At 49.8% G+C, this 144,179-nt stretch overlaps 1 protein-coding gene across 5 annotated transcripts; it reads right to left on the reverse strand.

Moving 5' to 3' along the window:
- Nucleotides 1-6,784: 6,784 nt before the first annotated feature.
- MBNL1 (muscleblind like splicing regulator 1) lies at nt 6,785-91,822 on the reverse strand. 5 transcript variants are annotated; one of them, XM_059822728.1, is made up of 11 exons: nt 91,732-91,822; nt 90,662-91,643; nt 37,527-37,697; nt 31,189-31,389; nt 23,878-24,135; nt 22,732-22,785; nt 21,686-21,839; nt 16,009-16,044; nt 15,217-15,311; nt 11,750-11,824; nt 6,785-10,147 (listed from the first exon to the last, which is right to left on the reverse strand). In XM_059822728.1, exons 2-10 carry the CDS (start codon nt 90,833-90,835, stop codon nt 11,768-11,770), a joined length of 1,200 nt encoding a protein of 399 aa, XP_059678711.1. In that variant the 5' UTR covers nt 90,836-91,643; nt 91,732-91,822; the 3' UTR covers nt 6,785-10,147; nt 11,750-11,767. The 5 variants fall into 5 exon arrangements, with proteins under 5 accessions (XP_059678711.1, XP_059678712.1, XP_059678713.1 ...); XM_059822729.1 differs by lacking the exon at nt 16,009-16,044; XM_059822730.1 differs by lacking the exons at nt 16,009-16,044; nt 22,732-22,785.
- Nucleotides 91,823-144,179: the final 52,357 nt, after the last annotated feature.

Raw genomic sequence — 144,179 nt, forward strand, 5'->3', positions numbered from 1 at the left:
TGGTTTTCCACACTGCACGTGGTAATTTCAATGCAACCAATAAACCCCCCGATTTTCAATAAGCCGGCCCCCCCAGAAGAGAGCACCCATCCCAGCTGCAGCAGCGAGGGCACCGGCAGGCGACAACGCCTCCGTGGGGCGTGTGTATTTGCTGACCCCCCTCGGCAGCACCGCGGGGAGGACCGGGGCTCCCGCCAGCCGGGCAGCCCGCGTGCACAGCGCTTTCTGGGTTAGCTCGGCTGCCGCCTCCGCGGCTCCGGCAGAGCCCAGAGAACCGAACACAAAGGGGTTTCTGAACCGAAGGGGATTTTGCAAACAAATTGCAGCTTACCAGAGTCACAGCGGTGGAACTCGGTAAAACTCCGTTCTCTGACCAGCTTTCGCAGCAAGGCGGTTTGTGCCCAAGAAGCCAAGGAGGTGCTGCCGGCTTCAAAGTGCACTGGGATCTCCCGGCCAACTGATTTTGTGTTGCAAATAAAACACAAAAGGGCAACACAGACCCAACGCTTGCACCACACTTCAGAGATGCACGTCCTCCAAACAGCACGGAGCTGCTTTGGAGAATGGGCAGAGTTCAAGTGACTACAATACCCGGTATTGGGAGAAATGAACACAGCAATGCAGCAGTAAATGAAGTTAGGAAGGAACGCTGATAGACGCTCAGGTACCCCCAGAGCGATTCCATAGGGCAAGTTAGATTCTTGTTAATTCCCTCAAGCTCTCTCCCATAAGTTGCTCCTTTTCACTCTGTATCTGTTCATCTATTTTAGGATGAAATTTTCAATTCAGCACAGATGTTCAGAACTGGATTTCATGCAGTAACAATCTTTTCACATCATTTTCCTTTTTGCACCAGAAATTACGAGCAGAGGAAGGAGCTGGAGCCGGCAGCAGCTGTCAGAGGCTGGGTAAAATGACACCCTGGATGTATTTTCCCCCTTCGCTTGCAGCTGCGACGCCACAGGCCCTGTGACCATCGTCACAGACCCCTTCACCATCAGGTGCCGGTGCCTCCTACGTTCTTCCCATCCCAAACCCCACGCTGGGGTAGTGCACTGTGAGGCGGGCTGTGATTGCTGGCACTGCGAGGAACGCACCGGACGCTGCACCGGCTGTCGTTCACCGGCTGCTCCTCCAGCCCGGCCCGGGAGCAGCCCATCTTCCCCAGTGCCGCAACGGCGTACCCAGCCAGACACCAGAGAGATGGATCCGTTTAGCATGTGCGTATGTACTGATTATGAAGATGGCATTTGAGATACAGGCATAATTTCACCAGCAGATCAGTTTTGCTGCAGGACGCGTGGTACGGTCGCAACAGCCCCGTGAGAAGTGGTGACCGGCCCCATGCGCTGCAGCAGAAGTGCACAAAGCCAGCGGTGCTGAGCATGCAGCAGACGGCAAGGACAAGGCAGGGGTGGGTGGCCGCCTGTCACCTCCTGCCCAGGCTCACGGCATTGCCAAAGCTCAGACCTATTTCCACCCCAGCTGCCGCCTGCGCAGGGCTCGTGGACCAGGTCGCTCCCGGCTGGGCCCCCCCTCATCCAAATGCCCCAGAGCATCGCTGGAAGCATCCAAACCCGGCACTCGGTCCCAGCTCCCACCCGGTGTGGGCAATGGTGCTGTGTGGGGGGGACGGCGCAGGGGCTGCTGCACCGGCAGGCGCTCGGGGTGACCTGGGACAGGGGAGAAAACGCAAACCCACAGCCCCTGGCTGGATGCACACACCCCGCGCAGGCTGTTGCCACACTTTCTGACTGGGAGCAGAAATAGCCCATGAAGTGAGATGCAGCCCATCCTGCAGACCAGGAGCACAGCGGCTCGCAGTGCCTGACACAGGTTTTTATCCACCGCTAACGAGCGTGCACTAATGGAGAGAGCTTGGTGCCGAGCCAGGCTCTTCTTCATGCTTCTCGTTCAGGATTTCAGCACATCCCACATTTCCACTGCAGTGGGTCCCATGCACGTGTGCCCAGGGAACACCTGGAGCTGGCGGCACCCCGGGCTGCGGCACTGCTGCCACTGCTCAGCACCAAGGCAGCCCCCAAACTCACCCAGTGCTAAACGTGCCAGTGAGCACCGGAGCAGCTCTGCTGCGGGGTAGCAAAGCCAAGCACGCAGACGGCAAGGGCAGGCACTGCTGCTCCCGGCTGCTCGCCAAGAGGAGGGTGCGGGAAGAGGAGGGAAGGGACAAGCCAAGTCCCTCCAAAGCCGCCCGGGCTCCGTGCCCTGACGCTGCATGGAGGCATGACCCTGGGCAGGTCCACCTGGATTTGCCAAACACACACACAAAGACAGACTCCCTGCTCAAGTGATCCCTGGGAGAAGCTTTTCTTCTGCGCGCTGATGGCAAGGCGCGGTGCCTGACCCGCGGTGAGCGTGCCGTTGGCAGGACGCAGAGGGCTCATTTTAGCCTTACCAAGACAAGCAGCTCGGCTGACACTCGCCCACTCGGCAGAAGCCAGCTTGTCGCCGCAGAAGTTTCCCCCATGGCACAGCACCCTACTAATGCTAACAATAAGATGCACAGTTCGTTTATATACAGTATGGTTTAGGGATCTTAAAAACCAGCTGTACTTGAGAGGAAGGTAGAAAGCAGCAACTTCCACTGCTGACCTTTTCCTGGGCCAGAGGTATTTGAGAAGAGAAAAATGAGATGTGGGTGAAAAAGGCAATTAGCAACACTGCTTTACAGAAGGGTTTGTTTTGTTTTCCTTAAACAGTGTTTTGCAATGCCCCTGTAGAACTCCAGGGCCGGGGGCAGCCCAGCAGCAAAGCTGCTCCCGGGGCTGCATGCCCGGCGCCATGCAGCATGCTGTGCTCCCTGCGGTGGGCACAGCCCCGAATACCGTGTGCTCCAGGTACAGCTGGGGCTGGATAACCAGCACAGCCAGGCAAGGATAGCTTCAGATTAATAACAGCACCGAAGGAATAGCAGAGAAAAAACAGTTCCCTTATAACGGGATGTTTTCTCCGGTGCAGACACTGCTCTCCCGCACGAGCATCCCACCTCCTTCCCAGCCAAGTCCATCTGGGCATCTCACCAGCACCCCAAGGCCCAGGTGCCCACACTCAGCCCTGTGGTTTCGTTCCCCCAGCCCGAGGGGACAGGGTGGGCTCGCTCTCCCGAGCGCTCAGATACATCCCCCATGCTCGGGAAGTGCTGCAAGTGCCTCCCACCGCTGCAGTACCTTGGAGCTGGGGGCACATGAGAACAGTCAAAGCGGTTTTGCTCTCTCCACCCCCAAAGCCAAGGGTCTGCACCGCACCCACAGCACCCCCACCCCACCCCTCACAGGGTGCCGCCAGGGAGGGACCCCGCTCCCATCGCCCCAAGGGGGGCTGAACACGCAGGGCCGTGCCACGTGCGGTTTGCTCTCAGAAGAGCATAACCTGTCTTTTCCCATCCCATAATTGTCACTCTTCCCTTGCCACTATTTAATTGAAGGTTTCCCTGTTGGTGCCAGGTAATTGCCAACATATGCCACAACAAACTTGCTAAATTCCTGTGACAGGCAAGAGACTCCAAACCGGCTATTCTTAGGCACCGAGAAGGTATAGGGGATAAATGTTGCTCAGCTGTACCCCCGTGTGCTTTCGGGGTGCTTAGGAGTAACTGCACTGCTATTTCCAGTGCATTCCTGAAATACCACTGCAATTCATTTTCTCCTGTGGTTTATTAGCACGGGGACAATGCACCTTCTACCATCTTCACTGACTGCCTGCGGCACAGCTCCTTCCCCAGACGCAGTTTTTGCACTGCAAAGCACCATCAGGTACCACTCTTCTCACCAACCATCCCACCCCCCCGGGGCTTCCCCGCACCACCAGCCAGCAGCGCACGATGAGGAACAACAGCTAAAGCAGCTGCGTGTGAGCTGCTTCGGAGCCTTTCAGCTGCACCTTTCCAACACTCGACAGCTCTGCACAGCAGTAAGCTGGAAAGCATTTTGAGAGGGGTGCACCCACGCCATGGGCAGGTCCCCATCACAGATGCAGGAGGTCCATCCCCCTCTTAACTCCTTAAAAGCAGCATCAAGGACCCATTACCACCCCACACTTTCATCACTCACTCTCAGAGCCAGGACAGAGGCATAAACCCCAGGGGAATCCCACAGCCCCACTGCTCTGAGCCAGACACCGGGTGAGTCGGGCTGGACCTCGCCAGGCTGACCTGGCGAGGAGACCTCAGCCAGCACCGTGCAAGCGCCAGGGCAAGGTCTCCCCCAGTGCTGGTGCCCTTCCAAGGCTGCAGATGAGCTGCATGCTGGAGAATCTCCCCCCAGGGACCCCAAACCATGCCCACCCCAGCCACAAACAGCTCCTACCTGCACAGCCAAAGGCCCACAGCTCCCTCCTGCAGCCACAGCTCCCCCCAGCCCTGCCCCACTGCCTCCAGCCTTTATCCCCAGCTGAGCCCCATCACACCCCCACCCACCCCCGGGGCTGCTCAGCACCACCGCGGGCACCTGTGCAATGCGCCAGACCTGCTTCCCCTGCGGCTCGGGGGCCGCGGGAGCTGATGCTGTGGCAGGTTGCTGCATCCTCGAATGCTGTGTTCAGTTTTGGGCCCCTCACTCCAAGAAGGACATTGAGGTGCTGGAGCGTGTCCAGAGAAGGGCGACGGAGCTGGTGAGGGGTCTGGAGCACAAGTCTGATGAGGAGCGGCTGAGGGAGCTGGGGGTGTTCAGTCTGGAGAGGAGGAGGCTGAGGGGAGACCTCATCGCTCTCTACAACTGCCTGAAAGGGGGTTGTGGGGAGGGGGGTGTTGGTCTCTTCTCCCAAGTGACGAGTGACAGGACAAGAGGAAATGGTCTCAAGTTGTGCCAGGGGAGGTTCAGACTGGATATCAGGAAAAATGTCTTTCCTGAGAGAGCGGTGAAGCACTGGCAGAGGCTGCCCAGGGAGGTGGTGGAGTCACCATCACTGGAGGTGTTCAAGGAACGTGTGGACGTGGCACTGTGGGACATGGTTTAGTGGGCATGGGGGGGTTGGGGTGGTGGTTGGACTTGATGGTCTTACAGGTCTTTTCCAACCTTAGCGATTCTGTGATTCTGTGATCCCACAGCACAGCACGGTACCACGGTGGGTGTGCAGGCTGTCCGTGCCACTCTCCCCAGCCCCACGTCTCGCTGCATGTCCCTGGGCACTGCCGGAGGGCAGAGCTGTGCCTGACCCAGCACCTCTCCCCACTGCCGAGGCTGCGCTGGCAGCCAGCACGAGGCACCGAGGCATCGCAGGGTGCTGCTGCCGGCACCACAGAGAGTGGTGTGATCAGCTCTGTTTGGGCAGGAAACAGGCTTTTTTTTATTACAACTAGTATCTGGGTGCAAAAAGACCCTCAGAATTATCCTGTTTCCTTCTTCTTGATGCCATTCCCTGTTCTCATCACAAATCACACACAGGCAATTAAAACTCCTTTTCAGGTTTCTGCTCCTCCTTCCCAAAGGCTGAGAATCCTTTCCTCGTTTCAGAAAGCATCTCAGCCGCAGACGCACATGGATCCCTTTGAAGAAAATTATTTTCTTTCTGTTTTAAGGTAGCTGTTATTACTGTTCCTGCAGTTGTTACCATCCCGGCCCCGGCCGGCGAGGTGCCACGCGCGGGCTTCCCGGGCCGCAGGCGCCGACGCAGCTTTGGAGGAGCTCCTTCTCGTGGCTCTCCCCAGCATCTGAGCGGTTTTATTTTCTCTCGGCTCGACAGCGAGAGCCCCGCTGCGGGCAGAGCTGCTGCTTGGCACCCGCTTACTGGCGGCTGTGGCCTGACCCCCCACCCAGCACCGCCCGGGTGCGACGGGACAGACCCGACCCGGCCACGACGGAGGGTCCTGCGTGACCCCGACCTCCCGCGGGGCCGGTGGCCCAGGGGCAACGCCGCCGAGCAGCCGCCTGCCCGACTTCGGTCACGGGAGCATTGACCGATAGCAGCTGTCGGAGCTGGCGGCTTAACCACGGGAACCTCCGGTGCCACCTTCATTGGTTAGAGAGCAAAATAGTAATATTCTTGCTAATTTAGAGTGTTTGCGGTGCTTGACACATTATTTTTTAATTTGGCAGCTAAATGCACTGACAAATTAAAATGCTGGCGTCATCGCAAGTGTCGATGCAAAGGCAGTGCAAATGGGCTGGTGCTCAGGCGACAGGACCGAGGCGTCCCGATGCGCTGAGCTGAGAAATGAGTGAATAAAACCCTTGAAACGCGAGCTCTTCTGCGAGGTCTCTCAGGCTGCGCTAACACACACAGGAGACGCCCAAAATCCTCGTGGAAAACAAGCGTTCGGAGGCGCTCCCTCTTCCCAATTAAGCCTGGGATTTTTTGGTCAGCAGTTTTGATTATCCGCCTGATTTGTGGGAGACTCATCAAGCAACAGCGAGGCGTGGAACCGGGGTCAGTCACGGCCTGGCTGCACCCTCATGTGCCTGCTGGGGGCACGAAAGCCGGGGGGGGCAGATGTTGGGGTCCCTTTCTTTTACCTGCACCTCGGAAGTATTGCCACAAGAGGGTAACAACAGCTTGGCCTGGATCTACGGCACCCTGGTGCTTTATCCTCTGGATTTAACAACAGCATCACCTATACGTAGCATTCCTAATGCCTATCCTGTATGTTTAACATGCTGTGCACTGTGCAGAAAACCCCCCAGTCCCAGCTTACAGGGGCTTTCCCCACAAATAAATTATATCCCTTCGGTCAAACAAACATGCAGATAAAATGAAAACCGTGTCCAAAAGAAAGTGGTGCGACTGCTAACCGGATATAGAAAAACATAATTAAGAAAGAGAATTTTTATTAGGGCAATTTCACTTTATTTTTTCCATACAGCAAGGTCAACTATAGCAGTAATAATAAAATAAGCATAAAAACAAATTGCAGCCCAGGACAGAGTACATAATTTGGAGCAACTACAAGCAAAAAGTAAGTCTGTGATTACATAATAGTAAAACCAAGCACATCTGTCCTTTCAGCAGATGAAAGTTGCGGGGTTGCAAAGAAGTGCAACTTCACTAATTATTCAGTGTGAGTACTGGAGAGCTCAGATAACGCAACGGCCGAATCGCGACTCCTTTCCAGCTCTGGCACATACAGCCACCAGGCTTCTTGAACGCTTTCTGTCAAAACGGTAAAACTTCCCAGGGTTTTTTTTCACCTGCTAAAAGAACAGGACCACTACAGCAATAAAAAATAATCACATAACAACTACAGCTACGGTGTGCTGTTTGGTTTGCCTGTTCATGATTTAACTCTTTTGTGAAAGTCAGTATTTGTTTTGAAGAATCCTTTTTGTGAACAATAAACCACTGAAATCGTCAGAAACTGCTTTGAATAGCATATATCTTTAATATATTCTTTTGATATTTTAAACATGCAGTAGTTTTTGAATAATGTACGGAATATTTGATCCATGATTTCACCTTGATGGTCTGAAGTACCTGCTTTTTTTTTCTTTTTTTTTTCCTTTTTTTTTTTTTTCTTAATGATTTTCAGGCAGATTTGAACCAGTGGAGCTTTTGTCAGTCATGAGATCTCGGAAGGATGGCATATCTTTCCAGCTGAAAAAATCCTGGCAAACTACAAGCTGTCCACATAAAGCAAAGCAACTTTTTGAAGGGGTATGGAGTGCTAACTCTGTGCCACTTTTGCAAGCAATTTTGTTCAGCCTGTCATTTTATTAGCCTTAACAAAACTCCTTGTAATTATAGACATTTTTATTCAAAATAAGATCTTACTATTATACAGGTTTCTCTCTTTTTTGACTATATACAGAAGTGCAAAAAGTCAACCTTCTCTCTATACGCTCCCACATGCTAAACTGCAGCATAATCAACCCTCAAGAGTTTGCACACACACGCTATAATTCTTGTTACGTAAACTTTGAGTATTTGGATTATCAACAAAAAGTCCCTTGATCTATCGATTATGCAGCTTATTTATAACAAGGCCTGATATTCAGGGATTTCAAAAAATATTTAAACAATATTTTAACATTTGAAATGGATACAGTAGAAAATAAATTTTATTCTAATATCTAGGAACTAGATTTTCTCATAATAACTAATTACAAACAAAATAAATCATCAAAATATTACTCAATTGTCTGCCAGGATTGTTGCGATAGCAACAACTTAACTTCTTACTTAGCAATGATTATATAATTATAAGATATCCATATAAAAGATCTTTGTTCTTTTAATGAAAACTAGACAAGAACTAACAATGACTGACATTCTTACATTGTATATTAAATCAGTAAAATATAAATCATTTAGTTAACAATAATACGAATACTCATATGACACTACATGTAAATTCAAAACTGAGTATGTTATGAAGAAAACTACTTTTTTTGTATTTTGAAAAAGTCATCAGTAAACTCTAATAAAACAAAGTTCTATAAACTGAAATGGTATTCAACTGGTAATAGAAAATGAAACCATCTAATAAATGTAAGAAATAAAAACTACACTTTTAACAAGAAAAAAATAAGTAATATTCTAGAATGTTAAGTAACTACAATAACATGTGAAGTCACCTATACTTTCTTAACACGATTGAAATTACATTGGTATGGGTTTTAACCCGTAATGTAATAATCTAAGGCTTTAATAGATGTACAGTACAATCAGGAAAATCAACACATCATTCTTATACTATAAAGCATCTCTCTCAAGCATAAAAACTCGCAGTAAACTTGGAAGTATGGAGAGTTCCACAACCGAACTCGCGCTTCTTCCACTCCACGCTACGCTACCAGTGACCTGGCCCCCACTTCAGCACTTTGCTGAACAGAGCAAAAATATCCTTTACTAGCTGCAACATCCAAACCACAAAAAAGGAATTCCTTTGGATGAATCCATTCTTAAAACTTGAATGCACATCTATTTTTTGTTTTTATTTTGTAAAGGCTTTCTAAGGCTATAAGCAGTTAATCTGAACCAAAAAAATCACATAGAAAACTCACCCAAGTATTTAACCCACCCAATTCCTACGCTAATTAACATCTCCATTTTTCAATATTTTGGTTTGTCATGCATCTGATGTCAGTGCTTCTTTCGTCTTTGTTTAGAGTCACCATGTACAGCGTGACTTTGATGAAGTAAAAGTGAAACCCATCTCCACAAAACATTTATAGTCCTTTTGACTTTCGACAGAGGCTATAAATAGAAGCAAAAGAAGTTCCTCAAACATTTGTTACTGTGTCTCAGAAATGGCTTTTCCCTTTCATATATCATGTTATACAGTAAAATACGCATAAATACTACACTACAATGCCTTAAAATAGTTTATATGTATGTCCAGTATGGGTTAATTTGTACGGCTAGAGTATCTTCCTTGTGCTGCCTACTGTTACTGTAAGGAATTGTTGGCCATTTCTGAGACAGCTTTGGTTTGAAACAGAATGGTGCCCTTTGACTGATTAGTACTAATAAAGTAAGTGAAAACGTGGTTCTGAAAATAACACTGCAGAAATAATACTCTAATCGGATGTACAGTCTATGGCACTTCATGAGAATCCTTAACAACATGGTACTTAAAGCCATTGATGTGCTTTAAAATATACACAGTTGTGGTTTTGCTTGGCACATTCATCTCTGTCAGATACCTCTCTTACCACTTCTTACAATCTATTACATTAAAAATATTACTCTTAAACAAAAATTACTGTGCATGCACGCTCTCATCTATAATGGCAATTTTAAATACAAGGTGCACCTTTGTTATTTGTAAACCTTGAAAGAAATAAACTTACTTTAAAAAATTATATCTTGGTCTACAGACGTACCAATACATAATAGATTTATGGTTACATCATCGTCTGTCTTTTCGAGGTGACATACGTGATTATGTAGGAAATAGACTACATATGCATATTCAAACCCATATGCATACTTCTGTGCTAGAAAAGATAGACAATGTTGTAGTTTTTAGACAATAAGATCACCTCAGCACAAATATCAATTAAATGTACAAAGTATATAGGCAACAGTGTGCAGTGGATTTCCAAGTTCTTGTTTCATCTCGTTAACATGCAATGCGTGGATGTCTTACTGCTGAGGGAGTTTCCGAGTGTTGCTTGACGGTATATACATTATGGCTAATGAGCTTGTCCTCTTCTCAACCCAAACACACTGTCCTTTCCTCTTTAGTTATGATCTAGAAAGGAAAGAAGACAGAGCATTTTCAACAGAGTCCTACTTTTTGTTAGCACCACATCAGCCCAAACTTTGCATGTGCAACAGGGAAATCTGCCGCCGAGTACGGGGGAAGCCTGCGCCCAAACCCCGCGGGATTTCCCTTCGGTAACGTTCTTGCAGCAGAGGTTCACTCTACGCCCAAGTTCTGCAGCGACAAAGCTGCACAACACGCTGGCCTCCCGCACCCCCCGCTGTGGGGTCAGAACTGGGGGGACAGTTCCCCAGCCCCTGGCAGGCAGCTCCCCACAAAGCGCTGCCCAGCAGCCCCGTGCCCCTCTCTCTTCCCAGGCTCTGCTCCCACTGCCCCGCAAAACCTGGGAGCCCAACCAACATCCGAGAGGCACCTCAGCCCCCTTAGAAATCTAGGCCCTGGGTTCCCAAGGTAATTTTTCTTACTGAACTGCCCATCTAGCGTAGCTATTTCCCTGGTCTCTCTTGCCTATCACACGAGAGACTTCTCTAGAGAAGGACTGCTCCTCCACCGCCGGCCGGTCTCTGAAATGGGGACACCCCAGTCCCAGCTGCCGGCGGAGGGAAGCCTGGTAGCAAGCTTAGGCTGCAGACAAGAGCCGTCCCACCTGAGTCACCTAAGCAGTTTAAAAAATGTTTACGCTCAGCTGAAAGGAATAACCACTATTATAAACCCGCTGTGGCAAATCAGTTAATCCTCACGCTTAAGTGGTAATTCCATTATGGCTGAGCCATTCAATAAAAAACACAGCAGAAATGGAGCGCGAGGGAGAGGAAGGTAATACAAATCACAGGCTATCCTCGGGGAGGTGATGTGCTGCGGGTGGTCTTAATGACAACAGGCAATTTAGTGACAGACTGGGAACTACAGTTCACTCATAGGAAGACACAGGGAAAAAATCTCTCAAGCTTAGGCACACAGCCCAAGATTTCAAACTAGGCAGGATAAAGGTTACTGTACAAAAAGGGGACACAGACTATCTGCAACCGCCGTGCACACCAACACAACGCGGGTGTGAACTGCGCCCGCACTGCGGGACCTCTCCTTGCCACACCACCCACGCCAGGAAAACGCCGTACGTAACGCACCGCAGTCCGACAACCTGTGCTCAAGAGAAATCAGGCTTCAGCTAGGCAGACGACTAAACCTGCATCCTCAGAGATGCTGGCTTTCCAAATTTGGAGATCTAAAATCAGTTCTTTCTATAGACACCTTAACGTAACCACCTACCCCCTCGACCTGGCTCACATCAGTGCTAGAGCCATCTTCCTGTATAAACAGAACATAAACCTCTAGTTTTAGACTCTCTGATTTTGCTGTTCAGAAGTTTATCCATCCGTATAATATGTTCCTTCGATATGTACAAACTAATAAGTGAGATCTGGTCCAACAGACTAGCTAACGTGGTTGCTGCTAACTACAGGATCCCCACTCAGAGAAGACCGGCACGTCAGTGGAGTCCAGAGCCTCTTCCCCCGCATCTTATTAGCTTTCTTAGAAAGAAAATAAAAACATTCTGTCCCTGAAAAAGACAAATTATGCACACATAAAGGTAAGAAAACTGCAAGCAACAACACATTGGGAACTTACTGTTTGATGACAAAATGTCTACATCTGTGTAACATACTTGTGGCTAGTCAGATGTTCGGCAGATATTATGGGTATCTATAGGTAAAAAACGTAAACAATGAATAACATGCGCAATGAGCCGACCCAGAGACACAGCATTTTGCTATAGAACATAAGTTTGGAAAAGTGAGGATCAGCTGTGAGTTGGTGGATTTTATATTGTAACTATAAGTTAAAGTCAACTGAGGTGCTACAATAGCAACTTAAAACTGGGAAACATTGTGTTAAGTACTACTTGACAAATATAAATAAGTATTATTGGTTGTTTAGGAAATAAGAGAAGTTAAAATCTACAAAAGTCATGCAGTGCAGTAATTGAAAATAGCCCTTTTTGTTGGCCTACACAAAATTCTGTGCTTTCAGTGTATCCTTAAAATGATAAATTCTACAGTGGCCTTGTTTCAGTCTGATTTTGTGAAGTGTTCACTGCTTTCACTGTCTTGGTTTTTGAATGCCAAACCTAAGATGCTCTGAGCTGGATTTTCACGGCTGGTGAAAATCCACTGTCGAGAAGAGCTGCCTGCTCTTCCCACGGCCGCTGCGGGCATCACCGTGGATCAGCTGAAAAGCTAAGACTCCCCAAAGCAGTGAAACAATTCTCAAAATGTTCGTCTGCGTAAACAGAGTTCAGTACGTGGCTCTCCTGAAGTGCCCCATCAACTCAGATTCCCATTTAAAAAAAAGAATAATTAAAATCAGAGTAGATTCCCAGCAGTGCAAATAACGAACTTCTATTCTACACCCCGTCCTCGGGCCCCGGCCGGGCAGCCCTCTGCGTGCAGCGCACAGGCCGAAGGCCGTGGGAGCGAGCCCAAACAGACCCCGCAGGTCAGGCCCTTGAGAAGGGACCGCACCGAGGCGTGCAGGCGTTGGAGGAACCGTGAGCAACCCCGCGTCACAGGCAGGACCAGAAGTCCGGCTGGAGGGAGCAAATCGATGCGCCCACCTACAGGGAAACAGGCTGGGGCACACGACACAAAACTGATGTGTACGATCACAAACGGCTGTTGCGCTTGAGAAGACTCTTCTTCCTGACGGGAACTAAGGCTGACCTGTTAATCCGCACACGGGAATGGGAGGTTTCCTCTTAACTAAATCGTTTACAGGTCTTGGTGTCGGTTCTTCCACCCCTTGTGCCCTCTCCTCCCCTAGCGCCTTCACACAACTACAACATCGCCAACTTGTACAGAAATGTGCTTCAAGCATAATGAAGCTTCTCATACCATTTTTTTCTACTGCTGCAGGACAGGCTCTTGCACCCAACTGTGTAGAAGCATCAGGGACAGTGCTGTCGGAACATACCAAGGACCTTCAACACCGGTCAATGAAGATGAAGGGCCAGATCTTGAGACTTTTGGCATGCATGCACATTGCACCGTGTGGCATTAAATAATTTCAGCATTGCTCACATAGTATATACATATATTTGTTATATATGTATATATTGAGGTTTGGCTGCAGTACTTTACTAAGTGTGTTATGAGGCTCCAGGGAGAATATGCATGAAATGATCAGATTCTACAACAGAAAGTTTCCCTGCAATCTCTTTGGGAAAGTGCATGGTTATTTTGACACAGATGATTTTAAAAAATAACGATGTTTTTCTGTGGCTTGGCTTCTCCTCACAACTCTCTGGACTTACGGAGGATATAGAGACACTTAAATTAACTGTATGGTGCAGTAAATTACAATATTCAGAAACTTTGGGCATACAGGTGGTTGCTTGCTTAGGTGACACGTATGCAGAGGTAGTCCTACCTATGAACGAGCTTTTCAAAATACAAAGTAATTCTTATGCTGGTTTAAATCTGCAGTGTCAGGGTCACTCAGCAAACACTTCTCAAGAGCAGACAGTGCTACTTGCTAAGCAGACTAACCTGAGTGCTTTTTGGAACTGTAAAATATCCAGGTCCCTTTCGAGACTCGGGATGTGCACGCTTATATATCACTGCAATAGTGTAATTTTGGGAATAATATTCTTGAGAGATCAGTAAGCAGACAGGTTAACAAAGAACGTACAGCTGGGCGTGGTACAAAACGCTAGTGCTCAACAGGCAAAGGTGGAAGGGCTCGAAGCCAACGACCCTGCACTTAACCCTGCGAGAGCCTGCCGCACGTGCCACCTTCAGCGGCAGCGCAGCGCCCGGCGCGCCGCAGCGAGGCCCAGGGCTCCTGGCTCCGCAGGAGCCGGCTCGGCCCCCATCACGGCGGGATCGACCCCGAGCGCAGAGCTGCAGGTGCAGCAGGGCGCAGGCGCGGGCGTTGCTGCTTGATGTCCAGCTGCGGCTGCAAAGCTGGCAACCTGATGAGGGGATTTTGAAATTGCTTAAGGAGTTAGCTCTAACGACTTAGGGAGCTGAGCATGTCAGGTGAGCCTGCCTTAAAAACTGACACTCATCCTCAGAATTAATTTCACACACAGAGCCACACCTGTGGCTGTGTTTAGTTCCCTTTTCTGAACGGCACGTTCCCCAGAGTCGAGAGTAATACCTGCATATTAGACCTGAACTGATGGTTTCACGACAGATGGCAATTCTAACTTCCTAGTAAATCCCCCAAAATCATTTGTTTTTATAAGAGAAAGAAGAGGGTCTTTTAAAAGGGTCTTTTTATTGTTGCACTTTCAGCCAGATGTACTACAGAAATCTGCATTTGTGACAACCCAGCTAGATAAAAACAGCAGGCCACGTTCTGTTCTCAGGTACGGCTCCTCTGGCCCCTGGTACTCATCTTCGGAGCACAGTTTCTGGCTTTTCAGGGAGGACTAAGGCTTACTTAGTACGGCATTATTCTCTTATTCCTGAAATACATCCAAACATGGCAACAATCGGGGTAGCTATTTAGAAATAAAACCAGACTCAATGGACATTTTCTTAACTGACGTCTGGCTACTGCAACAAGTAACCGGCCCTTTCCTAGCAGAATCACAAGCTGAAACAAAGGTTTAAAAGAAGTTTCTGTGTGGCCCATGCTCACACGTTTTTGGTTTGCTCTTAGAAGGGGAAAGTCAGAACACGTTCAGACTGCTCAATTCAGACTGTTAAAACGCTGATCCTGCAGCCCCTCTGCACAGAGGTTTTACGGGCTTTCACTGGCGTTCTGCACTAAAAGGAACCGTCGGCTTCACAGAAATAGGAAGAAATAATGGGTTCCGTGTGTTATCCCTTTCTCTTCACATCTCTGAGAGCAGAAATAAGCAGCATGGCCCACAAATGTTAAGACTGAGTCAGAAACTCTATTATCAATTATTTTTAGCATCAGAAATGGAACTGCAGCACCTTTTGAGCATGGATAAAGGCTTATTAAGCTGTGCTGCAGGTCTTAGAGAGAATGTGTAGGCCAACAAGAGGTAAAATCAAAACCCCCATGCTCATTAAAAGCACCAATTTCAAGTTGTCTGTAAGGAACAAAGCTGTAAATTAGCAAACCTGGTTGGCTGTGGCTGTTGCAGCGAAGGGAACACTTGTGGCAGATGTTGTTGCTGCAGACACAGTGGCTGGCGTAGCACCGTGCACCATGGGAACTTTCGGAAGGAAAATCATATAAGCAAACATACAGAAGAGTGTAGCAGTATGGGAACCAGAGCGACATGTGGTAGGATAATTGAGCATGGTATTTATCACAGCAAAAAGCCCGAGACATCATTGCCAGCGCGTGACATGCAATCACAGTGCAAAGCAGGACAACATTCCAGGGAGAAAGAGGGGAGGGAAATGAAAGAGAAAAAAAGGGGAAAATGCTTGTTACCATCAAATCAAGAAAATCGACACAAACAAGCTTAACCATTTCAATACAAAAATCAACAGCAGAAATTTTTAAATGCCCTTACATTTACAAGTTTTTGTCTTAAGAATTCAACTCAAATATTTACTGCAAACAGAAATTAATCTTGTTGAAGGACAGTATACGTCTATGTGGCTACAGTAAGATACAGTCTTTATTTAACACAAGATAGTTTCTAAACACTGGAACTCATAGTCCAATCAAAATCCACCAAGGAACAATGTGCAATTCAAACAACTGCTATACAAAATTAACACCGTCTACGTGTCCGTGTCAATTAAATAAAACCATCGCATTTAATTGACAGGTGTTAGTGCAGGAGGCTAAGGGAGATGGATTGGCACGAGAGCTCGAAGTTAAAATCTAGCAGTGGATTTTGAGGGTCCGTGAGCTGCACCACAGGTTTAAGATAATCAAGAAACAAAGCTGGCACCTACCAACACTTGTAGCGGGTGTCATGCACAATATTGAGCCTGCCCATCATGCATTGCAACAGGAAGGTGGATTTGGAAAGGGAAAAGAATTAAAACAACCCATCACACGTGTAATTAGAAAATTTCATTTGAACAAAGAAGAAAAATTGTTATTATGGGAACAGTGGCATGTAACTGTCAGCACAATCAAACCATACAATAGCACAGTGATCCATCAGAACTAGTCTCCAGTGAAGGGGAAAGAGCTGATCGAACTGGGTGCTGGTATATTGCGTTTGCCTTTGTAGCACCATGGAATATTAGCGTGGCTAGGAAAAGCTTCTTTAGCTTTATTTTAAAACTCTTCTAGTCTTAAATCTTTTTGCCTTTTGACATAAGCTTTGTAACGGTCCTGGGACTAGCGCTGCTGTGCCCTCTCCCTGCAGCTGCTCGGGAAGCGCAGCGTAAGGCGTGCTCTCTCCGGGGAAGGCAGACGGCGAGAGCAGGCAAGCAAGGCTCTCCCCTCCTGCCAGAGCAGCCTTTTCAGCCAGGGCCCTTCTCGGACGGGCTGGAGCGACGATTCCTCGCAGAGCGATGACTTGATCTATACTGTTCCATTAGCCACAGTCTGCCTGCTCCAGTATTTAGGTAATATATAGGTAAAAACCAGGTGGCATGCGGCACTTTTGTCGTATCTGCATGACCCCTGCGAGCTGCTGGTGAAGTGGAAGTGATCCTGGCTCTCCTCTGGACTGCTTGCTTACTATGCAGGTCAGAGGAGTGATTGAATAGCTGAAGTCTCCCAGGCAGCTCATGGCAGCACCTAAGAATACTGGTTCAGCATTTTTTTCTACATTACTGGACGTATTTTAAGCTGCTGGTGTCTGGGCTCACAACCTGCAACTCTCTTTAGGCTACACAACAATAATTGAAGTGACAGCACCTGGTGAATTCCGCCCTGCAACTGGTGAGCCAACCGCAGTATGGTGTTTTTAGGAACATTACGGTATCGTTTTTTAACTAGCACTAAGTTGGTAATTCTGTTTACTTTACATAGCAAAATGCCTTCCACCAGACTGAGCTCAGAATCTTCTGGTTTTGCTTCCCATATGACAGATAAAGATACACTGATATTTCAGAACATCCGTTTTTAATAAACCTTGTTTTGTTTAGCAAATAACATTTATTAACACCGCTAATTATGCCTGACACAGCAGAAACTGAAATAAACTCTGAAATCTGGGAACAGAGATTGGAGTGGAAATGGGAACGTATTCTAAAAGACTGCCAGTGGGAGCCACGGCAATGCTGCTTCCTTGACATTACGTGACCGTAACAAGGGGGACAGGAAATCGTTTCAGCTGGTGCCAAGCATTGTGGTGGCTTGCACAATCTCAAGAGCATTTAACTAAGCAGGGAAAAAGTCAGTCAGTATAATTACTGCTGAGGACAAGGTTATTTTCTGTCATCACTGTATCTGCAAGGCTACAAAGAAAAGGGCATAATCGTGTTTCCTAATTACTCTTCTATTTCTGTGTCATGGAAGAGACTGAAAATATTCACAAAGAAAGGTTAAATAAAAGAAGGGTAGCTCTTCTGACTTCCCCATGCACGAATCATGGGTGAGGTCAATGGGACCACTTGCAAGATTAAAAAATGGAGCAAAATATGGCTTTAAAGTGCAAACAGTAAGTAAACCTGCTTTCTCGGTCCCTCTTATGACACCCCTGTGGTGTTAATGAGGTTATACAGAAGAACCTTTGAGTTCTGTCTCTCTGCAGAAGTGCCCTATTTGTAAGGTTGTACATTCTTCATTAGATTGGAATATCACGTCATTCCATGCATAATTAGGTCTACATATTAAGGACGAGTTAGATTTTCATAATGACTCTAAAATACCACTGTAAAGCTTTTCAGCTCAAAATTTTAGTCTGAGTTATCATCATTAACATTATAACCAGCACACACAGTTTTGAAAGGGAATCGAAGCAAATGAACATAAGGCAGAAATGAAAATACTAGCTAGGGTGCAATAACTTGCAAATATGAAGACATAATGCTGTATGACCCTCTTACCAGTAATAAAAATAATTTTTGCTATGACCTTAAAATTCATCTTGACTTCAGAAGCTTTGACTGACTAATGAGAATGCATGAATAATAAATGTGCAGTTTCAAATGTTCCCTAGTTTTTCAGCACAAGGCAGAATTTTAATTCAAGGATGTGCTCGGTTAACTGATCATAACTTCACAACCAGATTAGTTCTGCAGTGGAATAAAGCTATTTTTACAAATATTCTAGGTTTAGTGGTGTTTTAAGCATTTTCTTCTCTTCTCTCCCTCGCATTATTCCCCTCAGTCTATTTATTCTGTCCAACCTACTAAATCCTAATCAAAAATACCACCACAGACAGCGTGAGCACTCCTGTCGAGGTGAGCAGTTGTGCCTGATCTTTCCCTCCCTAACACTCTGGAGGAGAGCAGTGTTTTTACAGAGACCCAGATGCCCCACGGAGGAAGGCGCTTACACTGCTACCGCTTTAGGAAAGCATCTGTGCGCTGAGTGAGCCCCAGCGATGAGCAAGTTCGTTCTCTGGAGCTGAGGCTGCAGTAACTAAACCGAGATGCAATGCGCTCGCTTGACGGCAGAGGTGGCTGAAGCCTCGCCACTGCTGGCTCCGCGGCTCAGCCGCCCGCTGCGACTGCCCCGTGCAGGTGCAGCAGGACAACAGCTCCTGGGAGCGTCCTGTGAACCTGACCCCCTTCTCCTGGAGGGTCACCCTCTCAAAGACCGCCTGGTCACCCGGTTTACACGTGCAGGCCAGGAACTGCTGCATCAGCACAGCTGAGGAGACGGTGAGCTGAGGCACAGGATGGTAACGAGCACCAGGGCATGAATTTCATCCAGTTGCACAGAGGAGCTCTCTATCTGCACGTACAAACGTACCCCCAGTCAGCCCACAGTTACTGCAGGACAAAGAGCACGTGCAGAAGTAGTGAACACCAAGTAACCGGTGCTCTGCAAGGTCACAGCCCCACAGCGAAACGTTTGCCCGCGTGTCTGCCAAGGCGTCAAGAGTCGGCAGCCAGGACCGAAGTACCAAAACAAGCTGTGAGCATCTATAAAGTTGGGCAGAGCCGCCTCATTCGGCAGACTAACTCCACTTATTTCAACTAGCCAACAGCACAAGCGTTGCCAGTTCTTTCCTGCAACACCTTTTAGACTCCACTCTCAGTCTGGGGACAGCTTCCAGCAGCCACGGTTTCTGGGAGATCTCAACAGGGCAGCCGTGAAAAGAGGGAGCTTTATTTGAGAGTGGTGAGATGAGTATCTAAGAGCATTTAATCATTCAAAGTGTGCTGGAGTGCCAGTGTCCATCCCCTGGCATGGACTATCCCTTATTTGCTTTCACATCCCCTTGCATACAGGCAGCGAGAATTGAGCCTTACAATTTAGAAGAGGTATCTGGGTTTGTCTGGAACATGAGTGGAAAACTCTCAAGGGTGAAACCTCAAGAGTGAAGCGCCCTGCAGAGAAGAGGGTCCTGCCAAGATCCTCCATGGGGGTACACACCTGTACCGTGTAGGTTCTGCGAGTGTCCTGCCCTCCAGATCTGCTGCATTTTCATAAATTGCAGCTGAAGCAACTAAGAACACATGTGAGTAATTACACTGTGTGTGTCTGAACCTGAAAAATGTCACTTTAATTCAGAATTAACCTGCCTCTGCTCCATGGTAGTGGAGCTGAGGGCTCTGTGCTCTCCCATCAGTTCTTAGGGACTGACAAAGAAACTCTATTTCCAGATGACTATGCACAAACAGGACTGATGCTAGTTAATTTTAAGTGGGGAAAGCTAAGAAGGGCAGGATGGCAAGTAAAATTTTCAAGCTTTCGGAAAAGTACTGGATTACTGGAAAGCTCAAACTGCTGCTATCTGAAAAATATAAAAAGAGAATTTATAGTAGCTCATGCTAAGAATTCCTTTACTCTTCTTGTTTAACATATACTAAACTTCAGTGGTCAAGAAAGGTCAAATGAAGCATCAAGAGTCACTGTGCAAACTCCTGTAGGTTTCAGTATAGATTTGCTAGAGGAAGAGCTGGGGTAGGTTGTATGTAAGCGCCAACGTGAAAGATCCCAGTCAATGACGTGGTGCGAATGAGGTCTGACGCACACGAACCATAACCTCAGCTTCTAAGTTCAAAGGGCGTGATTCAAAGTGGCTCAAGTACTTCCAGAAATCATCCAGCCCCTCACTGATTTAACGGAAGATGGAAAATTGCATGGTTTACTAACTACATCAGTTATGCTTTGCCAAAACAAATCTGTGAAATTGTTTAATACCTACAGGAAGGACCATGATTGCACGAGCATTTTTATATGAATTTTATTATGTGGGCTAGAGACCTGACCTAAAGCTTACTCAGCCAGGGGCTTTCTATTGACTCCAACAAGCTTTGCACAAGCTTTTACTAATGTATTTTAGTGGTTGCAATGCATTTTTGGAACCAAAATAAGTTATTACAATGTACTACATCAAGCAACTGATTTTTGTACCATTTAGATGATACATGTTGGTTGCATGCCAGATTGTACATCAAGAAAGAATGGTAAAAGGCATTATACCGAATTCCTGGGAACATACCTGCCAAAACTGTTCAGGATAAAATCCTGAAATTTTTTGGTAAAGATTGAATAGTTCTATTTTCTTTTCTCCCCTGCCCTCAGCTAGTCAGCATTCAGAAGGGCTGTCCTCACAGACTCCTTCCAGTATTCTGAGTACAGATCTACCAGATGTCCTCTGCGTTTCATCACTTACCTCCCAGAATGACAGTGCTGTTTTAGTGTGGGTTCACATGTAAAAACACTAGCTCAGCTGTGTTAATATAGGCATGAATTCACATGACATACTAGATTCATAATTTTTCATGAAGTGCTGTTTGCAGAACCAAAACATATATTCCAACTTTAAGTCCCATTTACTTCAGAGGGATTTCTGCTTATGTAAATAGTACAGGCATCAATTCTTCAGCAATTACACTAGGACAAGTGTAGATTTGATCACTCTTAAATAAAAGCAAGTGCACCTTGGTTCTGCCTAGACCCAAATCAGCCCTGAGGCTTTAGCGGTAGAGGCCTGAACCCTGAGTTTTTGTGTAGGTTCATGACTAGCCTGTCTGTGAGACTGCCTGCCTGTGCTTTTTATGATCACTGCACCATAATTAAAATCAAAACCTTCAGGTGTGTGACTCAAAACAACCGTTGCTAAGCACACGAAGGCAAAGGGGTCTTACAGCAAAGAGAAACAAATACGACAGCTAGAGAGATGTGTAACAAAGAGAAGTTAATCGAGGGAAAGAGGAACAAGAGAGGAGATTTCAAATTCTGATTTGGAATGACAGAGCATGACGCTGATTTTTGTATTAGACTGGAAAACACCCACCCAGCTTCCGAGCGAAGCAGAGAGAAGCCAGCCTTCCTGCAGTCAGCACCTCCTCTGCCCGCGGCTCGCCAGGCATGGCAGCGTCTCAGCCTGGAGAGAGGCTGCCCGCACCCGGCAGCAGCCGCCCCGGCACCAGCGGCCGCCGCGCAAATACCTCTACGCATTTGCCGGCAGGAACAAACGGTTATCTCCCAGTGTCTTTTTTCCGGAATTCCCCCTTCTCCCTCCCCAGAAAAAGGCAAATGAGAAGCACTTACCTGGTGGGAGAAAGGCTGTATGCTGCTGTAACTGCATGTTGGCAAGAGCTTGCTGGTATTGGAAAATACCAGTGTTAAAGACTGCGGTGGCACCATTGGTTTTTTCAAGCGCAGGCCTCTTTGGTAATGGGGGAAGTACAGCTTGAGGAATTCCCTGAATGGTGGATGGGTATAAAAATAAAGTCCAGTAAAAAAAAGAAAAAAAAAGGGGGGGGGGGGAGGGGGGGGTGTGGGGTGTGGAGGAGGACGGGAGGGAGGGAGAAGAAAAGGAAAGAGAGAAAGGAAAAAAGAAAAATCAGTAGAAGGCAAAAAAACCAGGCAGCACCATGTTTATCCATGAGCAAGCAAGCAGCATAGCAGACTTAACTACCAAATAAAAGGCGAGGTAAAAGATTTACAAGGGAGCGCTACTTTAGCCTGCCATTACAGCGGCACAGGTAACGTGTCGGAGCCGTACGTTATAGGAACTGGCGTAAATATTACGCTACGGTAAAGCTTCAGGGTTTCGATCAGGAGCGAGGCTATTGGGTAGGGGGAAGCAGCACTGCTAGCTCCATGAGGATCAACACGTAGAAGCGATGTTAATAGTCACCGTCCGGAGCGGATGGCAGGGCTGCTGGCGCCAACCCACTCCCCGGGCCCCAGCGCCTGCCCGGGCATGCAGAGCGCGCGCCGCATGCCGGCACCCCCGGGGCCGCCTCCGCGCCACAGCGCCGCGAAGCCATGCCAACGCACCCTGTGCCCGCGGCCGGCCCTGCGCCGCGGCCGCCCGCGCGGCACCCTCGGGGAGGGGACGGGATGGGATGGGACAGGACAGGGGGGCCGGGAGGGGAGGGAGGGGGCCGGGAGGGGGCCGGCGGGGCGCGGGGGCGGCGGGGTCCCGCTCCGGAGCCCTGCTCGAGGGCCTGGCCCAGCCCGGCCGCCGCCGCGCCCCTTGCCGGGGATGGGTGGGGGGAAAGGGGGATATTCCATTTCTACACATTAACCCCAAACTCGACTCTACGATACAGCTACATGCCAAGCTAAAAGGTGAAAGGTCATAGTACCAGGTCAAAGGTTGCCTCGAGGGGTCGCTTCAGTGATTTGACAGCCGACTGAGTCTTAATTAGCAGGCAGCGAGCACATGATGGCAATGGCCAGTGGGGTCAAGCGCATTAACATAAACAGCAAGCAGAGGTGCATCATGGGGGCAGCAGTGCATTTGGGTAGGTGAGAAAAAACAAATAAAAACAAATCACCGGATGCCGTGTACAACGGTAACAAGACTAGGCATGCACGGGGGGCCGGCGGGCGGCCCCCGCGCGGGCAGGGCGGGCGGGGCAGGCGGGACGGCGCCCGCGGCCGCCTCCCGCCCCGGCCCCCCTCCCGCGGGCAGGCCCGCTGGGGCGCGGGGCGCTCACGGCTACGCAGGAGCGGAAACGGGGCTCCCCGCAACCGGCCACCGGCTCACCGTCCGCACCGGCCGGCAGCGGAGCGCCTCTGGGAGCCCGCGGCTACCGCCTCGCACCGCCGGCGCTGCCGCTCCCGCTCCTCCTGGCCGCCACGCCCCGGCGCGCCCGCTGCGCTCCTCTTCCCACACCCCCACGGGGCTCAGCACAGACAGGCCAATATGCCACCACAGCCCTCCTCGGGGTGCTGTCCTCTCCTCTCGCTAGGAAACCAGTCCCTGAGTAGTTCCAGATCTGGCTGCTACAACCACGAGGTTTGCTCCAGCGCCCGGCGAGAGCTGCCGACAGCCCTCGGGTGGGGGACGGGGGAGGTGGGCTACGAGTAGCATCAACACAGTAAGATCGACTTCAAACTAAGTCTCTATAGACACGGACTTAACGGTAACTGAAATATGGGTTTATCTATCTGTGCAACTAGATAGATACACCTCTACCCACACACATACAATAAACTATATATACATATATGCACACACACGTACAGACACGCACACAGGTAGGCACACATATATGTACATATAGATACTCTGTACATCAGCAGGCAAAATTAGTGAAACACCTTAACGGTCTGAAACTACTTAAGAGCAGATCTGGCACCACATGCTGAGAAAGCTCATTGCACCGTGTAGTGACTGGGATCCCCGAGCACACGCGCACGCACCCCCCTCCAGCAAGAACAGCTAACACACCAATTATTGTCTCTCGTCAACATACTTCTATTCCAGAGGTGTTTTCCAAACTCACCATGGCAGCTGCAGTCGCTGCTGCCTGGGCAGCTGCAGCTTGGTTAACCTGGTACTGGGCAGCCTTGATCTTGGCTTGCAGATGTGCAGGGGGGTGAAAATATTTGCACTTTTCCCGTGAGCATCTCCCTTTGATGTAATCCATGCAGACAGTGACCGTGTTGTCGTTGGTGTCGATCATTGCGCTGTCGGCGGGGTGAGCGAACCGGCAGTCGTTCTCTCCCCTGTTGCAGTTGCCACGCTGGTACTCTCGACATACCTGCAACACCAGGAAAAGAAAGTCGCTTAGTTTGGGTGACGGGTATCACAGGCATGGCTCGGAGCAGAGTTGGGATTTCTGAATGTCTGCGAGCGTGCCACGAGGACAGATGCCCGGCCCCAGGAGGAGCAGAGCAGTGTTGGGACGGTGGGCTTGGCTCGCTGGCAGCAGGGACATGGCTTCTCTACAGCCACTTCTGTTGTCAAAGAGCATCAAAACTCACCAGGATCAAGAGCCAAGCGCACAGCAGGTTTTATTTTGGCTCCTGCTTAGCCACCCACAGGGCTTTTTGTGTTTTTTGAAGAAACGTGCTGTGGCTAGCTCTCAGAGATCACCCCAAGCACCACAGTGCTCGGACACAGTTGCGCTCCACTGTGATTGGGCCGTGCCCGAGTTAGTAACGCTCAATGCGTTAAGGTGGCCGGCCAGAGGTGCGGGAGGATGACTGCGTGGCCGTCCCCGAGCAGCCCCACCAGACGGACGCTTTGTGCCCGTGCTGGGGAGCCAGCTGCACCCATCGGCACGTGTGGCACCGCACCGGCCCCCACGATCCAGGTGTCTGCCAAGAGAGGGCAACCCAAAACCCACAGTGGCAGTGGCTGCCTCTCCTGGGCTGCCCAACGATCGCCCTGTGGATCAGCAGAAGGTGGGCCGCGTCAGGAAAGAGCAAAGGCTGCAGCCAGAGTGGTCACCAGTCCCGCTGTCACACCGCTGCCGCGCGACAGCAGCCAAACGAAGCTGAAGGAATCAGAAACCGCAGGAAGAAACCTGCTTGGCTGGAGGGCATTCCCTGCAGCATCTCTGCTGCTGGTACGCGGGCTCCAGCCCGGCCCCGAGCTGGCACAGACCCCTCCGGGACCTCCAGCCACCACCGGCGCTGCAGGCACTAACTTCATCACCAGTGCGACAAGCATCGGCTCCCTCCTCAAACACCTTACAAACCCTGTATTTAAAAAAATGATGCGTGTTCTTTTCATGGTCACCTCTTCACAAACCGCAAACAAAAATGCGTTTGTCATTTTAGTTTTCCAAAGGCTATAGGAAACAGAAAGGGACAAAAGCAACCAAGTTTGTATAAAAATAAAACCACTTTAGCAGATGGAATTTCCTTTTAAAGGTGGGTGCCCATGAGCTTGGATCATGAGTATTTCCTCAAGGACCTTGGCTCTGGTCCCTGCAACAAACCAAATTTGGTTGTTACTTGGTTTCCATCCGTGCTAGTGCTCTAGCTGCTTTTTAACCCCTGTGCTGCTTCAAGTACCAGCTGCCCATCATCTAAGACTTATGAAATTACATCCCTGAAGGGCAAGAGCAATGCCATTTGTGAACCCGCTCGCAGGAAACATCCATTTCTCCAGGGTCATTCCAGCGTGACCCTATTTATAGTCTTTTTCCATGTGGTGGCAGAGACTCTGGATTTGCAGCAGAGCCAAATGAGCCAGTTCAGGCACCTCCATTGCTCTCGTTCATCCCCGTGGCCCTACTGCTGGCGGCTCGGTGCTTGCAGAACTGTTTCTGCAGCACACATGAAACAGGTTGGGCAAATTCCTCAGCTGGAAAATAACCACTTGCCTTTCAGGTAGTTCTTCAGCCGGATCCCTCCCCTGGTCTGTTCCCCGTGCAGTGACACAGACCACTTTACCAGCCAGCATGACACAGGGAGTGAGTGACTGGGGAAGGAGGTGGCGCCGGTTTGAGCCGTCAAAAAACCCAAGTCTGCTTCTGGTGCCTGTTGCGTGCTAGCACCACACTTGCTCGCACGAGACTCCTTGGTCTCTCTCCCCCCACACTCCCAAGCATACACCAAACGGAGCTGGCATGTCATTGCTTCAACAAGAGAGCCGTGCCTGCGTTACGGCTTGCTCTCTTTCATCATCTAGGAGTACTTTCTGGGCCGTGAACCAGTGTCTTCTGCCCAAACACAGGCCTCCCAAACAGACACAAATGGATAACTTCCTTTGATTATTTGTTTGCAGTCTAGAGGCAAACGGAAGTCTCTTCCTCTGAAGATAAAGAAAAGGATGCAACTAATGTCAGTTGACCGTCTTTACTCTTTGTCTTGTACTGGTGATCCACAAAACCGAGGTCTCAAAACCACTTGTAAGCAAGAACTACCCCGTTAACAACACAAAGATGATACATACAAATTCACATATAAGTGTATGTACATAAAAATATCTATACACACAGAGAGAAAAAGAAAAAGCATCCAGATAAGCTAATTTTATCATAGTTAAAAAGCAAAGAAGAATGACCAGAAAACTGAAATAGTTAGGCGGATAGAGATAATCTTTGGCATGTCCAGAGCAAATTTTCACAGAGCTGTCATGCAGTAGCTGAGATAAGGCAATGAATGGCGCTCTCTCAGTGCTCCTTAACAGATCTCTGAACCATGGTTTACAGCAGACACAAACCATAATAGTGCTAGCCCTTTTAATCAGTGTGACCAGCAATGGCTTTTCAATCACTGTGATGGTAGCCAAGAATGTTTCCAATTCTTGTTTATTTAAAAGCAAGCATTGAAAATGGTGTTATTTTTTGCCACAGGCACACAGTACTATATCATTTATCTGCTTGAGTAAAGAGGCATGGAAGCATGGTATGTCGTCTGCTCTTTCAGATCTGCAGAGCTTTTATTTAGTTATTTATTAATAGCCCTGTAATTAGCATCATAATTTTCAACTCAGTATGTTAAGAAACGTAAACAAAAGAGGCACTGGTACCTCTCTAGCCTGCCTGCAAAAATGCTGAGTTAGTGCTGCAATATTACTGATGCATCGTAATTCACTGAACTCCTAACTTTGGGCTGAGTTTGTTTTGATCGCCCCGCTGGGATTCAAGCTGCCCACCCTGGTGGGGAGACAACCGCCGCGTCACCTCAGCTAGGGCAGAGCTCCCATGCTGCTCACCCAAACGCTGGGCAGAGGTTTGGCTGGAGGGACACGGACAGCGGAGCTGAGATCCTTGCCCGTCCACGAGCAAGTCACACCTCCTGTCTCCTTCTCTGCATCGAAGAGAGTTTATCAAAATGGGCATGTTGCTACCCAGTACGTTTTGAACGTTTAAACAAACGGCACCGCTACATCAGATTTCCTGATTACCCAAGATCTGAAAATCTCCAAGAACTTCTAAGTTGCTTCTTTCTGGCAAAAAAATGGTATATATGAAACAAGCAGGAAACGGCAGCTTGGTTGTGGTCATTCTTGATTCTTGAATACTTCTAATAGAAAATGATGGCATTCAAACGGAAACACATGCGTTTTAAATAAAATGGTTAGGCAATTCCTTTCTCTCTCACTTCCCTGTCCTTCTCACTTCTCTTCTAGTTCACTGGAAGAGCCACACTTTTGTTCAAAATACTTTCGGCAGGAGAGGAGCGTGAGGAAAGCTGTAGGAAAAGCCTCAACCCATGACATTTCCACCCTGAGATCCAGACGCCTTACGGGAGTGGCTGAACGCACTGGACACCCAAACATCTGCATGCTATCTGTACAGGCGACACGGTCCAAACATGTATGAAATCAATCCTACTGCTAGTAACAGTCACCGACCTTATCTTACAAATATTCCTATTAATTCAGGAGACCAGGCACACTGCCTGACAGATTTGTGTTGTCTGCTTGCCTTCCTTAAAATCCCAGGTATAGGTATTGAGAGCTTTTAGCTGTGGAACAGTCTGATTCAGTATCCCAGAACACGTGTGCTAACTTAATTAATGCCAGAGTACATCATTCTTGAAAATAAGTATTTAAAATTCTAAGCAGAACAAATCATATTCTAAGATTAGATGCTAACATCATAGCGGTTATTTTTCTCAAGGACAGTTCATTCCAAGGGAGAGCGAGCTGAGCCTTATAAAGCTCTCTAATCATGTCATACCAAATGACAATACCGACAGCAGTAAGCTCACTTAAAGAGCAGGTAGACGCATGCTGACTTCACTGAGAGGTAACAACCAGACCATGCAAAAGCTTTCAAATCAGTTCTGCATTTCTGTAATCTATGAAGTACATTAAGATGTTTTGCTGTTCATAAAAATGATGCGCTTATTTGGTATTTGTATACTAGATTTGGATACTCCAGATTAAATGACCAATACAATGGAAAGCACTGGCAAATTATCTTCTCACCTACGTATTTCACTATTTAAACTGCATTTGCTGCAGGGAAAAAAGGAGGAGGAGAAGACACTCCCTCCCCCCAACAGACACTACTTTTGTAAGACAGCAGCACAGTGTGGAACTGCAGAGTCAGTGGGTAAATCTGGATGTGCTTTTGATCCCAGCCAAAATAAAAAGCAAAACTTAAACAGCTTAAAGGGTAGAAGAAGCTGGATTTCTTTAAAGTGATCTACATGGTGGTGTAGATCACAAAGTGATCTACAATGGCTAGAGCAGAGCCAAGGGAAGGCCCTGTTAGGAAGGCAGGGCTGGGACAGCCCTCCTCCAAGGACAAGGACATCTCCCAAGAGCGGAGCCACTGAGATAAAAGCAATTACAGCAGAGAAGGCTGCTGGGTGCTGACGAGCTGGGACATTAGTCAACTGGAGAACACGGCTGAGAAGCAAGCGCCCTGCTCGACCACGCTCTGGCTGCGAGCTGAGCCCACGGGAGGGCTGGTGCTGCCTCCCCGGCGCTGCCGAGGGCTCCCCCCTGCGCGGGGTGCTGCCCCACAGAAGCTTGGCCAGCGCGCAGGGACCCGTCCCACTCCTGCACCGCCAGCGCTTCCTGCGGCGAAAGAGGTCTGCTCCCGCAGGAATCCCCGCACAGTGCCATTTCACCAGGAAAGGTGACAAAACAGATGCTCCTTTAAGTCTTAGCACTTACTTTCAGCAGTTTCCAACTTGGCCATCATCTTCCTTTCCGTACAAGTTCAAAGTAAAACCACTCGGCCTTTTTTTAAAATTTTACTGATTTCAGATGTTTTTGCTGGCTTTTCCTAACTGATAAAACTGTTTTTTACTGGAGACTGTGCCCCTGGGTGTTTTGAGAGAGTAACGCTCTCACAGCTCCCTCTCGGGCACAGGAGTTTGGCTCAGCAGTGTATCACCTCTCTAAATAAAAAGAACGCAAGTGTCCGGAGGACCAACTCCAGCACACTGAGGTCCCGAATTCCATTAGCTCCCCATGCACTTTGGTCACAGTCTGATGGTCAGCACAAGCTACGTCCTGGAGGCACCACGTGAAGGGGTGCCCCTGCGCAGCCCCTCTCGGGCTCCCACCGACGAACGTGCTTCCCTGGCCATGGGCAGAACTGGTGCTTGGGGACTTCGGGGACTTCCTGCTCCCGCTTACGAACAGAAAGCTTTTGAGCCCACATGTCCCCAACACTACTGACCAGCACCCATCATCGCTCTACGCGGGTGGAAGAACAATCAAACACAGCAGCCGACCTTGGCACTGTGACCCAAAGGGCTCCCCGCCATCGGCATCCCCTCAGTACCATTTCTGAATCTAGCGTGATTTATTTATGAATTTATCTAATTGCGTTTTGGTTTTAATCCACCTCTGGCAGGTATCCACCATGAAACAAAGTCCTCAAAGGAAAAACATCCCTTGGTGATTCCAAACAGCCACTCGTGCGCCAGCTCTCAGCTTGGTGCGGCTGCCTCTCCTGTAACCTGACCGTGCTTTGGGGAACGCTTTCCTCGGAGAAAACATCTCTAAAAAGGGAAACGATGTGATCCCACAGAAGGGGAACCTGTGGTGACGTGAGCTCTGAGAATAGTGACAGCGGCAGCGGGAAACACTCGCTGCCAGATGACCTCCACACTCCTCCCAGCTCGCAGCCTTCTGAGCGGCAGCTTGTCAGTCAGAGATGCAACTAAGAAAAAGGAATTAATTTTCCTTGTAAGGAGAATTAATCCCTGTTAATGCAGATACACGGGCAGAAAGAAAATCATTACAATTACAACTGGCTGCATTTTAAAACAGAGATCCTTCTCGCTCCTCCCATCGCGCCCCTGACTTCAGGGACCATATCCAAGAGCAGAGCAACGCATCCACCGCCCCACCCCCAAGCCTTCACACTCCCCACGCAGAGGAGATGTTGCGGTACCAGCATCTCTGAGACCCGCCACGGCACTAACGCTACGGAACGCCAGCGCTGAGCACTGGCCACCGGATTGGGGGCTGAGGGCAGAGCAGGAGGGCTGCGGCTGCAGGACACGGCACAGCTCAGCTCTCTCCACTGCCGATCAAAGCTGCCGCTGGCTCCGGAGAGGGAGAGCACCAGCAGCCGTGCTACAGGGAGAGCCGACCTCTCACAGGAGCTGCGTGCCCTAACATGCCGCCATGTCCGACAGACAAACGGGGTGACAGCGGATCACCTCGCCTGCTCAGCCTCTCCCATCGCCGCCTTGTGACTGCCAGACCTGGCCGGGGCTGCCGAGCACCCGCACGCAGGCCGTGCTCGCAGGAGTGCCCCAAACACGCGGCAGCTGCCGGCACGTCGCTGGCTCACTGCCCACGCTGCCGCAGCACCGATAAGGTGCTGAAAACACTGTCAGGCCTTTCAGATAAGAAAGATTCAGGGCAAGGGAGAGTACCAGCTAGAGAGCACTAACACTTGTCAGGGTTGTAGCAAGGATGATAAGCAGGGTGCGGGAGGCCAGCGGGGGAGTGCCGGCACCATCTGTCCAGAGAGAAAGGAAGAGAGAAGCCAAAAGCCATCTTTTACCTAGGTAGCTGAAGCTCTGCCCTTACACCCGCCCCGGTGCTGGGTACCCACACCCGCGAAACCCGCACATTAACACCTTCTGGGCACACACTAACATGGTTTTGAGGTGCTCTTGCTGTTGCCACAGTCATTCCTAAAAGGGCTCAATATTTCCATTTCTTTCTGCAATGGAGGGTCAGAAGCAGAACCACAAGCGTTAACTTACTGTATGATCAATCACTCAGTCACTCCCCGTCCTTACCCGTCACCAAGATACGGCATTACCAGCTGAAGTGAAACCTGCATTATTTTCTTTCACAAGAAAAATATTTTATATCTAGGAGACGTAATAAATGACACAACTTGTGAGAGTAAGTTACACATATCGGCTCCTACCTCCAGCCTGTCTGTCCTCATTAGCTTTTGGGCAGCGGCGGCGGCAGCGGCAGGAACCGGGACGCCGGGGTTCCCTGTCACCAGCATCGGGGCGGTGGGCAGGATCTCCGCTGGGACCAGGCCTGGGGAGACGGGCCCCAGGTAGGGGTTGAAGGCAGCTGATGCGTTGGTGGCTAAGCTCGGTGCAACGGAAAACATTGGCTGCAATCAGAGAAAAGAAGAAGAAAAACACTTTAAATATTTATACTTGCCATGCCGTCAGCATTATAACTTTTTGGCTGTCATCTTGAGCACAATGGCGGTGAGTTTCTGTTACTAATGGGAAAGAAGCATTTGTCGTGCTTGTGGGACAGGAAGAACACCCGTGCAAATGTCGCACACGAGCGAGACGACGAGGACAGGCATCCCCGCCAGCCTCCGCTGGTTCTTCTGCTCAAGCTTCCCCTGAACGCTTACAACCCCTGGCAGCTCTGGGAGCAAACTCTCATTTGATCCGCACTTGAGCAACGCCATCATAAACGAGCATTCCTCATGGCCGCAGGAGAAAGTCTGAGCCTCTCGGAGGGACACATCCAAACATCCGCTCTCGGGGAAAAAGGCATCTGCACGAGAGCCTTGACACACCATCAAACCACACTCAACTTCAGGCACAGATAAATACATTTCTGACCCTGATGACAGCCAGCACTGGTTCAGAAATTACGGAGGTTTAATACAGGAACAAGACCAGACGACCATAATCATTTATTTTTACAAAATTAAACAGGCTGTCTGTGCAGAAATACACGGCACCAAGGATATGCCTTATTTAGACTAAAACATTAAGCCAGAGAAAGAGAGGGAGAGCATGCAAATACTGGGTTTTTTGTTTGTTTGCTTGTCTTAAAAAAAGGAAGAGTCAGATGCCCTTGTAGGCTATCACATGTTGTGAAGATAATTGGATGTAGAAGACCAAATAATGCTGAAAGACCAAATGCAGAGCTGTTACACTGCAGTAAAGATTAAATAACTCTTCTGCCCCACTGAATGCAAAGGCACTCTGCTACCAGTGTAAGTGCCAAATAAAATTCAGTCTGGAGTGTTTATCTTTAGTATCTAAATGAAGTAGTTACTGAAGGCATTTAAATTTTTCTTCCAAACTGATTTTTAGAGGGAAAAACAACCACAGAGTTAATGCAACTCTTTTTCTCTGTTTCATATCTGTTTAAGCCAGACAGCATATAACACCACATGTTTTTGTATTCCTGAGGAAATGACTGAACTGTTTGGAAGCAAGGAACAAGTCCATTTCAAACACTGGACAAAAACACGTACAGAGATTACTGAAGAAAAAAGATTGGAAGTTGTGTAAATGGGAATAATTTCTTTAACAGCCCTGGTTCTTCATTTGTGCGAATGAAAAGCAAACAGGCAAATTTTACAGGAAATAAAATACTACTCTTAAATGCACTATTAATTAACTAACCCCATTTATTTTCTACTGAGATAATTTTATACTAATATAAATATCCTGCGGCCTTTAGACCACTGCAAAATAATAGCATATTTTATCAGAGCCACTTCATATTATTCTGAAACTCACAGGTGTTTTGCAATGTGCTGTACACATGTAAATACGGAGATAAAAAACGATGCTACCGTCGTATCAGCCCAGACTCGGAGCCATGCTGCTGGTAGAAAGAGTCCATGAAGCGGTGAAACCTGGGCAGCACACAACCACTTCTCGGTAGCAGAGGAGTCTGCCAGGGCACAAAGCCACCCGAACACTCCCGCACCCGGGAAAAATTTCTGCCAATGCAGTGGTCCCGGAGGACACATGGCACAGACTGGATCTCCCCAGGGACTGTCCCCAGCCACCTCAGCACTGACCCAAGGCTCGGTGGCCGTGGGACGGGGAGGAGCGGGGCGCCAGCACACTGCTCCCTCTGCCACGAGGGCCACCCGAGCACGGCCCTGCTGTCCACAAGCATCAGCCGAGGGTCAGCCTGTAACTGCAAACTGGTCAGAACTGGGAGCCTGATGCTACGCAGGAGAGCAGAGATGGGGGGGTCTCCAGGTCAGTCCGAGCCACTGGGCTCGGACCTGCTGCTTACTGCTCACTTGTTTTCCAGCGAGCTTTCACTTCCCCATCTCTCGAAACAGAAGTAATATTTCTCTATCACCACAAGCAAACAATACAACTAGTTACTGGCCTTGCAGTTAGGGCCCTACTATGCTGTGCATTATGCAAACCAGCTAGAAAAACCAAAAAAAGAAGCTCCTGTAGGTCTGCAGAGAGAACAGAGGTGAAGGAGGACACAGCCTTGGATGCAGCTCTGTGCTGCCAGATGCCCCATAATCCACACCAACCCATCTACTGAATAATTCTGCTCTAAAAATGCCTGTGCACAACCAACGTGAACCTCAGCAGTGGGTCTGACCTCCACGTGTCTGCCTTTCAAAGGCACTGCTCGCCAACGGGGTCTATCGACTGGGAATGGGGGCACCTTTGGGAATTGGCCTCTGCAGCGCAGCAGAGCCACGGCTCCTCCCTGGGCAGACAGACAGGCAGACGGGCTTTCTGCTAGCACCCCAGCTCGCCGGCCCCGCAGGACCGGCTGCCCGCAGGGGAGGAGCGGGACTCGTTTAATGCATCTTTAACAAGTCACCTACCGAGCACCTGCCACGCCAAGGAGAGCACAAGAGTGCACCACACACAGAGCGAGGAACACTGACAACCTACAGTGAGCTACAAACACGCCCGCGGGAAGGTCTGGGACCTTGCTCTGCCGCAGATTCGCACCTGCACGGCGCAGCGGATCGCCGGCACTCTGCCGAAACGCAGGCCTGACTCGCGGCCCCGCGGTTCAGGCCTGTACAGAGCAAGCAGCCTCGGGGCTCCCCGTGCTCCCGGCGTGCTCCCGGCACCCCGTGTGCCCTTGGAGGCGAGGAACTGCCCCAGCACCTCCAGCCACCTTCACAGGCCATCTCCGCTCTTCTGGTCTCACATCTGCATCTTCCTGCTTCTGTTTAGCATTTTTCACGCTCTTCCACACTGGAAAAGGCAAATCCAGGGTCTGACACTGCTATTGCGAAGTAGCACAGCATCTCCCACTGATGCGCTAGTACCAACTGATGGCTAATACCAACGGATGCTCTAGTACCAACTGATGGCTAATACCAACGGATGCTCTAGTACCAACTGATGGCTAATACCAACGGATGCTCTAGTACCAACTGATGGCTAATACCAACGGATGCTCTAGTACCAACTGATGGCTAATACCAACGGATGCTCTAGTACCAACTGATGGCTAATACCAACGGATGCTCTAGTACCAACTGATGGCTAATACCAACGGATGCTCTAGTACCAACTGATGGCTAATACCAACGGATGCTCTAGTACCAACTGATGGCTAATACCAATGGATGCTCTAGTACCAAAGCCACAGACCAGCTGAGCCCAACTCCCCCTAAACCGCTTCACAAGCAAGGAGGGCAGAACCGACCCGAGCAGGCAGAGCTCTTCCTCGGGATCTCAGTGCTTGCAGTCAGCAGGACACGCAATCCCCGCTCACCGCCTGAAATCCCCTCCCTCAAGTGCCAGCTAAGGACAGAAAAAAGAGTGAACTAAAAAAGAAAGATGGGGAAAATCCAGACATTACTTGCAACTAAGATAATTAAAACATATATCAAACAGAAATATGAGTGAAAGGATCCTACTGCTTTGCTTACCAAATTAAGAGTCTCTCGTTAAGTTAGTTCACTTACTTCTATCAAAGCATAGGGTACTGATTTTTGTAAAACAAAACAAACTGACTGAAGCATCGTTAGATGGGACGATATAAATCACTTGCTAGAACACCCTGGAATAACACCCCTTTCAACTGTGCTAAAAATACAGTAATTTTAAGGCCAAATTAATCGGATGACATCCATTTGGAAACTGGATGCTGGGACAGCCAGTGGGCCTTGCTGTGAATCCTTGCACTGAACGAGACCGAATTCTGAAAATACACAGTCTGAAATGTTTGAACTCCAGCGATGTACACAGAAGGTACCCAGGCACGGGGAGAAGGTTTGTGCTGTACTTCAAAATACACTGACTTAAATTTTGCTCGTTAGGGACAGCAGGAGTGTATGAAGGAGAATTTAAATTTGATTTAAGTGTTATCCTCACACTACCCTGTCTTTACATTAAAAAGGAACGTTAATCCAAAGGACTGCATTACTATTCTTTTTCGTGTTTACCCAAATGTTGGTGTGTGCCTACACACCGCTTTGAATAAACCCGAGAGAGCTGTATTTGGTTACAATTCATGAAACAAACAAGCAGGTTAACAGAGAGGAACATTTTAAGCAATGGTTCTTACTGTTGGCTGCATTTTGACTTAGGCTTTCTCATAGTCCCAAATATGAATTTGCTGACACTAAGGCTGTATCACTGTACTCCAATCAGGAAACACATTTAAAATTGTAGCATGTGCACACATCTGTTTCGAGCTGTTGAAATTGAAAAACCATTTTGAGGCTGCTCCGGAGTTAAAGCCCGTGAAGCGCAGCCTGCTTCTGAGCTGTCTAGCTGTACAGACGCTTGATTTTGCTTCTGATCTGAACGCCATCGGCAGCGGGCACCGGCCCACAGGCAGCCCCGCTTCTCCCGCGGGGCGGGAGGAAGGAGCAGGCGCAGGGCGCGGCGGCAGGGCGTGCCCTGAAGCACTGCGGTGCCACAGCACTTCTGTCCGCGCGCTGACGCTGCCTCAGCTCGCCTCCTTGCCTAGGTGACCCAGAGAATTTTATTTAAAGCCAAGCCAATCAAAAGAGAGGACACAAAATGTGGTATCTTCTCACGCTGTGCTAACAGGCACTAAAGTCAATTTACTGTGACGATCCTACCACAACATTTTCTGCTTTTCTCCCCCACGTACACTTTTTCTTGAAACAGCCGAGGCATAAAGCTCTGTGGGAGAGTAACAGTGATATTAACTGAACCAAATAAGCTACAAAATATTTACTGGGATTCTGTAGACCCACAAAACGTGGGGCCAAATAACCATTTGGCACAAGTATGAGAGTCCTTTTTGCTGAGATTATTTTTCCTAAGTATTTCGCTATATTATGAGGAGTATTAATTGTCACTGTGTTTTTTGAAATAAAAGTTGAAGAACTCCTCTAACAGAGTCAATACACATTTCCTATCAGAAGGTATCTAGAGGTAAATTAAACTCCCTAAATTCTACCTTTGCCAGCAAGAAAGGAATAAAAGAACTGTCAGAGAAGTACTAATGCAGATATATTTATTTCGTATATATTTTCCAACTTATTTTTTCCTTTGCTGCCATTTTGCCCGTTGAAAGAGAGAGCTTCAGCCAGGGGAGCACTGATTGCCTTTTTATGTAGAATGTACCAGCCTTGCTCATACATTAATCAGCGCCAGACTCGCTCCTACATTAATCGGTACGCTCTAATGTCTGAGCTATAAGTTTGTATCAAAAGGGTTCTGGGCCAAATTTGTCCATAGGTTAGCTCAAATGACCTCTCTGGATTGCATTAGAGAGGGATCTGGCACAGGGTGTTCAGCTCCCAAACGCGTATGCGCATGGCGGGTTGATGCCAATCATCTTTACGTTTGCTGAAACGAGGGATTACTGCAGAGCAAGAAACTCAGCCACAGCGTTCGACTTTGTGGAACACTGCACTGCGCTTACTTACTAAGGTGTGAGAGAAACAGAGATGATGTAATATATGATCCCATTTTACGGTGACCAGAGGAGAGACTTCTGACAGATTCTCCTTCCCCCACCCCTTGGTTTCTGTAGACAGTGTGACTATTTGTACTTCTCCTTCCTCCTGCCAAGCCTGAGCTGTGGGTTGTGCAGGTCAGACTGACGTGCACCACACATCACTCAGGGCAAGCTTTCTGCTCTGCCTGACAACGTGCTCTAAAAACCAAAGTCCAATTGCAGCAAGTAATCCCCTGAGAAGGTTCCCCTGAGAGAATGGGAAACATCCAGTGGGAAACTTCTCAAACCCAGGAATTTCCTAGAGCACATGAAATTGCAAAGGAAATGTCTATTTACGAAAATCCTACGCAGATCACTCACTCTCTTAATTTCAGGAAATAAGTTGCAAAAAATGAATTAGATTAAAAAAAGATCAACAAAATCAGTTAAATTAACACTATTACTTCAGGCAAGGGAGCAGTACAAAGACATACAGACCAGCATTTCACTGTATTTGATTTCTCCACCAGTTACCGGCGTTTGTGGGATTTCACAGGTGTGTGAGCACACCTGCTAACTGACTTCAGCTACAACTCATCGTACTCATCGATCGAAGGCAAAAAGCGCACGTACCACAGGCTGCAACGGAGCACCAGGCATCATGGCATTGGCAAGCTGCATCTGCTGGGCCAGCATGGCCATATTCTTCTGCTGAATCAGGTTATTGCGTCCATTTATCTCCAGCTGCGTTTTTAAGTGTGGTGGTGGGTGAAGATATTTGCAGTTTTCCCTTGAACATCGACCCTGAAGAAAAGAATTGACACAATTGGCTTAGAATCTATAGGTGTATCTTCATTCCTTATGTCATCAGCTAAAACAAGCCCAACACACGCTACAGACCTAGGAGGAAAGCCCCCGGCTACTTCCCTAGGCTATCACATACTGACCAGAGCAACTTGACAATTCTAGTATCAGCTGCTGGCTTTGCTTTCCTAAACTATGTATTTCGGCAGTACAACTCTAAAAAACACTGCTTCTTTTAGAAGTCGCAGAAGGCGAGCAAATATCATCTGTTTTGAAAGTAGAGCACGCCCATCCTCTATGGGCAAACGTTTTTGCTGCTATGCCGACGGGAACTCGGAATGGCTCCCCGCTGCCCGCAGAGCTGCCCCCAGGAAGCAGGCGGCTGCGGAGCCAGAAACCCAGCAAGAGAAATGCGGTCTGGCTGCAGCAGCGAGCCTGCAAAAGCTACTCTGAAAATGTTAAAGGCTCACTTCTCTTTCTGCTGCGCCGAGGCACGAGAAGCACTGATAGCACAGCAAGACGTGCAGTCAAAGTAGCGTTATTGCCAGGAAAACGGCACCAGCTCCGCGCTTTCACTAGACCTGGAATACAGCATCTTTGGAAAAAAACTCTTACATGGGATGCATTTTTGTTGCAATTGTGTAAACCAAACAAGATAATCAGAATTGACTTGTTTCTAACTTTCTCATTAAATTCAGATGAGGCAAACAACAAGTTTCATGCACTAATTTTATTTGGATGAAAGGACATTCGTCAAGTTGACAACCATTCACATCAAGAAACAATAAAAAATAATTCTACATACAATATATACCCAAACCCCACAGTGCCCCCTTGTTACCAGGTTCACCGGCTTCGCACCTAAGACAGCGCTGCTCGGTGAACTCTCTCCAGGCGGTCTCTTGCTCTGGGTGCCCCCACCTGCGGGCTCCCAGCTGGGAGCGGGGCGGCTGGGGCACGGGGCGCTGGGCACGAAGGTGACTTCTGCAAACTAGCCCCAATTGGGGCTCCACTGTAAAAACCTCAAAAACGAAAGGCAGGGCCTGAGCGAAGGGCACTGCCTGCACAGCCACGGTGCGCGGCAGGGGGAGGTCGGGGAAGAGAAACCCCCTCTCCTGGGGAAGGGAATCCCTTCTTCTCCTGGCATGTGAGCTGTGATCTCGCAGGCCATGAGGCTTCAGAAAATGCAAATTCATTAATATGGAAGCTTTACACACCAATTGTTCTTTAAAATTGTAACACTGGAGCCCATACTTTCACTAAAGGGATAAAAGCAATAAAAAAAAAACTAAAGAGGAGAATTGAATCCTTTTCTGGAAAAAAACCAGATTCCTTAAACTACTTTTTTTTCCTTCACTCATTCATCTTTGAAATAAATCCAAACAGGAACAATGACAAGGCAAAAGACAGCCTTAATTTAAGTAAGAAACCGTTTTTATCAGGAAACAAATCAATATAGTTTGACCTTATACTGCAATTTTGCTCAGAAACTTAAAATGTATTCTTGTTATAAGATCTGCCAGAAATCTAATTTGTACGATGATTTTTGTCTCCCCTTAAGGCTGGGATAAACGGTTTGCTCCGGCCCCCCTCCCAATCCATCTCTCCTGCTGGCAGTCCAAAGTTCTTAAAACTCATTTCCCTGGTTATTCAACTGACATCTGAGTGATCCTTGCACAGGAAGATATACCTGATACAAAGAAAAGTAAGTAAAGTTTTGTGGATATCTTTAGGCTATACGCCAAGATTATAGAAAGCCCCATGTACACAGAGACCGCTGCTGTAACGAACGGCAAAGAAAGTTTGTCTTTCAGAGCATCGTTCATAATCCCTGAGCACATTTCCTTGAATGTAATGCATTTTCCATTACACGATCCCGTCTACCTCCAGGGACAACACCGAAGAGCTGAGGGACTGCTGCCAGTCACGATGGGAAGGCGCAGACGGACGGGAACCCCGGCGCAGGCTGCCCCGGTGCTCGGCCATGCCGTGCCGTGCTCACTGCCGTGCCGTGCTCGCTGCTGCCTTGCTGGCCCCTTCTTGTCTGGGGCAAGAGTCGGAGGGGTCCCCCAAGCCCTTTGGCATGGGGCCTTCGCCTTCCCCGCACGCAGCCCCGTGACGGGCGTTTGCTCGCTGGACTGAGGGGTGCTACGGGCTGTCCTGGGCAGAGCTGACACACAGGAAGGACCACCAAAGTCACTTGCAAGAAAATCCCCCTAATAACACAGCTCCAAAGGTTGGAAAGCAATCAAGACAGGGGCCAGATAATGCACAAAAGCTAAAAGCACAACATCTATACTACAGATAAGATGGGGGAAAAAGCATGTGCAGCCTGAGAAAATATTTTTACAGGGGAATGGAGTTTCCTACTGCAAATAAGGATTAGGACACTTCAGTAACAAACATTAACATTTCTTAAGTAGAAAAGAGAAATTGATAGTGGCAACAGGAATTGGTGTTTATGGAGCATGACTTTTATACGTGTGTGTATATATGCACATACATGCGTGCATATAGGCATCGGCTGGTTGCTGTTCACCCGTGGGAGCTCTCCGGGACACCTCCTGCACCGCACGGCGACAGCAATGGACGTCCGGGGGGATCAAAGCCAGACCTGCACAGGGGCCAGCACGGCCTGGGGGGGACCGGCCGAAACGACACATGGGACATCTCCCACCCGGCTGGTCCATACGCTCAGGGGAAAGCACGCTTTCAGCCTGGGGGGATGCTTTCGGACAAAATGACCCTCAGAGCTCTCCTTTAATGCCTTACTGACAGCACAGGTCAGTATTTAAACCGTTCTGCAGAAATAAACCAACCTCATTTCAGCACACACCCCCCCAAAGCACATAACAATTATATGAAATGGTAGGTAAAAGGCAAGCACTGTGGAACAGCTTTATTTATCTCAATTTTTCTCTTGATACTAAAACCCATGTTAATTGTTGCTACCACTAAATAACTCAAGGCAAAATTACACATTTACTTGCTGCCTGGAAGATGATACCTGACATCAGCACAGTGTAAAAATCAGACTTAATTGCTGCTAAATGAGCAACATGAAACTACAACATGTGTTGCTGGAATCAGAGAGGGGCAATTAACAAACCTGATTCCAAAATGCAGATTAAACTCAATGTCCTTATTTCAGTGGTGGGGTTTAGGCTGTTCCACACCTCTCAGACTGGATCCAGAGGCTGGATCACGACTGCTTAACGTATTTCATAGACTCAAATGCTTTCAGGCCAGAAGAAACCATTCTAGTGATCTAACGCAATGTCCTCAGGCTCCTGGAAAACAAGGAGCCCCCTCTGCTGTTTCCCCATCATGGCCAACATTCCTCTTCACTTAGCAGCTGATCTTTAAAGAAGACAATTTACTCTGAGTTAAAGACTACAGGAATATAGCACATCTCCAGGTAAACTGTGCTTATGCTCAGTTATCATTGGCCACTATCAAAAAGTTTCCATCTTCCTTGTTTGTATGTTGCTTTGGAGTCTACTGTGGCATTCAACTTTCAACCTTTTTGAATTTTCAGATCCTAGCAAGTTTTCCAAAAGAAATGCAGACTTGTCTGTTTGGGAAATGGCTTTCTTGTCTTACCCATATTCCACGGACCTTCAGAAATGGTCCACAGAGCACCCAGGAGTCAGAAACCACAGGCTGTCAAACATCTCGATCAAGAACACGGGCTCCATTCACCTCCCTTATACTGTGAGCAAGTAGTTTCTTAATTACCTTTTCACTAGATTCTGGCAACTTCAGTCACACAGAATCACAGAGTCACTAAGGTTGGAAAAGACCTGTCAGGTCATCAAGTCCACCCACCACCCCAACCCCACCATGCCCATTAAACCATGTCCCGCAGTGCCACGTCCACACGGTCCTTGAACACCTCCAGCGATGGTGACTCCACCACCTCCCTGGACAAAGTTGAAGGCAGATTTCCATCTTGCTGAACCTTTTCTGAACTCTCTGCTCTTTTTTCAATCACAAAAAAATGAGCACTGTAAGTGAGTAAACTCAGAGAAGCGGCAGTTGAGCACGCTGGCAGCGTCCCAAAATGCTGTCCCAGCACACTGGTAGGGTTTTACCAGAATCCTGCTGGACTAAAACTTATTAAAAATGCTCCTGAAGCTCCCCTGCAGAGGCCGCCCGCAGATCTCCAGTCCCTCCAGACAAGCGGGACAGGGCCTTCCCCACAGGCCGAGCCAGCAGGGAAACTCGGGGTGCACAGCGTGACACTAAGGGGGGGAAACACCCCCGGAGCGCTGTGGTATTTGGGCAAAAACCTGTTGCCAAGATCCTGCGCCTATTTCTGCGCTCAGGACTCCTGCAGGAAGAAACCCGGCTCTTGCTCACAGCGCGGCTGACAGCTGGAACAGCCTCGAGGAGAGGCTGGGCCGGGCCCCGGCGGTGCCGCTGGAGCCGGGCACGGACAGGGACCCGCTGCGGCGCCCGGGGCGCACCGGCCCGAGCCAGCCACGCTTTGCGGCCGTGCTGCGGCTCCAGCAGCAGCCGCCTGTGGAGGCCAGGCCCGAGCGGCCCGAGCGGCCTGCCAGCCACGCGGGGCAGCACCAGCGCCCTCCCCGCTAAGCGATCCCGCTGGCACTAACCAGCACCCATCAGGTACCACGCTCCCGACAGCAGCATCACCGCGAGAACGTGGCCCCGCGCGCCGTGACGAGGCTTTGCGCGCACCCTGCTCACAGACAGGCCCTGCAGAGCGAGGAAGAAGAGGGCAAGCTCGGCCCGTCAGCCGGGCGGCTCCACATCCTCCCAGCTGGAATGCCGGAGCGGGAGCACGCGCGGCCAGCTCTCACATGATGTTTTTCTCTCGCTATCATATCAACAACGTTCCGGCAGAGAGCCCAGGCTGAACTAAACAGCCAGCCTGACTGTCATTAAATTAGGGCTGCCTGATGTCTGCAGTATTTTAAGCTGTCTAGCCTTGGCACAAAGCGGGTGATGGGGACGGGGACAGGGAGGAGCGGGTGGCACTGCCCCCGCGGTGCTAGGCATTGGTCTGGCGTTAGCCGCCCCGACAGGGCTGGGGGAGCGAGGGTGTCACGCTTTGCTGGTAAGGCCGCCCGCCTCGCTCTCCAGCACTGCCAGCGCCCGTGTTAAATATTTACAGTTCCCTGACCCGAGCACATGGCAAGCACACGCTGAGCTGGGGGGAGCCGTGGGGGAACCCGGCCGCCTCCTCAGCACCACCGGGGGAGGCAGGAGGGATGGGGCCGGGGGGCCGCGGGCCCAGTATCACCGTGGGGGCTTTGTCCATCCATCCCTCCCCACTGCCTGCTGGATCAGGCCCACCTCTGAATACGTGCCTCATCTAAACGCCATGCAAACATCATGAAACGGCAAGGGCTTGCAAGGGCAGTGCCAAGGAATGACATTTGTTTGCAAGCTGATCTATCTGCGTGTTACCCCTGCACCATTCCTCCTCCTAGCAGTGTCTCTGAGAGCCCTGAGCCAGTGCAGCTCCCGTGCCCCGGTGCGGGCAGGCAGCTGGCCCCCGCCACGGAGACACGCTGCACCTCCACCCAAAAATCCCGCAGGTCCTCGTCTGCCACTCGCTCCCCGCCGCTCACAGCCAGGTCCCGCACTCGGAGGGCGCTGGCAGACGTGCCACTGGCTTCACAAGCACTCAGCACACACTGCTGGCTGTGCCAGCGCTGCCAGACGGCATCGGCACCCGACAATGCTCCGGAGAAGCTGAATTTGCATCCCGGCCAAAACCGCGGCAGCCGTGTAAGTGAAAAAAGCCAAACCGGGAGCAGCTGCAAAGACAGCAACTGCAGAACAGCGGGAGCTGCCATGCTGCGCGAGGAGCCAGCGCAGCGCTGGGCGACCCGAAGGGCCACGGACACCGGGATGCTACACAGAAGCCGTCAGACACGGCTTTTTGACCCTCGCACAGCTCGCTAAGAAATAAAACATAGCCCCCCGAACACACAGAGCACTGAATACCTTGAAAAAATGGTTATGGCTAATCTCAAGTTTTGTTTTATGAGCTACACACAAACCCTGAAATCTAGGTATTTTCCTGAAGATTGCTGTGTTTTTGTAAAAACCGCTAGTCAGATTCTTGTGCTGAGGAAATAGGAAATTAATAAATGGAAATACCTGGAAATAGGAATTAATAAAAATATGTCCATAGGAAAATACTTACTTTGCTTATTCAATTGTTGACAGAAAACGCCTGTTTTCTCTGCGTTTTCTATTTATTTCCCTAGACAGGTAGAAATGAGCAGCGCTGCCTCTCAGCATGCGCCCTGCCTTCTCCGAGTGCCAGGCAACAGCACTTGCCTTTCCATTTGGGAAACCGCTGCGACACGGAAGGGACGGAGTGGAGGCAGGGGAACCTTTCTGTGTTATGTTACTACTTCCCAACAACAGGGAAATGTGTTTTTCTTACTGTATTCTTCAAATTCTCTTACAGAAGAAATCATTACTTATTCGGGCAGACACATTTTAGATGTGCAGATTTCTCTTTAAATTATCAGTAAGATACCAAGAAGTATAATCCTTTTAGCTGACAGCAGCTACTATACAAACTTTTAAGTCTTATTTGAAATAAGGGGGCAAGAACACATTTGCTGCTGCTCTTGTTCCAGAAGTAAATCTTCTGAACCCACGCTGGCTCTCCATCTTTGTCTTAGTTTTTAATACATATATTTATTTCCTATTCTGTACATTTCACTTTCATTGCTCAATAATGCTGTAAAGAAGAACAGTCCACCTCGGCCGTGGGATCAGGACAACCCGGCCGCAGCCTGGAGGCGTGTGCCTGACCCCAGCGGTGTTCAGTCTCCTGTAATGCCTCGTCGAGGTGCAGCACGGGGTTAATCCAGGTCTGGTCATCAGGAGTCAGGTCGGGGGTTTTCCTTCCCGTTGCCTTCAGGGGAGCTGGGACAGGTACCTGACCCCTGGGGAACCTTCACCACTGCCAGAAGCATGTCATAGAATCATAGAATCATTTAGGTTGGAAAAGACCTTTAAGATCATCGAGTCCAATGGAGTCCCAGCTATGCAATTCAGTTTTATTGCCCACAAAGCGGGAGGCATTTCGTGTGAGTATTTGCAGAATTGTGGAGGAGAAAACATGCAAAACTCAGACGAAAAAGAAACCATAGTCAATCCTGTCTTGGAAAAATCACCCCAAAAATTCTGCATTCTCAAAATACAGTGTAAGTATTTCTACAAGACTTGGACTATCTGACAAATGTGTTGGATTTTGACGTTACACCTAGAGATTACGAGCAAGAAAAGAGCCCATTTCGGTGAGGTCACTACCATGTTCTTCTCTACCCCACCATTCTTCTGTGAAGCGCAGCACGTCCTGTTTTTCAGATCCCACACTGAATGTTAGAAATACAATGGCAATCCTTGCTCTCTGAAAATAATTTCTTTCCAGAAAATACCCTGATTCCATGTTTAATAATGAAAAAGTATTCTTGGGATTAATTTCTGAGACTGCAAGCTCCTTCATCCACTGCAGTTACCGCTTAGGTAATATGGGTACTAACAATTTTTACTTTTTCCTTGAGGGAATATTTAATGGAAATATCAGCAGAAGTCAATAACTAATTAACAAGAAGATAATTTGAGCTTAGTGTGCTGTGGAGCCCTCTCTGCAGCTGCGCCGCCACCCAGCAGAGAAGTGTAACCCACCGGCAGCCCCGAGGCACGCGGCGCGGTGCTGCGACAGCCCCGACGCTCACCCACGGCCGCGGCGCAGCCCACAGCTTCGGCCAAAATCCTCCGTGCCCTGCAAACGCCCTTTCACAGGCGAGAGGTGAGCCTTCCTCTCAACCCCTGGAGCAGCAGAGATGATGGCACCAACCTCACTGCTGACACTGGGTGAGTTTACAAATTAATGGCACCCAAGTTGCCTTTGTCCAACCACACAATCTGCAGAGAAGATCTCTGGGTGGCAGCGGGTCCAGCTCCTGCACCCGTGACCCTGGCCTCTCCAGCACACCGCTGCTGGTTTCCACCTCCGCTCTGGTAAGGTGCATGCAAACCCCCAACCTCATGCACACTCAGGCCGAAGCGCACACGCTTTGTCCAAGTACCTGCACCAAGGTCTGAAAAGCAGGTCCCCGACTTTGAGTAGTTGCTATTAGGCCTTCAAAGCTGTTTTAAGAACTTGCAAACATCCACGGCTTTCAGTACCTGCATAAACTTTAAACCAATTCAAATTCAAAATTATTACTTTCCAATACCTCCTTAGAAACACCGTCTAATCAAAGAACAACAGCAAACTCATCACCCTGGTGGACTTGGCTCCAGTCTAAAACTTTCTTGGAAAGCACAGCCTGGTGATGGCAATAAATGAGCTCTAATTAGCAAACTGCTCTCGCAAGGCCATTACTCCTCTGGGCGCAACCCGTCAGGACCCCACGGCACCTGCGCAAGAGACCTGCAGGATCCCGGAGCAGCCCCCACGCGGGGGCATTGCCAAGCCAAGACGCCCTGTCCTCGGAAACTCCGCGAGCAGGCGACGGGAGGTGTTCCACACCGAGTCCTCGCGGGGTGCAGGAAGGCAGGGAGGATGCAGAGCACCCCGCCATGGCCTGGCACCCGCGGTGCCATCACCCAGTGGGATGCCCAACACGAACCCTCCTGTCCCAGAAGGAGCCCTGGGGCTCCCACCACATCCACCTCCAGCACCTGCTGAATCTCAGGCTGAGGTTCCCAAAGCAGGGCTTTCCCTGTGTTGGTTATTTCCACAGGGATGCTATCTGCAGTAACGCAACGTGCAGCTGCTGTCAGCATTCCCTCTAGCACCTGGACGGATTCTGACCATGACGGGGTGTGCACAGCCATGGGGGGACACCGCTCAGCACAGCGCAGTTGTAACCAATCCTGGGTAACCGGGGAGCGCAGCAGAGAGGCGACATGCCATTTGCATTTCTATTTGCAACGTTACCGGTGATTTGACAGACTGATAGTGCTGGGATGCCTGTACTTTTGGAGAAGGGGCATCCTTTGCAGAAGAGTTCATTTGGGAGGATCGGCAAACATCAGGCTGGGCACGGCCCAAGTAGAAATACGGAAGAATTTTGCATGGACAGAAACTAAATAAAGATCACAGTTAGTGCTGTCATTTGGTAAACACCCAGGAGCACGCACTGAGCACAGCAATCCTGCCGTTGTTGTTTAAGGTTATCCCTCTGCAACAGTACAAAACCAGAAGAAACAAACAGTCCCAGCAAGCCGGTGTGTGCCCTTGACTCTGCACGTCCCCGGTATGGCACGGACCCCTTACTTCAGGCAGGACAAGCTGCCCGACTCCACACAGACCTTTTCTCTATCCTGCTGGAGTTAGGTAACAGTGATCACCCTCCGCGTATCTGAAGTAAATACATCTGTATGGACAAGTTTCATAAATGCAGTTGGTCTGGGAAAGTCTTAAAGCTAAGCTGCGCCAGCCTGCTGGGTCTGTTTATTTATGCTATTTTTATACCACTGCGGTAGCACAACCCAACTTACCGAGCACTTGCTACGCCACTCGGCGCGTGTTTATACAAGAACTACTGCTCACAAAAGCAAACGGGAAAGCTTCTTGTTTTTCATCAATCCACCAACACTGTACCATTAAAATATCATCACAGAAGTCCAGGGGCAGAGGAGAACCGAGAGCACCAACATGCTACTCACTGCGTGCAGAGACGTTACTGGAATAAACTTCCCCCAAGGTCCCTGGAATAAACCCCTTGCTCTCCCCCGAGGTTCTAGTGCCGGCCCCGTCACCGCAGGGAGAGGCACAACGTCCCGCTGGCGCGGCACGAGGAGCAGCATGGAGCCGTGCACGCTGCGGCGGGGACACCACCAGCTGTGGATGCTGGGGCGGCTTGCTCACCCCAACCGCTCGCTTCGGAGCCGAGAGGCTCCCCTGCAGCCCTGCAGCGCTGCCCCGCTGGGACCGCAGCCGCCTCCCCTCGCCCCCCTTAGCTAACGAAATTTAAAAAAAAAAGGGACTGTTACCTATAAACACAGCACAAGTACAGGACTGATGCAACAACCTTTCAATTGGAATTTTTAGCATACATTGCTGCTCAGGATGTCCTGGAGCCAAATTAATTCTCCCATTAAAAACTGTTGCTTAGCAACAGGGCTCAAGATGCAGGAGAGAAAAGCGGGGTGCCCGTGATGGCTGGCCATGGGTAGGCAGGATGGGCGCGAGGAGCTGCCTCTGCCCCGGGACGCACAGCCCGCAGCGGTGCCAGACCCCCGCCTCAGGGGAGGTGTCTGTGGGGCACCTTGTGTCCAACAGGTAAAATCAACCCTCCAGCGGCACAGGGAAACAAACTGTCGCCCAAACTCTGCTCCACACTCTGCTCTTGCTTATTCCAAAACAAAACTGAAGTGAAAGAAACACCAGCCCTGTGGAGCTGGTCCAAGTTTTGAGCAAACTTTGTTTCCTCAGGTGGTTTTGTGAAACTACAGTTAAATGTATTATCCTGCATGCAGCATTGCTGTCGTTGTTGCTACTGTTAAATCAAGGAGACAACCTCCATGTCACAGGATGCAAAGAACTCAGCTCTTAAACATAAAAGCGTCTACCAGAAGCAGGCTTTAATCTCTGCTGACAGCCTTCGGCACCTACCACGGCATTTAACCACCCGCAATGTTACGATGGACTCACCAAAGCATTTCTGTGCCATTAGAGCTATCAAGTCCTGCTTTTCAAAATCAGACGTATAACCCTTTAATATTGAACAGGCTATCTCCTAAAAACAAAAGAAAAAGCTTCTGGTGGCCAGCAGACGCTCCTATGAGTGCTGCACATCCCATCTGCACTGCATGAACATCTACCACCCCATCACTATTTAACAATTACTAATGACTGACATAATTAAACCTATCACTTTTGGGTATTCCAAACGTGCCATGATACTGAACGGCAACAGCCGCCGCTGAGGATGCTCCGCTGACGTTTCCTCTCGGCCGGGGGGCTCTGCCTGTCACTGGCACCCCCGCACCGGCGCTGCCGGTCCGCCCGAGCTGCATCTGGGTGAGCCAGAGCTAGTAAAGCAGCAGCCACGCTGAAAGGCACAGCTGTAACAGATTAAGTATTTTTGATCCAAAACAAACATGCAAACACCTCCCTCTTTTAGGGAGTATAAATTCCTTCCGACAGCAGAGAGCTTGGTGCGTTCAAACCCAAGCAGGAAGATGGCTGTTACGTAAAATCCGAATATTGCCTGTAAATGGTAAAACTATTTATACCGATGCCCACGTGTTTTACAGGAAAACATTTAACTATATGTAAGCTATGGTTTGCTTTTTAAAAATAAACTGTTTGCACTTGCTTTCTTGTAGTAGCTGCCCCGCCAAGCATACATTCAGATAAACTTTTTTAATATTAAACAAAAAGAGTTACTGGACCTATTTTACTGACTTCAAGCATACAAACTGCAGTCCCGGTGAGTCAACAGCTACGGTTACAACTCCGAAGCCAGGCAGCGATCCAGAGGCAGGACCACGATGGCTGCGGCACTACACAACGCTGATGTACAGCCCGTTTCGAGACCCAGCCCAACGCACAGCAGAGGAGGAGTCGCTGCACCTCAGCTCCTCCGCTGCCCCGGAGCACAGCCAGCCGCTCCCCCGTTGCTGTGGGACCGTGGGTGCCTCTTCCCAGAGCCGGTCTGGCACTGTAACCAGCTGCTGGTTCACCACCGAACCCACCGACTGGGAGCGATGCTTGCTAACAAACCCCCAGGCAAATCGCCCGTCCGTGCCCGGGGAGACAGGCCCTGCGGCACCCCCCCACCGCGGCCGGGCCCCGGCTCACAGCCCAACAGCCCGCCAAGGAGATGGCACGGGCTTGGATACTCCCAAATAATTTTCACGTGCAACCAGAACGCCTGCTGGTGGGCAATGCACCTCTTCCGAGGAAGGAGGCGAGAAGGAGGCGAGGGCACCGGCCCCGTGAAGACCCCTCACCCCCCTCCAGGCCTGGGCGGTGGCACGGGGACACCGACAGCGGCACATGAGCTGGTGCTCGCACCCTCTGCAGACACGCGTTTTCCACTTAAGGTGAAAACTGAAAATGAATTCAGTTTTTTTTCCAGGGGGAAATGGCTGTGATTGTGTTCTTTTGTCCAAAACTGCACCCTCCAGATGTGTGGGGAGCTCGTTTTTTTCTCCCCCAAGAGGCGTATGGGCATCCTCCACCCTGATGCATCCCTGAGGTGCCTCTGGAGGCTGAGCCGGACCAACCCGCTGCTCACTGAACAGTAATGAGGTGTGCTTTGTCATTAGCCGCTCACGCGAGCCGTGCGAGCACACAGCTGCGGGATGCAGCCCTTCACTGGGGACCAGGTTACCGCGGGAGGTGCAGACCACGCCGTTAGCAGCACTCCACCCCAGCGAGCACACAGGCTTTTATACGAGAAGTACGTACTTATCCATCCCGGGATGGAAATACTTGATTTTATACTTTGCACAAACCATCCTGAGGATCTGTCCTTAAAAACAAATTTCTATTTTTTAAATTAGGCTGTTCCAAAACCTGTTAAAATCCAGGCAGTCGGCCCCGTCACCAGTGCCCCTCTGCCCTGTGCAGGCCCTGGCAGGGCTGGCCCCCGGCACACACCGCTCTTGACTTCAAACGGGTGACGTTCCCGACAGCGGAGGGACGGGGGCACTTGGGCTCCAGCCCAAAGTCCGATGCAGCACCTCAAAACAGGATCTTCCTGCAGCCCCGCTGGTTTGTGCCTCCTGCACCACGGTGATTTCACTCCGAGGGCATAAAGAGGGATGTTGCTGCATTTTGCTGGTTTGGGGCCATTCGAGCAGTGCATTACTTTGCCTGTTCCTCCGCAGCACTGGCACACTGGAGGAAAACCAACCATCTCCAGAGCACCAGGAGAAGGGCAAATGCCGAGATGGCATAACCAATGCTTTGTGCTCAAGTAAAAAAGATGAAAATCATCTGCACATTTCTGTTCCTGTAAGCTGTTTCCATGCATAAAATGAAAATACACCACAGCAGGGCAAAACCCAGCAGGCTCTTGTTTCCACATACGATAACCACATTCCTGGCACCATCGTGGTCAGGCTACCCTGCGAGCGAGCGTGCCAGTGCAGCTGCCTACGACAAACACACAGAGGAGAAAGCAAGACAAATTCCCCCCTCAAAATACACATTTTTCCCTCGAGTACAGCGAGTGACCCAGTGATGTGCAGAGGGTCGGAGGACTGCAGGCACAGAGGCCGGCAGTGATGGATGCGGCAGTTTACGTCTCTCCCCTTGTTAGCAGCTCGAGTTGCCCTTCAGACCTCATCTGCTTCCCCAATTATCAGCGCCACGCTTTGATCCGCCCAAGCACACTTCTCTGGTCTGGAAAACCGTTCCTGAATGTCCCGCTGCGAGACAGCCCAATTCTGCCTCCCCGCCAGTCCCACCTCCTGCTTCCAGCGGCCACCGAGGCGAGCATGCTGCCACCGGCCCCAGCTTTATAATGCTAGCCTCAAAGTTATTAAAGGAACTTAAAAGTAAGGTAGAATCAAAGCTACAAACCAAGCACAGAGCTGCAGTGGTTGAGGTAAACCCCTCCCGGAGCTGCGAGGTGGGAGTGCTCAGGTCTGGCGGCAGCCCGGGGACGGCACGAGCCGGTACGGCCACACAGAGACCGGCAGCCACGACACCCGCGGCACGGTCCCTGCTCGCAGAGGGGAAGCAGCAGAAAATGTGATAAGGGGTTGATTAAACAGCAGCGGACAAGAATAAATATTGACAACAACTGCTGAATTTCTATTAAACAAAGGATTTCACATAAACACGCACCGGCCAGTCGCAGCTGAGTATCTCCTTTGTAAAACACCAAAGCTGAGGAGCATGGCACTGAGTGTTCACTGCACGGCCACAGCACCAAGTGACACCAGGAGAGGGGCCGCATCCAGGCCGCACATGCGCTGAGACAAGCTTGCGGTGCGCAGCAGCCAGCATCCCCAGCCGGTGCGGCCCCAGGGCGCTGGGGCACTGCTGCCGCCAGCCGGGGCAAACTGCGTCCGACTGCCCCCACCGCATCCCAGCAACTCGTCGGCCCAAATAACTGACATGAGTAAATGACGAATTTTGTATCGCTTAAGTTAATCACAAGCGGAAAAAAGAAACAACTACAGGGAACCACTGGAAGGTGCCGCGCACATGCCCGCTCCCCTTCCTAATTAACTGCAACATTTTTGCTTCATTAATATTCCTACAAACTTCAATTTGTTTTTACACCTGCGTTATGTATCCAGCTAGATTACATGTCAACATTTAACAATAATAATAATAATAATAATAATAATAATAATAATAATAATAATAATAATAAAAAACCCAGGATAATGACTTCCTTAGCATATACATAAATCAACCTCTCCAGATACCTACGCCTTACAGACCACACATGCCACTCTCCTGTCACTGCCCCATACGAGCACTCCAGGAGGTGTCACGGGCACTGGTGGGAGCGAGGACGGTGCCACTGCTGGAATTCAGGCGGGCAGGAACAGAAAAATAAGCCATAAACAATCCGTACCTTATCTTTCCCTGGCCATTCACAACACACTTGCAAACCAGTGCCTGTTGATTTTCGGGAAGGGCCCCCAGGCCCAGCTGCCCTCAGCCCCGCGGGATGTGCCGGGGGCACGCACGTCTTGCAGCGCTGGAGATGAAATAAATGGCGAGCAGCACCCAGCAGCAGCGGCCCCGCGCTGCCACACTTCGCCGAGCACAGATTTCTGTCAGCACTGACATTAATGAAGTTCTCATGGAGAACACATTTTTAATGAATAGCAGCAATAAAATAAAAGAATAAAAATCATCGGGATAACTTTCCAGAGCCTTCAGTTCAGCCTGAGTTTGTCTCCCCTTAAAGCTTTCTGCCGGACTGCAATAGCTGCCAAGTGCTAGCAAAGAAAAGCAAAAAGTATTTTTAACAACAACAGAAAAACGCCCTGGGTTTTATTAGGTAGCTGAAACATGCATTTATTCAGCCCTTAATTACAGGTCCTGGGGAGCAGATTTGTGGGGAGTGTGACAACGTCACGAGACACCAGCGCGGTGACGGCACGCGCACCGTGCCATCGGCACCAACACTTTTCCTTGCTCATGTTTCGACCAATCTCCTCTGCAAAGCCCCAAACCAGCCGATTCACAGTGTCAACAAGACTCAACATGATTTTGCTTTTACTGGTCTTTACCGTCCTCCATTTAACAGCAGGCTTTAGCGTTAAACCCCCCCGAGCAGGAGTTTCCCTGGCAGCCCCGGGCAGGCTCCCGAGCACCCCGGGGACCCCCCCGGGCACCACCCCATCCCCATCCCCGCCTGGCTCTGGACAGTGCCTCAGCAAACCTGGTGCAAGTAAATGCAGCTACTTCATTTCTGACTATAAACTTACTTATTAAACTTGTTAAAGGTCCTGCAGTAGAAAGCAAGGGAATAATTTCTGCTTTTAAAGCACTGTAAACATTTAGCAGATACACTGAGTACATTTGGTTAAGTCCTGTTTCCAGGAATACCAATCAAAGCTCGGCCAGGCTCTGGAAAAGAGTTTAACTTTGGTTCGGAGCTGTTTCAAGCTTGGCTTAAGCCTGCTATTTCTCTAAGACCTTAACCCGGGGCCGTCCTGCCTCCCCCCACATCTCCTCCGTCCTCCTGGGGTTCACTCTCCGGTGCAGGCGCACAGCTCTGCAGCCGAAACGGAGCCCCTCTTGGCACTGAGCTGCCTTCCTCGGGGCTGAGGAGGAGGAGGGAGCCAGGGGAGCGTGCCAGGGTGGCGGGTGGCCACCACTGCCTCCTCACACCCCCAGCACAGCCCAGCCAGGCGAAGCCGGACACGCTGCCTGCAAGCACGCTCCTTCCAGCTTCAGACTTCATCACGGCCGCTGGTCCAGGGGACGACTTCTCTCTGTCTCTGATAAGCCCAGCTGTAATGTATATGCTGTGCTGCAGCTATTGCAATGCATTACTTTGATTTACTCAGCTAAATTAAGTTGTCAGTAGCTGAGCAGAATTACTTCCAAATACCTTTCACTGATTTATTTCTTTATCATGTATTTTTTTTCTATGATTTTATCGCTATTGTTGCAGAAAGGAGGGAAAAAAATAATACTAAGAGGCCTTTTTCAGTTATTCCGGGTAACTCTGGGAGTTCTTTGCCAAAATCTGCACTACCAGAATAGGTTCAAAACAAGTATTTCCCAGCTCAGCCCCACAGACAGCGACAGGACCTAACAGGAGCCGGCGGCCCCCCCTGCAGCGGTGGCAGTGCGGCCGGGGACGCAGGCGGGTGCCCCACCAGCAGCAGCCCCCATGGCCCCGCTGGGGCAGCACCATGCGGCTCCCCCGCCCCGACAGTGCCGGCGATCCCTGCCGCCTGCCGGCACCTGCTTTGCCTTTACGGAAGGAGAAATCGGACTCATTTGAATTTGCTAAGATGCTTTGTCTCACTTTTTTGGCATGATGTGATTTTGATTATAATAATTGAATTGATTCAGCTACAAGTTTTATACTTTTTAATTATCTTTGTGCATCTTTTCATATCCAGTGTAGCCATAAAACACACCGAAGTGACCACTTAATGACGTCTTTGTGTGTGTACCCTGTAGACAAAAGTCTCAAACGCCCTGATTTATCACTTTGGCTTACACTGCTAATGGCACTGGTACGGGAAGACACGCAGAGGAGCCGTCACATTGCCATGAAATTCAACAGACTTAAAAAAAAGAAAGAAAAAAGAAAACAGAGTAAGCAGACTCCCAGCATGAACCCCAGAGGAAAGAAAACAGCACAGCAGCGAATCGCGCCCCGCTGTTTCTGAAGTCTGCCGGGAGCTGCCCTGGGCTTTGCTGGGAGGGCTCAGCGCTCCTGCCAGCCCATGCACGGGGACCGAGGCAGGGGATGCGCTCCGGGACTCGCCTGAGCCTCTCCCCCAGCCAGCGGCGTGGGATGGATGCACCTTCTGCTCCGGCCCGGCCAAGGGAGAAACAAAGGGAAGCGCAGAATGATCCCCAGCTCCAGGAAGAGCGGCACAGGGATGGGGACGGGGACGTTCACGCCTGCACACCACATTGCTTTGCACCCTCCTCCCCCTGTGCAGCACCCACAACAGCGTCACCAAAACATCTGTCCAGCTCAAGTCAGTTGGTAACCCAGGGGTAAGGTGGCCGCTGGAAACTACCAAACCACCCCAAATCTTTGCTTTGTAACAGCCATTGGCAAGTGCATCAATAGCTTACAGAACACAAGTATGCTTCTAAGCCTTTAATACAATTTGGGATTGATATTCATATTATTACAAATATCTGTATACCCACGTGTCTATATACACACATTGTATGTATCAATCTATCAATATTTGTATTTACACCACCGTCACTCCCAGAACACACAAACTCCGTAGGCTGAGATAGAGTAACACCGGATTTCTTCCCAAGTAATCCTCCACCTGCCCCCCAAGCAGTGCTGTGCCGCAGGTGGAGGGAATTGTGTTTTTCCAGGCCTATGCAGGAAAACCAAACGCCCCCCCAAGAGTCGGTTATCCCCGAGGGGTTGCACGTGGATGACGACAGCACTAGAAACTACAAGACGTCTCCAGCAAGGACTTCAGAAACTGCTCCCTCTAAACTCCTAAAGCCATAAAATCCTGTTAGAGCAGTCTCTAGTAATCCGCATGATCCATACTCAAGCATATAACAACTAACATTTTAAGAGTAAAATGAATGACTTTATGTCAGGATCAAGTAAAACACACGCAAGATTTAATCTGGTTATCGTTACAGCTTCACGCGGTGCCAACCAGCAAGCGGCCGTGAACAAAGCAGCGCTGTACAAAGCCTCGCCAGCTGCAGGTACTGAGGATTACTTCTATCAACTTCTCTGTTCACAGTGTATAACCTCCCTGTAAATGAATTTACAGGGTCTGAAAAACAGTCCTTTGCCATCCAGCCTCTGCGCTTAGGATCTCAGTAGTTCCCAGTAAAGGACTAAAACGAGCAGTAAGCTGAAGATCCATTGGGTTCCACTGTAACTGTTTAATGGATGTACTGCAGCATCATTAATATTTAATAATATTTTCAGGCTTCCGATTTGTTTTGGTGTGGTATGACAGAAAACAGGCAAGTTGTCAAACGCTGCAGCCAAACTGGAGGAACAAACAAAAAGGACCCAGCCCTTGTTCAGCAGAGCTGCTGAAACAGGTCAATGTTATTTATGGCAAATTTTAAAAGGGAATACCGCAAGAGGGATGACACCGTGTATGTTATCGTATGCTTTTTACATCGTTGATGTATTTTCGAATTGCAGCGCAGGGGCATTTTAAGTCTCTTCTAGCTGGTGAAAAGGGGAGGCGGTTGGCATGGTGATCTAAATTGGATAATTAGCGTCCTCACCCGAGAGTAAATAGGCAGCAGAATTCTCCATTATAGGTGCTATATTTAAAACTGAATTGCTATCCTTTAAAAATAAAATCTTGCTTTTGTGATTTCAAGTGAGAGAAATTGCCATCACCTGTTGCTTGCATCTGCAACCAGAGAGTAAGCTGAGGCCGAACACGGCGAGCTCGCCAGCCGTGCCTCTGCGGCAGGAGCGATGCCAGTCCGAAGCTCGGTTTATAAAGCTCTTCCCTAAATTGCACAGACACGACACACAGCACTATTATAGCATCTTCGGAATAAATTTAACGTGGAACACAGAGAACAGACAAAGCAAACAAGCGGCACGAGAGGGGGCAAGGCACCATCACTGCGCCGATCCCTCCGCACAGAGCCCCGGGACCGAGCCCGGCGGGGGGCACCTGCTGCAGGAGGGACCCCCGGCCCCGGCCCCCCGAAGGCTGCGTTTAGCTCCCACTGACACCCGCGGCCGCAGCGCATCCCCCGCCCGGCATGCCCGTGCCGCTCAGGCAGGGCACCCGGCCCTTCCGGCACACGGACGGGACCCGCGTCCCCCCAGCCTGCAGCTGGATGCGGCCAGAGACTGAAGGGCTCTTTCAAGACGTGCGTGGGGGGCTTGGGGCAAGCTCCAGAACACGGGCCAGGAGGGGAGAGGGGGAAAGTCTCTCCTCTTCATGCTAAACCATTTACTTTAGAAAGGAGAAGCGCATTTGCTCCTCCTTTAAGCTCTGACGAGGCTTTATGGCAATCATACGCCATTGCACTGCAATTATGGTGTCTGAGACGTGAGCAACATTAACAGATTACAGCTGCAAACTGCCATGCTTCTTTCTAAACAGGAGCGATCTGATAACCAATTCACAATACACTCACTGCAAAACCAAGAACACCCTTTAAAAAAAGATATCAAATGTTTTCAGAAAATATCACTTTAATTATACATGCGATTAATTTCCCTCTTTAGGCTCTGCGTCTCACTTCCAGCACATTGCTCCAACATCCTTCCACAACGCTGTAGCTGCGCTCACAGCTGTGCCTGCCTGCGCTTCCACCGCTTCTGCAAAGTGCCTGGCTTTTTTAAATAATACTAATTCGAAGGTGGTCCTTTACGTAACGGGGGAAGCAGCAGAAGCCGGTGAATCCTCAGCAATACCGCGGTACCTGGAGCTGCCCACGTTGCACCTCACCACCACCGCTGAAACAGATCCCTGTTTTTCAAGGCACAGAAACAGCAGAGCACTGCAGACCTGTGGGACTAACTTAAAAACAAAGATAAAACCAAGGGCTGATAACAGGCTGCTACAACACTCAAACAAGACACAACGTGAAGGTGCATTCAGAAAAGGAAAGCCTGAACGCAGGTGCTCAGGGTGTAACCATGAAGATGCTGCAAAGGGGAGCCGGGCTGAGAGAGTCAAATAGTGACAAAAAGAAGGACGTTCCCCACCCCTCTCTCCTGTATTACAGTAATCTCACCAGTCTTGTACGGATGTCCGAAATCCTCATTGCTAAATCTCTTTTGTAACATCCCACTACCATCAGACTTATTCTGAAGGCTCATTCTGAATTTACTCCATTAAGAGAAGCAATTCCTATAAACTTCCATGCAGTATTTCCCCTTACACCGCACATTACTTCTGCTAGTATATTTTTGCAGTGGCAGCGTTTAATTTCTCCTGAAACCTACTCGTGCTGGGTCCCTTGTAGGGTTAGGTTTCAAGCAAATGGCATATTATATTACGCAGGTGGTGAAACTTGGGAGGTCTCTCATCTGCCTCCATCCTCATTAGTAACTTGGCTGTTGCGGGATGAAGCCCCAGGTGAAACGAGGACACAGACCGCAATGCTCTGCTGCACCAGGCGAGACGGCAGTGGCCGCGCAGCCTGCCAACACCGAGTGGCCTCTTCTCACATTTATAGTTAAGGTCACTGCTGAATAACAAAAAAAATTAACGTCATATCAATAAATTGTTCTCCACTTTCCAACGGCACACCGACAGCCCTCCTTTAGCAATCTGAAGGTCAATTGCTGTCATTATTTTTTGTCTGTTTTTTTATTGAAGAGAGGTTGATTGATTTAAAAGCAGTGGTGAAAACTGCAGCCCCACACCACCGACACTGGAAATCACCGCTGGAATCATAACCTGCAAATGCCAACACATTGACACATTTGGGGTTTTTAATTGACGTGGTTTACGTTTCTATTAGCAGTCTCTATTTTCTTGCTATCCCTTTTGTAGTATTTTTCCTTGCTTTTTGCAAATACAGCATCTTGACACGTTATTTTAAATACAATTAGAATAAATTTGTCAGGCAAATATTTTATTGATTGATAAATAATTAATATGGATTGACTGAAACTATTCCTAAAATTGACTAAAAATTACCTAACAACATCAGTGGGGAAAGTAATTGTTAAAATACTATTTTATTCAAGTGAGGTTAAATGACAAATTCTGATTGACATACGGAAAATCATTACACTTAATTTCAAAATAGGATTTGACTTTACAACTGAGCACAAGTGAAACAAAGCTTTCCAAATTTGTATTTTGTGCGGTCACAGCACGTGAACAGAGAACCCCGCTATTTGCTTTCTGACGCCGAGACCTCCCAGCAGTGTTCCCAGTGCCCCAGGTGCAGCGGTGCCTGTTCAGGTCCACTTCTGCAGCGGAACTACCCTACCACAGCCTGGGCTGCGTCGCCGCTGCGTGCCCTCTGCTTCAAGCTTGCCAAGTCAGAGGTGATGGATCTGCCACCAAAGGGCTGATTAGAGGCTGGAAGTACCAGAACTGCGCTTCCTACCCCAAAACACAGCCAGCTCACAGGGGACTGGCGCTAACACCTCTTCCCTGACAGGAGAGACCCACTGACTTGGGATTAATCGAAGGAGCACTGAGCAAGGTCAGCTCCCCTCCGGGGATGCTACCAGCCCCAAACGCTAACTGGAACCACTGGAAGCTGCAGCCTTTCAGTGCCCTGCAGGAGACACTCGGTATTTGGCAAGACTTACCTGCATCACTCCTGCTGGTCTCTCTCCTTTGGAAGGGACTACTCTGGGTACAGGCTATCTCAGCTGATTCTGGTATCTCAAAGCTGTGCTGAGAAAGTATCTTATGCGACAGTCAAATACTGAAAATGTGTACTCCAAATTTTAAACATCTAAATGGTCATTTCCACCACTAAAAGGCAGATGAGGTCTGAGCCGGGAGGACCAGCGATCCTCCTGTGAGCAGGCAGACTCACTCAGAGAGTTCGCTGGTGGTGAAGAGCTAAATGATGCCTTCTCCCTGCTGATGTGATCGGTTTAGGGTGAGAGGGCCGGTTTCTGGGGAAGGGGAAAAGACAGAATGTGAAATTTGCCAGGTCTTGATGTACTAGTTACAAAGACAAAAATTATTTTCAGATAAATAAAACATTTCCCTGAAACCAAGGTCAACCACTCATATGGGAACTCTTCTGTGAATCAATACCAAAGCCCAGGGAAATGATTTTAAATGCATCCCCTGAACTCTGCTCCAAGATGCCACTTTTTGTTTGAATGTGAAAAGCCAAAAGTGAATCTTCAGCAAGCGAACAGCAAGCACGGGGCTCGAACGCATCTTCATACAAGTAACGAAGAGCGGGTTAGTCACACCATGGGAAGCAACTGCTATTTTTACCTGGAAAAGTGAATAGCTACTTTCTCTCAGACTGCTTTGGCCACAAAATCACCCATATGCTAAAATCCTCATAAAATGCCTGAAAAGAAAAAAACCCACCAACAAAACCACTGCCTGTGCAGTGCAAGATAGTTGACTTCCATCCCCAAATATTTCAGGGAGACAATGAACAGGATCGCTGATCTGCAGAAATCCTGCTGCATTTGCCATGCGATACACGTGCTCAGACTCGCACAACCAGGCTCACCACTAAGAACTTTTTTCCCAAGTTCACAAAGGATAACAATTTTGATTTACCAGCGTTGAGAAATGATCTTGAATCTCTTTCAGTAATGCCACACTGAAACCTCCGCTGAGCGACAAGCTCTGCTTCTCCGTGCAGTTCTGTAAGAGCTGGCTGGCATTTTTAGTCAAACCAGAGAAATTAAACCCAGCACATTTCGCTTGCTAGGAAAACACACTAACTGCAGGGCACGGTGTCCACTGAAAGTCGCTGAAACAAGGCACGGAGAAGTGACCTGATTTTCAGGAATGCAAACTAACCCCCGCACGCCTGAGACATTTTACAATACAGTAAACTTTCTTAGATGGAGACATATTGCTTCAGTAACATCCAAACCTTTCTACTTAATTACTGCACATAACCCAGTACTGCCAAAATAAACTGAGAGCAGTAGCCACGGAAGGGAAGGGGGAGAGATGTCAGGGGACAGTGACAGAGAGTCTCTTGGGCATTTCAGTAAAAACCAGCATTTTTAGGGCTGCGGGGACGCCTGTGTGGGTGCCGCTCAGGCAGAGGTGTGCGACACCAGAGGACAGGCTGCCTTTGGCAGCTGACACTGAGTTCTGCCTTTGGCAACACCGAAAACTTACGCTTCTGGCCCTTTTTGTACCGTTTGCTTATACAGTAATCAAATTAAAGCCATTCAGTCTATTCATTTAAAAAAAAAAAAAAAAAAAAAAGAGGAGAGACTGAAATAACACACCCAGCCACACAAGAAAGGCCTCCGTGGGAGGCGTGGTTCACATTTACCTAATTGCACTGGATTTCAAAATCAGTTTAGTCTAATGTTACTACACCACAAAACATTAACCCCCGAGATGTAATTTCCATGGGGGCTTCAGCTCTGAGGTACATGAGGATGCCGGGGCTGATGAACCACTGATGTCCACCACCGCGGGCGAAAACTGGACACTGCGACCCTTAGAGCGACGGCATGAGGTCCCACGTGCAAACCCGAGCTGACCTGCTGGACCAGGGCGGGGTGACTCACATCTTTAACAGTGAAGGTTTGCTTCTGGTTTGTGGTTGCCACCACCACGGTACCAATGATGGGAGGCACACGGAGAACCGACCGAGCGCTGCCCAGCCTTGCAAACCCCAGCGATGCTGGCCCGGCTCGCTGCTCCCCGGGGCCGGGCGATGCTGGGGCACTGCTGTGCCATCTGCTCGGGGACTGCCGGCAGCCACCACTCCGGGGCTCCTTCGCTGTGGGATGAAGGATGTACCTTTTGCCTGCGCCCGGCTGCCAAAGGTCCAGCTAATCCCAGTGCCAGGCACGAGACAAAAGTCCAGCAAGTCAGCACAGGACGCAATGGCACAACCTTACGGGTTTGTTTGAAAAGAGACACAAAAGGGAAAAGGAAAACTTCACAATACATAGGAAAGGAAGGAAAAACACTTAGAGCTTCCAGTAACGAGAGACGTCAGGCCAGAGGACGTCCCTCTTCCAGCCAGCATCATTGCTGCAACCGAAAGGACAAAACCACAAACGTACTTGAGTAAAGCAGAAAATACTTCCCCTGTCCAACAAGAACTTTAGAAACTAATAAAAGCTGAAGAATTTGTGTTCTGAAAAAACCAAAAAATAATCAGGAAATCTTTAACAATTTTTAAGAAAAAATTCCACCTGTTTTCCACAATAGGGAACTCAGTGAAGCCAATGGCTTCAGCTTTTGACAAGACAGTGATTTCCAACAGAACGCATCTTTGATAAACAGCCACCAACCCTCTGCAGTCAACGTGGTCCTCCTAAGACTGACAGCAGAAATGAGCGTTGTGGGCAGTGGCTCACAGCCAGGCTGATGTGCACGTGCCGGCCAAGCCCTGGGACACGCACATGCTCCTCCACTGCCACAGCCCCCATGGCACATGGTCCCGCCGCGCTGTCTCGGAAGGAACACCGGGCATCCCTGCTCATGCGTGGCGCCCAGGGGCATGGCCACTAGTGTGACCCCGGTTCTGGCACCCCCACGCGCCCCACAGCCCGGCGGGCAAGGCCTGCCGGAGCCCACGGAAACGTACCTGCGGTACCTTACCACGACAAAACAGATATTTAATTTAACTATATTCCTAAGATGGGAGCAAGAAGAATCCAGAGTGAACAGTTGGTCTGCGTACCCAACTGAGCCAAGAATTGCCAGCATCTGATTATTATTTATTGCACTGATGGAGCTGGAGCTGACAGAAGCGGCTGTAAGCAGAAGTACACTAAACAAAGCGGTAATTAATGTGCAATCATGCACCAGCACAGGACAAGGCCAGCTGTCCAAGGGTCAGCGTGAAACACAGCTCCTCACCGCATCTCACCACGCTGCCTGTGCTGCAATTAGACAACTACAAAGTCTCCCGTAGCTTGACATTACTACACTTAACAAGTTATCAATGGCAATTAAATTTTGCAGGACTTAATCAGTAGTTCAACAGGAATTAACGAATCCAGCAGCATGCACCTATGAGCAAGGACAATGCATGGACCTCAAGCCTAAAAGCATCCCCAGATCAGCAACAGCTCCTGAAGCCTGGCGTGCCACCCACCCCAGGGCACTGCCACGTCCCCACGCCTCTCCTCTTGATTTCTGTCGGCTGGCAATCAAATACCCCCGTCCCTTTGAAATTTTTCTTTTAAAGCTTAATTCTGTCTTTTTTGATGTGAAAATCAAAGAACAATCATTAAAAGATAAAGATTAAGCTGACAGAAAATTAGACGTGCATTTTTCCTTAAACGTGCAAGCAGAACAAACACTGCTCTTCTCTTTTTCCTCCCTGCTGCATCAGTTATCATGTAAATAAATTAATTTGCTTTAGCCCTTTGTTTTGCACAGGAAGATGCCTGTAAGCACACTACCTGAAGTTTATATTCCACCAAATAGTGAAATCTTTCTCCTAGAGTTAGACCGATTACTAGAAATCATAAATAAGAACGAGTTTTATGTAAAGGAACAGTAAACACACCCTTCAAAAGGGAACAGGGGAAGGGCTGGCTATCTGGCACACAACTCTCGTGGACACTTCACAGATTAAAGATAAAGAACTAAATTACCCGTCTGCCACAGGGCGAGGCAGGGGATACCTTCTGTTGCTCTTTACAACCCCTTCTCGCTCTTCTTGCTGGCTACTGGGTGTGGAAGGAAAGGAGGCGTTTGAAGAGCCGAGGATTTGGTGTAAAAGAGAGATCACACATGAAATTTGTCAGAAAGCAGGTACTGAAACACAAGGGAGATGCAGTAAGTCAAGTTTTTAAGAGACCTGGAGGCCAGCTCTATGAGACGTGCCAGGAATAGCTGGTGACAGAAAGAGATGCCCTCAGGACAGGTAGGCAAAGCTCTGGAGAACCGTCGAAATCAGTGCCATTACAAAAAAAAAGGGCAGGGAATAAAAAGGAAAATAGAAACAATTGATTTTGACAGGTAAGACAAAAGAGCACAAGGAAAAAGCACTGCAGAGAGCACACCACAAGGCAAGTGAGCAGAAAGGAGAGGAGAGGGGTGGAGGAGGAGTGACGAGGAGGAGTTGCAAGACGACGAGGAGGACGGGAAAGCCCAGAGGCTGAGGCTCTGCCCACGCCACGACAGCAGCACCCGAGGGGGCTGCGGTGGGAAGCTCACACCTCTGGTCCCGAGGCACTGAACATGGACTGCAGGCAGAGCGCGGGCAGGAGCCTCGGTAACAGCTCACGGCTCACTGCGTACGTGGCACCGTGTGTCCTGGCTGTGGCCACAGCCCAGCCAAATTCCCCATGCTGCCCCATCTTCCTTCAAACCTTCCCCAGGCCAGCGCTCATTAAATCCTCTCTGCTCGTTAACATCCACTTGTTACCCCTGTTCCTTACCTTCAACAGAGAGCAGAAGGCTTCCTCTCGCTCTGGTAAAGATTCAGAAGCCACCCATAGCTCATGTCCCGGTGCCTGCAGTACTAGGAGCTGCGGAGAACGCCGAGTCAGCGCCTGCAGGCAGCCACGGGGGCAGCAGCGGGAGCCAAGCCAGGGCAGCTTCGGAGGCAGCCCCCCGCCAAACGCTAGCCAAAGCACTCGCACCACCAGGTACACGCGGGCAGCTATTGATATGGTTGCGGATAAACAACGAGGACTTGCACAGATACCTTTTATAGGCAAAAAGAGGTGATTCCTTCCACACACATCTAACGGCTGCTCAGGCGGCCCTTTGGCCGAACCAGCCGGGGCAGCCGCCTGCACCCGCCCGTGCTGCAGACGGCTTGGCAACCGGCACGGCACCCAACAGTGCTCTTCCCTGCCCACGGAGAGAGCATGTCCAGTGCAAATGATGTATCTGCAGGGATAACATTAAATCTAAAATAGGGGCTCTGACACAGGCGCTTAACGAAAGCCTTGCCTGCTCTTGCAGGAGAAAACCTCTAGAAGTGGACAGGGAGAAGCCTACAGAAACGAGGAGTGCCCTGTTGTATGCTCATTGCTCATCACCGTAAAACCCACGGAGCCTAACTGGGAATGGGTCCTGTTCCATGCAATTTAGTAACTGACTGAATTCAGCACATGCAAATTAAAACAATACTTTTTACAATGGTACAGCACCACCAAAAAGAACTAAAAGAGGGAGATGCTCTCCCCCGCGCAGTCAGGCCTGCTGTAGTCCGTGGGTGACGAGTGTTTTAATTCTACCTAAGAGAAACCATTCTCCATCCTGTGTTCTTTTTCATGCCCAATTTCTGCTGGGCACTATCCATTTTCTACCAGCTTTATCCCTATTAACTTTCAGAAAACGTTTCTCTGAAGGAAAGCAGAATTTTAAACTTGTCTGAAGAGAACGTATCGCCGCAGCGTCCTGCGGCGCAGCCAGCGAAGTGGGCAGGGGAGCTTGCACCAACTTTGCAAAACAAGTTCTTTTCCTTTCATTTAACTGCGCCAGCAGCGTTTCAAATATTACTAGTTAAAGAATTTAGTATAAATTTCAGATTTTTTTTATAAATCGGCTGATCTTCAGAAAGGCTGAGTATTTTGTATCCCTCGTTGTCTGTTGAAATGCCAGCATAATTAATGGTACCACCAGCGCTGGCAGCGGCTCCGGCAGGATGAGCCGGTCTTGCTCCAGGACCTCTGGACCTGGCACTCAGATGCCCGCTCCTCCAAGACACAGGAGCATCGCCTGGCAGCCAGCAGCCCCTCCTGGGGCACCGACACCCCCCCCACCCCACTGGCCCTCATCCTGCCTTCCAAAAAACAGGGGAAACGCCTCAAGCTGTTTCTAAATGCTCAGGATCTCTGAGCAAGCCCTCAGTGGCAGAGCAAGGCGAGGCCCTGAGTCAGTTACACGTGGCCACCCCTAATACACAAAAATAACTTGTTTATTCCTCCTGATGCGTTATTTTTACACCAGCAGCTCTGGGTATCCGTGGCGGTTTGCTGCTGCTGGTCCCAGCGAAGGCACGTGGCAGGGGCCGGGCACGTGAGCCCCGCAGGGCGCTGGACCGGGGACGTCCCTGTCCGGCCCGGCTGTCCCGCCTCGGTGCAGAGGGCTGCCCTGCGGGGCTGGGAGAGGTCCCCGTACCCGGGGGGATCTACAAGAAACACCTTCAGCCACCACCTGCCCTGCCAGCTGTGCCGGGCACCCGGGGAGAGCCGCCCTCCACCCAGCACCGGCCAGTGCCTCCGCGCTGCCCTCGGAGCTCCCGAAGGAAAGCCTTTGCCTGAGCTGCTGCTGCCGGAGAAGGAACATTTGATTTCCAATTGTCTGGAGGACAGCCCTCCTAAATCAAAATGTGCCCACGGTTTCCAACAAGGCAGGAACAATTCCTTCATACACATGAGCAGCATTTATCAGCTGAGGACAACTTAACGATGCCCACCCTGGCTGCACCGCTGCTTAAAGGAAGAACCAAAGCACAACCTTCCCTTCTGCAGATGAACGTTGGTTCACAGTGCATTCCTGGAGTAACTAGTTAAAGTTCTTCTGGGGTCAACTTCTCTTTACACATACTGGTTTCGGTGGATACAAGTCCAACTGAGCGAATGCGAACAGCCGTAAGCGCTGCTAATACCAAAGCGTGGCTGGTGAAAGGTACGTGGGAACACAACGGAGCCGAAGTGGGACAGCGGCAGAGGAAGCTGCTGGCAAGTAAATATTGCTCAACACAACACCAGTATTGGGGAAAAACTGACAAAGTGGAATAACAGGAAGCTTAGTCACTTCTGGACAAAAAAAGCAAAGCGAATGAGAGAGGGGTGGGAGGGGAGCTGAGCGGCAGGCCGGAGCGGCTGGGCTGGCAGGGCCTGGAGAGCGGAGCTCAGCCCAGGCAGGGGACACATCCTGCCGGGGACGCATCCTGCCGCGGACGCTGGGCTGGCGGGAGGAGGAGGGCTGTCCTGCCCGGGGGCCCCCGCAGGGTGCCGGGCCGGGGCGACGGGCAGCCCCGCTAGAGCAAACCCTTCGTGAACCCAGCGGGATCTGCTGCACAGGCTCCTCTCATCCCCAGGCGACTCCAGCTAATGACTCGTGCTAATGACTGAAGTTAAACTGTGACCTAGTTAAACCACATCCCCAGCTTCTCCTCCGCCTTCTAAGTATGGAGAGCACCACGACTGCTCAGCTTGGGGGCAGATAAGAAAACACTAGGAGAGGCCAAGGAGGGCTGAAGTACAGCAGTTAGAATTTAAGGATGTGTTTAATTTTCAACAATTGCCATTACCATTCAAACCTACCACAGAACAGCTTCAGGAGGTGAGTCAGGTACGACCGATGCAGCACAGGACACCCGCCACCTTTCACAGACAGCGATCGCTCGCTCCCATTCGGAACCGCCACAGAAACAGCGTTGGAGATGACCAGCGGCTGCACGGGAGTGTGCGAACCACAGCCGAGGGAAGGACCCAGGCGGGCAGACCGCGGACCATCACACCGAAGTGTAACCCTGGAGAACATTTTGCTGGTGTATAGAATTAGCACATTTCTGGCAGGTCTCAAGCAATACGGTACTCAGACCACAAAGGTACTTTGCAGAAGACTCAGAAGTGGCAAGAAAAGTTGAAAAGAAGACTAGATTTCCCTGATGGCCATCTTCCACATTGAAAAGTACTTGTTACCCTTAAAACATGGTCTGTGCTGCGCGCTGATGGAGGGATAACGGCACTGCATGTTAGTAAAGGGACTGTGTTAGAAAAAACACAAATCCAAAATTTTACTACATCATCTGCAGGGGCACGCATAGCAAGAGAGAAAAACAAATTTAAAATAATTAGGGGCTAGATAAAGAAAGCAACCAAACCATACCAAAATGAAGACAAGCTTGATTAATAAAGTTTTTTACTGCTTAGGCAAATGAGGGAAGAATAGGATGTAATGAACAAATGGTTCAGCAGCAGAGAAATAAAAAAACTTAACCAAGCTTATGGTTTAAAAATCACTACAATGAAGATCTGTCTGTAAGTAATTCAGATTTCAGCGGCAAAAAAAGAGATCCAGTTGATATATTTGATAACGTGAAGAAAAGGGAGCGTTAAAAGTCTTTAACAAAGAACAAGTTTAAGCAAGCAAGGGTAGCAAAAGAAAAGTGTCGTGGGCAAATAAAGGCTGATACATCAGGTTTGTTTTACCTAGCAAGTGTGTGCTAAGGCACAATAAAAGCTTCCTGACCAAATAAACAACCTTCCAGTCCCTGCAGGCTAACCGCAGCTGTGGCAAAATGAAGCAACTGGGCGTACGGCCGGAGGCCTGGGCCAGCGAATCCAAGCAGCGGACCAACACGTGAGACCTCACATAAAGGACACTGCTTCACGATACGTGTCAGGACGCGCTTGTCATGCTTATTTAAGAAGACTCAAACCCAAACACAACCCTGAAGTGGTATAACAGTTACATGGGAAAGCAGAAAGAATGAGAGGAGGACACCAGTCTCAGCTGGCGGGAAGGGAAGCTTGCATTGCCTTGTTAGAAACGCGCACATGGCGTGGCTGTGAGGGAGAACACAACAGAGCATGTGTGCGGAAGACACCCCAGCAGCCAGCGTGCGGCTCGAGCGTCCCGGGCCAACGCGGGACGAGCCCAGCACCATGGCAGGAGCGCTGCCGGGCACCACGGCATGGCCCTGCGGATGCGCAGGTGGAGGGCAAAGGGCTGGCCAGCGGGCACCTGGGTGAGGTTGGCCGAGCAGAGACGGCACTGCCTGTGTAAACGTCACCCAGCGGACACCGTGCACAGCCCGCGCTCACAGCACGATGGGTGCGGAGAGGCCCTCTACAGACCAAAGGACCGGGGAGTGCCGCAGATGCCGGCCCCTTTGGGTCTCTGCTGCTGGTACCGTCCCAGCTGTACGGCCAGGGCTGGCCAGCAGCGCAGGAAAGCTCTGGAAGCGGCTCCCTGGCCACGGGCAGTGCAGGAAAGCTCTGGAAGCGGCTCCCTGGCCACGGGCAGCACAGGAAAGCTCTGGAAGCGGCTCCCTGGCCACGGGCAGCGCAGGAAAGCTCTGGAAGCGGCTCCCTGGCCACGGGCAGCACAGGAAAGCTCTGGAAGCGGCTCCCTGGCCACGGGCAGCGCAGGAAAGCTCTGGAAGCGGCTCCCTGGCCACGGGCAGCGCAGGACAGCGGCAGAGCTGCGGACGAGACGTCAGGGCTCGGCAGGGGATGGAGCGGGATGGCTGAGCCAGGTGGCACCGGGTCCACCAGCCCAGCCTGTTCCTGCCTGGCTCCGGAGGGCGTCACCCGTTGCCACAAGTAAAGTTTTGCTCAATTTTTAATTTGAGGTGGCCAGCTGCGGCTTGCCTTCACCACCCAATAACGAAACAACGCCTGAGGCACCGGCCCAGCCCAGTGTCCAGCCACCGTGCCCTCAGGCCAGCGTCCGGCTCCAGCACCGACAGGCCATGACGTGATCCAATAATCCTTAACACTGAGACACAGAAACGCTAATGAAAATTGAAAGTTTCAACCCATACCGATGAAGAAGTTCTTGCTCAGAGCTCTGTACTGCACTGCCTGAAGCAGAGGGGAGCGGCAGGGCGCTGCTGACCCGGCAGCAAAGCTGGACTCAACGGGCCCTGTATTGGTCACAGTTGGGTTTTTTTTTCATACAGCTTGGGAATAATTTCCTGCTCTAAGTGCTTTCCAGGCCTCATAACACTGACATTGTAGATCAATATTTTACAAAGACAAAGCTGCATGACAGATGCATGCACTAATTAAACCGTATCTAACAAGCAACGCTGCTGTAATCACAGACGCTATGTCCCTTTTAGCTTTTACACCGGAGGTTTGGCCTTGCTCACTTTCTACATAAAACAAAATGATAATAAAATGACAGAACAAAAGATCCACTGTAAGTCACAGTGTGCAAATAAAGATAGTATCTACGTTGTCCGTACCAGTGCAGTGCAAATATAATTAAGGCTACGAGAAAACATCACTTGCTCTCGGGAGCTCTCCATCTTCTCTCTGTTAAAGCCCCTGTACAGGCTCTACTTTTAAAAACACAACTCTTTGTTAGAGCAAATACGTACATAGCATAGATCCACACTGTTAGAAGAAGTCCAATAGCTCTCACGCTTGAGGAGCTGGGAATCCGTATGGCCCCAGACAAAGCTGGTAACACGCAGACTGCACACCGCAACGCTGCCGCGGAGCGGGCTGGGAGCTCTCGGCTGCCCGCACATCCCCGCATCCCCGGCCCGTTCCCGAGGGGATGCTGCTCGCTGGCTGTGGCACCGGCCGGCAGCCCCTGTACGATTTTGAGATACACATGTTGTTCTCATCAAAAAGGACCCAGGTAAAAGCCCGCGTGTGCTCAGAAACGTGGCTGCGGGATGAATATTTGGTATCAAAGCCTTGAAAAGCTAAACTCTGTTGAAGTCACGTATTGAGGGGGGAAAAAAGCAATGATAGCTCAGAAAAGCTTATGAAGTATCTGACACTGACATTAGAGGAGCAGAAAGTACATATAAACAGCAGAAACTGGTTTTTAGCACCTGTGAGGTCTTACAGAGCATCTGGGCTCTGAAGGAATAAAAAGGTGAAGATTAATCTGCCCTTGCTATTTTGCTTGAGTTGTTGAATGGAGGAGGTCAATGGACACGAACTAGGGGGAAACACAGATGGCAGCGTTTATTTTTCTCTAAAGTTAAATAATCACGAAATATGCCAAAATACTGCTTTGTGGTCAGAATTCCCTTTAATTGTTTATTTTAACTTAAGCACTGACAATTGAAATGTCCTGTCACAAAAACAAACCGCGTAGACAGAAGCAGCAGCTTTCCCCTGGGTGGACGTTCAGTCCCCAGGTCCCTCCAGCACCCGGGCGGCACCAGAAGGAAGGTACAAAACCCCAAAAGCAATGGTGAAACGGGGCGAGGGCGAGTATTTGTTTTACGGAAGCAACCTTTCTGTAGGAAGTGGCATTTGTACTAATGGCAGTTTAAGTTCGTTATAAGACACTTCAACAGTTCCACTGCCCTTCCCGCATACACCAAGAAGAAGAAAATACAACCTCTGCAGATACTATCTGTAGTGCGTACGAGCTCAAAAACATGCCTATAACCTGAAGACTTGAAGGCTTTCGCTTGAAGTGTTCAGCAACATAGCTGGTGGGAAACTAAGAATTTTCCATGTGTGGGAGCCAACTGAACTGATGAAACAAAAAGTAACATTCAGAAGGAAGACTAGTGTATCATGATCTCATTTGAAAAGCACTTTTCCCCTAAGTTCAGCATGTGTGAAGCAGAATCAAAGTGACAGAGATGAGAGCATCAGCCTCGGAGCTGGGCTGGAGAGCTGCGTTACAGGTGTTTGCTCTTCAAGAACCTAAATTCTCCTTTAATATATTTCACCCGGATCTTGAGGGAGGAAAAAACTTATTTCTGAGTATTAAAAGGAAATAAAAACACTATTAAATTCCCTTCTTTTTCCCCACCTTTTTTTTTTTTTTAAAAAAAAGTGAGACCAGATTGGCTCCAAAAGTAGTAAAACAAGAAAGAAGTGAAATAGCAAATGAGAACTTTCTACACGATAACCTCCCTACAATAAAACAAATTCAAGCTGAAAGCTTTGCCCATCACTACTGCCAAGCCCTGAAAGCCCCAGCAAGGTGTTTCACAGGATCCGGAGATGCGCTGCTCCCAACAGCCGGTGCCGTCCCCTGTGGTGGCCCAGCGCTCACATCCCACTCCACCACGGCACCACCAAAGGCAATGGCGAAGGACAAGACATGGCTTCACCGGCACATGCCTCCCTCCTCATCCTCTGCACGGGTGAAGCCACTTAACTTCAGGCTTCTCAGCAGTGCTGGCAAAATTAATTTTCCCACTCCAAGAATGAGGGCTGGAGCCTGTCCGCTCCTGTCACAGGAACAGGAGGAGGATGGACAGGAGCAGGGAGAAGGAGAGATGGGACCAGAAGACAAGATGAAAAGAAAGAAGGCTGGAGGGAGAACTGGTGTGGTTGCCCATGGTTGCTCCCACCACTGTTCCAGGTGGTGCCAGACCAGGCACCATCCTCCTCATCCTCTTTGGGCTTCACAGTAATGACAGCAAGATCAGAGAGTAAGGAGGACCCCAACTGCTGGTGCCTTCCTGCGCTCCTGGACTTGGCCCTATCAACAGTATCCCAACTTGCATTAGGCAGGCCCTTAAAAAGAGCTCCCCATCCTCCACCGAGTGCTCAGCACTGAGTGCTCCTGCCTGAGAACACGGGTCACACCTCCCAACCATCAGAGCACTCAAAGCAACGCAGCAACACCACCGCCCCTGCAAATCCCTGCCTTTCTCGGCTCCCCAGCGCTGAGACTTTTTTTAAACAAAGTTAAGGAGCAGCAGCTGAACTGAGCAATTTGTCAGATGATCAAAACAGAACTTAAGTAGTCACTTAATAACATTTAAGTACTTGTCATTTAAATAGAACAGAGAGAAAAGAATGAAGAAACTATGGATGGTGCTGGACAAGTGACCTTTTGCTGTCCAGACAACAATAAAATCCAGCATTGCTTTCCAAATTTTAAAAATTAAATATGGCGTACTCTTAGCAACTGCTATTTTCAATTTGTTTAAGCACAGCGCAGAGCTTCGTCATTCAGAAAAGGTCTTTCCAGCTGCTGAAGGCTCCTTTTTACATACAAAATCAAAGTCAATACACAAAACACAGCAGCCTGAAAAAAACTTAAAGGAGACACCCGGCACCAGTTGCTGCAAGTGCTGGAGTAATCCACAGAAAGGCCAAGGATTCAAGAGACATGGGACAAAATTGCTGGTGTGGAAGGATGCCGCCCCAGTGATCCACGGCCACTTTATCTCCTTGCTACAGGCCGGGTCACAGGGTGTATCACGACGATAACAACTCTCTGTCGGCCCAAACTACCGACCTCCCACCCCGAGGGAAATCCCCATTACGTCCCCAGCAAGAGTGCCGGTCGGTACCCGCCTGCCCAGCGCCACACCGAGTAGCGACGCGTCAGGCAGCAGTTCAGAGGCCGAGGGCTGTGCACTCCTGCTCAATCTTGGCAGTAACAGCCCGCGGCGTCACTCTGCCAGCTCACACCATGAGGTGGCTTCTGGGAGTCAGAAAGGTGCCACTGTCCCACCTTCCGAAAGACTGAGGCAGTTCTCTCCAGTCTCAAGCAATGTACATGGGGAAGGAAATTAGGAAAAGATTACTTTTCAAGAAGTATCAAAACCAAACCATTAAAGTCCTGCAAAACAACATGCAGCAGTATCACCTGCCCATATGGACAAATCAAGGAAACCCACTACAACCAACTGTAACTTTATCAGAACACGTACACACAGAGACAGAAAAAAGTCAGACAGGAAAGGGAAGTTTCAGCTCCAGAGCCCTTTCTGGCATCAGTGGTAGATAAAATGTAAAACCGAGAAAGTAATTTTGACAGTGTAATTTACATCCTAAAGTTTAATTTTTAAAAATTGTCATGTGAAATAAAAGAGATTAATGCCAAGCTCAGCTATTTTTCAAACCAGTGCAGTTAATAAGGGAGAAAAGCATACATAGAAATCAAAATCAAATTATTTTCAGAGTCTTCCCCCCCCCCCACTTTGAATAACAGCAGGTACATGAGACAGAGTGCAAGGTGAGAGGGGCCTTACAGCAGGGAGATGAAAGACCCCGGTGTACCCGGAGTGCAGCAGGCTCGCTACGCCTGCGTTTTCCACCCGTAACACAGTTGTCAGTTTTGTGCTATTCCAGCAGAAGTGTCTGTTGGTCCAGCAGACCTCCAGCGCCCAGCAGCCACGCGCCAGGAGGGCTGTACTGGGGTGCTGACCTCAACACCCGGCATCGCCCCCAGCAGACAGCCTGACTCTGAATTACAGTGGGCCGCCCTCGCCGCTGGAGCACCCAGGCACGCCGCACGCGTGCAGACCGCCACAGCCAGCGAGCCCGTCCTGCTCACCGCGCACAGTGACCCCCTTGGCAGCTCCGGAGGGGAAGCGCGAGGGAGCACAGCACTGCGCTGCGTCCACCCCAGCCGTGCGGGGCTGGAGAGGGCAAGAACTCTTCTCCCCATCAGCTTTCCACTAGCAAACACTGCAGACACAGGAGTGAGACACCCTTGGGGACCTGCCAATCCTGCCAAAACTTTTGTTTCCCAACTCCCGCGGAGCTGCCAGCAAGCCACGCTCACTAAGCCCGGTCCCAACCTATTGGAGACACTGCCTTTTCCCCAGCCGCAGCTCGAAGGAAGGAGGGGATGTCTTTAGTGGGGTGTGAAAGGAAAACACTGACTAAGCCTTAGCTTTTGTCAATGTTTTCCTTTTCCTAAAAGGCTTTGTTATGTTTCAAATACTTCACTGTAAAAGTTTTATTCACAGATTTTGCCAATCTAAAGACAGGTCTTTTAAAAAAATAACTAAATAGTTCATCTATTTCATTTCCTCTACTTTACTAAGTCTCTAAGCTTTACCCCTGGGGAAAAAAAAATAGTTAGGAGGTGTCTAATCCTACTCGGATCACTTGGTGTTTCCCTCGTGTCTTTGGAGAAAACAAAACTCTGTCCTCAGCCCAAAGCCCTGCCTCCGTTAAACGTAACGACAGCGCTTCCCCTGCCTTTCACCCCCGTGTTCCGGGGGGAGCTCTCTTCGGTTTCCCGTGCGCTACTCAACTGATGCCAAAAAGAAAGTATAAAAGAGATTTTAAAAACAGCCTGACTTAAAAAACTATACATGATCTAGATAGATACAAAGCCAAAGAAAGCAATGCACTGTGATTAGTAAATCATTTAACAGTTGCAATACCTCTTACTATCTACATTATGCAGATGCACAACACAGGTATTACAAAGAACTATCGCTCCCATGTGTACGCATGCACACGCGCCCGCTCCCAAGTACCGCAAGCCTGTCTGCTCGCAGCTAATTAGTGAACGACAACACCTCTCCGTGCCTGGGTGCCAAACGCTTTCATCAGAATCCAAACCCATCGCTGGAACCTCGGAGCAATTTTGATAACAGATCTACTTAAATTTCATGATCCTTTCAAGTACATTTGAAGCAGCGTTTGCCTGGATCTAAAGCCAGTCGGCTTGCAGACAAATTCTAAGAGAGCCGTGCTGGGTAAGCGGGGCCGGCAGGAGCCCTGCAGCTCAGCCCCTGCGGCGCGAGGCCGGGCTTCATCGCAGGCGGCCCTGGAAGCTGCAGGGCACGCGCGGCCGCCCTGGGGACAGGAAAACGGAGCATCTCCCGAGGGCTGCTCCTGCTAGCGCAGGGCCTCCCCGCGCCTCACATCAGGGACAGGGATCAGCCCAACAAACCCCCAAAGGCAACACAGCTCTACAAGTTCACACCTCCAGTCCCTACGCTGACCTCAGTGAACCTTGCTGTGGGTTATCTTCTGTCATTAATCTGTGATGTTCATATACAGACACACACGCATATACAGTATATACTGAGCATATATATAAACAAATGCTATACAGTGTGTATATGTACAGCACGGAGTAAAACACTTAGCTGAAAGCTTTGTAACAAGCAACTCTAAAGTTCCACTGTAGCCACTTTTTCAGTGTCTAACCACTTAGGTATTTACACATCTAAAATCACCAGGAACATCTAAACAATAAATGTTTGACAAACACTGGGTAAAAATATTTTACGTTGTTACAGACATTAACAATATCTTCAGCTACTGGCCTGAAACATTAAGAGGTGGCCTCTGCTTCCCTTCATATTTTCAGTGCCTTACTTAATTAAGCCAAATGTTAAAAGTTTCCAACAAGGCAAAATTAGGTCCACTTTCCTCCATATGAAAAAAAAAATAAATCCATCAACAAGCATTGGTTTTCTCTTCAGATGTATTTAATATCACACCAGTACCCATGCTTGCAACTCGGTACAAAAAACTGTCTTGCAAAGAGCTGGCAGAAACTGAGAACAAACACATTTTCTCCAGGAATTTAAGAGCCTTCCTGTACGCTACATCCAAGCGATGCACTGCCCTGAACAGTTCAGTTCTTGACATCTCTTGTCCTTTACTCTCTCCTCCTCTTCCCCTTCTGTCGGCTCAGGCTTTTGAAACCCGGTCCTTTCTCCTTCGGTACCTTTCAGGCGGCGTAACAGCACCTGACCTCCTTCAAGCTCATGCCTTCTTTCTGTCTTCTGTCTCTCCTTTTGATTTCTTTCTTCCTTCTGCTTTGTCTTCCTTTCTAGTTAGAGATTTAATCATCTCCTTACACGTATTATTTCTGTAAACTGGAGAACGCCCGTGGCCGTCCCCTCCTCTTCCCCTTTGACTGCTTTCTTTTTCCTCTTCCCGCTGACCACCTCTGTGCACGCTGAACGCGCCCTCTCCCCGATGGCCTGCGCCCTCTCACCCACCCGCGCCCTCCCCGCGCCCAGGCTCAGCCCCGAGGCGAGGAGGGGCGGCTGGGCCTGCGCACCGCGGTCCGTCCTCTGCTCAGGGCCTCATCATCCACGGCGCAGTGGCCAAGAGGAGCCCGGCGGCGTGGGGCCCACCTTCCTGTGCAGACCACGGCCGCCAGCTGGACCCCCCGCGCCGTGCTCGTCAGACGGGGGTACAGCCTGGAAGCTAACAGCGCCGATTCGTCTCGGCGCAGGGGTACGCCAGCGCCGAGCCCGGCGTGGGGAGGCAGCAGTGGCGATGCCCCCTCAGCCATGCCGGTGCCTCCTGCGGTTTCGGTGAGGCAGCCGGCGCGGCAGAGGCGGCCGTGCCTCCTGCGGTTCCTGCTCGCAGCTGCAGCCGGGCTCCCGCGCCCAGGGCCAACCGTCACGGCAGCCCACGGCGGGCGCCCAGGCTTCGGCGGGAGCCCAGCCATGGCGGGGGCCATGCCCAGAGGCCTGGGCCCGGCTGGGCGGCACTGCCCGGCCCCGGCCCCGCTCCCACCCCAGGGCAACGGCTACCCCACGCAGCCGTGGAACGGGGGAAGCGATCCCCACACTCTTGCTCCCGCCAAGACAACGCCCAGAGGCGAAGGCACCTTCGGGGGCAGGAGGACCCGTCCCACTGTTAGGAGGGGCTGCCCAGCACCGACCAGCACCCTGCCCGGTGCAGAACATCGAACCCCCCCCAATGCTGCCAGCCAGAGCCAGCCGCCCTTTGGGATAGCTGCAGCTTTCCGTCTGAACGGGGTTTTCCCCTCCGAGATGTGAAGTGAAAATAGGTGCGCACAGAAGGGTGAGGGGCCAGCCTGCAGCCGGCTCTGCTGACCCGCTCAGCCCCGCAGCAGCTCCTCCTCCCGCCCCCCAGCTCTCCGCCAAAACCCAATACACCGATATGCTATCTGCTTCCACTTGCAGCTAACGCATTGTAAAAAAAAAACGAGGCAAAATGGCATGCCAACGTAACGGTTCCTTAGCTGGCTATGACAAGACCATTTACATAAAAATTTCAGGACCCAAATGTCTTTGTTCCTCCAGCCTTGAATTAAAACAAACAAACCAACCCCCTCCTTACGGAACTTCCTGCAAAAATATGTCTTTAATGTACTAAAGCAAATAAAAATAGACCTAAGAAAATTGGTTGAATTTCTTATATACCGAACGGAATGAGATTAAAAAAACCCTTCTGATTTCAAGAAATGCTTTAAAAAGTGCAGTGGCTGCATTCAAAATCTTGCACACAGCAACTAAAATGATATTCTTCCTTCTACGCGCAGCTCTACATATTTTTAAAGAAACTACTTGTAACACATTTTGTTCATATAAATATTCATGGCTCCCCTCCTGTCAACATTCACGCACTTTTAAAACACTTTCAGGCGAGTCAGCCCGGAGAGCTCAGCGCGGGCGGGCTCCAGCGCACCCCAGCAGGCACGTACCCTGCCCGCCCAGCGCCTGCAGGACCATGGCGCTGGGCCATTTGCACCCGGGGCCCAGGACCCGAGCGGCCACTGCCCTCACGAACTGCGCGATGAGGGCAAATGAACCACCCTGCCATCCGCACTCCTGGCCAGGTCCTCAGCGGGGTCAGTAACGCGACGACAGTTAAATGAACGTTAATTACAATTAACCACTTCACGATAATGTCTGTTCCACATAATTTTGGTATGAGATACTTGAGTTTACACTCAATAAAGCTTCTTTCTATTTCTCCCTGCTTTTTTTTCCCCAAGTATAAAATCAAGCCATCCCTAGTTCAAATAGGAGACGTAATATAACAAAGCAGCCAGAAATTCTGGTATTCTAGACCTTCGCCAGTACAACTGGCACCTCTCCTTAGGAAGAGCTCTTTACTTCAACATAAAGAAGCCGTATCAACTTACACCTGCAGTGGATAATTAAAAAAGAAACCAACCAGACAAAAAAACCCCAGCACTTCAAGGAGGTTTTAAAACCAAATGGGAAATAATTCCCCAGTCAGTTTTTTCTCCATTTTTGAAATCAGCATTTGAATTAATTGTCTGCATGATTCAAAACTTCTTTTTAAAAGTAAAATGAGCAACACCGCATACAACTTGCACTTTGGAACGCTCATCTCTATTCAACGGAAGCAGGCACATGAAAAGCCTTCATCATTTACAGCTACTTTAATTAACGCCTTTTAGCGGCACCGACCACAGGAAAAGGCAGTCGTCGGCTCTGACAAGGGACCGAGGGATCCCTCTCCGGTCACGGCTGCTACGAGCATCTCCAGCAGGCTGAACTCTGGGCGCGCCTCGGAGCGGAGGGCTGCAAGGTCCTGCTCCACCAAAATGTCACTGAAGAGGGCAGCGAGAAGATTGCAAGGGAACATCAATCACTGTAAGGCCTCCGAAGAAGGCAGAGTACGTAAACCAGACTGACTGTGTACAATTTAAGCTTATTTCAGTCAGTTCCCAGGCTTTAGGAAAGCAATGTTCCAGGAAAGCTTTAAACACAGTAATCCATGATCCAATAAACAGTTGCCAAAAAGCTGGTATTTCTGCCTTCTCACAACGGCGTCCTTACCTTTGCCAATTCATTTATTTTAATGATACAAGTAGCTGTACCACAAACAAAAGTCAGCTGCATCACACTGTGCAGGCATTTAAATTTGGGGTTCTAGATAATCGCTGTGCCCTTCTCCCTCACGTACGTATCTAGGTATTTCCGAAAAATTATGCAGGCTATTTATATGGCTGGTCTTATTTTCCAATTTATGTGACAGCACCCATTCTTCTCTCATTCGAGTCACTAGGAAAACCTCTGATTTAAAAAAAATAAAATGACTACACATGTTTCTACTTGTCTCCCTTCGGTTTCACTCAGGGTGCTTCAGATGGGGTCCTCTCACTGTGTTAGCAAATGGCCAGTTTAGTGGGCTGCATCTTCCTGGGGTGCCATTTAAAGATTTTTAAAACCCGTTTACCTGGGCTGACTGAGGTCTGCCGCAAGCGCTCCTGAGAGCACGGCAATCCCGGGCCGCCTCTGGAAGCACGGGCCGAGCTGGCGGCCGCATCAGGGGCCAAGTCCCAGTCCAGAGGCCCTAATACGGAGGGTTTATTTCACTCCACGCCAGCTGACAGACCCCACTGCCCAGGCTGCCGGGTCGCACCGGCTGCGCTTCCGCCTTCCTCTTCCCTCCCGCCTCCCTTCAGCCTCGAGTAATACCTTCTTCTACATTTTCACAATGGTCCTGGCACAGCACATCAATTTCCTTATATTTAACGCATATTTTAGCTGGTTTGTTGCCATTAAGCTTATTTAACGATTACATGCAGAAAAGTGAATTTCTCACCAACATTATCACATTTTTATATGCCTTTAGGTTTATTCTTCCTAAACAGTTCAGTAAGCTCCCTTGCAAATCTGTCTCCCCTCAGCACCAACACTGCTCCCCGTATTGTGCGCTTTCACAGGGGAGAGAGCAGAAACAAGTGTTCACTGCTCTGTTTGCACATTAATGAAATTAACACTAAGAATGTTTCCTGAACACAAAAAACAGCTTGCAAATAAGTTGTTACAAGTAAGTTACTGCAGGGGAAAAAAGTTTAAATACTTCTAAACACTTTTTCCAGCAGTATCTTAAACTATCGTCCAATCCCACATTGATACTACCTTTGCTAGTACCAGTAGTAAAGTGCGGACAGTTTTACTTTCAACGCAGTGAAAAGCTGAGTTGACTTTACAGTCTGGAGACCCTTTTAACTAGTGCTCTCAAGAGTTTATCATCATTTCCAAAAAAGTCAGTTTTCACCAAAGCTGCATGGTACTACTGCTCTAAAAATCCCTTTTTTTCCTCCGGTTCAGTCCAGCCACAGAAAAAGATGAAAACACCTGGTTCTGGTTACAGTGTGCTTTCCCTTTTGCTGCAGGTTATTTTGCCAGTTTGCGGCTCCACGCACATTTACTTCTGTGCCACAGACGCTTGGCCAAGTGAGAAATTCCCCTGACCGACAAACCCCACCACAAGCCCCCCCAGCATCAACTGGAAATAGTTAAATCACAAATTACCTTTTTTTCTACAAAACAATTCCTCGCGCTCCACTATCAAAAAAGAACTTTTCATTTTAAGGTACTTTCCCTTGAAATAAAGCTGCCGTACACATCCATGGGCATCCACCCATCCATTTCCTGGGTGCCTTGTGCAAGGGAAACATCTTACTCTGCTCCATAGAACACCAGGTGCAGCCTCAGTGTTCAATAAACAACAGGAATAAATAACAACATAACAAATACAAAGAACTGACTCTTCTGTTGCCTTCGAGGAGCGTCTAGTTTGAGTGTGAAAGCTTTAATCATTCAGTTTTCGCAATCAGGGTTTTTCCTGACTTGCCTGTATTTCCATTCGGTTGGAATCACTGCATAAATCTGGGTTCTCTTAACTCAGTTCACTGCAGGGAAGATTTTACCAGGGTACTGGACAAGCAAGGACACGTTAATGCAAACGACCTTTTGAACGTGCCCTACCCCCAGAAAGCTGAATTACAGGCACAATTTACACATCAAAAGCTGGCTCTAAACCCCGATTCCACCATAGAAAATGGGAAGCGACAGAAGAGCCACGCAGCCTGTCCAGCTTCAGCTCACCCTGTCTCCAGCTGTACAACGCGCTGCGAGCTCAGAGCAGCTGCACGCTGACGGCTGAATTCTGCTCGAAGAGCAGGACCAAGTGTACAATTTTTTTTGTCCAAGTATTTGCTTCGCGACTTACAGTGAGTTACAGGTTACAGTGACTCTCAAGGTCCCAGAAAACATTTCACAGAAGTCTATTTTCTTCTGTCTGTTGTTTTCAAAAGACTTCAGTTAAACATGCCTACTACATTAACGAACGAGAAAAAACGCGCACTGTTCTTGACGCTGCTACGCTAGCTACTACACAGAGCTAAAAATCTGCCAGGCTCCTGTGAAGTGAAAAGCCTCTCCATGGGCCAGTCAAGGCTGGAAAGACTTCTCTTAAAATAAATGCGCAGCATCTCCCTCGCCCAGTACAGAAGACTAGCACCGAAATCGCACAGGACTTTAGGCTGAATCCCGCCAGGATAAAGAAATACACTTCTGCAATGGATCATCAGTCTGTGCTCGTAGAGTGTAACCCCTGTTACAAGTCCATCATGAAACTCTGCTTGCTCACTTGCACGCTTTTACACATGGTTATTCCTTAGCTTTCTCTCCACACCTATAAAGCACGCACTAGTCAAACTTGTTAAAATTCATTCTTGTGACTTCTTGCAGTCTTAACCTAGTAACTTCTATGATCAGCTTGTAGTTGTGCTTTGAAGACTGAGGATGTTTTTAAAAGGACTTACGTCTAGAGAAAGCACAGGGAAAGGGAAAACGGCACTGGAAAAGCTGGAAATTGAAGAAGCATTAATATTGCTAGGGGCTAAAATGCCACAGGGCTTCCGATGTCCCTGAAGTTGGGCAGGCGGGTACTGCCCCCGGACAGCAAGTCAGTCCATCACCAGGAAACAGGAAAGACTGAAGAAGAGCCGAAAGCAATGGCCTTTACTCCTGCAAAGTGGTGGTTACCTGCTGCACCTGCAGCTACCCTGGGCTGGCATGGCTGCTCCTGGAATGCATTATTTTCAGCGTGTCCACAAATAAACGATCCTGCTCCCCAGGTACACTGCAGACCCCCCTGTACCCCAGCCGACTCCTGCCCATCATCTGCCCCAGCCGTAAACTGCCATCTTCCATCTCGGGTTCAACAGAACGTCTGGCCCTACTGCTCCCACAGGCATCTCCCCCAACGGAGGTGGCCTCAGAGCCACCCACCACCCGCGTCCCCAGAGCCCCTCTCTACGTTGTGATCCAAAATACGTCCCCACAGCCCCCTCTCTACGTCGGCCGCTTCCGGGCCTCTGGGGCATGTAAGGACACGTGCCTTCCTGTGCAGCCCGCATGGCAGGATGGACAGTGTGCACACACATGAAGGATGATTCCATACTTTGCCGTTCCTCTTTTTCAAATTTAAATCTCAGTCTTACCATTATTTATGTTTATATTTAAGCCTGGACACCATCCCATTCAACTTCAGCGAAATCATGCTGACAAAAAGTAAATAGCTTTGTTTCCTCAAAAAAAATGCTCCTTCCTTCAAATACTACTCTCTTCCTTTTTTACTGACTCTCTGTACTATTTCGCCAAGTTAGGAATGGTCCAAAGGCATCTGGAGCCGAAAAGAATCTTTCCAGGAACTTCACAGCACTTGAAGTGCTCTCGAGATGCAAGCCTGATCCAAACCCGCTACCCCAGCCGGCCCCTTCAAACCCTCCTGCTAAAGCACCACTGCTCTTCAGCAGCCTTTGAGCAAACTTCTAAAGCATCAGCATTCTCCCATCGGAGCAGCACTAGTGTTCCCAGCATCCTGTCTCTGAAAAGTGAGAGAACTTTTCAGGATCTCCAGGGTTGAGAGCTGGCAGTCAAAGTGCATCGGGGTGCAAAAGGCTGCTGAGTTTAGCACTTTTATCAAGTGGGAAGTTTATGCACTGACTAGGATATAAAAAAATGCAATCTGAGGAAACAGATCCTGTTTACCACATCGATAAGACCATACATCCAGGATACATCCAGATACATCCATACATCCAGATACATCCAGGAACGCCTCTACTCACTCTGAAGCAGGGTCACCACCTCTCCAGGCAGTGCCCACGAAACGCAGCTCCATTTCTCTGTAACGGAGCCAACCTTGGCTCCGGGCTGGGCACATGGGCACCCGCGGGGGCAACGCCCATGATGGCACTCATCAGTTCTGCCATAGTGCTGTCCCTCAGGAAATGCTGCTGCCTGCCCGCGGGTGGATGACGGACCCGACTGGGCAGGAGGCACGCGCCGGACCGCTCTGCCGCGACCCTGCCAGTCCCTCACCCTGCAGGGGTGGTGCGGCGGCAGCTGCCAACAGGGACGCCCCGGAGCTCCCGAAGCTCAAACCAGCATTGCCTGGGTACGCGACCAGTTTCCAGCGCAGCTTCTGGTGGGATCACACGAAGTAGCAGTCCTTCAAGGTCTCCTACGTTGCTGCTACTGATGCCGCAGGAGCTCATGAAGCTGCTGCGTCCCACAGCTTGCCATTGCTGGTGTGAAACAGTCCAGCACTGCTACACCCTGCAGATGAAGTAGCTGGATTTATTATTCCTCTTTAAAAAAATCCACTTTATCAGATGTTACTATTTTCCTCTATTTGATCAAAATCTTGAAGTTGCTTCCAACTACCTCCACTAGTATTTTGTATCGGTTAAATAATTAGATATTCCCTAACAAAGAGGTTATGTCATAAGTATTTCAATAAATTCAAACATGAACCCCCAAAAGGTTTTCTTATTTGCATAATTCCGTGTTTCAGTATATTATAATTCAAAGTTTACTTAAATCTTTTTTCAGTAGCAGTAGCCCTTCAAGTGGCACTGTGCAAATTAAGGAAAAAGACAGAAAACTGGATCAGAATCAAAGCATCCCTTTTGTTATTTTGTACAGGAACTAATTTAAGTGCTGCTGTGAAGCCCTGGATGAAGAAACTAAAAGCCTGGAGGCCCCAGCCATGGCACGGGGCTCGCGCAGTCAGGCGAGCAGGGACCAGCTGCCACTGTGCCGCTTGCGGGCAGATTCACCTGTGCAAGTCCAGTCCCTCGCGATTGAGGCTACCGGCAAGCACGCCAGTCAGCACAGCCGGCACGACAGAGACTCAGTGAGGTGGCTTCATACCCTTTAAAGACAAAAGATCACCCTCTTACTTCCCCCACGCATTGTAAGACAATCCCAGTGGGCGGAAACAGACAGCCAGGCAATCAGTGGACAAAATCAAGCCATTAGTGTCACTGAAATTGCGTGTTGTCTGGGATCCTGGTCCCCAGAACAGGAGAGCTGGCCTGATGCCGCGGGCAGCGCTCCCCCCTCGAAGATGCTCCAGACAGCATCGGACTCTGCTTTCTCCGTCTTTTTGTTCCCTTTGACAGCGACGCAGAGCAGGGGAAAGGTACACAGGAATACTTTTTAATTGCTCTTTACCAAAGCCTTCTGCACCCCAAACCTGTGCTTGAGCACGGGGCACTGCCACCCCCCCTGCCCCGAGTCTGGACCCCGAGCAGCAGCAGGACTGTGCCGGGACAGTGCCGGGAGCTGGCTCCCAGGGCGAGAACTGCTGCTGCGGAACGGGGAGAGCAGGCGCTTGGCTCTCCACCGCGCCCAGCCCCACGCATCCATCACCAATCCACGGGGAATACAAGGCAGCACAGAAGGAAGCATAAGAAAACAGAGAGAGGATTAAAGAGGTGTCCATTACTAATCATCCCCAAAACAATGCTGTTTCTTCTCTTAACAGGGTTTTCACAATCTGACCAAATTGGTAGGAGGGCGGCAGACTTGCCTTGGCTTTGAGACCTCTCCTCTAGAAGACTGGCCCTTCTCAGACATTAGATTCTGCCCCGACACAGGAGCTACTCCTGACGCGAAGCACAGACTTCCAAGAAGCACCCAGGGCAGTATTGCCTAAACGGCATCCTGTTGGGCTAACGAGGCTACGCAGTCCCAGCGAAGAAACGCTACTGCTTCTCCAAAGTCAAAAACCAGATGTGATCACTCGGTCTCAAATGTAATTTTTTGCTTCCAACAAATTTTAGAGTGAACCTTGGCAACGAGGCATCTGTATTCAGAAAAACAGAGCAACAGAGACTTGGGGTCATCCCGGGAAGGAGAGAGGCCTCACAGGCGGCTTCTGACCGCTCATTTGAAGACTCGGGACGAATGGCTGAATATTCTTGACAGGAGGCTTTCTTATTTTACGCCTCTTTAAATTTTCCCCGCAAATTAGTTCAGACTTTTACTGATCTTGACTGTACAGAGCAGAGTTCCTGACCATACATAACAGGAACCCATGCTGGTTTCTGTTATGTACAGTCTCTGAAAAAATGACAGTGCAAATGCTGCAATGCAATGTTTTAATTTTTTTTTAATTTCTTCCTGCAGATGTAGAGCTGAAACTGTAATATGAACTCTGAACGCCATAGTAAGCCATAACTCTTTGGTCTGTGTATCTGATAAGATTTCAAAATGCCATTTATATTCCCACAGAGGAACACGCACGGTTTCGATTGTTTTTTTAATGGACTATTTGCCACTCAGCCTAACAATTGCACTATTTTCCCAATGTATTTGCAACCTTCCCTTTGCTTCCTCTTCTGGAGCTCAGCCCACTGGCAGACACGCAGGCTGAGGAGGAGAATAACGGCAAATCAGATATTAGGAATGTGAACACTGTTTATGTTTTCATTTTTTTCCAAGGCTCTACAAGTCTCCTTGGAATCAGAGGTGTGTCCATCCGCCTCCCAGCCCCTCAGCCGAGCTGAACCTCTGCGCCCTGAATGCTGTTACGGCCTCGCACCCAAGTGATGCTGTACACCCCAAAGTTAAAATTACGGAAGAGTCACCTGCTGAAGTGTTCTGTAACTATGTTTCCGGATTTTTTCTTCTGCCTTAATAAAAAGACTGACAGAGCCAATGATCTGCCATTCTCACATTATTAGTGAAATACGCTTACCGTGATTTTCTTTTCATGGTATTAAAATAAATAAGGTCCTTATTCTACACCCTTAGCTAAGTATAACACGAAGAGGAACGACAAGTCAAAAAGTCATTATATTGTGACTCAGTGACGAAGTAGAGAGATTTGAACAATTAACAATTACATCTCTGAGGTGGTAGAAATAAGGTGCTCACCGAGTTCACCTATAATAATAATAATGCATTTGTATATGTTTAAGACTCAGCAAAAAGTGGCATGTCACTTTTACAGAGTTCAGGCATTTCATTTTTAAAAAATAAGTACTTCTACAACAGAAGATAAAATACTAACATACTACGTAGTGGTGGATCTTAGACGCAAGGCACCAGAGCTGCAAACATCATCAGTGAAAAGACTTGAACTTCCTGGCTTTTTTGCAGAATTTCAAAAAAGCAGAGAAACGTGGAAGTTCAAGACTTTTCAGCTGTTGAAGGAAAAAGTAGGAAAAAGTTTTTACATTTCATCGGGACACCCAACTCGAGCATGAAGTAGCTGCCTTAGCAGGAGCACAACTTAAGAGAGCAAAAATCTATTGGAAAGTTGCAATGCCCGTAGTGAATATTAGCTCCAAAGAGATGAACTGTGATTCAGCCCAAATCCTGCACCGCTCGCCGGGTCCACTGAAATCACGTGAAGTTCAGATCAGTTAGAACCGACAGATTTCGCATCCCAACAGTCTGCACTCCGCAGAAAGCCCACCGACTGGAGACGCGCCGACTAACAGCAGCGCCGACCGCAACCAGGCAGCGCTGCAGAAAAGACAGTCGGAGCCCACATCACCCTCTCCCCGCTTTCTTCCTCGTTGTTTTTACACTTTCAAACATATATGGCTAGGAAAGGCAGCGTGGCAGCCAAAGGACGTGGCGCGCGCAGACAGGCTGCAGGCAGGCTGACGGGGCGTCCTCGGCGCATCTGCAGCCTCCCACAAGATCTGCATTTGACATCCATCTCCCCATTGTTAAGACACCTTTATCTCAGTTTTCAGGAAACGTCAGATGACTCATCTATCGGAACATCTGATGAAGTTAATGTAATTTCAAAAATGAATCCTACTTAGGCGTATTTTTCCAAGCAAAAAATGAAGAAAAATGTTTTAAAATTATGCTAAAGATCTAATTTCTGCTGCAAACCAGTTTCCTGATTTAGGAACTCAAGAGCTTATTTTTGCTGTAGACAGTTTAACAGGCTTTTAGGCATCCAAATTTAGGAAAAAAATCCTACGGCATTTAAACAACGCAGAGCCAGAGCTGGAGCTGACTCAGCCACTCAAGCACACAATTTGAATATACTACATAATCATTCTTGTTTTAAAATTATCCTCCTAATATCTAAGTGCTAGATTATCCCACACGCATTTATCTTGATTAATGCACTAGCCTAAGGACAGCCTTGCAGATTTCATTAGGACTAATTATGAAGCAGGGTATTCAACAGAGGGATGATAAAATCTTGCTCTGATTGACGCGGCCCTGACCTCTTCCTTGCACCAGCTCGCCGAGGTCACAGAAATGTGCGTGTCTTCCTTCTTCTCCCCCACACTTCAATTAACACGGAACAACTGCTGTTTGTTACCAATTCAGAATTAAGAAAGAGCCCAGAAGGCGCACACCCGTTTCCCACCAAGCGACGCGTGCCCGGAGATCGGTGCTGCAGTGCCACGGTTGCACCGGCAGCCCCTGCAAACGCCGGCACGGTGCCTGCGGCTGGCAACACAACATGGAGGAGAGGTCCGCGGGAGTAGATGCCCCTGGTTTTGCTCTAGACCTACATACACAGTTTTTGCTTTCATTTCGGGGGGGGGGGGGGGGAGTATTTTACCCAAGCTGAAAGTTCCACTTCTGAAACCTATTTTTACCTCCTACGAGCAGACCAGATGAGTCGTACTGTCTTGCGGCTGCCTGCGAGCTCCGTGCGCGCCGTCCCTGCACAACATCCGCGGAGGACACCTGGGACGGAGGCCAAAGTCTGCCAGGCAGAGCTGAAGGGTACTGCCATTTCACGGGGTCCCCTCAGAAAGTATTTGCTTTGCCTGTTTATGTTCTAAATATAGCAGAGCACGCAGGCCATCTCCAGCTCATGAGCGAGTATTGCTATCGGGGCTGCAGCTCTCTGCAGCGCTAACACGCACCTGCCTGATGTCAGCTAATAGAAAGGGCTTTTCCTAAGACACTAGCACTAATTCTTGGGAGCGCTATCAGTGAAAGATGCATTCACAGAAAAATACAGTGACTAAATATCTGTCTTAGGTCCAAGAGACAATGCAAGAAGTGCTGTTTAGTTAACACTAATATTACATACATTTCTAAGAAATCAAGTATTTTAATATTAAGGTCAATTTTTAGCTGTGCTGCTGTTTTAGTAAAGAGCAAGGATATTACATCCACACTGAGTTACTGAAATATTAAAAATTATTTTTGAATGTCCTGATCAAAAATCTTTTTTTTTTTTTTCCTTTGGTAAACTATTAAACCGACCTCACAGGGTCTAGACAAATCTGGTATAACATCTCCCTAAACTGTTTTTGCGTAACATCTGAAGTTTGTGATATTGCAGAAAACATAAGAAAGTAACTAGTGCTCGTTCAGCTTAGCAGACACAAAAATTGACACAGATGTGAAACAAAACCAAAACTGAGTAACTGCTTTTCTGCCGTGTGGGTTGGGCAGGGAATTCAACGACGAGAGATTCCATTTTCTATGTACCAAAGGTATTTTCATACGTTATAGAAGCTATTTCACTAAAAAACCAAAAAACCAGCAGCACTCAGGAGCGAGCAGCTCTCCCGGCTCCGGCAGCAACGCGACCTGGCCCTGCTCCCCGGTCTGCAGCGAGGGGATCCCCCGCATCCCCCGGGAGCCTCTCCAGCACACAGCGTGCGGAGGAAGCACCTCAGCCACGAGTAAACCTTTTAGCATGAACACAAGGAAACATGTCTGGCAAGCAGCATGTTTTTAAACAGCAGGTTCCTTCCCAGCTTACAACTGGGGTACCGCATTGACTTTACAGGGGCAACAGAAGACTCTGTTTGACAGGGTATTCTGAAGCAAGGTAATAACGCTGTAACGTTACCTACAGCTACTATCCGCGGACGTTGCAGCTCTTTACAAAGGTGATAATCATCTCCCCTTCATGAAAAAAGGAAACGGAAGAGCCCTGCTGCCGGCAACAGAAGCGCCAGCCACGCCGCAGGGGACGGGGAAGCCCGGCCGGTCCCCGGTTTGTCTCTCATCCAGACACAAGCCCACGCTGCCGCTCCAGCGCCGCTGGCCTCCTCGTCCAGCACCGAGATTTTAAGGTGCCTCCAGCGACCATGGAGGTCAGACATCTGAGCGGAGGATGGTGATGTACCACGAATGCAGGTGATGCCTCCCATAGCGAAGGAGATTCACGTCCAATTAACTCTGGTGTCTCGTTTCAACCTTTTCCGACGGATCCCCGCTCTGAAAAGCGCAAGGCCAGCGGAGTAAGGCCGCTGCGACTGTGGTGCGCCACGCGATCCAATACCAGTTTGGTGGGAAATTAAAGCAGGAGATACTGCGGGTACTATTTTACCAGTAAATACGTCTCCGCTCTCGTGGAGGCAGGTTTGAGTCTCCAAGGCCAGGCCCGTGTTTCCGGCAGGCGCGTGGCCGTGGGTGCAGCGCTGCAGCATGGCTGTCCCCGCTGCGGCAGGCCGTGCGGCCTCCGACGACGCGCCGGCGGGGTGGCCGTGGTGGCACCCGCGCTGCCGCGTCCTCGCAGCAGCAGCAGCCGGCCCGCGCCACACCACACCGCGCCTCGCCGCGAAGAGGGAGCGCCAGGCGGGCTCGCTGCAGCCCGGGGCGGTGGCCGCAGCGGCCCCACGGTCAGAGGCCCTGGACCGCTCCTCCGCCGAGGGCGACGCCTCAGGGCCGGGACTCCCCATCGGCACCGGCAGCCCCGGCACTGCTCCTAACCCCAATGCTTTCTTAACGCCTAGAAACAATTTACCTGCACGTTTTAAAATGAATTTTTCTTCCCCCCTCCCCCGCATTATAATTGTTGTAATTTTAAAATAATTCTGAACAACGCAAACAAAACCATTTCAATATCCGTCAGTTAAAACACGGCTGGTGTGGTGGGGCTGGGTATTTCGGGCCCGAGAACATTTTAAAGGTTCACCCTCTACCCTGCTCTGCGACAAGGCACATTTTTAAACTCAGGAGCGTTGCAGGATTTATATAAAACCGCTACAAACCCACTTCCCGCCCAGCTCCCGCTGCGAGCGGGGCCCGGCTGCACAGCCTGCAGTAGCTGGTTACAGCTACGACTCCCTCCCCAGAGCACGTCTCTGCCGTGAGCCAACTCCACGCACTCGGGCGCTGCTCCGCTTCCCAGGATTTGGTCCCGAGAAGAGAGACTTACGCTGTAGGAAAACCTGACAGACATCTTTCTGTTTCCCAACTTTTGATTTTTTATGACTCTACTGAATTAATCTGTGGGATGAGTATTTTAAATGTGAACATTATTGAATTCATAAAAAATGAAGGGAAGGCGCTGGAATCCACACGTTTAACACCTATTACTGAAACTACAGCTACAGTAAAACAGCAGCCATACATTTACAGCGCCTAACTCGGACATGCCTCCTAAAAACCACAGCGAGGCTGTACCCTCTCTGCTACAGCCCTGCTTGCACGTCTAGAGGCACCCTGCCTTCTGCTGACCATTGTCCTTCCCTTAAGCAAGTGCATTTGTGAAAAGGCAGGATAACCACAGCAGTCCCAAACACAGAAATACAAGCAGGGTGCTCACAGACACCCAAATAACCCAGGGAAGAAAACACTCTTCTAAGATTCACCATCAGCTGTCCAGAGACACCAGCAACCCGCCGGTAGTTACGAGATGGAAACAAATCATCATATTGCTTACGTGGTTTGTGCTATTAAAAACAAAGAATCCTTACAGTGACTTTGCTGTTTCTACGTGAAGTGCCCTTTATTCCAGCTACAGGCAGAGAATAATTTGGAGGCAAAGAACCAGCCACTGTAGCCATAACGGAGGATTTGAGCCCTGCCAGGCGTATTTTCCCTTTATTCCCCCTATCCTTCCCCTTCCCCTGAGGAAGACAGCAAAACAAATCAACAAGCGTCAATAAAATAACAGCAGCAAAACATCCCACTGCTGGCAGCCAGCAATCGCTCCCTTTCGGGCTCCAACTACAACTGCTTCTTTCATTAACTGTACGTCCTTGAAAATAATATAATATTTACTCACTTTCAATGAATCAAAGCAGGCGATTACACGTCCATTTTCAACTTGGCAGCTTTTCGATGGGTGTGCAAATTTACATTCCGTGTCTGGTCGTGAGCAAGTCCCCCTTTGGAACTCCCTACACACTTCCAGCGTTAGCCATTTTGTGTCCCGAATCGGCGTGACACTAACAGCCATCTTTAGATCTTACAGGTAGTTAAAATCTCCAATAAAACGGACAAACGAGTAGCTGAACTGATAAACTGGAAATGATGAAAGCGCCACCTCCAGAATACTTCCTTTCCCCCGCTCCCTATTTTAAAAGTACGTGTAAAATTGGGTGGCCGCAACCTCAAGGGAAAGACGTGCCACCAGGAGTTCACAGCGTGACACTCTCGATCGACAGAGGTTTCGTACTTAGAGAAATGCTAGGATTACCAGCAAGGTGAACGTTAAGAAGTGTGGCCCGGGACTAGCCTCGTGCGCTCAGTGACCCATCCTGAGTGCCAACCGGAGCCCACAATGCAAGCATGAAAACGTGGCGGACCCTCCGGCACGGGGTTTCCAAGCTGCTTTCAGTCAAGTTGTCTGAAAGGTAATCTCCACGCAGCTGAATTTGCAGCGGGGCTTTGCGGTGCGATCGGTATCGATTAGTTTGGCATAGACAGATGCAGCAGTTTAGAGCAACGATCGAGACTGGATTTTTTTTGTTTGGGGTTGGTTTTGGTTTGGTTTTTGTTTTTTTTTCCTCCTCTCCTCGATTTTCGGGCAGCAGATATCTGACCTTCTCAGCAAACTTTTATTTTTACAGTAAAGCAGCCTACGGCAAGGCCCGATAGCGCCCTTCTCTCGGTTTTGGGTGGCAGTGGGGTGTCTGGCTAGAGGTGGCGGGCGGATGCGCTGTCGTCGCAGTCTAGCTGGCAGCAAGCAAGGCAAAAAGCAGCGGCTGCTCTAGAAGCGGTCCCAAGCAGCAGAGACGTCAGGAAAGGCACTTCTTAGTACCAACCTGTAGAGAGAAGAGACACGTTACAATTCACCGGGCGGCATTTCGGGGTGTCCCGCGGAGCCGCCGCCGCCCCGCGCAGGGCACTCACGCCAGCCGCCGCCGGGCTGCGAGGAGAGGGGCCGCTTCCCCGTGCGGAGCCAGGCATGATCGGGAGCGAGCCAATCGCAGATAGCGTTGCAGCGATACTCCGGGCGGGAAGCCAATGGCGGGGGCCGTCTTATGAAAGGTCGCGCCTGTCAGACGCTGGCTGCGCTGCCCCGAGCGCGCCCGCCCGACGGGGCTCGCCCGGCCGCCGCAGGACGAGCGTGTGGGCCCGGGCTCTACCCGACATGCAGCGAGGGGGACGGACCATCGCGGCGGCGGCGGCGCCGCCGGAGCGCCCACGCGCGGCGCGGGGAATGGTACCGTCCGCTGACCCGCCCGCCCTCCCGCCTGCGCGCCGCCGCCGCCCCGCCCCGCCGCCCGCCCGCCCCCCCCGGCCCCGGGCCTCGCCGGCTGCGGCCCGCAGGTACGGGCTCCCCGCACGGAGAGGGCGCGGCCGAAGGGACGCCGAAGGCCGGGCCCGCCGGGAGCCCGTTACAAGGCAGCGTCAGGGTGCGGCGGTCACCGCCCGGGGTCGGTAACGGGAGCTCCCGCGGCACTTGCCTCTGCTGAGGGCAGAGCCCACACGGCGCGTGTTGACAGAGGCGGCCGGGCCCCGGCGGCCCGCCTGCGGCAGCCGTGCGCTCCTCGGTAGCCCTGGCCTCCAACACGCGGTTCGGGGCACCGCCAGCCAGCCTGGACCTGGAGCGGCACCCACCCGCGGCCGGGGCAGAGCTGTGCCCGCACGCCCGCGCTGCCGCCCCAGAAGAGGAGGATTACTCAGCACGCCCTTTGTTTGCTCCCCTTAACATACGGCAGGTCAACTACAAGCTTCCTGATAAACATCATTCACTTAAAAACACACCCAGGCACTTAACATCTAGAAAGGAGAGGGTAAACCTTTCCCCGCGGATGCCAAGGTGGAAAGGGTGTTCCCTTGAGACGAGTTTCAGATGCCCAGCTTTGCCACAGGAGTCTGGGGCCACGTCTAAATTAACGCCTTGTCCCAGCCTGGAGATCTCAAAGGAGCAGCCTGGAGCACAGAGCAGAGGGGCCCTCGCAGCCGTGCCCACGGCACGCTGCGGGACAACACCGGAGCCCGCGGGCAACACCGACGATGGGAATTCTCCCGCCACCGCTGCAACCCCCAGCAGCATCCCCTCTGCCTGCGTTTAGGGGAAGGTTGTTCCCATCCCAGTCTTTCTAAAGACACTGCTCCATAATCTTCGTATTTCCCACCACCCCCCAAAGCAGGATCACTGACAGTGTCATCAGAAACACATCTTGGGAAGGGGCTCTGCTCAGCGTGGATGCAAACTGATAGACAAGGAAAATCTACGAACAGTCTTTTTCCAGGGACTAAGTGATTAGAACAACAAACTACAGGAGAAGTAAAGCACACCTAATACAGCTAATAAGATTATAACAGGCACCGTGGTTTCCTTGCCAGGACACTTGTAATCACGCCCACATTTTTAATCCCTGCTAGCAACAGACAAACAACTCTGCATAACGACTTGCAAGCGTAAGTTAACAGCTAGGTGTCTTCTTGGTAAACACAGATATTCATTTGTTTCAACAGCCTAAAGCTCAGAAGTCAAGTCACCCCACGCCAGCAGTCACTACCGATCAGTGCATGGGGATACAGCAGAGACGCAGGTCTTGAAAACTCGTTCTGTAACAAGTGCTCAGGCAAACAAGCGTGGCTTTCCCACCTGTGCCATGCCACCCAGCCACGGCAGGTTAGCGCCAAGAGATTTGAAAGCACAGAACAATATGCCGGGACCTCACGATGCCGCCTGCCCACGGCCACATGCCAGCGGGCCCACCTAGGCACGTCGACGGGACGGGCTCCAGGCGTCCCAGTCGCCTCGTGCAGGACTCGGCAGGACTGCCCTTTGCATCAGAGAGCTTTCAGAAACCTAGAACGCATCACCCAGCCTCCAGCCAAGGTGTACCGCAACTTGTTCTTGTCTCCACAGACAGAGACCATGGATGTATCCACTTCCTCCCGCCATCACTCTCGCACAGCACGAAACAACGACTTCTGAGTGTTGTTATGAACGTTTATTCCCTGTGAGACTCTCAGGAGAGGGTGATGCCGATGCAGATGCAGGCAGTAAGAGCTCTCTACAACAAAGCTGTGAAATAGCTCTAAGCAGGGATTTTCTCCTGTTCATCAGTTTGGTATACAATCCATACCAAGCATTGATTTTTCCAAACACCAGGAAGAGTTAGAGCAGCGATTGATGTATTTTACATGCTAAAGCCAAAGCAAGTTAAAGGCCACATTTTCAAAACATGATATTTAATTTCACTCTCATTACAAGAGTAGTCACCCCTACCAAGGAAAGAAAGACAGCATGAAGGCAACATACAAAATGAAAACAGATGAAAACTATCTTTTGTGCTCACATGTGGTGAAAGGAGTAATCTTTCTAGCACAACTCACAAAACTATGTTTGATTCCTAGCTTTGTATGGAGTTTTCTATTTGGAGTGGGACTAGCAACTTACAGTGAAATCCTGCTCCTGTTGAGGTCTGTCACGTATCTCTAACTGCATTAAACAAGGCTGAATTTCACCCCTCATTCTTCAGAGTGCCAGCTACGAAAACTATTACTCCGAGGAGCTGCAATGCCTCAGAGGTACATCTTCTGAATGTGAAGAAATGCTAGATGTATACTTTGTCTGCACAGTTACTTGAAGAAAAATTGTTTTGTCAGAATTTGTTATCTACCTGAACACATAGCCAGAAATGTCAGCTTTAAAAATAGCCTTCTAGCAAAAATAAAGACTGACTTCAGACCAGAGGTGTATCTTCAATATCTCCACTAAATAAAGGAAGATGTTAGCGTAGAACTGTAATTTTTATCTGCATAAACTATTTCCCCCCACTTTGAAATTGTCTTGTGATATTCCAAGTCAATAAGGAGGCCCCAGTAAGCCCCAGATACTGAAGGATGCCGCTCTGCAAAAAACCCCAGCAGATACACGTGATGTCTCTCTTCAGGCTGTCTCTGATAAGCTAGGAAAGACTGCAACAAATCCAGAGGGAGGAACCATAGGGAGAGGAGAGGAAAGGGCTTGAGTTGATTTTTATTGCATTTTTTTTCAATTCAATTAAAAATTATTTGGGGGCTGACAGTTTCCAGACTCCACCTAGTAGGCCATTCAGTACTAAAAGCTGTTGTTAATCCACAGGTGGTTTTTGAAGTTCACCTTTTGAAATTGGGAAGTATTTGCTACTTGCCTTGGGAATGCTGCAACATTGGTTTGGCCAAAGCAAAACCTTGCCTTCACGGATTATTGGGAATACAAGGAAAATGAAGCTAAAAATATTGGAAGCAAATTAAAAAGTGATTCTCAGAAAAGCCAAAAGAGAGAAATAACACCGAGAAGTCATTCCTTAAGAGGGTAAGAGAGATGACTTAGCTGTCTGCTGAGCTCGGCCAACGAAAATGATGAAGAAACAGCTTCACAAATCAATGGAGAGGTTATCTGGAAATGCCCAAGAAAGTGAAACTAACACAGAAAGGACCATGTGATTAAATACATTCAATTTTTATTACTTCCCCTTATTGCTATAAAGAAATGTTGTACAGCCAGGTTAACGATACGTTTTTCCTCCTCTTCTCGTTACAATCTTTGACACAAAAATAAGGAATCTGAACAGGAGTGTCTCACTGCACTGGGAACTGTTCCCGAAGAGCCATTGTTTTCACTCTCCCTGTAACCGGCTTTGCTGGACGTTCCCGTTTTCTCTATCTCAATTCACACACGTCTTCCAGAAAGAAAGATGTATAAAGCTGGACAGACAAAAAGCACAACGCTAAAGAAGAACATGGCAGTGAAGAATGCTATTTTCATGCTCAGAGAAAGTGGAAGCTGAAAACGCCAGTCTCAATGACATGAGAACTGTCAGCAAGAACAGATAATTACACAATGTGAATTCATCCTCATGACAATGACTCTAATGAGATAGGAAATGGAGTAAAATCAATATTCTATTTACATTGACAGTACAGTCTCAAAGCTTGAAATTGCCAAATGGCTGTCTTTTAAATAAAGAAATATAAAAATTACTGACTGCCTTACAGTATTTTCAAAACACCTCTGCCAAATTCGAAGTTTACCAATAACATATCTCAACATAAAATTTGGCAAAGGTACAGCAATTACTTCATGGCACAACTGGGGGATATAATTATAGCACTGTCACAAAATTAAGCAGAAACAATGAGCTAATTAACATCTTGGCCACATAACAGTGAAGGATTGGTTAAAGGAAATTATTCTTTAGTAAACGACTGCTGAACCAACCAAATCGGTCTTGTACTCTAGCTCTGTAGGAACTGTACCCTCTACGCCCATACGACAACACGTAAGCGCAAACAGACCCCTCTCTCAATTTTGTATTTTGGCACGTTTCGGGGAAAAAGTAGAGCGCAAAGGCAGCAGCACAGAACAGCCAGCTCTGCAGCAGGAATGCCCGGATACTGTCCCATTTGAGATGTGTTTCACAGACCCCCACAGCCCAGCAACTTGGAACATAAACAGAGCTTGGTAGAACTACAAGCACGTATTAGCACTAAAATACCAAGCAAGTCCCACACCGGATTTGTAAAAAATCTGCCAACGCTACTTCTATGACCCAGATATTTTGCATAATATACATAGTTTTAGTAGTAGTAGTAGTAGTAGTGCTTTAAAGGTTATTTCTGTACTGTTTTAGCTCTGACAAAGTTGCTTGGGAAGGCAGTGCAACAACCTCCCACTGACTTCAGTGGGCTTCTTAGGCAGATCCTCATCAGACGTGTTTTTATCTTGAGTATATTTCACAGTTTCTGAAACTGTTTTAGCAGAAACACCTAACTGGGGTATTATATCTGAATTTAACACATCCAAGTGTACTCAGTTCATGAAAACTGGATAAATAATGAAAAAAGAGTCAACATGTTGTGAAGCAAGTGCCCCCAATTGCGCACGCGTTACTGCAGTGTGCAGAAATAAGGTATTTCCTTGAAATCAGTTCTCCAAGATCTACGTCCCTCATCAAACCGTGAACCAATTTCTAACAACAGTGTAACGGCACTGACGTACAAATCCCATAACCCAATCCTTTCTTACTTTAGGTTAGAGTAATACTATTTTCAAGTCAGAAAGTTATACTGCAAATTTCATAAACCCTCTTTCCTTTAAAGAGTAGATGGTTACGAATTAACCACTATTACTGTAATTAAAAAAACCTTTAAAGTCAATAAATATGCCTGTTGAAATTTTTCTTTTTTTTATAACCTATGGTGTATGTCAATCTCCTTTACGAAGTTTGGGACTTCAGAGACACACAGAATTCACATCTCTTTTAGCTGGTAAGCCAGAGACACAAAATGGCAGGAAGGACTACTCTGCATTTAATCCATCTTGCTGTTGATTTATGTATTACAAAGCATTCCCATATCCATCCACACCACTGAAGTTGCAAATACTGTTGCTGGTAGTAAAAACAAATCCATACTATAATTCCTTTACCATAACATTTACATCATATATTTCAGAAATAGGAAGCTCTGTGTTACTCCAGCACAAGGGAACTTCAACCACGAAAGAAGTAACATTTCCCACGCAAGTCTAAAAAGCAGTTGTTTATCTTTAAAAATAACAGTAATCTAGCAATTTAACTTAAAACTCCAAGAAGTAATTTCTTTAAAAAGAAAACAAACTGAATTGAAATAACCAAAAGCTCTTTTATTAAAATCAGTCTTATCTGCTTGTTCTAATGAATATTAATTTTAAACACCGAGTTTCTATACAAAGGCATTTAAGAGGCTATAACTATATATAAACAACTATGTACCATTCTAAAAAGTAAAAAGCTATTTATTAATCAGACTCTTGCACATTAAAGGCATTTTGTTTGATTAAACTGCAAACGCACGTGAACCAAGTGATGCAGGAGAGGGGCGAGATGACCTGCGTCAACGGCATGACACCAAGATCAGCCTCCCACAAACCCAGCGTCTCCTCTGGGGCAGCGCGGGGTGCGCGAGCACGGCTGGCCCGGCTGGTCGGTCACGCCAAATCGTCTGCCCCACACTGTCCCCTGCCACTAGAAAGGCACATTTCACCTCCAAAACGCTTCCTCTCTCCTGCATCATCCTGTGACTTTGTATTAGGTGTTACTTCTCCTGCTTGTTTAGGGAGCAGGCTGGGGTGCCTGTTGACCATGCAGCCAAATATTAATAAAGACTGCCCACCATGCAGCGGTTTCTGGGTGTTTTCCTCAAGAATACAGCCTCATGCCGAACCTCGGGACGAGTCCCACAGCTGAGATTCAAAACTGGGAGGTACTTGTAAGAGAAGCAAAAAGGACAGCCACACATCACTGAAAAACACTCCCATATTGAGAGGTGATTTCTAACTGTGCACGTGTGTATATATTGACAATGTTATATATGTAAAAAACATGATTATTAGCATCATGCATGATAACAACTACTACAGAAGAAAGCCGTGTCCATGACTCAGCAAGGGAAGCAACCGCTTCCCTCTAACATCGAATTCAGCTGTTGCTGACGGTTTCAGGGAGGAAAAGCGACCCAGAAGAGCTCTCACTCGCACGAGATGCAGCAGACCCCCAGCCTAGCTTCTTGCAGGTCAGATGCCTTAACATCTACTTTATAGCAAGGGAAAATATACCGGCACCTTATTGCTACTAAGGTTCTAAATTAAATCTACATGTTACCTCTAGAAAGGTTCCCAATTTTAAAATCAGATACACCGTTTTTCACTTCCCTTCCTAAAGCAGCTGCCACGTGGCCTTGGTTGCAAAGGGTGGCTTTCTCCTTCCTCAGAAACGGCTGGATCCCAGCAACGAGTAAATTGAGTCTTGAGAGACCACTCTGGTGAGCACCTGATGGACTACGGCATATACATGGTCAGCACTGCCATTATTAATTTACTACTAATAGCATTTGCTCCAGCCAACAAGCTCGTCCACTTAGCTTCGCTAACCTGCCCCAGTCAGGGCACCCCCTCCCACGTCTGCCCCTGTCACCAAACTCTAGATTTCAAAGCTCTCGCCCAGTCGCGTGATGATCGCTTTGTTATGTGAATAATTAATGAACTAGGAGCCTGGATGCAGCCACCGCATCCTCGCACACATCAAATTAATCGGTGAGATTCAATCTGAACTTAATTACCAGAAACAGAAAAGGCTATTCGTGTCACCTGCTCCGAACTGGCACGTCGTCCCACTCCCACTCCCGGTCACACCTCGCCGTCCCACTGCCCTGAACGGCCGCGCGCCCTGCGGAGAGGCGGACCGCCGCAGCGGGGCCTGCCGGGGAGGAGCGGGGCGTCTCCAGCAAAATTCAGCGTGGGGCACCTTACCCCTAACCGCCCGCTGCATAAACGGGCACGCTGCCAGCGAGGCCGGTCAGAAGCTGTAGTTGTATGTGCATTGCTTCATCTTGCATCTGACTTGAGGGCAAACAAAAAAGGGACATGAATACAGATAATGAGGAACACGTTACACCGAGTTCCGCTTTCGACAGCAAGTTCGAACTGAGGTTTTGATGGCCTGGTCACTTCAGCTCAGTAATGGTGAGCTGTGGCAATGCTGTGACAATCACATGCTTCTCTCCAAGGATGAGAAAATTATGTGGGAGTGCGTGAAAATGGGGTCGCCGATGCGGTACAGACTGAAGGAGAGCAGCGTTCTCCGGGACAGACCCACTGGCAGCACCGAGCCGGCACCCGGCACGGTCGAGCGCACCGCTGCGCAGCACCTCCGAGTGCGGGCCCGGGCGACCCGCGCCGCCGAAATCACCCCAGCCTCCAACGATCGCAGCACTGCCACGCCGGCGACACCCAGAGCAGCGAGCCATCGCCAGCGTAGTGCGAGGGCGTAACTGCCCCGCTCCTGTTAACGTTAACATGCATCACAAGGCAAGGACAGTGCTGGAAAACTACTCCAGCATCTCCATGCAAGATTGGAGATAAAGTTTCAGTTCAAACCTTTCTGTTTCTCAAAGAATCTCAAATCCAAAATAGAGTATTCTCGACGTTTTAATAAATTCTGGCCTTACATTTAATTTATATTTATCAGTCATGTCCTTCCAGGATAGTAAAAACTTATACAACTCATCAGAAAATACAATGATTCTAAAATAATTCTTTTCATTATTTATATATCCTAGAGAGTGGGGGTTTTGACTCTCTATGCTCTGTCACCATCCGAAGTATCATTGTTATGCACTAATGTAAAAGCAAAATGATTCTTCTCTTTACAGCAAAACTAATCAAGTTTAGGAGACGCTTTTCCTGACTTAACAGAGATCACTACACATACAGTGCTCAGCAGCACAGAAACACTTATTGATGTGATTAATTTTGCATCATGAACAATCTCACCCAAGCTAAATAAACACGTATGTCTTCAGACATCAAGAAAAAGCTCCAAATTAGTCACCAGTATTAAAAAGAAAAAATAAAAACTGAATGACTATGCTTTATTTTAGGAAAAGAAGTGAAGAATGTCTTCGGGACCATTTCTTTTATCAGTATTTGCTATAATTGTCTGTTATGTTTGTTCATCTTGAATCATGAGACTTACACAGCTCACAGTAATCATGACAAACAAGCCACTAATGGCCCCCGTTCAGCTTCAGAACAGCTTCTGCTGCACAAAACCTCAGCCAGAAGAAACGCCACGACTGATGGAGGTGAATTACAAAGGGACTTCTGAGCAAGGCTGTTCCTGTTGCGAGAGACGGCAGCGACGCAGTTAGTGGGATGCACTGCGCGCAGGATTTAAGGCTAGCCTTCCTCCCCAGCTCCGGAGGCTATGACTAGTCAGAAGAAAAAGAAGCTCCTGCGTTGTAGCCTTCCCACCATCAGGCTCCCCGATTTCCCGGGAGCAGTCAGGCTCCGGGAATGACATCAAGAGCTGGCTTTGGTGATGAATTTTGCTAACACTCATTTTGCTCATGGATTCCCTGATGCCTGAATGACCAGGCTGGCGTAATGCTGCTTCAGTACATGCTTGCATACAACTTTTCTCTCGTTTTTAGCATTTTGCTGTGGGTAATAAGATGAACTTAGGGGAGGATGAAAAAGAGATTTCTGGTTATATCAGCACCCAGAAGAGGCCCTTGCAGAAGGTCTGTGCTCATACGGGAGGGAGCTGCAACGCCGTCATGCCTGCAGCCCTGCAGCCAGCGCTGCAGCAGAAAGCCCAGCCGGCACGGGGTCCTGCGGGGGGTTCCTGGGGCCACCGAGAGAAAACTGCTTCAGGGACTCCGTCAGTGTAACACATGAGGGCACGCAAGATCACCTGCAGGCTGTATCATCTGAGCTCACTAAACTTATATTAAAAAAAAAAAAAGGAGCAAACCGCAGCCTCGCTGGAAGGTGTGGTGAGCGTGGTGGCACCTTCTTCTCCATCACTGCAAATGGTAGCTACAGGGGGTTTCCAGCTCGACCACTCAGATCTTGAATAATTTTTGTTTCTGGGTTATAGATCAGGTCGTAACCCACTACCTCGCAAAGTTTTTATTTACAGCCGTTGCATGGCTGAGCTATCTGAACGATTTCTGAGCTCCTGTCTTCCACGGAATAATGAAGAAATGTCTCTGAGGCAGAACGAATGTGGACTCTTCATTCCCCTCTTGCATCCTTGCATTCCTCGTGGTCTCACATCGTAATAGCTGCCGGATCGCTCGTGCTCCAACAACACGTGCCTGTGACTCGCCCTCTCAGCCCGCTCTGCTCAGGCCAGGCCAAGGCAGCGGCATTTCCCACCGCTCCAGCAAAGCTTGCACACAAGGCTCGTGGTCCTGTCTCCAACACAACCTCCCTCCTGAGCAAAGAGAAGCGAACTGTGTCCTTTTTGCTCACTCGGTAGGCAAACTTTTCTATGTTCAACCAGTGCCAAATCACGAAACGCATAACCGTCAAAATCCCATTAATTCTTCTTGCAGAAGAAACAGCCACTATACATTCCTGCAACGTAAACATTGATCGCTTTCCCCAAAAAGCCTGCTACAACAGAATAAAAATATCAATGTCAAAGGACCACAGGCACGGACCAAAGAGTTTAGACAATTTTTTAAGTGTCTAAAAGACTCAGGTTATACCCCTGTCATCAGAGTTACTTTAAACATTCTTATTTTTTTAAACGATCCAAAATAACAGCTTGAACAACGACGCCATAGGAAAACCCAATTCAAAAAAAGTGCTCGAGCCCATTTAACAGTGCCACTCCCGTGCTGAGGGCTAATTCTGCAGCTCCTTGTCTATTTTCTTTCTGGAGAAGAGCCGCGGCAGAGGTCCCCCGGCCAAGCAGAGAGCGAGGGTGCGAGCCCAGGCGCCCGGGGAGCTGGCGCAGGCACACCAGCTGAGCCAGCCCTCAACCTCCCGGGACGAGAGCACCCAGCGATCCCTCGCCGACCCCTGCGAGCCCCCCAGCACCCCTCCAACTACTGCGCTGAGCACTGCACCGCAACTGCAGAGGCTTGCCTAATACCCAAAACATTTACCATCGCTGTCTACCTCCACTATTTTGATCTGCTTTCCCATGGTATTTCTCACACGGAAGGTTCCCGTCTATCCTCTACTTGAGTTGTCCTCGATGTGTCCCCTTTTTCATTAACATACCTGTGCAAGCTTCCCAAATGAACAACACAGCGAAGGAATTTCGCAAGAAGCTCAAAAGATTACTGTTTTCCTTGTATTCTCACTCTTACCTCTAAAAGCCATTCAAAAATACCAAATATGAAAGTTTAAAATTCTAGTCTTACACAAAAAACATGGAATATTTGGAATTAGCTTCTGTAAAGATTTAAGAAAAAGCTATTTTTATAAAAATGGTGATTAAAGACAGAATGCTTACAAGTTGTAGAAAACAAAACAAACCCAAAACAATAATTTTGTCAATCACGAGGAAAAATGAGTGAAAGTAGTTCAAATTCTTGTATTTTCGTTGCCACCATCAGCTGTATTTAATTAGAAGAATTGAACAGAGCTGCGTCTACTTTCCACAAAAAAAAAAATCACATCATTAAAGATTTATTTATGCAATATATTTGCACATAAATACAGGAGCTCAATAAAATGCTGATAAGCAGCAAGCACGATATTTTCCCAGGGACTTTCTTCTAAGCAGTTTGCACAGCTAAGTCACAGCAGCCAGCGCCTGCACTCCCAGAAGAACATTTTTAACCGTTACACAAGCTGAAAAGCACATAATTACATTATCAGTATCACGGACCAGCACCTTTGATTTTTCACTGCTTGTGAAAGAAGTCTCAAAGACAGTTTAGGTTTTGCCTACGTATTGAGCACTGAAGGATTCCCGTATAAAATGACGTATGGAAAGGATTTCACTGAAAACCAGAAGTGATCACACGAAGTCAAGAACGCTGCCCAGGCATTAATAAGGTCTTCTGAACGCTGGAAGAAACGCTTTTTGGTTGGATTTTTTTTTTCCAGCCTCAGAGAGTCACAGAAAAAAAAACCCTAGAGTTTATTTCTCACAAGTAAATCATGCTGTGTTTATCAGTATGTGCAGTTGACAGGAGTTTTCTTCCATGGAAACCAGATGGCACAAGCAACACCAAAATAGCCAGCGCCAGCTGGGACGGCGAGCACCCACCCTCGGGGACCCGCGAGGAGGAGGAAGGGCGGGCGGTTCTGCACAGCCAGCCCCAGAGCAGCCGCCATCCCGCCCGCACCTCCGCCAGCGAAACTCGGCAGATGTTGGAGCACCGGCTCTCGGGCGCCTGCGCGCACAGAGACACGTCTTTTCTACCGTGAATCCAGGCCTAATTGCTGCTGCCTTCAGCTTGGCAACCTGCTCGGAAAACCTGACACATCTGCCTGGTTCAGCGAGCTCCCGGAGCCTGCGCGCTCCTCCACGGTGCCCCCGGGGAGCATGGAGTTTAAAGGCTCAAGACCTCGGGTGTATCTAGACCCAATTAACACAGCAAACTTCATTTTCTCCTACAGCAATTTGCTTAAATTTAAAACAAAAGCTTACCCCTTTGAACACTGTGTAGGTATCACTGCAGCGGAGATAACGTCGCTGCAATGGCAGAGCTGAAGCAGTCTCAGGAGCCCGCTCCCGTCCCGCACGCCCCGCTGCAGGCTGACCCACGGCGGGCTGCGGCCGCGGACCATCTCCTCCCCACGCAAAGGGGGAGCTTGGGGTTGAAGGACTACCGAGAGAGGAGCGCTGAGGGCCTTGCAGAACCAAGCTGAGGAGCTCTGATCGCTCTCCCTTTTTTAGAAGGAAAAATTCCCATTAACTTCTCTGGAAGCAGGATTGGGCCCAGAGCCCACACATGCTCTGGGTTCCCAAGTCCTTACTCACTGCTCGCAGCCGGACTCACTTGCGCGGGAGCCAGCAGCGCAGCAGGAATGTGCGGAGCCGCTCCGGGCGGCAGGGGCTGCGGGAGCCCGGGGTCCGGCACCGCGCCGCTCTCCGCTCCTCCAGCCTGCACCGCTGGCATCTGCACCCGAGCTCAGCCAGAGGAACAATTCTGTGCTTCGTACTTGCTGCATTAAATCCCATACATGTACCTCGTAAATGCCGTCTCTGTCTGTACAGAGGGTGAACGCAGAGGCCGTCCACTGAGCTTCCCACGCAGGCTCTTCAGGCAAACTTGAACTTACAGCCACCCAAGTCAGGACGTGTTATTTATAATGCTTTTGACATTTTACTTTTCTCTCCAAAAAAATACCTGCTCCAAGTTCAAGCCCAAGGCATATTTTGCCTTGCCAGATGATCTGCGACCGTCTCATGACTTATTACATTGTTATCATCACTAAGCTTAGCAAACAGGGCTGCTAAGTCTATTAATCTTCTGAAACACGAAGTCTGAAACTGTAGAAACAAAACATCTCACTACAAGATATATAAAATGTGGTATAGTGAGATAAGGGGAAATTCAGCATGTGCTCTGTTAATTTTTTTCTGTGCTGCTGCAAGCAAGACTGACGCACTTCTGTAAGAACCAACTCTGAATGTAACGTTAATGACAAGTACGTAAGTGAAAAAAATTCCGTTTACAACAGCAGCCTCCCTCAGGGGCAGACAGCAAGGTATGCTTCCAATAGGAAAACCTGGACTGTATGCAGCAGTTTAAGCTGCCCCCTGTAAATTCAAACAAAGAATTGATAAAATGAGTCAAGCACCGCTGGGCTGGCGATGGAGGACTATGTGAAAGCTCACTTCTCAAAATGTCAAATGACTAGACATACTTTAACCTGTCTGGTACTTACTTCCTTTTATTGTGCTGAAATTCATTCTGATTCAGCCACCGACATACAGCTTGCATACTTATGTCCCAAAATATTTTTCTGTGAAAACAAGTATTTGGCATATTTGCCAGAAGCATAAGGTCCTAAGAGCAACCCTTGCACACTTTCTGACAGTGCTCAAAGAAGGGCTGGAAGTTGTTTCTCCCTGAGACTTCTTGCCAGCAGCGACCGGCAGCTCCAGGAGGTAGCGGGGCTGCAGAAGGACACGCAGACCCCGGGGGGCTGAGCTGGCGCTGCCGTGCCCCCGCGCTGGGTTAATGCTGATTGTACACTTGGCTTACGGAAACCATAGTCTGGCTACACAAAACTCATGGCCAGTTTTGGTTTACTCAGTCCTGGCTCCCTGGGTTTTCCTGTGCAATCTGTAGATTCCAACGAAAATGAACTCCGAGCGCACTATTTAGCATCTCAGGGACAGAAGTATACTTTTACCTGATAAAATGTTGCTGATATTTTTAATTAATACCAAATAGCAATCATCCCATTAAAAATTCAAGCTGCATTTAGTGAGAACTTAAGGTAGACTTTAGTGAGGACTGACAGATTATACCTACTGCCAGATTATACCTACTGCAAACTTTGACTTTTTTTTTTTTTATAGTACATTAGAAGAGAGTTCTCCCAGCTACCTCAAATAAAGATATTTTGGATAAAAATACTCTTTTATAACAATGCAGCACATGCACATAATTTGAAACATGGACTATTTCACAGGGCAGTAGCTGACAGCAAGCAGACATTTTAAAAAAATAATTGATCCCAGAGGAAAAGCAATTCTCCTGACGCATAGCTGGATTTCACCACGAGGTCAGCACACATCAAACCCTCACACAGCCACCAAACAGCCCGGCGGGCGCAGGCAGCCTCGTGCGCGTCGCCCTACACCAGCTCAGCGCTGCTGCCGCGCTCTCCTCCTGCCTCCCCTGAAGCTATGCAAGAAATTTCAGATCAGCCTCAGAGCAGGAAGACTTTTACGCATGTTACAGTGTAGAACAACATTTGTCACTGGCTTTATTCTCCAAAGGAAGCAATGACTTAAGGTGTTCACCCTGCACAAACTGCTGAAGGTAGAACGGGAACGGGGGACATCGACTGCTCGCTTGAACATCCTTACCAGGAGTCATGCTCCATTACAAAAATGCCATATGCAAAACCTTCACCTCTCAACGTTTTATATTAAATGCGTATTTTTTTTTTATCTTGGGATGTATTCAAGTTACATCACAACTGTGATACTGCTCTAATGGTCTCTACTCTTTCCTTGTTAATTGCTGCAAACTCTCATTGACACTAATGGGAATTACAGTCGCACGTATTCACGGCAGAACAGACTCCAAATGTCACCGAGGATAGAAATAAAAAACCATTCCAAAGTTTATCCTTTGGGTAGATAATTATGGGGTAGTAGGAAGGAAATGTTACTTACTTTGCTGCATTACTTGGGAAACTAAGTTTACGATATGTAATTGTTAGTAAAATAAAATAAAAATAATAATAGTAGGCAACTGCTGTAATCCCCAAGGAACACAAACAGCGGAGACCACCGCCCGCGCAGGCAGAGGAAAGCCCCGGAGCCTCTGCCTGCCCCGGGTCCTCCTGCCGCCCCTCTGCCCCGCGCGGGGCTGGAGCACTGGCGTCCCGAGGGAAGCGACCCAGCCAGCCAGACTCCACTCCTTACCGCCGCCGGGGGTATACAGCACACTAACCAAAATCCTGGGTCTACGCATCCGCGCTTTGCTCGCACTCCGGCAGTTCTCCGAGCCCTCTGGCAGCACCCGCACATTTGTGCGCGGGATTACTCTGCCACCGCTTACAAACGAACAACAGGACAAAACTAGACTATTTCAGGCAACACCTGATCGCCGACATTAGTGTCCTTCCTTGTTCATACTGGAAAACCGTCAAAAATATACAAAATACAACCACAGTAAAATTCCTTCTGGACAGCAGCGCTTGCAGGAATTTTTTGATAAACATTCATAGTTACAGAAGTCATCCTCGGCACGGACAAAAATCATAGAAGTATGACAACAAAAGGGAACAGAACTTTTTTTGCAGTTTTTTCTTAATGAGCTGGTCTTTGTTAACAGCAAAATCACCTCTTCATAGCATTTGCATTTAAAATGTGCGCAAGGCAAAGGAAAACACATATTAAGCCTTTGGAGGTAATGAGTAGTTACTGGAAGGTGTCTGTTATAATCCAAGACGTGTGACTGCCTCGGTGTTAGCGCTGTTGGAAAAATGACGTTCACAGTTTATGCATGCGGTTCCTAAGCAGCAATCATCCTCTGTTCTGGACATCAAGAGGTGCTAAGGCTCATCCTCCTAATTACAGGCATTCCTGTGTTGTTACCACCTCCACATTAGATCCGAAGCAGCAGAATAAAACAAGTACTCAAAGGAAATAAAAACAGAGAGGAAAGCGTACGTTTTAATCTGAACTGGCCACGAGATCTCCATCTATACCACACGTGTAAGAACCTTTACTGTGGCCACATAACCCTCCCTGGACAGTACAGTAAAAACCATGCGGCTTCAACGGCCTGTCTCCTCTGGGCAACCAAAATAATGGCGCAACACCCTTTTGACCGTTTAATGTTTGTTTCAGCTGTTTGGTGTGCTGCATCACCATCTCCTGTACTTCAGATCTATTTTCCAGGTTTCCAACATACACGGGCTGCAAGTTCAGGGAAGTCGGACTTGCACCTGCCGTAGGGATGCAAAGCGATACAGCTCAGACACGGTGCAAAGGCCACCGAACAGTGCACCTGCCAGTCCTCTGAAGACCCCTTGGGGGACAGACTGAGCGAGTGCCACTACAGATTCTTGTTAACAGTATCCTTCCTGCTAACGAAATTTTGGAAAGTAGCATTTTCAGTGCTCCCGAGACCTGCAAACTGGACGAGCACCAGAAACCTCCATGCAAAACAGGTTTTAAAAGAAAGCAACAGCAGCACCTGCTACTTTCAAATGCTTGTCAGCGTGTGGTATTCGTCACAGAGGGGTCTAAAAATGCTAGTTTATTCAGTCTTTGGCCTCACTATAGGAAGCAGAATATAGATAAACTCAGTAATTACTACCTAGTAGTACTAGAAAATGATGAACAGCGTCTAAGACTTAGTGTAGCAACAAAGCAGTAGAATTCAAGAGATGGAGTAATGCAAAACAAAACTAACCTTTCTCCAAAACTGAAAATTAATGTCTACATTTAAGGCTTGAAGCAGCTTGATTCACACTTACTTATTTCTGATTATATTGTTGAACTTCCCAAAGCAGAACGAGCTAACAGCATTTCCAGACTAAGGTAAAATCAGCAAAACCCCCTGAAATTTTTACATGCTGCGATGGCGAGGTACTCCAGGCACCTACACGGCACCCTACTCATCCCCCGTTCCAGTATCTCGCTTAGGGTTACGCTTCCGCTATCTCTTAAGTCTCACTGGGACGAACTGGGCTGAAAGCCCTCACAACGCTGTACGCCGACTGCAGCGAGTCAGTGAAAGAGTAACTTCTTGGCTGTGATTGCCTACGGAAAAACCTCTGAGTAAAGACTATCCTGAATTATGATTACTTCCACAATTAGATAATAATATACCAGAGAAATTTTAAATTAAAATTCTCTGCTTCCACTAATTAAACTGTTTTGTTGATGCTCCTGAAGACAGATACTATCCATTACCTTGTTAATCTATCAGATCTGAAACTCCCATCTCCTGCCACGAGGGTGAAGAACATGGGTCAGACATCTGCCTAGGAGAGTCCGAGCTGTAGGCAGTCCTCAGATACACCCGAACCGGCCATTTCCCGTGTTTGCAATACAGCTTTCGGCCCAGAAAAGCACAAAGCTTGTGCCTATCTGGCACGTGGCACAGCTGTGCTTCACAACGCTTCTGAGACAGCGAGCGCAGAGGAGGAATTTGTGGATAAATGAAAAGAAATCACAAAGCAAGGCTGTTCCCACCGCCGGGAACGCCGACGCTGCGCAGAGGATGTATGGAAACCATACCCTCCGCTGCAGCTGAGGGGAGTTTTCACAGGACGGCTTTGGCACTGTTTCCTGACTCAAGTGAATTACAAATTGCTCACATATTGCCCTAATTTTGCCCATTGATTCAACTGCCTCATAGTACAACAAAGCGTCCTCGGACTCAGCCCCTGGCCTGCCATTCAAAATAGATTTAATCCAATGACGGCTTTAAGGTAACGAGACAATAAATACGCCCTGTCACTTTCTCCCTCATAGATGAGACTAAGAAATCTGTCGCCTGTATATCTTTCCTCAGTAGCCGGAGCAGGTAACAACTCCACAACCCTGTACTTCCAGGTGTCAGGTAAACTCGGCAGGCCCCACAATCGCCGTTAATTCATACATACAACGTACTGCATAATAAGGTGTCAAAGTTTTCTCAAGTCTGGAGACTAACTGTTACAAAACTTTGAACGTTCAGTCATCGCCACCGCTCTTCTATTTAAACATCTTTTGTTTCAACTAAGCCTAAAGAAGTTTTGTGGCTCAGGAGCCCAGCCCTTAAAACCAGGGAAGCCCAACTCCATTTTACAACGTTCTAGTCTACACCTGATGCGACACGAGCCGAGGAAAGCAGAGCGACACAGGCCTCACAAAATTTAAACTGCAAGAGCATGTGCTGCAACCGCAGAGCTCAGCGTCGGGGTGCTCCGCTCCCCAGAAAACCTCAGGGGCGGCGCTCCCAGCTCAGCCCGCAGCGCCCTGCAACCGGAGGGACTCCCGACACCGCGGGTTTCTGCACGGCTACATCCCAACCCTCCACGGACAGCAGTTTTGTCACCCATTTCGGTGAAATAGGGGATGCAAAGCCTTAATTTCTTTCTTTTATCTGCTTTAAATGGTCGAAATACTGTTGTATGTCAGCAGGTCTGGCAAGGGTCAGCACCAAAGCAAAGCAGGCAGAGCCCGCGCGCCCAGGCGGGCGCCTGCGCCCCGTCACCGCTTCCAGGCCCTCGCCCTCAGACTTCCCCTGCAGTAACACATATCATCTGCTAATTATTCATTATGCAAACTATTTCCTTGTTGTCACTTCGGAATACATTGTCGTTTCATGAGAACCTTTCTTCTGTAGTGCTAAAGAAGATACGGTCCAGTTATTTATTCAATGGTATTATTCATTATTTACATCCCTCTCTCCTGTCCATTACACCTCTGTTGAACTGCTCTCACGCAGTTCCACTCTCTCTACTTCTTTGTCACCAGCGTCCCTCTGCTACTGCCGTACGTTTTGCAGCATACATTCACCCCCTCAAAAAACCACCGAAAGTAATTTTTCTCAAAAACATAATCACGTCTTTTTCCAAACCAACCATTTTATACAGACGCCCTCCCTGCATTTTCCTCTTCCACTACAGTAACATCTTAAACTGATTTGTTTGCAGTAACCAGATGCAAAACGAAGTTCTGAATTCAAGGACTTTCTCTGAAAAGAGAGAAGCAGCTCCATTTCCAGCCAGTTAAATTAGAAACCCCCGAAGCGACAGGCAGCACGGCGAGTACGCATCGAGATGGGCTTTTGCTCAGCACCGCGACGCGCACGCACCCAGACCGGCGACGTCCCTCTGAAGTTACCGTCTTCCTGCAGAACCCAGATAACCGTGCTTTTCCCGAGCACCCGCACCCCCGGGCCCAGGCGCGGCCGGGCGGGCAGCCCCGGCACCGGACCCGCCGCCTCCGCACGCCCCGGCCCGGCCCGGCCCCCCCCGCCCAGCTCCGCCGCCGCTCCCTCCCCCGAGCGCCCCGGGACACGCCGCTCGGCCCCCGCACGGCAGCGGGGCCGCGGCCGGGAAGGGCTCCCGGGGCGGGTCACGCGTGGCGGGCCTCCACAGCCGGGCGGCGACACCCCCGCCTCCGCCAGCGCCACGAAGGGACGCCCGGGCAGGCGGGGCCGCGCCCCGGGGCGCCGCTCCCGGCCCCCCCGGCGGGGGACGGCGGCAGCCCCCCCGGCCCGGCCGCCCCCGGCCCGCGCTCCCGGCCAGCGGAGCGGAGCGGGGCGCCCCCCGCCCTCCCCGGCGCCGCCGCCCCTGGCAGGCCGCCGCCCGCGGGGCCCGCCGCAGCCGCCGCGCCGGGGGAGGCCGCCGGGCCGGGCCGGGCCGGGCCGGGCCGGGGGTAGCGGCGCCCCCAGACACCTGCAGCCGCCCCCGCCGGCACTCACCTCCGGCATGCTCGCGGGGCGGGCGGGCGGCGGCCCGGCCCGGGCACGGCGGTGGCGGCCCGGCCCAGTCAGGGGCGCATGCTGACAGCGCCGCCGGCGCGGCGGGCGGGCGGGCGGGCGGGAGGCGGCGGCAGCGGCCCGGGCTCCCCGCGCCGGCCCCGGCCCCGGCTTCCGCCGCCGCCCCCGCCCCGCCCGGAAGCGCGCCCCGGCCGCGGCCCCGCGGGCAGCCCCGGGCCCCGTCACGGCCCCGCGGGGAGACGCGGCCCCGGCCCCGGCGCCGCGGGGAGCCCGGGCCCAGCCCCGGCCCGGCCGCGCTCACCTAAGCCAGGCGCGGCCTCCGGGACCCGGGCGACACGAAACCGAGGGCGAGGTGAAGAGCGGAGGCGTCGCGGGCTGCGCTCCCCCGGGGACTCGCCTCCTTCATCCTCCCAGCGGCGGAGCGGCCCGGCGCCTCATGAGTCACGGTGCCCGGGCCCCAGCACACGTGCCCGGCCCCGCCGCCGCCTCCGGTTTCGGAGGAAAGGGAAAAAAAAAAAAAAGAACAGCGGGGGGAGGGACGCGGGTGGAAACGTCTCCGGCAAAACAGCCCGGCCCGCCGCCGGCGGCCGAGCGTCCTCAGGCTGCGTTACCCATTGTCATACCGCCTTTCCACACCCCCCAAAAATGCTTTTCCTCCGCTGAGGCGATGGCGCTGATCTTCCCGGGGCAGCGAAAAGACCGTGCTTTCGTCCCTTTCCCGCTCGCTCTTCTTGGCAAGTAAAGCGCGGTGCAAACTGGTCGGTTTTGCCGGCGTGGTCCCAGCGAGGCGAGCCCGAAGGCTGAGGCCGCTGCTGGGGACCCCCGGGAGGTGCCCCGTCCGGCATGGTGCTCCCCACGGGCACCCCAGAGCACCCCATACACACTCCGGCCAGAGCGGGTGGCTGGCACCCACCGCGACAGCCGGGCACCCCGGGGCACCCCGTATATGCTCCGGCCAGAGCGGGTGGCTGGCACCCGCCACGACAGCCGGGCACCCCGGGGCACCCCGTATATGCTCCGGCCAGAGCGGGTGGCTGGCACCCGCCACGACAGCCGGGCACCCCGGGGCACCCCATACACACTCCGTCCAGAGCAGGTGGCTGGCACCCGCCACGACAGCCGGGCACCCCGGGGCACCCCATATATGCTCCGGCCCGAGCGGGTGGCCAGCACCCACCGCAACAGCCGGGCACCCCGGGGCACCCCGTATATGCTCCGGCCAGAGCAGGTGGCCGGCACCCACCACGATGGCCAGGCACCTCAGGGCACCCCATACACACTCCGGCCAGAGCGGGTGGCCGGCACCCGCCACAACAGCCGGGCACCCCGGAGCACCCCATACACACTCTGGCCAGAGCAGGTGGCTGGCACCCACTGCGACAGCCGGGCACCCCGGGGCACCCCATACACACTCCGGCCAGAGCAGGTGGCTGGCACCCACCGCGACGGCCGGGCACCCCGGGGCACCCGTATATGCTCCGGCCAGAGCGGGTGGCCAGCACCCGCCACGACAGCCGGGCACCCCGGGGCACCCCGTATGTGCTCCAGCCAGAGCAGGTGGCCGGCACCCGCCACGATGGCCAGGCACCCCAGGGCACCCCATATATGCTCCGGCCAGAGCGGGTGGCCAGCACCCACCGCGACGGCCGGGCACCGCTCTGAGCCTCCCCGGGCTCTGAAGAACCCCAGTCCCTTCGAGACCGGCACACCCATCACCGAGGCGCCAGTTCCGCTCTTCCAAGTGTAGCACGGGCAGGCATCAGTACCGCCACGCCAGTGACGCCAACGGGACCGGTGCAGAACAAGGAGCTGCGGTGATATGGGTCAGTCAGACACAAAGTAAACATGTCCCTTGCCGGGACACTCGCATCTAGGGCCACGCGCGAGGGAATCCCAACAAACAACGTGGCACTGACCGAAGGGACAGAAGAGAAGGACGCACCTAAACGTGCCGCGAGGCAGGCAGGCTGCCAGGCGGGGGGCGTGCGCCGGGGGGCACACGGGGTCCGGTCCCACCGGTGTTGGCCCGCCGTGACACGGGAAGCGGGACAGGAGCTCAGGGATGGTGGTGGGGACGAAACGATGGAAAGAACTGGAAACAGCCTGCCAACGCCCAGAGTGGAGGAAGCACAGCAATGATCTCCCAAGATTTAAGGACACTATAAAGAGCAGGGAACAGGCTTGTCTCTGTATTTATGGTGGTGAGGAGAAGAAGATGGGCTTAAGCTGCAGGGAGAGAGATTCAGGCTGGACTTAGAGGGAAAAAAAAGGACTGACAAGGGTACTAAATCAAGGCTAGACACTCATCTCGAGGAGTGATTTAGGTACACTCCACCCTGCCTGGGGCGAGGGAATGGATTAAGTGACCTTTTGTGGTCCCTCTTCTAGCTCGCTCTTCCTCTGACCCTGCCGAGGTTCACTCTTTTTGATCTATACTTCTCTTTTATAGTGTGCAGCCTGTTCCATCCCTGCGGCTCACAATCTACCTCTTACATTGTTAATTCTTTTTTTTTTTTTTGCCATTTGCCATAAAAGAGTCCCGTGCCTTTGAAAACGATGGTTTCTGGTTCTCTGTATTTTACCATTTTAATAAAATCAGTGTCAGGGTTCTCTGACTTTGTCTTTTGATATCAAGGCAGCAGTTGTGCCTTAGCCAAACTCACACCCAAGCCCTACAAATATTTGCAATGATTCCAGGAGACGTTTTGCTTAGTATTTTTTTCCAAAGTACTATATCGTATGAAGCAACTGTTTATTGATAAGGCTGAGTAATTTGAATGCATATACATATATGTTTTCAAAAAAACTCAGTTATTCTCTTTTCCCTTAAACCTTTACTTCCAATTTTGGTTTTCTTCCATAGGAAACAATTCAGAGAACTGTTACCTTATGGTGAGCGCTCCAAAGGTTTCTGTCCCTCCCTGGTCCCAAATGTAACAGTAGCCCGGTTAGCCAGGAGAAAGAAATCCCTCCTTCCCCCTGGGCGCAGGCTCTGCCCGAGCAGCTCCCGCGGGGCCGAAGCCCAGGCTGAAGCCCGGCTCCCAGCCTGCCGGTGTCTCGGTGGCGAGTTGCCGGATGACCAGCTCGGCCGCCCACAGCCGCCGGCTGCCCGCGCTGCGCTCCCGCCTCTCCGCAGGAGTGACAGTTACCACAGGGAGCTTCCGCAGAGGCCTTAACTGCTCTGAGGTTTGGACAGGATTATGAAATGGGCATGTCAAACGCTCGCAGCTCCACCTCCGTAGAGCTTTCTCCTCACTTTGGTTGTGAAAATTGAGCCATCAAATAAATGAGTGTGCACAGAGAGAACGAGTGTGAATCCTATGAACGAGTTCTGCAGCCAGCGTAATCTACACGAATGCCAAAAGGACAGCGCAAGGTCTATAAGGGGGCAATTTTTTCTGAAGTCCCGTAGTTGTTACGCATCGGTCCTTCACCGGCAGGGACTGCAGCGCAGGGGCGTGCACATCGAGAGAACGGGTTCAAGGGCTGCTGCAAGGAGCTGGGTACCACACGTTTCGAAAATTAAAGCACAAAAAAGGCTTTATAGAAGGCTTTTCCGTGGTTAAGTTTTCAAATTCGGTCTGCTCTCCCTTCTAGCTCCCTGACGCCTCAGGCCAGGCCCCAGCCCAGCACGGGCGCTCCTCCGAAGGGCTGATGTAATGCCCCGGTGCACGTGCTGCTTGGGATGTCCCGTGCCCCACAGCTCCCCGCCTTCTGCGTGGAAACACCAGGTACTCCGACCGCCTCTGTCCTTTGCAGCTTACGCTCCTTGGTGACTTTATTCTGAATTCTGATCCCTCTATTCTTTACTATTTTCAGCGTTACTCCCGCACCGGGTTCTCTCGACTGGAAGCACGCGGTGGCCGCAGCAACCCCCGGGGCTGGATGCTGTGACAAGCAGCGGTCGTGCAGTGGTGCCCTGCTGCTGCAAAATAAATACGTGGCCTCCCTCCCCGCCCCGAGCAGGCTGGTGGTTTAATTTCAGCCTCTCCCTGTTTCTGCAGACTGGGCCTCCCATGCCGTCTCTTTGTTTCAACTGTGAGGCTGGTGTCCATCCCCAGTCAAGGTGAACAGCGGACTACAAGGAAGCTAGAAGGCACATCGACATCGGAGAAGACAAGGAGAAAGGCAGAGGTTTATCTCCAGTATCGGGAGTGGAACTCACTTGTGTTAAACATCTCTATCAACACAGACACCTTGTTCCGACTTCATTTTTTCTACCAAACACACTGGGGCCTGTAGTTCTGCTAGAACTTTGTCTTTCCATCTTCTCTCTCTCGTGCTTGTCTTTTTCCCCAAAAATCTTGTAATTTGTGTCTGTAATTCCAAGCATCACTTGTTACCCATACCCAGTTGTTCCAGAATATGTTTATTCTTATCTTACAAATGAAAAAGATCAGTACTAAAGTGGCATCTCCACTGCAATTGACTGCTACTTTTATTGATTTATAGATAACTGAGCTTCTGTTGACTTCTGAAATTTCAAACGATCGCTCAGAATTACATCCTCCGCATCCTTCAATCTGCAACAGAATAAGCCAAACCACTTTGCTGTTTGCTTTGAAATTTATTAGGCTTGGAGACGAGAAGAAATCTGCCTTTAAATTTGCCTTTTTCCCTGATCTGTCCTCAGGGCTGAACTTAGCAAAGAGTTATGCTTTGTGAAATGAGGTGATAACGTGCTTTTCAGCTTTAATGAAGAATTCCTCACTTTACTTTGGGAGACAAATAATATTACCTGCTCAAGAGATCTGAACTCTAGCTGTTTCCTTCTTAAGGCTTTTTCACAGAATCACTAAGGTTGGAAAAGACCTGTAAGACCATCAAGTCCAACCACCACCCCAACCCCACCATGCCCACTAAACCATGTCCCGCAGTGCCATGTCCACACGGTCCTTGAACCCCTCCAGGGATGGTGACTCCACCACCTCCCTGGGCAGCCTCTTCCAGTGCTTCACCACTCTCTCAGGAAAGACATTTTTCCTAATATCCAGCCTGAACCTCCCCTGGGGCAACTTGAGGCCATTCCCTCTTGTCCTGTCACTTGTCACTTGGGAGAAGAGACCAGCACCCACCTCACCACAACCCCCTTTCAGGTAGGTGTAGAGAGCAATTTCTGTTCTATTGTACAGCCTGGCATGAATATAATTAACTTTTCTTTTTGTGTGCTCTAATCACACCCTGCAACAGACTGCGCAGCACTTCTGAATGCGTAGGGAGAAACGGGGTGCCTTGAACGTCCCTCCTCGGGAGCTGCCTGGCGAGCGGCCTCGGGAGCATCCCGGAGCGCCGAGTGCCCGAGGAGGTGAAGGCACGTCGCTGCCTGGGAGAGCGCTCTGATAGTTTCTGTTTATCTTTTTTGGCTTTTTTACAGAAACTGGAGCCTGAAAGGACATAAACATTGATTTTTCTTTCAGGAAAATATGCCATGAATTTACACTTCCGTTTCAAAGAAGTTTAATCCAGATCAGTAAAAAAATTGTGACAATTAGTATCCCGTTGCATCTTTATACTTGCCTGACTTACATGGCTTTGCCTGTCATTATATAAAGCAGCAGCAGTACAGATGCACTGCTCAGATAACTTCAGCATCGGTTGCACACGCCTTGATAGTCTCTGGGAACGAATATTGTGAAGGATCATTTGTTGCTCTTCCTGTTTCTGTTCTATCACAAAGAAATACGTGGGGCTGTTTCCTCCCTATACGCTTACATCAGTACGCTGGGCATTTTCAAAGCACTTGTTCCGGTCACAAAGTTTGCTGTACAAACTCCTCGCTGCCCAGATTTCTCTTAAATAACTTCAGGAGGCCGGTGTCTGCACAAATGACCTTTTTGATACACAGAGCTGGCTTTAAAAAATAGCTGGGGGCTGGACTGCATCTCCTTGTCCGGCCTCGGCAGCGGCGGCAGAGCGGGTTTGCGGACACCGCGGTGCTCACGGCCGCACAGCGGGAATGGCAGCTCCCTGCGCAGCCCCCACCACCCCCCGGTAAAGGGCCTGGCTCCACAGCCCTTACTTGGCTGCATTGGCCATTGGGTTTATTTAGTTTCATTTTCCCGCCGAGTCCATTTTCACGTGACGGCACACAGCGACCTGCCTGCTGGTTTGGTACCCGCTGCCTGCGATGGCAGCCCCCCTGCCAGCCCCGCCGGGGAGCGGCACCCCCGGGCGCTCCTCCTGGTGCTGGCTCCGCTGGGAACCCCGCGCAGGCACGGCCCCTCTTTGGCGAGGCACAGGGCCAGTTTGCCTTATCGTTGGGTTTATGCCCTGTTCATCTGTCACGTCATTTCTCACCGTATCCTGTAAAGTGAATGTGTTCTATTTCTCTAGGTTGATGTAGGTTACAGGGGATTAGACCCCAGAGCACAGATGCCACGCACAAGCTCTGCAGTAACAAGCTGTCCAGGCAGGGCACGGTAAAGAGGAAACTGTAAGGAAACCTCAGATCCAGGGTCTCCCAGATTATCATCTGATAATGATAACAATTACCATCTGGGACACCAAACAAGACGATGGACTAATTATCTTCCAGCAGAGAAAGATAAAGAAATATGTCATTGTGCACTGAGCTTCATATGTCATTCAAACAAAAAGACATCAATTAGGAGACAAGGGAAAAGAGAAACACGGTGCGTACAGAGAAAGTATTTTGAGAGACGTTTTCTGGTTTGGAGTCACTATGTGTTATTACAACTGGAGCAAAAAAGAGGAACTCTCTTGGCTGAGCTAACGCAGCCCTGGCGCAAGTGAAGCAAGACTTTGACCCCCGAAAATTGTGCAACGGTTGCCTGCCCTTCCTTCCGAAACCCGGCGAGGAAGGCTGCAGGGCCAGCGACGACCCAGCCTCGGCTGGCAGAAGCCCCGCCAGCACAGCAGTGGGTCAGCGAGGTGTCCTGGGTGCCGCGCGTGAGGACGGCTGTTGGCATCCCTTCACAACTACGCCTCAAGCAGAATAAAAGCACTTCCCACTTCAGTTCCTGCTTCAAAATGACCTGAAGGGAAAAGTGTGACGGGAAAACGCTGAGCGATAGGTCATGCTGTAACAGGCATGGCACTAGGGGCTCAAGGTGAAAATATATTTAAATTTTCTCTTTGTCATCACAAATATGGTAAATACTCTGAAAGATGACTTTGTTCTGCAAAATTAAGAAACTTGTGTTATGGATGCCTTATAGATCATTTCCAGCCCTCCCTCAGAGATGGGTTTCTTAAGACCTTGGGTATGGGCGGGAGAAGGTAAACCATGGTGCACAAACCACAGCTCCTTTAAGCACCGACTCAGCAACCGTTTTCAATCGTTACTCCATAGAAGCAGCCACCCCGGCAGCCTGCTGCCTCCCCACGCAGCCTCAGGGTCCCTATGGAGGCCCGGTGCCTACAGGCGGTCGGTGACTGGAGGTGCGCACACAGCCAGCGAGGACCGGAGCCTCCAGCTCGGCTTGCACCAGCGCTTCACTTCAAACCCCAGCTCCCGCTTGAGTAAGATTGTAAATCAAACAGAAATCTTTTGCTAAAGAAGAACAACAAAAAAAAGGCAGTTAAGAACCTAATTTAATTCAGAACCAGCTGAAAAAGTCCCCGGACTCCAGCCAGCTGCGTAGCTGGCCCCGGGTGAGAGCAGCCCGGATGAACCGCCAGCCCCGCCGGGTGCCCCGTGCCCAGCGCCCGGCACGCTGCCCGCCTGCGCTGCACCGCGCCCGCAGCACCCCTGGGCGGGAACGGGCGCAGAAAGGTTTGTTCAGCTGCACAGGCGCTTCCAGCAGTGCACCCGAAAGCAAAGCTTCCCTCCCTAATATTTACGGTAACGCAGCACTTAAGGCTAGCTACATTAAGAGATCCTCTGTCCCCTCAGCAGCCTGCGCCCCGACCCGCACAGCGAGTGCAGCAGCACCCGGCTGCTCTTCGCTGCGGACCCACTGCGGAACTCCCACCCGCGAGGGGTGCAGGGCGCTGCCGTACCCCTCTCTGTTAAACAGACAGGTAAAAATCACAGTGCAGATCCATTGAGCTTGAAACACGTCTTGTAGCTTCGTTGTATCATACCAAAGAGCTGCAATACAATAGTCACCGAATAAACCTTGCACTCTAATTCTCTTTTTTATTTTTTTCCTGTCCTTTTTTAAAGGCAGATACACAAGTTACTGCAAATGCAGACTAAACACGATTACGATCCTGAAGAAGCTATTCGCTTCCTTATGCTCTTATTTGTTCAGCGCTCATTAAACTCAAGTTCCCCAAAAAGGTCTGACAGTAAATTTCAGCCTTGCCGATAAAGAAAGCGATCGTTACATCTCTTCTGACACAGTGCAACTTCTGCAGTAATGAGCTTCCGCTTCTGCTTCACTGCAACATGGAGGCCATCGCTCTCACGCTACGGTGCTAAAAGATGGGGGGTTCTGTTTTAATGGTATTATCTGCATGTGCCTTTTAGTAAAGATAACATACAGATTTCAGAGGTGGCCCTTCCACTGTACTGTCCTTTTATTTTAAAGCCTCCTGCAACTATTAAGTGATAATATTTTTGCTAAAAGCAATAAAATACTTAAAATCTCTACCAGTCTACAAGCATATAAATGAGAAAAATCCACACTGTTAATTTCATGGTGACTATGATACGTGCTACGTCCTACGTGATTTCTTCATTGCTCTTCAGTCCGGGCTGGGGCCCAGCCGGCAGTGCCGGGGTCCCCTTTAACCTCTGTGGGGAGCAGGGCGGACGCCCAGCCCGGGTGGACCCTGCCTGCGACCCGACATCGTATTTAATCACGGAAAACTGGTGGGACATTCGCCGGCAGCAACATATTTCACCGCAGGAAGGCGAGGGCTCGCTCTCAGGGGATTAATGTCATTTTAATTTCTCGTGGGCTTTACCAACGACTCCCGGGGAGCCAGAGCGGGGCCAGGGAGCGATGCTCCAGGGACGGGCACCCGCCCGCCTCGCCCGGGGCTGGAGGGGACCCCCACGCGGGGGGAGCCACGCTTGGCCCCCACTGAGAAGCGCACCCGAATTGCAGCGCAGCTATGGCGGTGGTGCCTCGGCGCAAGCATCCCGCCCTGTCTCCACTCCACCAGCGGCACAGAATAAACTGCTGAACCAACTCACGGGGCTCTGGTAAGCACGTGAAAATCTTTCTCTCAACTTTTTCAGCGGAGCAAGCGCCACAGGAGATTAACTGACAAAACGGTAGTAAAGCTGAAGACAAGAGCACAACGCACCCGCTGGCACTGCGGCGGCCGGCCCCCGCGCCGGGCTTGGCCCGCGTGTTCCTAGGAGTGGGTCGGTGCTTGCTCGAGTCCCAGAGGATCTCCGTGCCGCGGGGGTCCCGCTGTGCCCCGGCAAGCGCCAGGAAGGGTCTGCTTTGGAATCCGACTGCTGCTTTTAATACTCTTCAGAACTGCAGAGTTTTGTTACTTAAACTTTGCATAACAAAATCTTACATTTAATGCTCATTTCTTTAACATATTATTTAAATCTTTCCTAACTTATCTCAGGATAGCAAGACATACGTGCCAAAGTAGGCGCAATGAAATCCAGACATAAAAAACCAATTTTGGTTTCTGAACAACGCACCGTAACCCACTAAGCAGCTGTACGCTGCTCCGCTGCGAATTTGCACGGCCGGCGAGGGCCACAAAGTGGGGTAAAAAGCGTAATTTCTTACCTGGGGGGCCCGATGCGCGGGGTGCGTCGCAGCGTGCTGCAGTGCTCTGGCAGCGCAGCCACCGCCTCCTCCGGCGGCGCGCGGGGCTAATTACAACATGCTTTTTTTGCAACCGAGGGACGGTGGCCTAGCGAGAGGGGAAATGGTGAAAGGCCAGAAGAATTATGCTTTCCAAACCCTATAGGTCTAAGGATGTGAAACAAGCTAGTCACAGTGGCATATAGCAGTAACCATGGTGACAGGCTGTGGTTTGCATATATATTTTCTTAAAGAAGCAAAAATTACTTTTAGCTAATAAACAAAGAGACGCAAGGGGAAGTGCTTTTGCATCGCAGCCACATCTCGAGTTGCAGCGCGGCTCGCTGCCGGGGAAGCTCGTGTCTCGGGCGCAAACACACAGCTTGAAATGCACCGGTTGAAGACGTCTCCACTGCGACCCATTAATCTGCCCGTCGGCATGTGGCGGGGAGACAGGCTCAGGCCGCCCGAGCGGGCCATCGCCCACAGTCCCTGGAAATGGGGCGATGGTTGGGGCGGTGTCCCCGGGGCTCCCTTCCTGCTGTGAGCCGCAGATAACAGCCGCCCGGCCGGCACACTGCTGGCAGCACCTGCAGCATGACCGGCCTCACCAAGCAGAGACATTGAGACCCATTTTTGTTATTTCTGCTGCAGCCGCTGCCGCCATCTCCGGGCTTCCTGCGGGAGAAACAGCCCTTCCGCCCAAAGCTCCTGCAGAGCGGGAGCTTGCCACGCACTGCAGAGCTTGCGACAAACATCCCTTGCTCAACCCAGGGAGGGAAACGCTACCCGCCCCGGCTTCACCGGTCGCTGCCAGCCTCCGTAAAACCGCAGAGCAGCTCCCAGGCCGGGGCAGTGCCGTGGCAGGAGCCAGCTGCCCGTGGTGGGTGTTGCAGAGGGCAGGAGGGGTGTGTGGGTGGCAGCAGCGCAGGCACCGCTGCGGCGGAAACGCTGTCTGGCTTCCTTTCTGCTTGTTTAAGCCGCTTTCCACAGCCGGTGCGCGAGGGCTGTGTACGGGCAGGGCACAGCGCGCAAGACCCAAGCTTGCAAAGCGGCCTGTTTTCTCGAGAGCCGTGTCCCTTAACCGCCCGTGCTTCCAGGGCGTGCTGGAGGTGCGACTGCAGGTCAAAGCAGCCTGGAAACCAGGGCAAAGAGGTGCTGCAGTCAACACCGGCAGGAATTACGGACAGGATTTCTTCTTATTTCTTCCTGCTCCTCTACCAGCATCTCCCTCTGCTACCGTCGTGCTGTCAGAAGGCTGGTGTCAGGGCATGAAGGTTCACCATCTCATCCTGGTCTCTTCTCCCAAGTGACAAGACAAGAGGAAACAGCCTCAAGTTGCGCCAGGGGAGGTTCAGGCTGGATATTAGGAAAAATGTCTTTCCTGAGAGAGTGGTGAAGCACTGGCAGAGGCTGCCCAGGGAGGTGGTGGAGTCACCATCCCTGGAGGTGTTCCAGGACCGTGTGGACGTGGCACTGCGGGACATGGTTTAGTGGGTATGGGGGGGTTGGGGTGGTGGCTGGACCTGATGATCTGACAGGGCTTTTCCAACCTTAATGATTCTGTGTGTGATGCTATGGGACGCTGCACGAGTTAACAGAAGAGCTTTACAAGAGCTCCTCGGCCCATCTCATGGCACGTACCAGCCAACCCAGAGCTGGTGTGCTGGCAGAGCAGGCACGGCCCCAGTCCCAGCCAGGCCCGCTGCTCAGCCACAGCACGGCACGGCACCGGTGGCCGCACCAGGGACCGGGGGAGGAGGTGTCTTCACCTGCAACGGCTTCCTCACTGGGGTCGCTGCAAGAGCTGCCCTTTAGCGAAACGGAGTTTCTCCAGACCTGGTCATTTATATCGGCACCGCTGAAACCTGAGGTGGGGTGGGGAGGCAGGAGCAGGCAGGAGCAGGCAGGACAGGCACCGATGGCCCTTCCTGGCAGCAGTGGGGCTGCGGTACAGCCCTGCACGCTGGGGAGAAGAGAAGTTGCACAAGCATCAGGGCTCCCGTTTGTAACCGCTGCCAAACTTCGGCACAGCGGGCCGGCTGGAGGGGAGCGTCCGTGGGGAAGGCTTCTTGCTGTGGGAGAGGGGCACAGCTGCCCCTCGTGCTGTTCCTCAGCAGCAGCCCCTGAGGTCCCCTTTGTCCAGAGGATTTTAAGCCCTTGCTGCTGGCTCAACTCTTCAAAGGGCCCAGCGTTGCAGACAGCATCTCTCGGGTATCTGTTGCCGGGAAGTAACAAATAGGTAGAGTACTTAGCACAATGTATTTATGGTGCTATGCTTGTGTTTTGCAGGCAGAGGGACTTAACTACTAATTCCTACAGGATGAAGCACCAAAAGCTGTTTTTTAGTGAGCAGGATTCTCCAAGTTTGGCACCTTACATAACACCGTGTTTCACCTTTATACCTGGAAATTAGGATACGATTTACAAACCAAGCTTTTTCCACGTTAAAAGCCCAAACAACAACTGTTAATAAATACCCCTCCACAAGGCCAACCCTAGGACAGGTTTTTTAGCGACTTCCAGAGATGTGTTTCGCAGGGCAGCTGTGGTTCAATGGTGTGTCCCAGAAGCAATGTCCCCCCATGCCACTCTCGGACTCTCCTCTCCCAGCCGGCACGTGGCAGGGCAACAGGCACCCGCCCGTAAAGACAAGCTCCCATTCTCTTAAAATGAGAGTTAATGAAGTTGGCAAAACCCCTTGTACAGATGCTGTTGAATTGCATTAGGGTTGTTTAAGCTGAGGAGCACGATTCAATGAGATCGGATACTGCTATCATCACGTGCTAGTCCCTAATCCGCAGCAGCTGGGGCGGAGAATGCATTTAATCTTTAAGTGTGAATTACTCTTTAATATAGCGTACATTAAAATGCATTAACTGTTTAAGAGAATTCATACTGCAGACATCCACTAAGCAGTGTATTTTAAATGATGTGCTTATACAGGTACCACTTGTTTGGAGGGGGATGAAGTCCAAGCCCACAAACTTCACATGTGTTCCTAGGTTTTACAACGAAAAGGATTAAGGAAATTTATACTGCACAGGTTATATTTTACTTTTGAAAATTACTGGTGTAAAACATGCAAGCTGCTGAACACAGCTGCAGGAACAGGGCTGGCAGGAGGAGGCAGGGAGAGAGAAGGCACGGCTAAGGAGGCGGGGGGGAGAAACACCATCCATCCCACACACAGTAGCCCCGGGGAGATAAACAATTTCCATATTCCGACCCACTGCGCTCCTCTAATTGCACATCTTGGCATTAGAGAGGTGCGACTCGGAGCGCGCCAGCCCCCCTGCCCTTCGGGGTGCTGCCAGCTGTGCTGCTTTTACCCGACAGTGCTACCCGCTGCACACGATCGCAGGCAAGGCTCTTCCATGCGCCTGAGCAGCACGCTCCGCCGGGAGCGGCGGGTGCCGTGCAGAGCTCCAGCTCTCCCTGCCCGCAGGTGAGGCTGCCCGCGCACGGGGCGCACGCCAGCACCCTGCCAACGCAGGGGTGTTTGAGGCCAGCGCTGGAAGACAGCGTGTGCGATCTCGGTACGTATATTTACCAGCAAAGTGCTTCTCACAAGATAAAAGTTCCATAAATATTATCGCTAAGGAGCTGCTCTTGAGCCACCAGATGCAGGTAAGCAATGGAGAGAGCTGAAAATGGCCTGGCGCACCTGAGTGGTTTTATGCAATTTTTCAGCAACATAAAGCTTTTTAATAAAAGAACTGTCCCATTTAAAAATCTCGGTTTTCTTCTCTCTTTGAAAGCATCGCAGTTACCCCAAAGCTACCAGGACCACGTGCGTGAGAGCATACGCTGTGGCACTGCACGTCCTGTGAGGCACAGGGTAAACTTGATTTTTGTGAGTTTCAAGGGTAAAATCTTTCCCTGCTGAGGTTTGCATTATTATTTTAATCAACTGATGTAATTAATGTAGTCAACAGAGCAGGAAAAATGGTGTTACCTTCTCCAGCAGAAAGCACTTCTCTCCTTTCGGTAACCAGCAATCTTTCCCAAACGGAGAGTTCAAACATGAAGCAAGATCCAGAACATGCAAAGATCCACATCTTGAGTCTTGATTTCAACTGCTAATAGATAACAAAATACACATAAATTGCAGAACGTAAATGATAAGCTAATTTGCTTTTACTAAGATTTTAGAACAGTCTTCTAAGAAATACCTATTCCTAGTATAGAATTCGGTGCATTTTTGCAAGGACACAGATACCGTGCATGAGGGAGCTCCACTTTTCCCATCCAGAAGCCTTTTTTCAGGCAAAACGCAGGCACGCTGGTCATTTGTCAGGGCTTCTCAGCGGTTCAGCAGCCTGGTCAGAGTAAAGCCTCCGATGACGGTGAAAGGTACCCAGAAACTTCAAACACAGGTGCGACACGCAGTTTTCCACGTGTGCCAGCCCCCCGGGCAGGAGCCCAGCATGCCCTCCAGCTCTCCGTCAGAACGGAGGCGTCCCTGGAGAGGGGTCCTGTTCTGGTGTGAAAATCACGGCTCAAATGACAAAGAGGTGTTTCTCATTTGTCATGCAGTTCCTGCACTGCTGGGCATAGTGCGTTAGCGAACATCAGCCCTTCCTGGCTCTTGGGGTAATTCACTTTAACGGGATATTAACACAGGGGCTTATAAAATGTTTAGAACAGGGCCAGTCCGCTTTCTCTGTGGTGTCAGATATGCAGCTGGGGAAGTCTTCACGCTCTGATGAACGAGTAAAGCTGTTCGTTAATTACTGATTGAAGATGAACTTGTTGGCACATCTTTACTCCGACTGTCATTTGCTTTGCTGCGTTTCTTTTGCATCGAGCTGAAGTGTCGTCAACACCAGACTGCTCGGGGAGATGTACGGCGACAGGTCAGATAGCAACACTTTCTGTCTAGCTTCTTCCTTTTTTATTCTTATTACTCCTAAAGAGTTGTCCAAAGCCTGAGGTCTTTCTTAGGCCTTATTCCGCAGATATTAAAATAATGAGCTCCTTCGGAAGGGCTTTCTTCTCTCTTGAGCCCGAATTACCTCCAGCGGGAGCTCAGCGGAAGGAGGACAGCCGGAGACCAAGCGCAGCATCGCTGTCTGCCTCTTGCGTCCGCGCTGGAACAACATCTTTGCTGCTTGGCAGCTCATCGACGCTTTCCGCGTGTTCCCCGGCTGAAGTCATAGCCCTGCGTGTGACTTGTTGCTGTGGAGATGCCTGTATGCAAACACGGGAACACGATGCCAGAGAGCAAAACAGCACGCAAAAGCAGAAGAGCTGAGCAAAATGCTTTTCTCCCCTGCAAATGTCATTAGCAATTCTAAGCCTGTGGAGGAAGGATCTTCAGAGAGGACCGTGAGTGTGTCTGACCCAGGGCTGTGCAGGACCACGTGTGCCATCCCAAGGGCAGACATCTGCACCAGCAAAGCCACCGCTGTGCACTGCGCCTGCCTCCGGCGCTCCACGGGTTTGCCACGACTCGGGCTTTTGGTTTGAAAATGTAAATGCATCGAGATGTTCAGTTCGTAATTCATGTGCTCTGAAGAACCCCGTCATGGCACGGCGTGGCAGCCACTTGAAGAGCCTCGGAAAGAGAGGAGCATGCGGCACTGCGGGCTGCGCGGGACAGGGAGGGGATGGGGGATCACACTCCCTGGGCGAGCTGCGGCTCCTTCCCTCCCACAGCCGTCCGGGGACGGGGAGCGCTTCACCCCTGAGGGCCACGGACAGCCGTAAACTGACACTGCCATTACAGGGCTGAATGCGTATTATGGTTTTTGGGGGGTTCTGGTATTGTTTATTGTCATAGATCATTATTGTATTTTTAACCATTCTATTTGGGGTGCCACTTGGTAAAGGGAGTCTGGGTGTTGGAAAGGCAGAGACTCAAGCAAACATCCAGTTCAACAGCTGCTGTGGAAGCTGCTGGCAAAACCAGAGTCTCCGATGGCTGTAAACAGTCTTACACGACTTCATTTTTTGAATCAATAATACAATTTCATAATTATGCAAATTATACTGGCTGCAGAATAGATGAAAAAATCCATAAAGCAAACTGTTCTTCCGACCCCAAATATCCTCCATAATGCTGAAAGGCTCCAAGTTTATAATCACGGTTTTCTTGTTGGTGGTTTGTTGTTTTGGGTTTTTTTTAAACAAATAATTTCTGCTTTTGGGGAGGGGGAACAACAACAACTCTCATTAATACCTGTTTTGTGTTAAAAATGCATTTGAGCAAGAAGCAGAAAAGTGTAAGAAATATCATCTGTGTACTTCATAGCATTCACGTGTTACCAAGGATGTAACTGGCCATCCCTCGCATAGATGGTATTTCCCAGTTAGGACATCCAATATTCAACAGACCAGGACCTGAAAGAGAACAACGTAGCCGAGAAGTACCAAGAGCTAAAACTAAATAATTCTCCAGAGAAACTGTGTGCTAAAGTCAGCAGGGATTCAGCCAGTTCCTAGGAGTCCCAGGTAGCTCTGCACAAGAGTCCCACTGACACAGGAAAAAGTCATTGTAAACCCCATTGAAAATCATTAGAAATGCCGTGGGGGAAGAGCCGCCCTTGGGCAGCAAACCCACGCGGGCACACTATAGACTGCTGGTCTCCTACAGCCACTTTGTTCCCAGGATCTCACAAAGTCGCACCGGCCACTCCTGCCACAAACCTCATTTATAAACCTCCCAACTTCAGTGGAAGCTCTGCAGATTTCTTGGCTAAAAGGAGCGAGGAGGGCACACAGACCTTTATGCTATATATAACCCCCTAAAAATACCAGTGCTCTCCTATGAGGGAATTGATGGAACTGGCCAACATCTTCCCAAGCTGCCTTGCTCTTTGGTAAACATGCTGGACATCCACTGTACTTATGCTTCAATGACGGCATACATGGGGCTGAGCAGAAACAAAACAGACAAAGTTCTCTCTCTTGCTGATATTCTGGTATACAGCCCACCAGCACACATCTTACCAAGTGGCATTTCCATCACCGATATCATACATAGTTAAAATAATCAGGATTGCAGAGTACAAAACTCATACGCTGTGTGATCCTGATCCCACAATACAAGCTGTGTTTGTGCTAATGTCCTTTGAAACCAAACTTCATTCTAGTTTTGTAGACATTACTGTTTGGTACCTGCAACAGGCTAATCTGCATTTTCATTTCTTCCTCCCTCGTTTCACAACGTCAGCAGAGAAGGGCTATGACATGCCAAAACCATTTAAAAACTCACGTTTCCATTGCCCCAGAGACCCCTTGCATTTTATGACACCCGTGTCTGTGCTTTTGATGAGATGGTAAAGGCTTAATACACCTTTTGCCAAAGGAAACAAACTTTGGGGTACACCTAGGAACTGCAAAATGCCCAAATTATTCTATTTCTAGAAAAAGAAAATAGGATCATGATTAAAATACTTTGTACTGCAAAAGTGAGATTTCTAATATGATTTTCATGCAGCAGTCACTAAAAGTTAAGGAGACAGTTAAACGTTTCCCTTCCAAAAGACATGGGGCAGACCTGGACGTTGCTGGAAATCCAAGCGATAACCTGCGTTGTGTGTTTTCTCCAAGGTTTAGTGACAACAGGAGTTGAGGTCGCTCATCCCCACCTGGGAGCCTTTAGAGACAGCCCCCTTCGGGGCTGCTTTACGGCACAGGCAACTGCAGGGTCATCCGGAACGGTCAACGGACATCCCAGCCTGCCCAGGCCATCAGGCAGCAAGAGAAAAGACTACCTTTAAATATGGGAAAAAAATTGCTAGCCCCCATTAAGGATGAAATATAGTCACCGATGCTTTATCTGCTCAGACAAGCAGCAACTGAAGCCATCCGGAAAGCACGTGCACCGGTGGCACGGAATCACGAGGGAAGGAAAGGGTCTGACACCGCACTGCGTGCCAAAGCGTGCAATTAAATCTCTTTTTCTGTCTGTGGGATAGGAATGATGATGAATGACAATAGAAAAAAGAAGCTAAATATGTTAAGCTGAAGCTACATGTTCAAATGCTGATCTAGTAAAATATAAGATAAAAAACCAAAATCCATCTGGAACTTCCTGAATTCTACTGTTTTCCCAGTGAAGAAGGAGAAATTGAGGCCATTTCCATCAGAACAGAACTGATCCTACAGTGCTGTTTTCTTTTTCAGTGTTGAAGGGTTTTCTGTTCTGCATCTATCAACAGCTTTAACACTTTCTTATTAAAGCTGACATTTGTCTGGCCAGACACCTGACTATCTTTTTCATTATTTTTCTGAATTTTGGTCATGTCTTTGGCTCTATTTCGAAAAATAATGATCCTAGAAGTTTTCAGGGGCAGGAGCGTTTTGTTTGAAAAGAATAAGGATTAATTTGTAAAGGGTTATCTGAATCAGAGGAAAAGTGGGAAACATATGGACAGTCTCTTCTCTCCCTAGTTAGGAGATAAAGGATCCTCTCTCCTTATTTGCATCCCACTATTTGGAATAACAGCTTTGCCTTCCTGCTGTATATCACATCGAACAGAGCCAGACTGGGAATAAAGGTCTCCGCCCTGAAATAGGAACTAGTAGCAGGATCCTAATATTTTTATATCAAAATCCAGTGTAATTTGTAATAATAAAGCGGGGCTGCAAAAGACCCTCTTGTACCTTCTTGTGTTGTTGAGGCAACTTCCCTGTTTGCCATGAGAAATTGCGTAGCTGGGGCGCAGACCTGCGCTGGCCCCGGGTTACGCTGCGGGCACTCCGGCTCTGGGGTGGCCGGGCAGCCACGGGAGCACCTCAGCTTCCCCGGCTCCATCTGATGTAAGGTCACAGAATCATTTGGGTTGGAAAAGCCCTTTAAGATCATCAAGTCCAACCGTAAGGAGGACGTTGGCTCAAAGGAGTGAGACACGTAATTCCTGAGTACAGAAGATGGGCAGTATATAAATGCAAAGTACACCCAGTAAAATGACCAATACTTTTTTGGCTTCTGTGTTCTGCATTTTTTCCTTTCAGAAACTAAATCCCAAACAATGTTCATAGCTATTGAAGGCCTTTTCTGCTGGTTTGTTCCCCCCCCCTTTTTTTTTTTCTTTTTTACTGTATGTATCTAGGCATAAAATAACAGATAGTTTTAAAAGTGAGCCAGCCATAATTAATTGTCACTAACAGCTTTGCTATTTGACATTACTTTCAAAAATCTCATTCCATGCCACGGGAATAATTAAGATCTTTAGCCTGAGCATGCTACAACTCTTCAAAATTCCGTTTTCCCCCCTAAGATTCCCAACTAATTTAATTTCTCCTAAATCCCAAGGACTTTAAGAAGCGCATCACCAGACTGAAGTGTTTATTATTTCCTGAGGAATATGGGTTGTTACTGCAACAGTTCTGCCAATGCCAACCTCTCCAAGGACGGACTTCTTGACGCAGTGATTTAAGCCTCATTCACACAAGATAAATGCAGATGCTTAATATAGCAGAGGCACAGATTTTTACGAACGAAAGAAATTTATCTCCATTTGCTAAAAGGAAGCACGCGCTGCTGCTTTCTGACACGTTTTCCGGAGCTTTGGGCAGCCTTATGTCAGCAGGTCCCAGCCGATGGCATCACTCTCCTTTCTCCGGACAATCCTTCCCCAGTGCCATACACCACTGTGGATCTTTTCTGCAGATTTTCAGAATCCGCTTTATTTAATTCTTGTTTTCAATTCTACCTGTTATCACCCCACTGCCTGGCAGACAGCCAGCATAACTCCTCTCCTTCCCCGCTTTTCACAGCCTCCCTGTTCTTTCAGAGCAGTATCACATTCCTGCCTGTACCGACTCAGCCAAAATAAATATTAACTCCTAGAAACGCTCCTCATTTCTCCCTCTCACTTATCTCCTGGGCGAGGCTCGCTCTAAGCTCTGAGGTTTGCTGGTATCGCGGTGCCCGTGATGCCGACGGCACATCCCGGCACGGCGCAGCAGCTTTCCGGAAGAAGGCTTTCCCCTCCCGGTGCACGGGTTGCAGGTGTGCACAGCCAGAAATACCCAAGCTTCCTCGGCTGCCGCGATACCTAACCTGCCGCTTGCCCCTACATCGCTCCTGCCAGGTTTCTCTTTCCCAAGGACTGGCTGCGCTCACAGCTCATGGCCTGCAGGCACAGCTGGGGTTTTCCAAAGCAGTTTTTTAGCTCGCTGCCCCGTCCGTCCGTGTCGCTTCTCCCCTGCCTGACTCACAAGCTCGCGTTGGGTTTGTGGGACCCCTACCGAGCAGGGTCATCTGATAGCGTAATTATCTTTCCCTTCCACATCCTTGATGATATTAAAGGGGACTTGACTTAACCTCACCCCTTTGACATCATAGCGAAGAAATATTTATTACTGACCTCCTTTAGTAGTCCTTCACCCTTGGTGTAAATCCACGCAGAACTGTCTCTTCGACACCACTTTGTAAGCCACATTATCGAATGGTCTATCAGCCTATAAGGGTAACTTCACCCTAAACCCTCGCCGGTTATAACTTCCATCAAGAGGCTCATTCTCTCTTGTTTCTCTTATTTCTTCCCTTACTTCAGCAGGGAGACTGGAACTGAAGTTACTACAGAAGGAAATGATTTTTCTCCAAGGTGGTATGTACAACCCCCTGCAGTAATGCTTCTGGCAGCGGCCAAAACCACTGCGAATGTTTTCAAAAGTCGCTAATCCTTAACAAATTGAGATACATGTCATCCAGCCAGAAGTTTCACGTGGATTCTCCCCTTATGCTTCTTCAGCATCGGTAGCTTATTTTGGGAGGTGTTACATGCGTGCTAGACTGGTTTTCCATTCAAATACAGGAGTAAAGCAGAGGGTCATTAGTGTGCTATATGTATAAGAGCTTTTCTTATTCTGTAATTCCATATAGATGTATTTATCCACATCTGGTGCGTCAGCCCTGTGCAGGCAGTAACTCATGGTGGTCTCTGCAGCTCCGGCACACAGAGAAGCCGCCACGCCGCTCACAGCCTGACCAAGCCGTGGGTCCCCTGGTCCGATTTTACCAACCTCCCCCTCTGGAACCACCTGGAGTCCCTGGATTTTATGAAACCACAGAGCAGACCATCTAAAGAATTCATTTAATCGCCACAAAGCCCATCTAAAGCAGTCACCTCATGAGCAGCCTTCTAAGGGAGGCCAAGTTGCCACATGTGTCCCCCCCCTCCAGCTGTGCAAACAGGGTGCAAGCCACGAGCATCGCCCACCTCTGCGGGTGAGGAAGGCACTGCTGGACCCACGCCTCCTGCCATCCTCAGCACACCAGCATCTTATCCAACTGTCTTGTATAACCATAGTTTCAGACACTTCTATCTCATGCCTAAACCTACTACGCCAAATTTTAGCTACCCAGCTATAAGATCCGTGAGAGGCATTGCCTGCTCCCTGCATTAGCATCTCCCATGTTTTGCTACACGGTCATCGTTACTGCAGCTTCCCCACATGTACGGCTATTCTCTTAACCAAAACCTGAGAGGGTGCGTGCTTGTGACTCACACATATCTAGTCAAGGCTGTGCCGAAGTCACTCGGGAGGAGAAGCATGGCTAGGAGACAGAGGACACCCCGCAGGCAACGAGAACCCTCCCAAGGAAAGCGTCATGCCAGTGTTAAGGTAGAGGGGTTTCCACCGCTTACAACAGGCTTTGACAAACTTCATGAACAGACACTTTCATTTACCCTCCTTAACAACACTTGAATTCTATCCATTTTAAATCTTCATTCTTAACAAAACAGTCTATGACAGCCCCCAGAAAGTAAATCAGATCCACATAAAAACCACTGGTTTCAAACCAATATAAAAATCTGTAAGTTTTAAATGTTTACTGAATTAGAAATACTTTGTGTTAGAAGCCAACCAGAAGTAGAGGCAACTCTGATACCGTCATCTAAGAAAGAAATATCTTCAAAAAGAAAGAAAACAACTAACCATTGATTTTTTTTTAAAATACAGATGGTCATTAACCTAACTCTTCACATTTTCTGACCCTGTCTTGCCAGACAAGATGTAGATTCCCAAGCCTTAGTATAAACAATGCTTTTGGCAGCCACCGAACGACTCTTGTACAGCTAATAAGAAAGGGAAAAGCCCAGCAAATATCACCAATAGCTCTTTACTTACCCACAACCAACCATCATCTCTTTGTGCTAAACTCATCCCTCCAGTATTCTAAATTGGCCTTCACGGGCCAAATCCCAGCACTCTTCCTTTTCTTTTTTTAACTAAATACAAAGTATTAAATTCATGTGCTATTTCACAGTTGAAGGCCCACAGGATTTGCACAAGCGGTCTTTCACCTAATGATAAAAACCTGATATTTTATCATGAAAACAGTCCCTTTGACCTTATTTCCCTCCCTCCAAAGAGCCCAAGCGCCCAGTTCATATACTGGGAGCACACAACAGCGTTTATCATAACAGCAGAAAATGTCCTGCAGCCACTTTAGTAAAAAATAAAATAGGGTTGGGGGACTAGTACTGGTAACAAATCTCTTCCACAAAGAAGCTGTGGAACAGACACGGCAAGTGAGGTTTGCCTCACTGCCCCGGCACGTTCAGCTCTCTCCAGACCCTGCGCCACACACCTTCGTCAGGAGCCCAGTAAATGACAGGGGTTAATTTGGGGGTTGCCCTGATGCTCTGCTGACCACCCTGCGGCCGGGGCTCGCACTGAGCCTGGGCACCGGCAGTTTTCTGCCCCCCTGCCAGAGCTCTTTCACCTTTTTCCCCCAGGAAAAATACTACTTATGCCAAAATATTATAACAATACAGCAGCTTCAACTTACTGTTTGTCTGAAGTATTGCACTTTAAATGACTCCAGCTTGCTAGTTTGAGATGAAGGAGACTGAATTAAGCAGAGACCCTGCAGGAATTCAAATCCTGGAGATGAATCCTTCCAAAAACACACAGTGGGCAATGATGCAGAAATCTGGGGGGGGGGGAAATACCTTCCCTGTCTCTTGCCCAGCTCGGGTCCACAGCAGCATCCCTGGCTCTCGGGGCTGCGCAGCCGGCTGGGGATGCAGCGCAGGCAGCCCCATCCAGGCAGCAGCACCCTGCCCATGCACCCACACCCTGCCCAAGGCCTCACACAGGGCTGCCCCGCCACCCAGGCAGCACCCCACCGTAAACAGCCACCCCAGAGGACAGCGCATACCTGTCTCCTGCACCTCCCCAGAGCGTGCGGGAAAACCGGCAAACCCCCTCCACCAGCTCTGCTGGGTGAGCACACAGCTGCAAGGAGGGCACTGCCAAACCTCCCCAGAGCACCCAAGAAGCTTTTGCTCTGCATTTTGTACCTGCACCAAACGATGCAATTTAGCTGAATGGCGATCAGCTGGAGCAAATAAAGAACTGCACCTGAGGGACAGCGCTAGTGACCTATATCATTATTTTGTGCAACAAGCAAGATGCTGTTGCATGCTCCAGCAATTAAATGACATCTTGAACTGCAGTTCGAGTAGAGGCGTCAAACAGTTTACCAGCCACGTTTAGAAACAGAGGAATTCTTCATGGAAAGACTGTAGCCAACTACTTACTTATTCTTTGCTTTTAATACTTAACTAACAGTACGTATGCTGCTGTGCTAACAGAAGCAGTAAACTCTGATCTGTGTGAAAGCTCTGGCATTTTGGCATTTTATCAAAGTATTTCCTTTGCTTCGCGAGAGGGTTTTCTGTATCTGGATTCCAAAGCAATCGCATTTTCAAAGTATTTTGCTGCAAAACTGCCAAGTTGCAGAAGTGGCAGTACGTGGCAACTCTTCTTTTACACAGAATACAGCCATTTCAGGAGCGGAGATGTTTTTAAAGGCTCACAATCTTAAGGACAACTATCATTTTTTTCCTGACATTTGTTACAGCAACATCAGCTGATTAACATCAGCCCGCTGGAGTGGTATTCTGGATTTACTGCTGCAGTGCTGAGACCTATTAATATTGCTGGCTCCCTTTAACACAGCGAGCAGCAGAAGGGTTCCAAAATAATGCACAGCCTTTCAGGTGCAGTAAAATAATGCACAGCCTTCCATGTATAGTCACACCAGCAGTGCTCACGCAGATGGGAAGTCTACGATAGGGAGCATGTTCCCCTCCTGCCAACGAGGGAGAGTAAAATTACATTTCAGAGTCAGATTTCATTTTGATGTGAACACGGAGAGTTATTACAGGTTAGCCTACATGTGCACTTAAATAATTACATTATAATGAGTGCAGCAGACGTGACTTTCTGTGCCCCACGTATTTTTAGCCAAACAAAGAGAATGCCATTTTTTTCATTTTTCAGCAAGGGAGTTCAAAGCTCTGGCGACAGCACTGCCCCGGCTCCAGCTCGACACCTTGTGATGGTGGTGTAGGCATTTTTGTACCCCGGTATTTAGTTTCGCGCCCCTTCTGCCAACTACGGCGAAGCAAAAGGCCTTTTCGCTCCCGTTTTAGAGGGCCAGCACTGTGTGCCAAGAAGGCACCGCTGTTCCTCTCCTTTTAAGGCTGGCTGCAGCGGGCTGCTGTGTCGGAGCGGAGCCGCAGAGGTGCAGGCAGGGCCCGGCAGCGTGCGGGCAGGAGCAGCCGGGGAGCGGCACCGGAGCAAAGCACCAACAGCCGCTCTGCGGAAATCCTGCCAAGTCTCTCCCGCTGCTGCCGGAGCTGTCGTTTCCCAAATCTTCCTGCAAACAGCCGAGTTCGGGCCACCGAACGAACGCTCTGCCCTCGCCCCATCTGCCGCGCATCTGCCGGCCGGCGGTGCTGCTGGGAGAGGGAGCGGAGACAGGACCGCGGGGCTTGGGGACCCCCGGGGTGTCCCACCGCCCGCCAGAGCCGCCCGCCTGGGCGCAGCCCGCCCTGCCTGCGTGCACTGCTTGGAACAACAGAACACAAACCCTGCGGCACCAAAACGCGAGGGGTTTGGGCGCTCTCGTGCCAGAGCACAGCCATGAACACTCGAACGGGAAAAATAGCTGTGAGCCGGTGTGGGGTTGTGGTTTCTGGGGGTTCGGCCGGGGAGGGGGCGGCAGGAGCTGCCCTGTCTGGCTGCCACGAGAGGCCTTCGGCGCGGGGTCTGCGCCAGACCGACGACACGGGTCACTGCAGGGAAGGAAGAGCGCGGCGAGGAGGTTGTTCCCGCATTTCAGCTCCCGCACGTTTCCGTCGGCGCCGGGGGGACACGGCTGGACGTGCTCAAGGAAGCCGGGCTGCAAGTGGCATCCCGGGAGGGGACCGACCGCAGCCGTCCCCTCCAGAGCGGGAGGGCGGCTCCGGGGGAAGCCGGGGGCTGCCGGGGAAAAGCAACGCTCAGGCAGCCTGAAGCAACTGAGACAGGCCGTTTAGTTCCCGGCCTAGGAAACAGCATCACTCTTTCATCACTTTATTGAAGATCTCCTCCAACCTCGCGAATTGAAGTACTCAAATCATATACTTCTGCACACACTCCGTTCCACTTTTTCTTCCTTTATGTGCAATTTTAAAAACTAATAACCAGCTCAAGTACTACATAGATGACTGTTGGAGGAGACCACACAAAATGCACTACCTGCTTTTTAGAGGCTCCTTACGTTCTGCATAGCATTTCGGGGGACGGGTGCGTGCACCCCTTTAGCCCAGAGCCATGTCCGTGTTTCCAGGGCTGCAGCTCACTCGAGGCCGTCCAGCCGGATGGGACGTTGCGGAGAACGGCAGCTTTTCCCATGACTACTGTCGAAGGTAGAGCGAGGTGGCACTTGTTCCCCAGCCAGGCAAGGCTGTTGCCGTCGAGGCGGGAGGCAGGACATGGCAAAGGCAAGACAAGGATGGCAGGAACAAGCCGGTGCCGCTCGGGGCCCTGGCACGGGAAGGCCGGTGGGGCAGAAACACGGATTTCTGCTCAGCACCAGCCCTGCCCATTGCAACCCTCCACCCCCCAGAGAGAGGGAGCAGCTGCCCGGCGAGGGGGGACGCGAGGGGGGACCCCGGGGCCGTGGGAAGGCAGGGGCCGACCCGGAGGGTGGCCGAGAGTGGTGGGGAATATTTGTATGGGGCTAATTAGTTTTGTGTGAATCCACAGGTGGTTTGCAATTCCTCTTCAGGTAAAGCTGCCCTGCTTCGGACATCCCCTGCAAAACGGCGCATCCCGGAAAGCTTTCAAACCCAGAGCACGTCCAAGGAAGGGGGACGCGTTGGGGTGCGAGGGCGACCAGCCGCGGGCTGATCCTGCCAGGGGCTCCCGTCCCCGGCAGGGCTCGGGGTGCCCGGGGGGCTCGGAGGCTGCGCAGGGCTGGGGGCTCGCGGGGCTCACAGCAAGGACCCGAGTAGGTCAGCCTGAGGCGGGGAGCGCGGCCGGGACGCCCGCTCGCCCTTCCTCCCTGCTTGCCCTTGGCCCGTGGGCTGGCTCTGGTCTGGTTTTCATCAGAGGGACAGCGAGCACTGTCGTGTCGCAGTTGGAGTCACCTTGCGGCTGTGCAAATGCCGCGGCTCATCCCGTGTTCCTCACTCCAAGCACCCGCGTCTCTCCCCTCCCGCGGGATCCAGGGACGCCGGGTGAGCCACCCGCCAGCTCCACCCAAGGCAGTCATTTCACATCGTCTGTTACTTAAATAACCAAGGGAAGGGGACAGCTTTATGGTTTCAGACATTGTTCCCCTCCTTTATTTCTTTGCGTGACAGTTATTTAATGGTGGTTTGTCTATTTTAGTCATTAGCCACTTGGCTGTTGTGTGGGGTTTTTTTCTTTTAAATAGCAGTTGTCAGTGTCGCAGTAAGAGAAAGGAAAGGCTCGCCAAATGAGTGGATGTTAGGATATGGTAAGGCCATAAACTTTAAAAAGAGAAAAATGTTTTATATATAAATGAGACAAATCTATACCCGCTCCAGAAAACCCAAAGATTAATTTGCATACTTAGGGGAAATGCAATAGCACACTCATCCATCCCTAAATGACCAAGATGAAGAGCTGACAAAAATCAGGGGGAAATCCTGTCGTTTTGTTAACGTAAGAATAGCAAAATTGAGAAGCAGGGCCTCAAAGGTACACATCACCACCACCATCACTCCTTGGGATTTTCAAATCTCTGAAGTATTTAGTCACGGGAAATAATCTGAATCAAGGTCTGCCAGCCACGTCATGCCCCGACTCCGTCCACCCAATGGATCCTGCACGTCAGGATTTCGGTCGTGCTGGGGCTCATCCTCCCTCCCGGGCACCTCGAGGGGACGGGTGGTGTTTTAGAGGGGCCGTGGATGTGCCGCTCCCTCTCCCCAGAGGTGGGGTGGATCCCAAACACACCGTTTAGCTAAAGCAGCCACCGGAGCTGTGCAACACCCGAGAACAGAAGCCGTGCTGGTGTCCTGTCCGCCGGCGGCCCGGGAGCATCCCTCGCTCTGCAGACATGGCGAGTGGCGGAACCTCCTTGCCGAGCTGTGCCTGCACTTCTCCCTCGGGCCGGAGAACCGGCAAAGGACCACAGGTGACACCAAAACTAACAACAGGGTCTCAGAAACCCCCGGCTCCAGATGTTTCTATAGACAACATTACAGCGGTTTTCACGAAAGATAAAACAAAGTCATGGTCGATAAGGTGCGCGTTGCTTTTGACAATTAGTTCCCCTGTACGCGCAGCGTGACAACCTTGCTTGGCTTCAGACTGCGTCTCTGCCCTCTTTATGGCTTCCTGCTTGGACACACGGAATCAAGGTAGGAAACACAATGAATTAAATGGGACTCTCCACCCTGGCAGCACCACGAAGCAGCATGACCCCAGCCACGGCCGTGGAGACAGCACTGCTGGCTGCCAAACCCCAACACATTGCAAGGCTTTAGTAAGGACTCGAAAAGCAGAGGAATTCCTGCATTCCCAGTTTCCAGGCCTGGTACACTTTTGTATTTCAAAAATTACTTTAACAATGAGAGTTCTTGAAACCAGACATTTCTGTGATCATTGACTAATGGGGTTCTTTTTGTTAATATTGATTGGGAGTATGTTGAGATGAATGATATTCTTAAATATTCTAAATGAAAGAAGTGACTTTATTTAGGCAGTGCTCTCAATCAAAGAACATTTTGCTTGAGTGATTTTTTTTCTGCTGGTGGTTGACCAAATGATTGATATAATGTCCTCGCCATTGGCTTGTCAATCCCCAAATCTTTATTAAAACTACTAGAAAACTTGGTATTTGGGAAGAGGGCTTCGTGCTCTTTGACGATGGCTGGGGCTGGGGCAGTGCAGCCGGCAGAGCTTTGGTTTGGCTTCTGCGGATACAGTCATTATGGTAAAGCCTTGAATTGCAGAATCTCGCACTAAATATTCTTATTGAGGTGATGAAAAATCTGCTTCTTGAAAAACATTTTCTGTGCAAGCTACAGAAGGCGGCATAAGGATGCAGGGGAATTAGTTGACTGCGTTACTGCAGACAGTAATAGAATTACTCTCCAATGACTTGTAATTAGAAGTCACAAAACATTGCCATAGTGATTAAGTCCCTAAATGACAAACAGTCAAAGCTCTATACGTGCTGGACACTGATTTTTGACTTTCAGTAGAGTGAATTAACTGTTTCTATAGGTCAGAGGGTCTGTCTGTGCCCATGAAACGTATTGCCAGGGTGCAGCACTTGTTCTCAGCAGCTCTTCACAGAGCCTGCCCCAAAAGGGTGCTGAGCATAACAAGAATTAGCAGCCTGGCTTTGGGGTCTTTCAGATTAAAATTTTTTTTTAAAAAAATCTATGTTAAATCTGATGTTTTGTCATAGCAGTAGTAGATGGCAACAGTCCTTATTATGCAAATATGCTACAATGTGTTAAAAGTATGAGAAAAAGACAGAAAAAGAGAGAGGAAAAAGAAAAAAATGAAATCTGTGCCTGAAGAGCAGCAGCGCTCTGGAGGAGGCTGTAGACATACTTTCATATTGGGGTTGTCAGCCCTAGGGGCCCCTGCCTTAGGCCTGGGTGTTTTTCCCAACTGCATTTCTCAGCTCACAAGAGCATCCCCGGGGCACAGTGCCCAGCCAGCCCATTATCCGTGAGGGGCAGTTTCCCAGGCAGGCCTGGGAGCACACTTCAGCCCCTGGCAAGGAATGTTCGTATGAACATTAGTGCAAGCAGCACACGCTCCACTCTGTCTTCTGCACTTGCAATCGTCTAGAGAAAAAAGATGCTCGTTCAGCCTACGGAAACACATGTTAAGGGCCCCCAAAGTGAAGGGGAGAAGTTGAACCGCGAGGATGGCAGTGGCATGTGGGAAGGAATAACTCTCCGCCGTGGGATCTGGATCCATCGTGGGAGATGGGTCAGAGTGGGGGGTTGCCGTAAGCCCCTGCAGAGGAGCCGGCACAGCCATGCACGTCCCCGCACCCCGCAGCCCCCCTGGCCAGCACCACCCAGGGCTGCCATGAGCAGGTGTGTACAGTGCTTTACACTTTACAGCTCACGGCAGAAAATGGGATCCTGGAGCTTAAACCAAATATTCACAGAATCACAGAATCATTAAGGTTGCAAAAGACCTGTCAGATCACCAAGTCCAACCATCACCCCAACCCCACCATGCCCACTAAACCATGTCCCGCAGTGCCACGTCCACACGGTCCTGGAACACCTCCAGGGATGGTAACTCCACCACCTCCCTGGGCAGCCTCTGCCAGTGCTTCACCACTCTCTCAGGAAAGACATTTTTCCTAATATCCAGTCTAAGATGTTATTTAGACATTACTTAAGCGTGCTACTGCAGGTTTGAAGGGAAGTGCTGCAGTGTTATGTTGGCAGTTACGCCCCTTGTCCCAGAGGTGCCAGGGCTCAGGTGTGGCTTTGGCTCCTGGTGCAAAAGTTAAACCAAAATCTGATGTCTGTAGGAAATTTCTCAGCCACTGCTGATTGCAAATTCAAATTCCAAGGTATTCTAGTTCACAGATCACTGCTGCCTCACCCTTTGGTAACTCCCTGTCTCTTCACTAAACCATAGTCCTCAATTTCTTTAGAAGATGCCGCTAATTCTCACAGGTCTAGTTGATACCCACTTTCAAACACATCATCTGCTCTGAAACACCCTCCAAACAAGCATTTTTATAGCACATATTTTCCCAGTCTGAGGCATTAACCAACACAGATAAAGGGGTTGGCGGCTGGGTTCACAACATCTCAGGAAGCCACATTGCTTCGTTATGACAACTTCCCCTGCCAACAGCCCTCGTCCATACACACCCAGACCCACCTCTTCATGCCCAAATGGAAAGTTATCAGATCAAAACAATGGGAAGACCGCAAAAGTATTGCTTCTGTCTTCCTCTCACCTAGGATCTGAGTTTGGCCACGTCAAAAAAAAACAAATCAAACAATTTCAGGGATTTTTTCTGTAATCGCACATTGCTCAAGAACTACAAACTGGGTGATGTATCTACCGCTTCACCAGAATGCGGCGACAAACGCAAACCCCAGCAGACGGACAGCAAACAGACAGAAAACATGCCATTCACTTCACTTTGACACAACCCCAAAAACTCCACAATCTGTTTTTCTATGACACAACCATTCGTAGAAACAGCCATCCCGCTCATAAAGTGTACGGGCTCATGACCGTATTCTGGAAACGCTTGCCTTAGAGCACAGCCTTTCCCCAGCCTGCCGTCCCACTGAAGCACAAACACAACGGTGCTCACTCAGTAGAGTTCAGCTGATGCAATCGTTAAAAGCGGAGGGCATAATAGGCCATAGGGCAATATCTCTAGGGCCTTGGGTTAATGATTAGCTTATTCTGTAAACACAAGCTGGATTTTCTAACTCAATATTTAAAGTTGCACTCTTTATATTTAAGTAGTAAGCATAGGAGCGTGTCATAACAATCAGATTTCAGGTAAAGGAATATTAGGTCAATTTTAATTTTATTTTTTTTTTAGTGAAAAAGGTGCCGGCCTTTGGGGGATACACAGACCTTCACAACCTGTAAGGCTCCGCGCAGCACTGGTGGGGATGGGGCTACAGCAGTGCTCTGGACGCTCACCAGCTGAACTGTTACTCAGTGTGGAGCACAGTGCTGGAGGTGGCAACTTCAGATGTTGCTGATGAAAGAAGCAGCAAAAAAAGGAAGGTCAAATTCAACAGCAGCTTTTAAAGATCACTTTAACTGAAAAATTGTACTTAGTAAATGCCACATCTGGGATTTACTGAGTAACAGTATTTTGGGGAACAGGCTATCGATGGAGAACTGAGATGGCCAACAGTGGAAACATCTTCAAGATGACAAAGGGTGCTTTGTTTGGGTTCTGCCAAAAGCTCGTTTGGAGCTGCAGAGAACAGAATCCCCACCCCAGCGTTTCCTGGGCTAGCTGCCGTGTTCTTGGAGAGATCTCTGCTTCGGGGGCAGCATCACCTTCAGAAATGCAGTCCAGGCTCCCCATGACAGCTGGTCCCTCTGCATCTCGTCTGCAGGTGCACTTGACAGAGCACTTCAGCCATCTCCAGCGGCGTCCTTTTACTCCCAGGTGTCTTGTGGTCGCCTGCAGCCCCATAACCTCACTCCAGAGTGAACTGAACGCACAATGACATAGACGGTGATAAAAATCCCGAACCTCCGCAGGGATCCCTGCAGAAGGCGAGGCGAGACGGCAGCCTTGTTGCACTGGCAAAGTCCCTGCTGTCTCATAGGACTGAGGATTGTAAATAGAGAGGGGACATCTCTCAGGCTTCCTCCAAAGCAGTGCAAGACGCGCGTGAGGGCAGACCAGCTGACGGTGGCTGGAGTGGTGCGAAGGGATGGAGAGCCCAGCTCCAGCCCCGACCTTCCCTCCAGGCAGATGGCACTGCGGTCCTGGGCTCCCCATACGACTGTGCTCACGCTCCAGACTCATCTGCTGGCACAGATCTTATTTTACCCAATCCGTGAGCTGTTATTCAATTGCTTCCTATGGCAGTGGCCATTATGGATTTGAAGTGGATTTACCAGTCTGATTCCACGGTGAGAAAGGTCACGAAGGTAGAAACTTTGACTTAATGAAGGAAAAAAAAAGGTATCCTTTCAGATTTCCTCATTCTCACAGCAGCCTTGCACTATTAGTAATATTCAAAGCAGAGCTATTTCTTCCAGCTGTGAATTCCCATTTCAAAAGTGCTGGGGTGCTCCACTCCGGAGGCAGAGACATCACCGGTCACTCTCCTCCTGCTGTGGGGAGGAGCCTCCGAAGCTGACGTACGCTGGAAAATAACCTGACCGCTGGATTGATCGGCGTTCTTGCCAGGCTCAGAAACTCTTTTCCCAGCTGAAAATGAATTCTCATCTTGAGTATGACTCTGGAGCATACCTGTGTCTTGCTCTGGCCCTGTCCCAGGAGCCGCAGCGATGCTGGTGATCACCTAGAGCAGTAACGGTGCCGTCAGCAGGGCGCGAAGGAGGACAGCAGAGCGGGGCGTCAAATCCGTCCTCTCAGAATACTCTGTTTTGAAAGATTTTGACGCTTCAGGAAAAAAGAAAGCCCTAACGAACCCACTGCTAGCCTGTCGGTGTACTGATCCTGCTCCTGCGAGGTCTTCGTAGGACCGCCTTTGCACATAGGAGGGGTTCAGACCCCCGCACCACCCCGGGGACGGGGACGGTCGGCTGCCGGACGCTCCTCTGTCGGCTGCGGGGGGTCGGGGTCGCAGGCGGCTCGGGCAGGCGCTGCGGGGCGACGGGATGGCACTGTCTGTGAAGTCAGGGACGGCAGTACCCACAAAACAGTCGTTTAGAAGAATTCAGTGGGTGTAGGCACAGCATAAAATGCAAGAAAATAAGTATTAGCCTCCTGTCACTAACCGCTGATGGGAAGAATGTATGAAGCACAACTCAAACATGGGTCAGTTACTGGGAAATACTATGCACCCCTTTCTCTGTGCTAGCCCAAAAAAACCACCATCTGTGCTAAGTCAGCAGAGGACACAACTGGGGAAACCAGACTGAAACAATTATGCGTTTCCAAGGGTTACTATAGGACAAGACATTACAAAATTTCCAAACCAGAACCAAAACTTGGAGCTTTAGTAATAACGTAAAGTTCATATTTTTTAAGGCAACTAGATTACTTTTGCTTTAAAGAATTGAATGTGCAAGTGCTTAAGAAAGGACCTTTAAGAGGTGCTGTCTGGGGAGGCAGCAGCGATGCCACAGCCGGCTTCGGGAGCAGAGCGGAGGGCAGGCGCAGATGGACGCACTGCCGCAGGGGCCTGGATACGGCCGGGGTAGGTCAAGAGCTGTGATGAAAGAGGACATTTTGAAAAGTAATGTCCAGCTTCCGAGCTGTGGGTGCACCAGCAGCATGAAACGGTGCCTTCTGCGTTACCTGAAAGTCGGTTG

Source organism: Gavia stellata, chromosome 11 (assembly GCF_030936135.1).
Source record: "Gavia stellata isolate bGavSte3 chromosome 11, bGavSte3.hap2, whole genome shotgun sequence".
NCBI classification, from domain to species: Eukaryota; Metazoa; Chordata; class Aves; order Gaviiformes; family Gaviidae; genus Gavia; species Gavia stellata.

What these genes read in the sequence shown, in the direction of transcription:
- MBNL1 (XM_059822728.1), bottom strand. Translation starts at nt 90,835, where the DNA reads ATGGCTGTTAGTGTCACGCCGATTCGGGACACAAAATGGCTAACGCTG. An exon ending in TGAGGACAGACAGGCTGGAG is followed by an intron (nt 24,136 to 31,188) that starts GTAGGAGCCGAT and finishes CTGGTGTTGCAG; the next exon opens with GTATGTCGAGAGTACCAGCG. An exon ending in GACACCCGCTACAAGTGTTG is followed by an intron (nt 15,312 to 16,008) that starts GTAGGTGCCAGC and finishes TCCTTCCGAAAG; the next exon opens with TTCCCATGGTGCACGGTGCT.